General features: G+C 39.1%; 9 protein-coding genes and 1 pseudogene across 18 annotated transcripts in view; 6 read left to right on the forward strand and 4 right to left on the reverse strand.

Annotated features, from left to right (window-relative positions):
• The first annotated feature begins 299 nt into the window (after positions 1-299).
• LOC127444540 (interferon gamma receptor 1-like) lies at positions 300-13,685 on the forward strand. The gene is made up of 7 exons (XM_051703953.1): positions 300-783; positions 9,144-9,273; positions 9,357-9,535; positions 9,642-9,787; positions 9,956-10,115; positions 10,209-10,339; positions 11,715-13,685. Exons 1-7 carry the CDS (start codon positions 726-728, stop codon positions 12,078-12,080), a joined length of 1,170 nt encoding a protein of 389 aa, XP_051559913.1. The 5' UTR covers positions 300-725; the 3' UTR covers positions 12,081-13,685.
• On the reverse strand, positions 13,447-33,403 carry ltv1 (LTV1 ribosome biogenesis factor). The gene is made up of 11 exons (XM_051703952.1): positions 33,225-33,403; positions 32,665-32,796; positions 28,241-28,429; positions 27,680-27,767; positions 24,018-24,144; positions 23,489-23,711; positions 20,976-21,103; positions 20,753-20,895; positions 19,339-19,391; positions 18,743-18,943; positions 13,447-14,338 (listed from the first exon to the last, which is right to left on the reverse strand). The coding sequence occupies exons 1-11, from the start codon at positions 33,225-33,227 to the stop codon at positions 14,225-14,227; spliced, it is 1,401 nt and encodes a 466-aa protein (XP_051559912.1). The 5' UTR covers positions 33,228-33,403; the 3' UTR covers positions 13,447-14,224.
• Positions 33,404-34,601: 1,198 nt separating this feature from the next.
• LOC127444537 (calpain-9-like) lies at positions 34,602-49,830 on the reverse strand. Its single transcript, XM_051703949.1, has 20 exons — positions 48,822-49,830; positions 46,102-46,171; positions 45,811-45,929; positions 45,516-45,649; positions 45,211-45,379; positions 43,317-43,400; positions 43,135-43,220; positions 42,585-42,662; positions 42,217-42,377; positions 41,953-42,110; positions 41,030-41,238; positions 40,401-40,437; positions 39,910-39,990; positions 37,045-37,102; positions 36,782-36,846; positions 36,606-36,674; positions 36,355-36,433; positions 35,974-36,090; positions 35,705-35,763; positions 34,602-34,835 (listed from the first exon to the last, which is right to left on the reverse strand). Exons 1-20 carry the CDS (start codon positions 49,026-49,028, stop codon positions 34,809-34,811), a joined length of 2,067 nt encoding a protein of 688 aa, XP_051559909.1. The 5' UTR covers positions 49,029-49,830; the 3' UTR covers positions 34,602-34,808.
• Positions 45,877-57,535, reverse strand: LOC127444538 (TAF5-like RNA polymerase II p300/CBP-associated factor-associated factor 65 kDa subunit 5L). Of its 4 annotated transcripts, XR_007897842.1 has the most exons (9): positions 57,408-57,535; positions 56,147-56,288; positions 55,947-56,051; positions 55,557-55,750; positions 55,041-55,187; positions 54,009-54,437; positions 51,586-52,391; positions 46,102-46,171; positions 45,877-45,929 (listed from the first exon to the last, which is right to left on the reverse strand). XR_007897842.1 is itself a non-coding variant. In XM_051703950.1 (7 exons), exons 2-7 carry the CDS (start codon positions 56,283-56,285, stop codon positions 51,594-51,596), a joined length of 1,812 nt encoding a protein of 603 aa, XP_051559910.1. In that variant the 5' UTR covers positions 56,286-56,288; positions 57,408-57,535; the 3' UTR covers positions 49,949-51,593. The 4 variants fall into 4 exon arrangements, 2 of the variants coding, with proteins under 2 accessions (XP_051559910.1, XP_051559911.1); XR_007897841.1 differs by lacking the exons at positions 45,877-45,929; positions 46,102-46,171 and adding an exon at positions 46,425-46,505 and having other exon boundaries at positions 51,535-52,391; XM_051703950.1 differs by lacking the exons at positions 45,877-45,929; positions 46,102-46,171 and having other exon boundaries at positions 49,949-52,391.
• A 1,295-nt stretch (positions 57,536-58,830) lies between these two features.
• nup133 (nucleoporin 133) lies at positions 58,831-72,805 on the forward strand. The gene is made up of 26 exons (XM_051703947.1): positions 58,831-59,061; positions 60,112-60,227; positions 62,250-62,353; positions 62,439-62,543; positions 62,715-62,846; positions 62,927-63,097; positions 63,189-63,344; positions 63,589-63,659; positions 64,415-64,562; positions 64,722-64,872; positions 64,965-65,122; positions 65,337-65,428; positions 65,542-65,699; positions 65,856-65,950; positions 66,048-66,272; positions 66,365-66,487; positions 66,629-66,728; positions 66,845-67,096; positions 68,029-68,162; positions 69,834-69,992; positions 70,175-70,310; positions 70,956-71,074; positions 71,637-71,717; positions 71,827-71,900; positions 72,272-72,360; positions 72,560-72,805. Exons 1-26 carry the CDS (start codon positions 58,934-58,936, stop codon positions 72,688-72,690), a joined length of 3,408 nt encoding a protein of 1,135 aa, XP_051559907.1. The 5' UTR covers positions 58,831-58,933; the 3' UTR covers positions 72,691-72,805.
• A 3,771-nt stretch (positions 72,806-76,576) lies between these two features.
• Positions 76,577-80,560, forward strand: LOC127444541 (actin, alpha skeletal muscle 2-like). The gene is made up of 7 exons (XM_051703954.1): positions 76,577-76,918; positions 77,791-77,930; positions 78,084-78,408; positions 78,572-78,733; positions 79,099-79,290; positions 79,407-79,588; positions 80,076-80,560. Exons 2-7 carry the CDS (start codon positions 77,802-77,804, stop codon positions 80,217-80,219), a joined length of 1,134 nt encoding a protein of 377 aa, XP_051559914.1. The 5' UTR covers positions 76,577-76,918; positions 77,791-77,801; the 3' UTR covers positions 80,220-80,560.
• A 2,976-nt stretch (positions 80,561-83,536) lies between these two features.
• Positions 83,537-92,645, forward strand: LOC127444542 (centriole, cilia and spindle-associated protein-like). 7 transcript variants are annotated; one of them, XM_051703962.1, is made up of 5 exons: positions 83,543-83,565; positions 83,690-83,788; positions 84,309-84,678; positions 85,189-85,496; positions 89,656-92,645. In XM_051703962.1, exons 3-5 carry the CDS (start codon positions 84,315-84,317, stop codon positions 89,833-89,835), a joined length of 852 nt encoding a protein of 283 aa, XP_051559922.1. In that variant the 5' UTR covers positions 83,543-83,565; positions 83,690-83,788; positions 84,309-84,314; the 3' UTR covers positions 89,836-92,645. The 7 variants fall into 7 exon arrangements, with proteins under 7 accessions (XP_051559921.1, XP_051559919.1, XP_051559922.1 ...); XM_051703961.1 differs by lacking the exon at positions 83,690-83,788 and having other exon boundaries at positions 83,537-83,565; XM_051703959.1 differs by lacking the exon at positions 83,690-83,788 and having other exon boundaries at positions 83,541-83,565; positions 84,293-84,678.
• An 8,217-nt stretch (positions 92,646-100,862) lies between these two features.
• Positions 100,863-104,028, reverse strand: LOC127444800 (rho-related GTP-binding protein RhoU-like; annotated as a pseudogene).
• A 15,850-nt stretch (positions 104,029-119,878) lies between these two features.
• Positions 119,879-144,179, forward strand: part of LOC127445581 (transportin-2-like) — a 113,860-nt gene continuing 89,559 nt past the window's right edge. Inside the window, exon 1 of the mRNA XM_051705728.1 lies at positions 119,879-119,890. The gene's annotated coding sequence lies outside the window, so the exon portion shown is untranslated. The remainder of the gene's footprint in view (positions 119,891-144,179) is intronic.
• dla (deltaA) lies at positions 125,175-131,674 on the forward strand. The gene is made up of 11 exons (XM_051705734.1): positions 125,175-125,602; positions 125,695-125,997; positions 126,110-126,170; positions 126,280-126,537; positions 127,334-127,394; positions 127,805-127,935; positions 128,216-128,385; positions 128,885-129,101; positions 129,215-130,043; positions 130,159-130,393; positions 130,552-131,674. The coding sequence occupies exons 1-11, from the start codon at positions 125,549-125,551 to the stop codon at positions 130,555-130,557; spliced, it is 2,325 nt and encodes a 774-aa protein (XP_051561694.1). The 5' UTR covers positions 125,175-125,548; the 3' UTR covers positions 130,558-131,674.

Genomic DNA, 144,179 nt, shown 5'->3' on the forward strand with positions numbered 1-144,179 from the left:
TGTGATCTAATCACATTTATACATTTTTAAGTGTGGCTTAAGTGTTCAAATAGCCTACGTTTTGGATTTACTGTGGATTACTGCAGAAAATAAGGATCATCTGATTTAAAGTAAAGGATCAGGGAATTATAGCTACTCCGCAAATGTTCAATTCAGGAAATTTTTGCACTTTTCCCAAAATATTTCAAATGCAGTAGGTCTATTATAGTAAATTTCACATACTGTATATTGTGTATAATGTAATACAGAGATATAACATCAGAGGGCACTATCAGATTTTAACCGAAGGGCGAAATTTGATCCTTCATGAGGTGACAGTAAATTCCAGGATCTGATTATTTATGTGCGTCACACAGGATCTTAACGATTATCACTTTGAAATGAAACGCATGAAGGATCTTCTTTTGGATTCACGACATTAATGCATTTAAATGACTTTGATTCGAGTCTCAGCCAGTTGAAAGCTCCGGAGACGAGTTCCTGAAGTTACCTTTACCTGTAAACAGCTTCAGCAGCAGTCGTGTCGTGCCAGTGGGAGTGAAGGATTCAAGCGCGTCATTTCCCTGGAGAGCCTCACCCTCTGCTCCTGCACTCTGAAACCATACATGATCTTAAGGAAACATGACTTTGATTAAACTTGAAGAACAATAATATCGACGTGATTCATTCTATCTTAACTGGGGGATTATACTATGTGAATATTGGATTTAAATCACTTGGCAATAATGCGGATGCAGGTCTCTCTGATTACCTTGATCCTCATCTACACAGCCGCAACAGAGGGTGAGATACTGTTTCCGGTTTAATTTATATTATTTTAGATTTTCTTGCATTAAATGTAATTTTATTTCTAGCTATGGATACAACTATATATGTATATAATCTATTCATATTTTATTTATTTTCTTGAATTAAAGTTTTATTTTTATTTTATATACATACAGGTGCATCTCAATAAATCAGAATGTCGTGGAAAAGTTCATTTATTTCAGTAATTCAACTCAAATTGTGAAACTCGTGTATTAAATAAATTCAATGCACACAGACTGAAGTAGTTTAAGTCTTTGGTTCTTTTAATTGTGATGATTTTGGCTCACATTTAACAAAAACCCACCAATTCACTATCTCAAAAAATTAGAATACATCATAAGACCAATAAAAAAAACATTTTTAGTGAATTGTTGGCCTTCTGGAAAGTATGTTCATTTACTGTATATGTACTCAATACTTGGTAGGGGCTCCTTTTGCTTTAATTACTGCCTCAATTCGGCGTGGCATGGAGGTGATCAGTTTGTGGCACTGCTGAGGTGGTATGGAAGCCCAGGTTTCTTTGACAGTGGCCTTCAGCTCATCTGCATTTTTTGGTCTCTTGTTTCTCATTTTCCTCTTGACAATACCCCATAGATTCTCTATGGGGTTCAGGTCTGGTGAGTTTGCTGGCCAGTCAAGCACACCAACACCATGGTCATTTAACCAACTTTTGGTGCTTTTGCCAGTGTGGGCAGGTGTCAAATCCTGCTGGAAAATGAAATCAGCATCTTTAAAAAGCTGGTCAGCAGAAGGAAGCATGAAGTGCTCCAAAATGTCTTGGTAAACGGGTGCAGTGACTTTGGTTTTCAAAAAACACAATGGACCAACACCAGCAGATGACATTGCACCCCAAATCACCACAGACTGTGGAAACTTAACACTGGACCTCAAGCAACTTGGGCTATGAGCTTCTCCACCCTTCCTCCAGACTCTAGGACCTTGGTTTCCAAATGAAATACAAAACTTGCTCTCATCTGAAAAGAGGACTTTGGACCACTGGGCAACAGTCCAGTTCTTCTTCTCCTTAGCCCAGGTAAGACGCCTCTGATGTTGTCTGTGGTTCAGGAGTGGCTTAACAAGAGGAATACGACAACTGTAGCCAAATTCCTTGACACGTCTGTGTGTGGTGGCTCTTGATGCCTTGACCCCAGCCTCAGTCCATTCCTTGTGAAGTTCACCCAAATTCTTGAATCGATTTTGCTTGACAATTCTCATAAGGCTGCAGTTCTCTCGGTTGGTTGTGCATCTTTTTCTTCCACACTTTTTCCTTCCACTCAACTTTCTGTTAACATGCTTAGATACAGCACTCTGTGAACAGCCAGCTTCTTTGGCAATGAATGTTTGTGGCTTACCCTCCTTGTGAAGGGTGTCAATGATTGTTTTCTGGACAACTGTCAGATCAGCAGTCTTCCCCATGATTGTGTAGCCTAGTGAACCAAACTGAGAGACCATTTTGAAGGCTCAGGAAACCTTTGCAGGTGTTTTGAGTTGATTAGCTGATTGGCATGTCACCATATTCTAATTTTTTGAGATAGTGAATTGGTGGGTTTTTGTTAAATGTGAGCCAAAATCATCACAATTAAAAGAACCAAAGACTTAAACTACTTCAGTCTATGTGCATTGAATTTATTTAATACACGAGTTTCACAATTTGAGTTGAATTACTGAAATAAATGAACTTTTCCACGACATTCTAATTTATTGAGATGCACCTGTATATATATATATATATATATATATATATATTCACTGGGAGCCATAAGTTTGGAATAATGTACTGATTTTGATTTTGCTGTTTCAGAAGGAAATTGTTACTTTAATTCACCAAAGTGGCATTCAACTGATCACAAAGTATAGTCAGGACATTACTGATGTAAAAAACAACACCATCACTATTTGAAAAAAAGTCATTTTTGATCAAATCTAGACAGCAGCCATCACTCCAACACCTTATCCTTGAGTAATCATGCTAAATTGATCATTTGATACTAGAAAATCACTTGCCATTATATCAAACACAGTTGAAAGCTATTTGGTTCATTAAATGAAGCTTAACATTGTCTTTGTGTTTGTTTTTGAGTTGCCACAGTATTCAATAGACTGGCATGTCTTAATGTCAATATCAGGTCAAAAATGGCAAAAAAGAAACAGCTTTCTCTAGAAACTCATCAGTCAATCATTGTTTTGAGGAATGAAGGCTATACAATGCTTGAAACTGCCAAAAAACTGAAAAAAGAAATGTTTAGAGTGGGCAAAGAAACACAGACATTGGACAACAGATAATTGGAAAAGAGTGTTATGGATCTTAACACCATTGAGCTTTTGTGGGATCAGCTAGACTGTAAGGTGTGTGAGAAGTGCCCGACAAGACAGCCACATCTATGGCAAGTGCTACAGGAAGTGTGGGGTGAAATGTCACCTGAGTATCTGCACAAACTGACAGCTAGAATAACAAGGATCTGCAAAGCTGTCATTGCTGCACTTGGAGGATTTTTTGATGAGAACTCTTTGAAGTAATTTAAGAGTTTTGAACATTTTTTTCAAATTGTAATAGTAATTTTCACATTATTAATGTCCTGACTATACTATTGTGATCAGTTGAATGCCACTTTGATGAATAAAACTACCAATTTCTTTCCATAAGAGCAAAATCTGTACATTATTCTAAACTTTTGGATGCCAGTGTATATATATATATATATTGTTGCTATTATTGCTTATCTTGTTGATTTGTTTCACATACAAATATATCTTACGCATAGGGGAGGTTGGCTAGGTCAGTATCTGTATAGACGCGTACCTTAAAGTTTTGGTTACAAATAAATAAAAAGTAAATAAATATGCTTTTGAAAATGTTCCACTATTATTGCTCAGGGTGAAAGAAAATACAGTTATGGGCAACTGCTCACTAAACAATGACTGACTTACATTATATGGGGATAAAAAAACAGCCTTTTATATGTTCTTCAACCCAGTGTAAATGGTAAAATGATTATAAACCACAAAACAGTTCAGAAAACAGTTCAGTTACAGACAAACGATGATATTGTAATTTTAGTTTGGAGGATTTAATTAACTAAAATGATAATAATTTAAGAAAGTTTTGATCTAGGTGTTTGAAAGCAACATAGATAAGCATTGCTTGAGAAAACACATTTGTGTAATTTCTGAATCAAAACCTAACAGTTACTGAGATATAGCCCTTCTGACAACTTCCCCATGTGACAACAAGCTCCAGTCTTACCTAATTGATAAATGTGGAAATACTGCAAATAGAAACTTAATGTACTGTAACTGTAACTGTTGTTCAAAAATCTCGATTTTTAAAGGTCATTGCTCCTTTAACAGCATAGTTTTACCATTATAAGTAAAATAATATCACTTTTACGTGGGTTGGTGTGTTTTAAATGTCTGGAACGGGTGCCAGTTTTTATTGTGCTTACAGTTAAGTTTCAACCTGAATGCTGGAATCATTTGTCAAAACTCGCCATAGAAAGACAGAGACAGATAAAGCCCTCCCCTAACCGGCAGACCTTTCAAACATGTTTGAACATTTTACACATCCCTGTCTCTCCATAGTTTTAAATTGTTTCACTGAAAATCTCTGTAAACTACATGCAGTGCTTTCTGATACAATCCTGATTGTATTTTCCTGCTCACCACACATTAACTAAATCCATAAAGTGGAGTGAAGCTCAAGCATAATACAGCTGAATTATCTGGAATACTCTATCACTGTACATTAGGCCTAACAGCTTTCAAACATGAACAAGATCAAGTTGCGGAATTACTGGAAGTCTCATTTAGCACAATAACTGAGTGTTAGTATTTACGTTTATTTGTTTGGCAGAAGCTTTGAATACAGTTCATTCAAAAGCATTTATTGTCATGGCTGAACAGAAAAGGACTCTTCACAAAGTGAGTCTGGTTGTCTAAGGGGACCACATGGCACATGGACTTTATGTACCTGTTAGTAGGGGTGTAGCTGAAAAAAGACACTCGTTCATTCAAAGTGGGTGTCTGCATACTTTTTACCATTTTATTCATTATGTATGTGATGGGGGGATGGGGGGTTTCACAAAAAACATTGCAGCTATTGTGTGTGGAATCAATGCAAAAACGTTGTCTACAGTAGGTAGTCAACCAGAATGATCCTTTCTAACCCGTCGACCCCCGCTGTGATAAAAACACACAAGCCACATGTGTAACTCGTTCACAGCATCGCAAAAGGGACACTATTTGCACCATAGTTAAGTGTGAAGAAAGTGAGAGTTATTAAGATTAACATTGTTATTATAATCATTGAATTGTGTAGATCTAACAATGCAAAATTAAAGGCATCATTGAAGTTTTAGCTTAGTTAGCTCATGAATGTACCATTTGCATATAGAAGAAAATGCAAGAATGTAAGCCTTTTTCAATAAATGGAAACAGTTGCTTCATAGATATTGTTTAATCGTACAATCTTCCTGAAAATCAAAATGAAAATGCATTGTTAACATTCTTAATTTGATTTGTTAGCCCTAACTGAAAAAAACAAAAATGCATTTAATTTACGGCGTTAACCCGTGTTATAATTGACCCGGCTAGCTGGTAGTGGTAGACTAAGTGGTTTAATTGAAACCCCGCTCATAAGCGTATTGGAATGTATATGTGCTTATTTTGTTGCTATTATATGTGATAAAAGAGGATGGTGTGAAGTAGACAAAACTTTATAATAGTTCTTTAATGACACGTATAGACCAATAGGCTCGAGGTAGTGCTCTTGGCTCTGGTGCAACAGGTGGCTGGTTCGAAACTTGCTTTAACTTATCTCTTTGTCTGTTACAATTGGAAAAGTAAAATGCAACCAGCATGCAAACGATATGCCTTTACTGAATAAATACACATTTTATTGAGTTAATTTCAACATTCAAAACAAATATTACACATGCTATAGACTGTAACGGTTAAAGGACGGACAAGGAGCAGGCGGGAACCGGCTGAACAGTAAACAAAGTTTTAATGCAAAACTCAACATAAACAAACACAGACACACATGCAAAGCGGCCACATGCATCTCTCTCTCTCTCTCGAACTGGCGTCTCCAGCTCTCCTTTATCTCACTCTCCCGCTAATCAGCTGATTCAGCGCCGGCCGTGCATCATCACGGCTCTGCCACGTCTTCCTCCTCGTCATATAGACATATTACACTGATCAGCCACAACATTAAAGCCACTGACAGGTGAAGTGAATGACATTGATTATATCGTTACAGTGGCACCTGTCAAGGGGTGGGATATATTAGGCAGCAAGTGAACAGTCAGTTCTTGTATTTCATGTGTTGGAAACAGGAAAAATGGGCAAGCGTAAGGGCCAAATTGACATGGGCCAAATTGTGATGGCTAGACGTTAGGTCAGAGCATCTCCAAAACGGCAGGTCTTGTGGGGTGTTCCTGGTATGCAGTGGTTAGTACCCACCAAAAGTGGTCCAAGGAAGGACAACCGATGAACCGGCGACAGGGTCATGGACGCCCAAGGCTCTTTGATGCGCGTGGGGAGCGAAGGTTAGCCCGTCTGGTCTGATCCCACAGAAGAGCTACTGTAGCACAAATTGCTGAAAAATGTAATGCTGGCCATGATAGAAAGGTGTCAGAACACACAGTGCATCACAGCTTGATGCGTATGGGGCTGCGTAGCCACAGACCGGTCAGAGTGCCCATGCTGAGCCCTGTCCACCGCCGCAAGCACCTACAATGGATACATGAGCATCAGAACTGGACCATGGAGCAATGGAAGAAGGTGGCCTGTCCTGATGAATCATGTGATCAAAAGATCATGTGGACGGCCGGGTGCATGTGCATCGTTTACCTGGGGAAGAGATGGCAGCAGGATGCATTATGGGAAAAAGGCCTTTTTCTCCATAGGCAGCAGGATGTGTGCTTTCACTTCATTGAAAATCATTTAATTGCAGTTTTTTTCCAATGAAGCACTACACAACCCACAATCCTCAAGCATTATCCACCAATCAGAGAAGTCACTGTTAAGATGGAAATGGGAATAGTTGCAAAAGCAGCCGCAACGTATTTTTGTATCTATTTGAATATTTTGCAATAAACTTAAAATATATTGTTTCTATATTTATAATTAACAACTTTAAAGCAAGTTTTGCTTTATTCAATGATGTCATTTGCAATTCTGCATGAAATTGTAGTTCATTCCCGCATTCAAGGCATTAAGTCGTCTACACAGTCTTTTATGTTTGTCTTTTTGCCTGATTAAAAACAAAAATATTTTTTTTTTGCTTCAAATCAAGTTTGTAATCTTGTGATTCACATTGGGGCTGGTTGGTTTGGTTCATTGAATGGAACTCTTTTATGAAGGATTTTATGAAATCCCTATGGAAGAAATGAATAGTCGGAACACTTCTGGAACCAAGGCAGCTGAAAATATGTCCACTGTTGTGATTTCAACATGAGAGTTTTCAGATGTTGGCACAGCTTTAAGGAAGTTAAAGTAGCTCAGTGTCTGGTTTGTACTTTACCCTTCTTGTGAAACTAGCATTGAAGCCATAGTTCACGCAAAAATGACGACAGAATGAAAGATCCCTTTAAAACATACTGAGAAACCATTGTGTTATTTTTTTTTAATGAAATTTCTCATAAAAGTGTCATTGATTACAGTAAAGGGTGTATGTATGTTTGTATAGCTGTCACATGTCTTTACCATGTCTACAAGTTTTGATGGCACATTTGTGATGGTAATTGGTCAACAGTCAAACTGGGAAAACTGGTCCACCCAAAGGACTTTCTTTGTCACTGGCATGAGTTAGAGTAATAATGGAATAATGTGTGTGACAGATAAGATGACATCTGATAATGTGCTGCAAGTGCGAGTTTTCATCAAAAAATCCTCCACGTGCAGCAATGACAGCTTTGCATGTCCATGGCATTCTAGCTGTCAGTTTGTCCAGATACTCAGGTGGTTTCTTTTTTGCCATTTTTGACCTAATATTGATCTAAAGACATGCCAGTCGATTGCATACTGTGGCAACTCAAAAACAAACACAAAGACAATGTTAAGCTTCATTTAATGAAACAAATAGCTTTCAACTGTGTTTGATATAATGGCAAGTGATTTTCTAGTATCAAATGATCAATTTATCATGATTACTCAAGGATAAGGTGTTGGAGTGATGGCTGCTGTCTAGATTTGATCAAAAATGACTTTTTTCAAATAGTGATGGTGCTGTTTTTTACATCAGTAATGTCCTGACTGTACTTTGTGATCAGTTAAATGCCACTTTGGTGAATTAAAGTACCAATTTCCTTCCGAAACAGCAAAATCTGTACATTATTCCACACTGTTGGCGCCAGTGTGTGTGTGTGTGTGTGTGTGTGTGTGTGTGTGTGTATATAAGCAAATTTTAACATCCAGTTTTCATTACTTTAATGCATAATTGTAATAATTTACAAATGTACTTTACAATTTAAAAGTACTAGTATTTTTTATTTATTTTTGCCATTACAGTAAGCTACTGATAATTGGGAAGGGGACTTATATGTGTGCAAGCTAATTGTCATGAAAGTAATGTCACAATGCAAATTATTTTAATGGTCACTGATAGCACACGTACATCTCTGAGATGTCCGTTTTAGATCTTTTCATCTGGAAAGCATCACAATCTAATTAACATCTGCTAAACATCTTAAAAAGATCAGATTTACAAACAATCTAAATCATAAACGTCTCAAAGACATTTGATGAATGTCTTATTGACATCCGAGAGGAAACGTCTTATAGACGTATTGCAGTTGCGCAAACTACGTGAAAAATACGTCTTCCAGATGTAACACACACATCAATTAGACGTCTAGGTGATGTATGTGTCCTAAAAGTAGGATTCATTTTCTTTGTGCAATATATGGGGGTGAAATAAAAAACTTCTTAACACAACATGAGATTCACACATACAGGATAGTGTTTTATCGCTTTCTAAATGGTGATTACGAGAATTTGTTGCATTTAAAGGAATTTTCCAGGTTCACTACAAGATAAGCTCAATCGGCACTGTTTGTTTCATTATGTTGATTTCCACAAAAATTTAATTGAATCATCCTTCGTTTATTTAAAAATATTGGAAGTGCCTTACTGTAACCACTTTTTTATTTTTTATAAACAAGGGACCCGTTTAAATGATTTTTTATTGGCAATCAATCAACTTTATGCTACAAATGCTATCAATTTAGCTTAGCTTGTATTGAACCCATCTCCTGGTTCTGGAAATGCAGGTGAGAATTATTAATCAAACTGTAATTGTTAACTTATTTAATCTGTCTGTTGCTCTCGTTTAGCTCAAAGTCCCCTTCCTCCTCCCACCAATGTGTCTATCCAGTGTGACAACTATGGAGTTGAGGTACACTGGCAATATCCTCCTTTCAACAAAGATGTTTTATTCCAAGTGGTCATCAAGCCAGATATCTGGTAATTCTTTCTCAGATTAAAAAAAAAACTTCCAATGTTTACACCAACCAAATTGATTTATTTTTACTTATTTATCTGCACAGGATGAGGGTTGAAAATCATACTACCAGCAACCTCTCTTTAAACATATCCAGCATGCTGGGGAATCCGGAGTTCAATAGCTACTTTGTCACTGTGACGGCCACGTCAGGATTAAACAAGTCTAAGGAAGCGAAATCAGATCGATTCAGCTTCAATAAATATGCAACAAGCAAAATTACATGTAAGTCTACATTTTTTTTCTTTCTTTGTTTTTGAAGTAAATGTATCATTCTGTCATACCTAACCTTTGCTGTTTAAGCTAACTGGAGCTACTCCTGTGTGCTCAGGTCAACTGGACTTCCCTGAGGTTAAACTGTATCCCAATGACGGAAAACTTCACCTTCAGTTCAGCAATCCTCTGCACCTCTACAAAAACTCACCAGCTCTGCGCAATGTCACCGATAGTCTTCAATATGATGTTAAAACAGAAGAGGTAACACTCAGTTTTCCATCTAGAAACTAGCTAATGGTAAATCTGACTCTTCATGATGTCATACCAGGAAACCCAGAAAAGTGTCTTCTATAAACAATAGAATATTGTTAGTAGTTTTAATTGTTAGTATTGTTAATAGTCTCACATACAGATTTCTTTTCTGTACAGGAGGAAAATACATTCAGCTGTGGATTGGAGCTTAAAATATGTGAGACTTCCATTGAATTTGCAGAGGAGAGGAAGAAATACTGCGTCAATCTCACTGGACTGATCGGACAGAGAGAGCTCAGGCCCATCTCAGAGTGTTACGAAGGAGACATTAAAAGCTGTAAATATACTTTGCACCAACAGCTGTCTGCTCTTGAAGTTTTAAAGGAGCTTGATGTAATTTACTGTTTTTATTTTCCTTTTCTTCCTAAAGATCTGTTCCTGTTCTCAGTGCTGGGAGTTGTTTTAATGCTGTTGTTTATAGCTGGTTTATTATTGCTGCTAGCAAAGGAATTAAACAAGAAAATTACGATGAAAGCAGCTTCTGCTTTTCCCAAGTTCTTGGTAAGATACAATCTCATTGTCTTTAATGGTGCATGCAGTCATTTTTTTTTTCCCCCAATAGAAATTGATTGTAATTTTAAATATATGTATAACGCACATGAGATGAGGACTCCAGTCATATCAGTAACCTTATAAAAGTTGTTTTAATCTACATAGAGAGGTTCCCCTCATGGGGGCAGCCATGTTAGGATCACATGACCAGCCGAACGCTACTCGTTTAATCTCAGTAACCACCCTGTTATTTGACACTTTCACTCACTGAATAAAGTAATCATGGCTGACTGTGAACTGTGAATTTTTACATTGGCATCAGTAACTGAAAACTATTGCGTTTGAATGATGCTGCATCCAGGCCACTAGGTGTCAGTGCAAGTCTGACAAACAAAAAAGTTCTGAGTGCACTTTTAATAAAATGACTGAAATACGGACAACAATTAACCACCATCTTTATATTTACGTGGTTAAATACAAAGGTTGCTCAATCTTGCCAAAACAATGTAGCTGGCATAGGGGCACGAGGAAAGTCTAGGTGGTTGTCAAATGTCAGTGGAACATGTTGATAGTAAATGTGTGAAAATTGGAAACAGAGGGTTGAGTTTTCTTTAGCTAAAATTGGTAAGTGTTGTTGGGCGTATGGACATGTGTAAGTGCCATTTTCCATGTGTAATGTCCACGGGAGGCGCCAAAAGCGAGTAGTGAAGCAAGGATTTTTTTTTTTTAGCATTACAAGATGTAATACAGTGAGGAGGAATGCATATTTTGTAAACTGATCCCCCCAGCCCAAGCCCCAAACCTAAAAAAAAAGCAATCTCTGAATGGAGCTCGTCACTGATTATGCAGCCACGATTACTTCCTGTTTTCAAAGCGGGATCCAAACTCAGTTCCGGACTTCCAGTTGCGCCACAGGGGTAAACATGCTAGAGCCAATGCAAAAATGTCTACTGGGACACGCCGCTTGTCAGCGAGTCGGCATAATGTGGCCGATCTTAGAGTACCGGAACTCTCGGAAACATCACGCCGACTTCCCGTGTGATTATGTTGCAACTTGATGGGAACCAACTTCACACATCCACTAAAAATCACCTTGACACCAGTTTATTAAAAGCTCAGAAAAGTGATGCTAGTTTGAGAAAAGCTCCTGCAGCATTTGTTTGCAGATGCCACTTGTTTTGATATTTTTCTCATCTTGTGCACTGCCATTCAGAAATTTGATGTAACTTAAGTGTCCAAAATCTTTTTGAGGCAAGCTCTCTAAAAGAAAGAAGATTCATAAGCATTGATCTTTTTTTTTGTCACAATATTGTAGAATTGTTTACCTGTGGCATTCAAGCACTGGGATGGGTTACTGTAAGTTGTTTCTCTTCTGATTTGGTAGGTTAAACCAACACAAACAAACCTGTGCAAACCTCTGAAACTGGAGGCGGAGAATGTGGTCAGAGAAGTTCAGATTGTACCGCTCACTTACACTGGGGACCCTACAGAACATGCAGCATTATTAATAGAGATCTCCAATCAGGACCAGTCCTCAGATTGGCCCAACTCTTCTGTCAGCTCCGACCACAACTGCAAGAATGTGCGAGGCAGTGAGCTGGAAGATGTCTCCTCCAGTGGATTTAATGACCTTGTCAAACCCGAGTCAAAAATGGTGTCCACCAGTGACCTATCGGCAGGGTATGACTGTCCACATGTCACGAGACAAGAAATGAGTCCTGACGATATGGTAGAAGTTTACGGAATCTAGAAAACCACCTGGGCGCTGCAATAGATGCAGGAGACTGCTTTCAGAGGTCTACAAGAAAAGGAAAAGCACCTAAAAAGATGATACCCCCCCAGTACCTATTTCTGGAATGTTGTTTTGCTGGGAACTTGACTGGCCCAAGGCCAGCAGCCTGATGTGACTGTAGATTGTTAGTACAAACAAGTTTCCACATGACTTCATGAAATGGAATTTCCCAGATACTTCCATTCACAGCACAAAGGGACAATGATTTTTTTTTTAAGCATTTGTCATCATTACAAACATTTTTCAGAATTAAGCATTTCTTTTCCATTATATTTAAGCAGGTTTTTATATATGCTGTATATATTTCATCTTGTTGGCCAGAATGATGTCATAAGGCCTTTGAACAAAGTTTTACAACACCTTTTAACGGTGCTGCTCAGGTCATGCGAATCAAGCCACTGGATGTGTGCTGCGTTCACTTTTCGTCAGAACTGCTGTAATTACAAGATGAGCGGAAAGGTTTAACTCTGAGCTGTTGGTCATGGAAAATACTGAATAGCTACATGAATTCACCTCTAAATTCCATCGCAAAATGTTTAAGTTGCATCGGCTATCGAGAGCAACAGTGGCCGTCGTCTTGGTTCTGCAAGTATTTTTCCCCATTACATTTTTCCATAGGGATTTCATCAAATCATTCCTAAAAACAGTTCTAAGCCATTAAACAAACCAACCAGCTCTGATGTGATTCGCAGCATTACAAACTTTGATTTGAAGCAAAAAAGTATAAAAAATATATATATATGTAGTTTGAGAGATTTGACCGAGTCATTCACAGTGCGTCATGGGAGTGGGTGGTCGCTGCAGAGCTCTTTTGCCGGGCTTTGTTTGCCGCGATTCTCTGATTGGTGGATCTTTCTCTGCTGGATCATAAGTAATGTAATTCTTCACCAGGAATTCTGCTATCAGAAACCTGATTTCTATACAATGAAGTTGAAATAACATTGATTGATGGCTTCAACAGAAGCCCAACCAAGAAGCTCTAGCACCAATGGTCACCGGATGTAGAAAGGAAGTCCCGCCTTACAGGTAAAAGAGCCAATCCCCCTTTAAGATACAGATATCGCCTGTCAATCAACTCGCTAACAAGCATGTGCATTAGCTACACAAGCTGGGAAAATTGCGTGTTTTAGCGTAATATGGGGTAAAGAAGCACAATTTATGATTCCAATATTACAAGATTTTATTGCTGATTTGAAATATGTTCTTTGATCGCAATCTTGACCAACAGTTTTTGAGTTTGTGTCCCCCCCCCCCCAATCATTTAAGTTTGACAAACAAAACACGGCAATTCTGATGTGACGTGGACGCATCATCAGAGAATATCATAAGGCAGAAAGGGTCTTTTATTTCAGGTAAACTACATGATGCATTTTGCATTCCATAATCAAGAGGATGCAATGAATTCAGGAGCTTCTTTGCGACAAAGACAGCCTGTCTAGATTATAGACAGCTGATAGGGTACAATCATAGTTTCTGTTGTTATACTGGTTGAGTACGAGTGGTGAAAAATGGTGAATGGGATTTCTGTTCAGTGTTGTTGTTTTGTTTTTTGTTTTTTGTTTTTTTTATTAAAAATGGCCTTGGGATTCTATGCTAAAATAATACTTGTAGTTTTTCATATGTAAAAATTGGTGGCACATTAAAAAACATTTTCAAAATGGATAAAGGTTTAATTTACATTTTAAAGAGCACATTTGCCTTCCAAAGCGGCAGTAAGGAACAAACTCCATATAAAAGGAAATTATATATTCACCCCTATATGGATAAACAGCCAAACTTCATTAAGAAAATGATTTTGTAATATTCTGTTCATAGTGAAGTATCCATGCAAGAGTTGATCTTAGAATAACAATGGTCTCAAAAAGAGCACCTTGCACATTGTTCTTAAACTGTATTATGTCTGTGTACAAGAAACATCCAGGTAAGTTGGGTCCAACTTTCATCAGTGGTACCAGAATGATGTCATGATATGCCTCATCAGTACACTTGCACATAATGTCTCTTTAAAAAAAAAAAAAAACAACAAAAAAAAAATGCCTCCTCAGTGAGATCCTGGACTCTCATTTGAAATTCAGAACAGTCTCTTGATGGTCTTTAAGGTCTTATGAGAGCTTCAGACCTTGAACATTTGCTCTTAAACTAACCATCTGTTTCTCTTGCATCTGTTTCTCCTGCTGGAACGCCAGTTTGTTTGCTTTCTTCTCTGTTCTTCTCTCCTGCACGATCACAGATTAAAAAAAAAAAGTTAAAATTCAGTTTCAACTGCGAGTGAACTCAATCTACTACAGAATTGTTTGGCTAAACTGTTTAACGCTTGCCTATCACAAAACATCTGAGAAATGTTCTGGCTAAAGCATACAAGTATCAGGGTGTTGGAAACGATAATCTACTTTTAACTGATGATGCACATATTGATTGATAACATCTGACAGAAGGTAATGTAGAAATAACAGCACTCAGTTCATACTTTCTGATTGGCTTACAAGCAGATAAGCACGTAATTATGGGATAACTACATTAGATTAATATCCTGTATAAGTAAAAGGAACTACTGCCACCTTGAGATTGTAAACACTAGATAAATGATCAATATGGACAAACACATGTTGCTGTATGTAGGGATGGGAATCGTAAGGAATTAAACCACTTAACAGTTCCATTGAAGTCATCATGAATTCAAAATTGACAATTTTATTTTCTTATTGGATGTTGCTGTTTTTATTAACCTGCTGGCTTGAATTGTTACACTTCGAAGGAGGAATATTGGAGTATTCACGTATGTGTTGTGAGGACAAGTGGCTGGAGTTTATTTATATATTTTTTTATATTTTCTTTGGCACAAGGCTCCTGCCTCATCGTAAGCAAAGACCGCAATGTGCTGTGTGCGTTTGTGGGCTGGTTATGTAGTAATGTTGACAGTTCAATCATCATTCGGTTCTCAAAACTTTGGAAAAGCTAGCCGGTATTGAGAAGTTTCCCCGATAAGTGGCTCTTGCATGTTTAGCGTGGTGGAAAGGGGTGTGTGTGTGTGTGTGTGTGGCTGCCAACTAAAGCATATTGGCTATTTTTAAAAATGGGATGAGTCGTTCGACATGTCCCGCCCCTAGTAGGAAATAAGTCAAAACAGCAAAACGAACAGTGCTCATCAGGCAAGTCAGTGCAACTTTACTGATCTGTTTGCGCGGATCTTTGTGCTGTAAATTCAAAAGAACCGGCAAATAAGAGTCATTCGTCCGAGAATCGTACTTCACTGTTCACGCTGTGTGTTTCATGCTCTAGATTCATAAGAGTCATTCGTCCGAGAATCGTACTTCATTGTTCACGCTGTGTGTTTCATGCTCTAGATTCATAAGAGTCATTCGTTCGAGAATCGTACTTCATTGTTCACGCTGTGTGTTTCACGCTCTAGATTCATAAGTCATTCGTCTGAGAATCGTACTTCACTGTTCACGCTGTGTGTTTCACGCTCTAGATTCATAAGTCATTCGACCGAGAATCGTACTTCATTGTTCACGCTGTGTGTTTCACGCTCTAGATTCATAAGTCATTCGACCGAGAATCGTACTTCACTGTTCACGCTGTGTGTTTCATGCTCTAGATTCATAAGAGTCATTCGTCCGAGAATCGTACTTCACTGTTCACGCTGTGTGTTTCATGCTCTAGATTCATAAGTAATTCGTCCGAGAATCGTACTTCACTGTTCACGCTGTTTCATGCTCTAGATTCATAAGAGTCATTCGTTCGAGAATCGTACTTCACTGTTCACGCTGTGTGTTTCATGCTCTAGATTCATAAGTAATTCGTCCGAGAATCGTACTTCACTGTTCACGCTGTGTGTTTCATGCTCTAGATTCATAAGTCATTCGTCTGAGAATCGTACTTCATTGTTCACGCTGTGTGTTTCACGCTCTAGATTCATAAGAGTCATTTGTTCAAGAATCGTACTTCATTGTTCACGCTGTGTGTTTCATGCTCTAGATTCATGAGTCATTCGTCCGAGAATCGTACTTCACTGTTCACGCTGTGTGTTTCATGCTCTAGATTCATAAGAGTCATTCGTCTGAGAATCGTAATTCATTGTTCACGCTGTGTGATTCATGCTCTAGATTCATAAGAGTCATTCGTCTGAGAATCGTACTTCACTGTTCACACTGTTTCATGCTCTAGATTCATAAGAGTCATTCGTCTGAGAATCGTACTTCACTGTTCACGCTGTGTGTTTCACGCTCTAGATTCATAAGAGTCATTCGTCTGAGAATCGTACTTCACTGTTCACGCTGTGTGTTTCACGCTCTAGATTCATGAGTCATTAGTCTGAGAATCGTACCTCATTGTTCACGCTGTGTGTTTCACGCTCTAGATTCATAAGTCATTCGTCTGAGAATCGTACTTCACTGTTCACACTGTTTCATGCTCTAGATTCATAAGAGTCATTCGTTCGAGAATCGTACTTCACTGTTCACGCTGTGATTCATGCTCTAGATTCATAAGTCATTCGTCTGAGAATCGTACTTCACTGTTCACGCTGTGTGTTTCACGCTCTAGATTCATAAGTCATTCGTCTGAGAATCGTACTTCATTGTTCACGCTGTGTGTTTCATGCTCTAGATTCATAAGAGTCATTCATCTGAGAATCGTACTTCACTGTTCACGCTGTTTCACACTCTAGATTCATGTCATTCGTTCGAGAATCGTACTTCATTGTTCACGCTGTGTGTTTCATGCTCTAGATTCATAAGAGTCATTCGACCGAGAATCGTACTTCACTGTTCACGCTGTGTGATTCATGCTCTAGATTCATAAGTCATTCGTCTGAGAATCGTACTTCATTGTTCACGCTGTGTTTCATGCTCTAGATTCATGTCATTCGTTCGAGAATCGTACTTCACTGTTCACGCTGTTTCACGCTCTAGATTCATAAGAGTCATTCGTCTGAGAATCGTACTTCATTGTTCACGCTGTATGTTTCATGCTCTAGATTCATAAGAGTCATTCGTTCGAGAATCGTACTTCACTGTTCACGCTGTGTGTTTCACGCTCTAAATTCATAAGAGTCATTCATCTGAGAATCGTACTTCACTGTTCACGCTGTGTGTTTCACGCACTAGATTCATAAGAGTCATTCATCTGAGAATCGTACTTCACTGTTCACGCTGTGTGTTTCACGCTCTAGATTCATAAGAGTCATTCGTCTGAGAATCGTACTTCATTGTTCACGCTGTGTGTTTCATGCTCTAGATTCATAAGAGTCATTCGACCGAGAATCGTACTTCACTGTTCACGCTGTGTGATTCATGCTCTAGATTCATAAGTCATTCGTCTGAGAATCGTACTTCATTGTTCACGCTGTGTGTTTCACGCTCTAGATTCATAAGAGTCATTCATCCGAGAATCGTACTTCACTGTTCACGCTGTTTCACACTCTAGATTCATGTCATTCGTTCGAGAATCGTACTTCATTGTTCACGCTGTGTGTTTCATGCTCTAGATTCATAAGAGTCATTCGACCGAGAATCGTACTTCACTGTTCACGCTGTGTGATTCATGCTCTAGATTCATAAGTCATTCGTCTGAGAATCGTACTTCATTGTTCACGCTGCGTTTCATGCTCTAGATTCATGTCATTCGTTCGAGAATCGTACTTCACTGTTCACGCTGTGTGTTTCACGCTCTAGATTCATAAGAGTCATTCGTCTGAGAATCGTACTTCATTGTTCACGCTGTGTGTTTCATGCTCTAGATTCATAAGAGTCATTCGTCTGAGAATCGTACTTCATTGTTCACGCTGTGTGTTTCACACTCTAGATTCATAAGAGTCATTAGTTCGAGAATCGTACTACACTGATGAGTTGGTTCTTTTGAATCTACAGTGCTACCAGAGTCATTTGTTCGGAAACTGCTCTATACTGGTCGCGCTGTATGTTTTGTGCAGTAGAAAAAAAAAATAAATAAGAATCATTCGTTAAGAAATCGGACTACACTGGTGGCTGTATGTTTTGCGCTGTAGGTTCAAAAGAACCGACTCATGAGTCATTCACACAAGAATCGTACTACACTGGTCGTGCTGTTGTTTCAAAAGAACCAGCTCATCAGAGTCATTCGTTTGAGAATTGCACTATGCTGGTTGGGCTGTATTTTTTGTGCTATAGATTAAAAAGAACCGAATTATAAGGAGTCATTCGTCTGAGAATCGGACTACACTGGTCGTGCTGTAGGTTTTGTGCAGTAGAATCAAAAGAACTGACTCAGAGCCATTAGTTTGGGAATTGGACTACACTAGTCACACGCTGTGTATTTCGCACTCTGGATTCAAAAGAACTGCCTCATAAGAGTGATTCAGTCAGGAATCGCCCTACACTTGTGTTGTGTGTTTCGTACTATAAAGAACTGACTCAGAGTCATTTATTTGAGAATCAAGCTACACTGGACATGCTGTATGTTTTGGGGTGTTCATAAAAAAAACAGCTCATAAGAAGCAAGATTTATTTTAGTGTTGCATTCCATCCGCATCAGCAGAAAAATGCAAGTTTAAAAACAGCTAAAGTCATTACAATCATACAGTTCCTGTATTTGATAAAAATAAGAACCAGTTCTTGGTTCTCAACTCTAGCTGTACGTACCTTCCTCTCCATCTTGATGGCTTGTTTCCTGGCTCTCCTCTCCTCTGTGCTCTCCTCTCGTGAGCGGGGCTGTGTTGAGGCTCTGGGCAAGTCAGAGTCGTTGATCCGCTCCATTCTCTCCACCTGTTTGGCCGTCAGGCCTTTTTTCGGCAGAACGTCCAGAGGAATCCCAGTCTTATTGGACACTCGGATCTGTTTGGGCTACAAACACACAACTTCTATTATGAGCCACATTTCATGCATTTGATTGATGGTTAAATGCATTAAAAATCCATTTATATGCAGGTCACTGTATTATCTGTAAAAAATTATAACTGCAAAGATCAAATCATATTAGGAGAGACTTTTCAAACAGATTTCACAAATCTATCCTTATATATGTAGCAAATTTAAAGGTCAAGTGTGTAATTTCTCGTATGCAAACTTTGGATTTGAATTAGAAATTAAACTCTCTGTGCATCTCCAAAGATGATGGAGATGATCCCAATGAACGCAAGTGCTTTCTCTTTAACTAACAAACTGAAAGTCATTTCTCTCAAACAGACCATAAATATTCTGGGCAGAATCAGAGGTTTTGGGACGCAAGTTTTCTTTACCTTTGGAGGCTCCTGGATCAGTTTGGGGTGATTGTACAGGTTGGAGTAAGTGCCTGTGTGAGAGAGAAAGTACAAACATGATAAATCACTCCAGATTTTCAATCTCCAGATACTCATAATCTCATTAAAACATAAGAGCACTCTGGGTTTGTTGATGCATTAAAGGGATTTTAAAAGTCTATGTACTTTTATAAACTTAAGAGTTTTCAAATATAAGTTAATTTACATAAAACAACATTAGAAGTATGGACTCAAACAAAAATATATATTTTTCTTAAAGGGGTAGTTCACCCAAAAATGAAAATTCTCTCATCATTTACTCACCCTCATGCCATCCCAGATGTGTATGACTTTATTTCTTCTGCTGAACACAAATTATGATTTTTAGAAGAATTTCTCAGCTCTGTAGTTCCATACAATGTAAGTGAATGGTGACCAGAACTTTGAAGCTCCAAAAATCACAAAGGCAGTATAAAAGTAATCCTTAAGACTCCAGTGGTTTTATCCATGTCTTCAGAAGTGATCCAGTCTCCTTGGCAATCACGATTTCAAGCCGCTAGATGGCGCTAGGAAGTAATTCCGAGCTTGAAATCACCAGGGAGACTGCTGATGACAAGATTTGTGAAAAATTTTACATTCTGATCTGTTTCTCACCCAAAATCATTTAGATCGCTTCAGAAGACATGGATAAAACCACTGGAGTCATATGGATTAATTTTATGCTGCCTTTATGTGATTTTTGGAGCTTCAAAGTTCTGGTCACCATTCACTTGCACTGTATGGACCTACAGAGCTGAAATATTCTTCTTAAATAAATTATTTTTCTTCTGCATCTGGGATGGCATGAGGGTGAGTAAATGATGAGAGAATTCTTATTTTTGGGTGAATCACCACAAAATGAATCAAGATTCAAAAACCTTCTGATCAACATCAAAATAGTTCTCAATTAACAAGAAAAAATGACTTAATAGTTCAATAAACTCAAGTTCCAGTTACACTCTGTGTAGAATAGAGGGAAAATTCAGTCAAATGAGTCACTTAAATTAATCACATGATTCACTTGGAATCAGCAACTTACTCACTGAATCAAATACATCAATGAATCAAGTTGCTCACTACAGCTCAAGTCCATGATTCAAATAGTTCAAATTGGAAATCAAAGAATGAATCAAATTGTTCAAACAACAAATCAAATGCTCACAGAACACTACAACTCACATAACGCATGACAAACAAATGAAATCAGAAACAAAGTTGATGATTGTGGTAATTAAAGTTGACGTTACAGTCTGTTTCTTTGTTGAGCTGGAATTTCACAAAACATTTTGTTGTTTTATTCTCATGAAACATAATAAATCAGCATATGCATGATCTAATGCTGTAATATGCTGTGGGAAGTGTAACTGAGACTCACTGATGATAGTTTCACAGTCCCAGCGCTCTGCAGGTGGCTCTATCACCAGTGTCTCCATCTCCACCTGCTCTTCATCATCATCCTCCTCCTCCTCTCTCACAGAAGGCAGCTGTGCACGACCCAACTGATCTGGCTTCTGACATCTACACAAACACATACACTCAATGAGTGAGCACGTACACACACACACACGTGAGAGTCTCACTCATAAATACACACTCACTCTTTCTCTTTCTGTATGAAGTAATCTTTGATGACTTCTTCCAGTCGCTGGCTGTCCGGTTCGATGTATCCCTCCAGCTCAGCGTTATCCAGCGCTCCGATCTCATCATCGTCAAACTGCTCGTAAAACTATACAACAGCAAACAGCGCAAGAAACATAATACTGATGAAAAATAAAATTGCACATTATTTTAAAAATATGAACACATCAAGCGATGCTACAACACGTCGAGCCACAAAATTATTGATCCTATATGTGGCACAAATATTTGTCGGTGTACACATTACTAAAATGCAAATGATATTCTGAATACACATATAACCCATGTTACAGCAAAAATTCCCTTGATTTATTGCTAGATTAAACATCACGTCATATTGGTCAGTGATTTGTTTTTTTGGCACATTACGAAATTTACATTGCAATGAAAAAAATATGCAAAGCAAATTCTTGAAGTGATCAACAGGGATTCATATTTATTTTATTTTTTTAATTTAAATGTTGCTGTGTTTAGTTGTTGCAACATTGAAATACTTATTCCTATCGCTGTTTAATATGCAGAGAAAATTATGAGAAAGACATTTGTTAGGCGCAACCATTGGCGTGGGGGCAGCAGTACCTGTTTGTCCGACCAATTACTTATGATTTGCGCGATGCGGAGAACACGGGCGGTATCGCGGAATCCAGTCATAAAAACTGAACTAACCATTAAATGCAGAATGTCAAGGAATTGTACATATTTGGGATTTAATTAATGTGTAAATCCACAATTCATCCAATTAAAATCATGATATGTCCTAGTGTGATGCTTAAACCACAAAAGGCTGCGATTTAATTCAAACTAATATATTGGTATGCTTGAGCTGTGCGCTTAAACAGTAAGTGAATGCGAGAAGCTGCTGCTTACATACCAACCGCATCATTAACATCACTTGTGCTCTGTGTGTGTATTCATGACAAAGAGCAAAACATTTCATTCACTGTGACATGCATAGCACATGCAGATTATATATCTTTATAATTAAATCATAGCCTTTTGCAGTTTAAAAAGCACATCATCCCATGTAGCGAGCTACTTTTCCATATGAGTGAAGTCACCAAAAACATCTGAATTTCCACCTAAACATCAAAATAAAAGCTCCAATAACTAGACGTGTTAAATTGAAAAAATGTGACAAATAAATTACTTCTATATAGAAAAATGCAATATTCACTGTAGTAGTAAAAATAACAATAATAATAGATCAACAATAACTACATTATATTTAAGCAATATCTTACAAGCAAGATTTTCATCACTACTTTCATTAATACGGTGATGCTCTAATGTGCAGCAAAAAAAAAAATTTAAAAAAAATTGGGTTTTGGATTGTGCTGTGAGGATCAGTATAGAAGGTCTTCGTTTGATAAAAATAATACAATGTTGAAAAGTAACTGTTCTCATTTGATTACAATTCTATGTATTCATTTGATTAGACAGTTTTTATTTTATTTTTATTTTTCTCCCCAATTTGGAATGCCCAATTCCCACTACTTAGTAGATCCTTGTGGTGGCGCGGTTACTCACCTCAATCCAGGTGGCGGAGGATAAGTCTCAGTTGCCTCCGCTTCTGAGACCGTCAATCCGCGCATCTTATCATGTGACTCGTTGTGCATGACACCGCGGAGACTCACAGCATGTGGAGGCTCATGCTACTCTCTGCGATCCATGCACAACTTACCACACGCCCCATTGAGAGCGAGAACCACTAATCGCGACCACGAGGAGGTTACCCCATGTGACTCTACCCTCCCTAGCAACCGGGCCAATTTGGTTGCTTAGGAGATCTGGCTGGAGTCACTCAGCATACCCTGGATTCAGACTCGCAACTCCAGGGGTGATAGTCAGAGTCAATACTCTTTTTATGATAATATGTAATTAAACTTTAAATCCTGGTTCAGAGAACATAAAACGGAAAACAAGGAATATGGGAAAAAAATACAATGGAACTTGGAAAAAAAAAAAAATGAAATGAATTCAAAGGGCCTTATTAGTGTAAACAGTTTGAGTCATTATTATTGAAATTTAGTTTGGTGCACTAGTGGCACAGAAATCACACACTGTAGCTTTAAAGACAACATTTTGTGATGAAATTTCACACTTGGTATGAACAGGCCTTAATAATTTTTGCACATCTCTAATGAGCGCGTTTACATGCACAATCTTAGACCGATTATGCTTAATATGCCGACAAAGTGTGTGGTTATGTAAAAGCCTTAAACGTGAAATGTTTTTTCTTTATCGGCGTAAGGTCATACACGGTGTAGGCAAAACCCCATTGGAACATGAAGAGTTTTGGCAATTTCGTGTTGCATGTAAACACCATTACCGTTGTTCTTTCTGGTTTATGCAGTGTGCATAAAACACATGTCAAAAGCAGAGAATAATCCAGTGATTTCAAATGTCACGTAAACATACTGATTTTGCCATTATCAGCTTATTGGCATGCATGTAAACACACTCACTGACTGACCTTTTCAAAGCGATCGTCCAGTAATGTGAGCTGTTCGTTTCTCCTCATGACGGAGGAGGTGAGCGAGTACTCCGTAAAACGACTCTTCGTCTCACAATCCCCAAACATGAACTCTCGCGGGCCGCCTTCCTCATCCAATGACAGACCGTCCGTTGAATCGTAATCTTGTTCCTCCTCTTCATCGTCTTCCTCATCCGTGTCCTCCCATTCATCATCATCACCACTGAGGTCAAAATAAGACAGGAAATAAGTGATGACAGCTGATGTGGGCGGGGTTTCGCAGATTCAAGCATTCATCTCAGTGCCCAACTTTTTCACTTATATTATCAAGACTTACATAACACCAGCTCCAGCTAAAAACAATGACAAATACATGCAAATTTCTTTTAATTTCAACATTCTCAGTCTACATCACTTTAGCACAGATGTTCCTGTACAGCCTGTATAATTATATTTTGCTCACTCATGTCCTGAAGCAAATCTTGATTTTATTGCAAATGATCTTATTTTATTTTTTCATCAGTTTTACCCGATATTGCCCATGGCGTCATTGGCCTTGATGACAAAATCATCGTCCAACATGTTCTCTGGGTCACTGAAATCAAAGTCCTCATCCATAGCAGCGACAATGTCTGGGTCCATATCCAGCCGCGGCCCTGAGGGTGACATTCAATGAGAGAGACAGTAAAACACAAATGATGGAAATATTTATCTAAAAAGAACAAAAAGCATGCATGCAAGCTCAAAATTAGGGCTGTGAATTTATTCAATTTTTTTTAAAGAATAAAAAGAGGGGCCTGGTTAGCTCAGCGAGTATTGACGCTGACTACCACCCCTGGAGTCGCGAGTTCAAATCCAGGGCGTGCCGGGTGACTCCAGCCAGGTCTCCTAAGCAACCAATTGGCCCAGTTGCTAGGGAGGGTAGAGTCACATGGGGTAACCTCCTCGTAGTCGCTATAATCTGGTTCTCGCTCTCAGTGGGGTGCGTGGTGATTTGTGTGTGGGTGCCACAAAGAATAGCGTGAAGCCTCCACATGCGCTACGTCTCCATGGTAACGCGCTCAACAAGCCACGTGATAAGATGCGTGGATTGACAGTCTCAGAAATTCATCCTCCGCCACCCGGATTGAGGCAAGTCACTACACCACCACGAGGATTTAGAGGGCACTGGGTATGGGCATTCCAAATTAGAAAAAAAATAAAAAATAGTAAAAGTAAAATCGCACACTTTTCTGTGATTAATCACGGTACATGATATGTAGCAACAAACATAAAAAAAATATAATCAAACATACAGTTGTGCTCAAAAGTTTGCATACTCTGGCAGAAATTGTGAAATTTTGGCATCGATTTTGAAAAAATGACTGATCATGCAAAAAACTGTCTTTTATTTAAGGATAGTGATCATATGAAGCCATTTATTATCACATAGTTGTTTGGCTCCTTTTTAAATCATAATGGTAACAGAAATCACCCAAATGGCCCTGATCAAAAGTTTACATACCCTTGAATGTTTGGCCTTGTTACAGACGCACAAGGTGACACACACAGGTTTAAATGGCAATTAAAGGTTAATTTCCCACACCTGTGGCTTTTTAAATTGTAATTAGTGTCTGTGTATAAATAGTCAATGAGTTTGTTAGCTCTCACGTGGATGCACTGAGCAGGCTAGATACTGAGCCATGGGGAGCAGGAAAGAACTGTCAAAAGACCTGCGTAACAAGGTAATGAAACTTTATAAAGATGGAAAAGGATATAAAAAGATATCCAAAGCCTTGAAAATGCCAGTCAGTACTGTTCAATCACTTATTAAGAAGTGGAAAATTCGGGGATCTCTTGATACCAAGCCAAGGTCAGGTAGACCAAGAAAGATTTCAGCCACAACTGCCAGAAGAATTGTTCAGGATACAAAGAAAAACCCACAGGTAACCTCAGGAGAAATACAGGCTGCTCTGGAAAAAGACGGTGTGGTTGTTTCAAGAAGCACATAACGACGATACTTGAACAAAGATGGGCTGCATGGTCGAGTTGCCAGAAAGCAGCCTTTACTGCACCAATGCCACAAAAAAACACCTTGACACGCCTCACAGCTTCTGACACACTGTAATTTGGAGTGACGAGACCAAAATAGAGCTTTATGTTCACAACCATAAGCGCTATGTTTGGAGAGGGGTCAATGAGGCCTATAGTGAAAAGAATACCATCCCCACTGTGAAGCATGGTGGTGGCTCACTGATGTTTTGGGGGGGGGGTGTGAGCTCTAAAGGCACGGGGAATCTTGTGAAAATTGATGGCAAGATGAATGCAGCATGTTATCAGAAAATACTGGCAGACAATTTGCATTCTCCTGCACGAAAGCTGCGCATGGGACGCTCTTGGACTTTCAATTACGACAATGACCCTAAGCACAAGGCCAAGTTGACCCTCCAGTGGTTACAGCAGAAAAAGGTGAAGGTTCTGGAGTGGCCATCACAGTCTCCTGCCCTTAATATCATCGAGCCACTCTGGGGGGATCTCAAACGTGCGGTTCATGCAAGACGACCAAAGACTTTGCATGACCTGGAGGCATTTTGCCAAGATGAATGGGCAGCTATACCACCTGCAAGAATTTGGGGCCTCATAGACAACTATTACAAAAGACTGCACGCTGTCATTGATGCTAAAGGGGGCAATACACAGTATTAAGAACTAAGGGTATGAAGACTTTTGAACAGGGGTCATTTCATTTTTTTCTTTGTTGGCATGTTTTGTTTTATGATTGTGACATTCTGTTATAACCTACAGTTGAATATGAATCCCATAAGAAATAAAAGAAATGTGTTTTGCCTGCTCACTCATGTTTTCTTTAAAAATGGTACATATTTTACCAATTCTCCAAGGGTATACAAACTTTTGAGCACAACTGTACATTTAATTATTTAATATTATGTTGTTTTTTTGCCAGATATAGTTAATTGCGTTACTTAAGCGTTAAATAGTCAACTATTAATTGAAAAAATTAACGCGTTAAATTTCCCAGCCCTAAAAAAAAAAAAATCTTTCTTTATGCAAAATATTGTCTCTTAATTTATTATTTCTATTTTGGGGTGAAATTTAAACTAGAAATGTTTTCGTGAGACTCTCATGGCTGTTTTAATATGCAGATTTGTTAACATCAGGATTGTCTACAAAACACAATTTCATTATAGGGATTATTTTGACTGGTCCCTCGTTTATTTATTTTTGGATTTTTTTCCCCTTTTTCTCCGCAATGTGGAATGCCCAATTCCCAATGCGCTCTAAGTCCTCATAGTGGCTCGCCTCAATCCGGGTGGCGGAGGACGACATCTTATCACGTGGCTTGAGCACGTTACCGTGGAGACATAGCACGTGTGGAGGCTTCACGCTATTCTCTGCAGCATCCACACACAACTCACCACATGCCCCACCAAGAGTGAGAACCACATTATAGCGACCATGAGGAGGTTACCCCATGTGACTCTACCCTCCCTAGCAACCTGGCCAATTTGGTTGCTTAGGAGGCCTGGTTGGAGTCACTCAGCACACCCTGGATTTGAACTTGTGAACTCCAGGTGTGGTAGTCTGCATCAAAACTCGCTGAGCTACCCAGGCCCCCTTAGTACCGCGTTTATTTATTTATATATGTATGTATAAAAAAAATTTTTTTTTTAAAAAGGACAAATCTGGGTTACTGGGGGGGCATTTACAATGTAAGTGAATGTGCAGTCAATAAATATTACAATACACTGTTCCAAAAGTATAGCTACAAGATGTAAACATACATGTTAACATGATTGTAGTGTAAAAAAAATCTGTTCTACATGATTTTAATGTGATATAATTGATTACGAGTTTACAGCATAAAGTCGTCATGGCAACAAAGCTGCAATATTGGATATAACTTTACAAATATAAGGTTAGTAAGTGCTTTTATTACACTAAAATCATCTTACCACGTGTAATTGTAGCTATACTTTTGTAACAGTGAGTATTATAATGTTCACAGATTGCCCCCATTCACGTCCATTATAAGTGCCTCACCTGGAACTTCATTTTTGTGGTAATCATTTTGCCACAAATTCATGTTTTGACCAGTTTGTGACAGAAGCTACATGCACGGGATGGCAGCCCATCTTGATCATTTTAATCTGATTTTAATTATGTGAGCTGCAGTAGATCCGCCCGACTCACCTGAAACAGGAGCTGCTTTGTTTAACAATCCCACTTCCTCTTCAAACTCTGATGCGAACACAGATGAGGGAAGTTTGATGGAGGCCGCCTGCACACACAAGACCTTACCATAAATAAAACCTTATCTGGATTTCAAATACAAGTCTAACGATGCTCATAAGATCTACAGGGGACATAATCGGACCATGACATTGTCTGCATGTCACACTCCCTTACTGTAGCTGTACAAATATTCCAAGTAAAAATAACCACAGAACTCTATTAGAGCGCTCTGACTGTTTTTGAAGCATGAATTTCCAGGATAAGGGTTTTAAAAAAATCATTTAGGTACAAGACTGATTCGCTAATGAACCGTTCAGACCAATTTGTGAACAGGTTTGATTGATTCATCGTAAAGAACCGTCTCAAAAGAATGATACGTTCACAAATGAGTTATCACTAAGGTTGGCAAGCAAATTTTACTCTGTGTGTATGGCTCTAGATCAGATCAGTTTCAAATCAAAAACAAATAAGCAGACTACACTCAGATGTCCAGAGGGAGGAGCTGTTGTCCGGCCTTACGGGAACGCTGACGTCCTCTTCCTCTGTCTCCTCCTCTGCGGTCTTTGATCGAGCGTCTCTGCGGATGCAAGGGGCGGACACTAGCTCTGTGGGGGGTGACACCTCTCTCAGGTGCTGCAGGTAATCATAGTCATCATCGAAAAACACTCCAAAGTTCCTCTGTTCCACCTTCCTTTTCTCCATCTCTGCCTGCAAAAACACATCAGAGCTTTAGTGACACTGTCATTATGACAAATACATGAGCTACTCTTTTTTTCATACAGAGATATATTATGATGGGGACCAAGGTTATAATAGTTTTATTTCACTTTACATTTTTTTTTAAATGTTTTTATATCAAGTGATACATATAGAATGGGGAAAACAGGCATTTGTGCAACGTGGGTTGTATAGCTGGACACCCAAATGTACAGTTTGCAAATAATACTTATAATACTAAAAATCTTTAACTGGGGGGCCTGGGTAGCTCAGTGAGTTCTGACGCTGACTACCACCCCTGGAGTCACGAGTTCGAATCCAAAGCATGCTGAGTGACTCCAGCCAGGTCTCCTAAGCAACCAAATAGGCCCGGTTGCTAGGGAGGGTAGAGTCACATGGGGTAACCTCCACGTGGTCACGATTAGGGGTTCTCGCTCTCAATGGGGCACGTGGTAAGTTGTGTGTGGATCGTGGAGAGTAGAATGAGCCTCCACATGCTGTGAGTCTCCGCGGTGTCATGCACAACGAGCCACGTAATTATAATTAATTATAATTATAATTTAATTATAATTATAATTTTCTTTATTCATCACACATTATACATTTGCACATATACAGTGAAATTCTTCTTTTTCACATATCCCAGCTAGGCTGGGGTCAGAGTGCAGGGTCAGCCATGATACGGCGCCCCTGGAGCAGATAGGGTCAAGGGCCTTGCTCAAGGGCCCAACAGTGGCATCTTGGCAGTGCTGGGGCTTGAACCCCTGACCTTCTGATCAGTAACCCAGAGCCTTAACCGCTAAGCTACCACTGCTACCACGTGATAAGATGTGTGGACTGATGGTCTCAGAAGCGGAGGCAACTGAGACTCGTCCTCCGCCACCGCGATTGAGGCGAGCAACCGCACCACCACGAGGACCTACTAAGTAGTGGGAATTTCATTACTGATATTTCAGTAGAAGAAAACACATAATTCTGATTTAAGAATGCTTTTTTTACTGAAAGTCCTCTTTAGTGCATTTGATATGAGAAAGTAAATCTAGTCGCAACTCTGAAAACTGAACATCAAACAAAACTCTGTACCAGTTCCTAATGAAATGTAAAACAAATCACTGATTGACGGTGTAAGACAGAATGAGTGAAAAGACTGTGTGTGCATGTGTGTGTGGGAGAGAGAGAAAGTCAGAATAAATTACTGGATATTATATTGTTTCTGTTCTCTTTATTTTAACATCATGCATTGGCAACACAACGAACAGTCATTCCAATAAAGGTTCAAATGTGTCATAATTGAAGTCCCAGACACGGCTAGCACGTTTTCTATAGGGTGACCAGATTTTGAAAGTCTCAAACTGGGACACCAGGGGGGTTCGCGATACATGCATATATATACAATATATACACCGATCAGCCACAACATTAAAACCACCTGCCTAATATTGTGTAGGTCCCCCTCGTGCTGCCAAAACAGCGAATAGCATTCTGATATTATATTCTTCTCAGCACAATTGTACAGAGCGGTTATCTGAGTTACTGTAGACTTTATCAGTTCGAAGCAGTCTGGCCATTCTCTGTTGACTTCTCTCATCAACAAGGTGTTTCCGTCCACAGAACTGCCGCTCACTGGATGTTTTTTGTTTTTGGCACCATTCGGAGTAAATTCTAGAGACTGTTGTGTGTGAAAATCTCAGGAGATCAGCAGTTACAGAAATACTCAAACCAGCCCATCTGGCACCAACAATCATCCATGTGATTATCTAATCAGCCAATCGTGTGGCAGCAGTGCATAAAAATCATGCAGATACGGGTCAGGAGCTTCTGTTAATGTTCACTAGGGCTGCCCCGACCAAAGATTTTCCTAGTCGAATAGTAGTCATTAGTTTAAGCCATTAGTTGACTAGTTGTTTCACGGTTATGATATTAATTTAATTACTTAAATATATATTTTTGGGGGGGGGGGGCATCAGAAAATGGTTTGAGTTCCAGGGCTGAGAAATACTGTTATAAGTAACATTACTAACACTGTTCTACATTACAGAGAAATACTAAACCGTAATAATGAGTCTTTAAAATATACAAGCGCACGCACGAAGCGAGCAGCAGCGACACCAGCAAAAGCGGTAATGATTCTGAATGTGTCGGAAAAACCAGCAAGGAGACTGTCTGAACATTTAGTTCATTTATAGAGAGAAATGCACATTAGGGTTGTGCCGACAGACGATGATCTCAGGGATCGACGATGGTCAGAGTGATCGCCAATAGCTGATGCCTTTGACAATATCAAGATGATATTTGGCTCTATTATAAATTAATATTACAAATAATTTTCCCATAGACACACAGACACGTGCTTGAAGAAACACAGTTTATTATATTATTAAGAACAGATGACAGAAAAGCCGTCTATGGGCATGTATGATGCGCTGTTTGTTGAGGCGTGCAGTCTCGTGGAACACGCGCATGTAAAAGGTTCTCACACTTTCTTTGTTTCTGTCTTCTGAATTTTTTTTTTGCAAGAACAGTATCGTCTATGAGTGCTGCAAATGACCTCAGACATCTCAGCTCAGGAGGTGCTCTGAGTTCAGTTCACTTTATTTCCACAGAGCAGTTCATTGTGAACACAACTCTGCAGACTGATCTGTGATTAAAACATAAATAATACAAAAACATGAACCATGATTTATATTTCAGTGATTATCATCATTATTATAATTATTATTTTTACATTTATAATTGTTTTTATGTCTTAATTTGTGTAAGTAATTTTCCACCTGCATGTTTAGACGGACACTTGCCTGACGGTAAATGGAAAGGTGGTTACTTATATATATATATATATATATTTTGTTGATCACAATTTTCAACGCAAAATCACTAAAACAAGAATATTCACTGATCCCTCAGCCCAGGGGTTGCCGATGTAATTGGATATTGCGAGATTATACAGTACTGTGCAAAAGTTTTAGGCACTTGTGAAAAATGTTGCATAGTGAGGATGTCTTCAAAAATAATGACATAAATAGTTTTCATGTATCACTTAATGTCATACAAAGTCCAGTAAACATAAAAAAGCTAACTCAATATTCGGTGTGGCCACCTTTGCCTTTAAAACAGCACCAGTTCTTCTAGGTACACCTGGACACAGTTTTTCTTAGTTGTTGACAGATAGGATGTTCCAAGCTTCTTGGATATTTCCCCACAGTTCTTCTATCTATTTCGGCTGTAATCGCAGACTGACATGATGTTCAGTGGGGGGCTCTGTGGGGGCCATGCCATCTGTTGCAGGGCTCCCTGTTCTTCTATTCTAATCTTTTCTTGCAAAGTAATATTTGGGAGTCTAACATTTATATTTCCTATTGACACACTAAAGCTGAAGATATAAATAACCATCTTAAGACAAATGCTTTTGTGAAACATCTTATGTGTCTAAGACTTTTGCGCAGTACTGTATATATATATATTGTGAAGGAGGGAACAAAACGAATTTATTCACACATTTATTGACATGAGGGTCAATAAATAGTGACAGATTTTTTTTTTTTTTAACAATTCAAAGCCTTCTCTTTTGTACTGTCCATTTAAAAAAACACTCACATAAACAAATTGTTTTGTGCATTTAAAGGAATAGTTCACCCAAAAATAAAAAATCTCTCATAACTTACTCATGCCTTGAAGACTACAGTGGTTAAATCTATATCTTTTCAAGCGATAGGATAGGTGTGGGTGAGAATCAATATATAAGTCTTTTTTTTATATATAAATCCTCCTCCCTGCCCAGTAGGTGGCAATATGCACAAAGAATAAAAATGGACAAAAACACAAGAATAAGAAAGTGAAAGTGGCGATTTATAGTAAAAAAAAAAATAAATAAATAAAAAAAACACTTAAATATTGATCTGTTTCTCACCCACACCTGTTATATCACTTCTGAAGACATGGATTAAACAACTGGAGTCATTTGGATTACTTTAATGCTGCCTTTATGTGCTTTTTGGAGCTTCAAAGTTCTGGTCTCCATTCACTTGCATTGTGAAGAACTACAAAGCTGAGATATTTTTATTTTAATCTTCACTTGTGTTCTGCAGAAGAAAGAAAGTCATACACATCTGGGATGCCATGAGGGTGAGTAAATGATGTAAATTAATTTACATTTTTCAGTGAACTATTCCTTTAAGTTCACATGCAACAATAACTGTCATACATACATGAAGGACAGTTTGTTTTACCTTATTGGCAGGCAGGAGGACATGTTGAGGTGCTGTTTCATCTGCTGCAAGTGGATCTTTCTGACTTCTGTGCACCAAATGAAAGGACACAGCGTTCTTCTTATTGATGAAAGCTTTCTTCTTTCTGTGAGGCTGGAGAGAAACAGATCACGCCTGATCAAGATATGGTCAACACAAAACTCTGGCATATTCAATGACAGCAGTCATTTAGTCACATATTATTAATAAAACATAAATTTCAGACCATATTTTTTCTTCTTCTTTTAAATGTGCAACAAAATGCCTGTTTGGACTATAAACTAAGCTGGGCAACTTCAACAGATAACACTATGAAAAACACTACATGTATTTATAAAAAGGCACCTTGTTAGCACAGTACACATAGATTTTTTTGCTGAAGCCATAAACAGTCAATGCAACAGAAAACTTTCTTTTTAAGTTGTCAGCGTTCAAGTAATACATTTCTAAACAACTCCAGCAAAACATGTGATTCTTAAAGGGACTAAATGCACTAGCCTGTCTGCTAACTGTGTCGACAAAACCACAGTAAAATGACTTACCATGTTTAAATGACAGCGAATGTATTATCTGAGTTTGTGTATTCTAAATCTGAAGTCACATCAAAAACATCAGTGTTGCATAAAGTATTTTCTGTCGACCGAAATCATAAGAAATCTTCCGTCAGCGAAAGCACATGGACAACAGCGGCCTTTCTGAGACTGTACCATTGTGACACAGTGAGGGGGGACACAAACCTTGGGGTAGTTTCGCCTTCGAGAGCAGACGTAAACAGCATACGTTCTAACATATTAAAACTTAGCTAAACAAATGTTGGTCTAATGTTTAAAGACACATTGACGGAACGGAACATGGCAACACTGCGAGGAACAACTTTGGTTTGTAGTTGTGTGGAGACATCCCTGATTCACTTTTGGTTTAGTCTACTAAGGCGGGGAAGTGACGTTTTGATGACGTCACAGACTGCTGTAAATGTAATTTTGATTTTATATGGTAAATTACATATAAAAGTAAACGTTCTTAATATTTTTATCAACTGAGATTTTGTTTACCGAGTCTCTTAGATATATAAATAATATAAAAATCGAGATTACTATTTTAAATGAAAAGAGAAGAAGATTGTGAATTCTAAGTGCTTTATTTTTGTTTCCTTTTTTTTTTTTTTTTATAAACTATTGTTGACCCTTAAACTATAGGCAACCCCTACTTATTTTAATTTGCCTTAACATGGACGTCTTTTTTCTATTTAAAAAGATAGTGGACTTAAAGGGTTAGTTCACCCAAAAAAAAATTTATTCTGTCATCATGTCGCTCCAAACCTGTATGACTTTTTGTTCGGCGGAGCACAAAAGAAGATATTTTGAAAAATGCCTCAGTGTTTTTGTCTATACATTAAAAGTCAATGGGGTCCAATGTTGTTTTGGACCCCATTGACTTGCATTAAATGGACAAAAACAGTTCAAACACTTCAAAATACCTTCTTTTGTGTTCCACAGAAGAAAGTCATACAGGTTTGGAGCGACATGAGGGTGAGTAAATGATGACAGAATTTTCATTTTGGGGTGAACTATCCCTTTAGTTTATGATCATATTTATTTAAAAAGGAGTAGCATTTATTTTTATTTTATTTATTTGAGAATTTTCTGACTTTTGAAGTTTTCAATTATTGGTTTCTCTCACACAGCTTGCCAGTAACCACAGCCACAGTAACTCGTTGTGTCACTTTTTTTTATTAATTTATTTCCGTGGTTATGGTCATTCTTGCATGCACCTTTATAGATGAAAGCGAAACCGTTTAGCAGTTCTTAAGAATCTAAAACAATTTCAGCAAGTTGCAACAAATATAAAAGGTGAATATTCCACAAATCACCAAAAATCAAAAGCGTAAACATCAAGAACACAACACTGAGACCTTGATCGCAAAGCATTTTCATGAAAGTTTTAATCACAGCAAAACTCTCATAAATCCATATTCAGAAGTAGGCCTAATGGGAAAGAACCCTAAACAAACAAACAAAAAACAAGTGTATTCAACAGTCAAAATCCACAGTGGCACAACTGACTCCATCTAAAACGTCTTCCTTTGTTCCCTTTGTGCTTTTCTTCTCTCTCGTTTGGTCAAATCTTCAGACATTCATGGACAAAAACAGGAACTGTGGAAAAAATAAAGACTTGTTGAGAACTTTCACCTCATTGATTGTTATAAACACATGGCAGTTTTATAAACATGCCACCTTAAAGGAATGGGAATAATGGCTTTCTTTCTTCTGTAGAACACAAACAAGAAATTTTAGAAGAATATCTCAGCTCTGTAGGTCCATACAATGCAAGTGAATGGTGACCAGAACTTTGAAGCTCCAAAAAGCACATAAAGGCAGCATAAAAGTAATCTATACGACTCCAGTGCTTAAATAAATGTCTTCTGAAGCAATTTGATAGGTGTGGGTGACAAACAAATCAATATTTAAGACCTCTTTACTATAAATTCTCCTCCCTGCACAGTAGGTGACAATATGCACAAAGAATGCGAATCACCAAAAACACATGAAGAAGAATGTGAAAGTGAAAGTGGAGATTTATAGTAAGAAAACACTTAAATGATGTTCTGTTTCTCACCCGCACCTATGATATGACTTCTGAAGACATGGATTTAACCACTAGATTATTTTTATGGTGCCTTTAAGTGATTTTTGGAGCTTCAAAGTTTTGGTCACATTCACTTGCATTGTATGGACCAACAGAGCTGAAATATTCTTCATTTGTGTTACGCAGAAGAAAGAAAGTCATACACATCTGGGATGGCATGAGGGTGAGTAAATGATGAGAGAATTTTCATTTTTGGGTGAACTGTTCCTTTAATGTACTGAGAGAGCGCCAGCACATGTATATAAGATGAGTAAGTTTTGTTCTTGCCGTTTTAATATTACAATAATTGATTGGAGCATATTAAATCCCCAGGCAATCACACGCTCCCAGACACACTTACAGTATCTCTACAAACTGGAAAAACCAGGTGTGTTACCTGCTGAATGTTTAGGCTGATCACTCCTGTCTTTTGCCTGTCAAAGGCCTGGAAAACCCCTGGAACAAAGGACAATATATGCATTTAAATAAGTGGTTTTCAAGTTTTATTTACATTGCACATGTTTTTGGAACATTCTGAATCGTATTAAGAAATCACAATAATTGTTGTAGGCCATTTAAGATGATGTATGTATGTAGTTTAATAGAAAAAAACTATTTTAAAGACTAGACAGAACCTAAATAGAACATTTAGCCACGCCCACTTACGGAACATATTCTCCAGGCGAACGATGCAGGTCAGGTAATCATCAAAATCAATGTCAAAATTCTCATCAGCAAACCTGAGACAAATCAACTGCAAAAGCTTTGTGTTCAAATGCATCCCTTGATAAAGAAAGCACAAACAGAATATACATTTTATAGGTCATTTAAGATCCTGGACTGTTCATGGTGGAGATATTGAAACATAAAAATTATCTGTCTACCTGAGTAAAGTAAAACTCACATTTATGTTGCATTTAATGTTTCAAAGAACTAAGACAGCGTCTTAAAAGGGTTGATATTCATTTCAGACAATATTCCATTCTATAGTTATTTATACTGTATACAGTAATATTCTGCAGTTATATTAAATCTGAAGACTGTTACCTGCAGCGTTAAGAGCACTGCGGAGCTCATAGGAGGACATGCGTCCTGAACGATCCGTATCAAAAGAGAGGAACAGCATCTAAAATAGGACACAAACAGTTACGGTGGCATCTACAGCAGCTCACAACACACTAATAGTGTTAATGTTTCTCTCCAAACAGTTTAATTATTTACAGAAAAATGTGATATTTTTATGAAAGACAGTCATTAATAGGAAACTGATGGTAAATGTTGCATTCTGTATGACTTACAATCCATTTCTTCAGTTTATCCCAGAATACTTTGAACTCCTCGAATTCCAGCATTCCTGTGTTATCAACCTGAGCTCAGTTGAGGAAAATTGTCACAAATGTATAAACGTGAGAATGTAGTAGCCTATATTATAAGAATATTAATGTACATAAACTTTAGTCCATATAAAGGATACATCCATGAGGTTTATGATGCTGTGGCAGGTGTTGAGGGTCAAACCATCAAACTTCACCTCTTTCCCTACAAGAGACCACAACAGTGTTGAGAGGGACTTGTTAGTATTTAGACTTTTTCATTGTAGTCCTACAGCACTGGACTAACATTAGTGAGAATTTCTCATCTGAGACCTGTTTTAAGAACTGCACTATATCTCTGAGACACTTGTTTGAGAAACACATAAACTTCATTTTTCATGAAGATGTGAAGGAACAGACTCACTCCTGCTCAGAACTCCGTTCAGCACCTGCTGCAGTTCTCTGGCACTGATGGCCTTATCCTACAGACAGAGACATGGAATACACCAGGTAAACACATACGGTGATTCTTAAAATGACCAGAAGAGGACGCTCACAGCCTAGTTTTATTCCCTGCCAAGAGGCCCTGCAAAAATCAATCATTACCATGAAATTTTCATGCACCATTTGGTTTTATGGTACAACGGTAACAAAAAACTAATATATATATACACACACACACACTAATCAACCACAACATTAAAATCAGCTGCCTAATATCGTTTAGGTCCCCCTCGTGCTACCAAAACAGCTCTGACCCGTTGAGGCATGGACTCCACAAGCCCTCTGAAGGTGTCCTGTGGTATCTGGCACCAAGACATTAGCAGCAGATCCTTTAAATCCTGTAAGTTGCGAGGTGGAGCCTCCATGGATCGGACTTGTTGGTCCAGCACATCCCATAGATGCTCAATCAGATTGAGATCTGGGGAATTTGGAGGCCAAGTCAACACCTTAAACTCTTTGTCATGTTCCTCAAACCATTCCTGAACAATTTTTGCAGTGTGGCAGGGCGCAAAATCCTGCTGAAAGATGACACTGCCATTAGGGAACACCGTTGCTATGAAGGGGTGTACGTGGTCTGCAACAATCTTTAGGTAGGTGGTACGTGTCAAAGTAACATCCACATGAATGCCAGGACACAAAGATTCCCAGCAGAACATTGCCCAGAGCATCACACTGCCACCGCCGGCCTTTTTCCCATAGTGCATCCTACTGCCATCTCTTCCCCAGGTAAACGACGCACACACTCCTGGCCGTCCACATGATCTAAAAGAAAACGTGATTCATCAGACCAGGCCACCTACTTCCATTGCTCCATGGTCCAGTTTTGACACTCACGTGCCCATTGTAGGTGCTTACGGCAGTGGACAGGGGTCAGCATGGGGACTATGACCGGTCTGCGGCTCTGCAGCTCCATACGCAGCAAGCTGCGATGCACTGTGTGTTCTGACACCTTTCTATCATAGCCAGCATTACATTTTTCAGCAGTTTGTGCTACAGTAGCTCTTCTGTGGGATCGGACCAGACGGGCTAGCCTTCACTCACCACGTGCATCATTGAGCCTTGGGTACCCATGACCCTGTCGCCGGTTCACTGGTTGTCCTTCTTTGGACCACTTCTGGAAGATACTAACCACTGCATTACCGGGAACACCCCACAAGACCTGCTGTTTTGGAGATGCTCTGACCCAGTGGTCTAGCCATCACAATTTGGCCCATGTCAATGTCGCTAAGATCCTTACACTTGCCCATTTTTCCTGCTTCCAACACATGAAATTCAAGAACTGACTGTTCACTTGCTGCCTAATATATCCCACCCCTTGACAGGTGCCACTGTAACGAGATAATAAATGTTATTCACTTCACCTGTCAGTGGCTTTAATGTTGTGGCTGATCAGTGTATATACCGAAACAACATTAAAACCACCTGCCTAATATTTTGTAGGTCCCCCTCATGCTGCCAAAACAGCACCAGCCCCCATCTCAGAATAGCATTCTGATATTATATTCTTCTCAGCACAATTGTACAGAGTGGTTATCTGAGTTACTGTAGACTTTATCAGTTTGAACCAGTCTGGTCATTCTCTGTTGACCTCTCTCATCAACAAGGTGTTTCCGTCCACAGAACTGCTGCTCACTGGATGTTTTTTGTTTTTGGCACCATTAGGAGTAAATTCTAGAGACTGTTGTGTGTGAAAATCCCAGGAGATCAGCAGTTACAGAAATACTCAAACCAGCCCGTCTGACACCAACAATCTAGAATTTACTCCGAATGGTGCCAAAAACAAAATTATCCAGTGTTGTGGCTGATCGGTGTATATATACATCTATCTGTCTCTTTCACTCTCTCTATATCTAGAAAAAAGAAGAAAAAACCACCGCACACCTGATAAATTATCAGCAGGTGCGTAGGAAATACAAATGAGACAAGTTAATGCATGAGACAAGTTTATGCTTGCGAATAAACAGTTTAATGAATTAATACGTTTCGGTCATGCAACCTATATTAGTTATTTGAAAAAGAATGTATCACATGCGTATTTAAAATATGGAGTAGCCAATCAAGGTCAATTACAAAAACTGCCATAGCCAATGACAATCAGTAAAAGAAAGACAACCTATCCCTTTTTTGAGACTTAAACACCAATTACTGTTCCGCAGAGACCTACTGTATATTAGCTTTTTTTTCAATTAGAAAGACAAAAGAGAGGAATACACATCCTAGCGGACATTCCAAACAGATATCACCTCTAAAGATACCATATCAAATCCACATCAGGAGTTCATGAAAACTATAACTATCCAAAGTCAAAAATAATAAAGAAGGCTATACAGTATAATCCACTTAATCCAATAATTCATCATCAAGATTGCACATAAAACACAATTCAAAATACATGTGTTTACAAAACACATCAAAATATAATTTCCACTGCATAGTATAAATTTGCAAATAATTTTGGTCTCAATTTCATCATCACAGTATAACATTAAAAGGAGCTCATCATTAAGACCCACTGGAGCTAACATAGGAGGGTAAATCCTAAAGACCTCACATCTCTGTAGAATACTTTGTCTATATATTATATTCAGATTTTTCCAAATATATATATATATATACACACACGTATACAAATTATTACTGTATATACGTACTGTATATATATATATATATATATATATATATATATATATATATATATATATATATATGTACTGTGTATATGTCATTGAATAATTAAATAATAATTGTGTAACTGTGTAATACTGCAGATTTTTCTGTGTCTTACCGAGCCAGCGATCTGTTCAAACAGCCTCCTCAAACCCTTCTCTTCATCTGTCTCCTCCTCAGGAGGGTTGGGAACTGGTGGCTGCACAAGTCCCAGAGAAAAACACATAGTTTTTACATAAATTGCCAGTGAATGTCTGTCATGCTGTCTGTATTTGGCTGGGAGGAGTCTTTCCTGAGCACTGAGAGATGAATCTTTACAAAAATTCACCATGGTGACTTCTGTAAACCACAGTTACTACAGTTATTGTTAGAAAAAAATGTGGGATCACCTTCAAGCAGTGTAAAAAGCTTTCCAAATACTTCTGTCATTATGTTTAATTAAATTTGTTGATGATGTTGATATCAATGGCGGCTAATTACAAGTTGTCACAGTTTATTGCAACAATACCTCTAGTAGCCTAACGATGGTATTTCGATGAAAACTATATATATATATATATATAAAGTAACACGACACATCATCTGTTCGTGGCTGTTGACAGAACTTACATCTGGCAGGTCTGCTTCAATGGTGTTTCCCATCTCACTGAAAACACAAATAAAGAAATCATATTGTTTGGCTGTATGATAGAACAATAAATCAATTTGTGTATCCAAATTTGTGATTTTAAGATGTCAGTGTATATGGAAGTATTTTAATGACAAATGTCTTTGAAAAATAAGCATGTTGAATTGCACTAATTGAAAAACAAATGTATTGCATCGACACTGCTTGCACCACCTAGTGGTGAAGCCTAGTAGCAGCAAGTGAAGATTGTGCATCGGCACTTCACTGCTTTTCCTAAGGTTGAATTTCCAACTGAATTTTTAACCACTGAAATTTTAGAGGTGAAATACAACTGACCGAATATTATCTGTCGAATAATAAAGATGAAAAAAAAACGGAATATTTCAGAACTGAACTTTGGAAGGTGCATATTTATTATAGAATTTTTAATTAGGAAATTTTGTGCAAAATGTTTTCAGTTGAAATAACCATGTAAAACTGCATCCCCCAAAAATGCAAGCACTGTTAATGCAATGCATTTATTTTTTAATTAGTGCAATTCAGTTTCCTTTTTTGCTTCAAGACATTTGTCATTAATATACTTTGGATATATATGATTGGATAAACATACATGGCTCCAGCTTTCTTCTCTGAGAAGATCCGGATGAGGAAGTCGGCTTCAGTGTGCGGCTGGAAGGTGGTGGGCACCAGCATATAGTTTCCAGGGGGAAGTCTGAAGCGCTCAGACACCTCCCTCGTGTTGATGTACGCACGGCTTCGGGCTTTAGAGCCATTATAACGGAAAAAGTCCTTCCCCTGGTAGTCTTCATCATTAGGTGCCTGTGGATATGGCAAGCAAACAGGTTCAAATTCAGTGTGGGAAGAAGAACTACACCTAACTGTTTTCCAAACTCATCTAACAATTATAATACTTTTCTTTTATTTCTTCTTTTTTCTCCCCTTTTCTCCCCAATTTGGAATGCCCAATTCCCAATGTGCTCTAAGTCCTCATGGTGGCGTAGTGACTCGCCTCAATCTGGGTGGCGGAGGACAAATCTCAGTTGCCTCTGTGTCTGAGACCGTCAATCCGCGCATCTTTTAACGTGGCTTGTTGAGTGCGTTACCGCGGAGACCTAGCATGTGTGGAGGCTTCACGCTATTCCCCGCGGCATCCATGCACAACTCACCACGCGCCCCACCAAGAGTGAGAACCACATTATAGTGACCACGAGGAGGTTACCCCATGTGACTCTACCCTCCCTAGCAACCGGGCCAATTTGGTTGCTGAGGAGACCTGGCCTGAGTCACTCGGCACGCCCTGGATTCGAACTCACGACTCCAGGTGTGGTAGTCAGCGTCAATACTCGCTGAGCTACCCAGGCCCCCAAGAGTGAGAGTTATTTAACTTAATTCTCCAGATCTTAAAACTTTTGTTTCTCAAATAAATGTATCTTGTTTTAATGTTTCGATATTTTTTTCTAAGAAAAATATTTTTGTGCAATGCAGTCGGCCAGTTCTCTAAATGCAAATCCTTTTCTTTGCTTTCCACCTCACCTCGTAAACAGCAAAGCCGATGGTCTCCATGTCAAGCCCTTCTTTCCTCAGTCGACGGCGGTTCTTTTGCATCAGAGCAACGATGACGCTGCACTTATTGTCCCCATCATCAGGGTCCTCCAGACGAAGCTTAAACTGAGGGTTCGTCCAGAACGTATCTGAAGAGAGAAAATGGATATCAGAAATACGCCTCAGTTTTGCATTACGGAATAAAGCAACATTAAACTTTTAAGGAATAAACTGTTATCAGATCAGTTCTCTAACCAATGAAGTTCCTGCAGCCGCCAGCGGTGGAGCCCCTGATCCAGTTGCCCTCAAACATGTTCACTTCCCATTTCATTTTTGTGTCATCTGTCAGAGAGTCTGGAGTCAGGTTACAGATCTCCACCTTATCGTAGTTGGCTTTAAAGTCTCCAAACTCCATCCTGAGATACACACCAAATCATATGAGTTAGTTCCTCTGGTCTGAATGAGCTTATTGGATGCTTGTTTTAGTGTGGAATACAGTAAGAATATTTGTTTTTCAAATTCCAAAAACGTTTTTCACTCTCATTCGATACGCTCAAAACTAACACATGGACTGAAAACAACAAAATTGCAATTTTGACCTAACGGGTCTTTAGAGAACACACCAGAACTCTCCATCATCCAGGGAGTTTTGCAGCAGTCGGGTTTTCTCCGCCTTATCAATCACGCTCCACTCTCTAGAGCTGAGAAAAGACAAGATGTGGAGCATTTATGTACACTGACATCAAAAATATAAATACATTTCATCAAATGCAATGTCGAGTTCATAATGTGCAAAAGAACTGCTAGGTAAAATCTGATTTAAAACTTCAGTAATGCTTTGCCAATAGCCAGAAATAGTAGAAGTAGAACAGCATCTTTAAAAATATACTTACATGATGTGGATGCACATGAAATAAAGGCTCGTAGCAGTCTGCTTTATACTACATATATGGTGCTGGATGCACATTCAAGAGCGCCATCATGTTGAGATCACATGACCAGCCGAATTGTACTCTATTCATCTCAATTAATTGCCGTAACTGCACTCTTTCTCTTGCATAATAAATTAATCAGGACTGACTATAAATAGCGCATTTTTACAATGACGTCACTAATGAAGAAAATGTTTCTAGGTGTCCTTTAGGTGTGATGTCATCATAAGTGAACACATACTTGTCGCTCCAGGGGCCGTTCCACTCCACCTGGCCCCAGGGGTTCCTGACACGAATCAGCTGGACCTTTGCTCCTCTGTAGTTCACCTGTGGAGGCAAGATGAAAGAAATCATAGAGAGTGAATGTGAGAAACGAAAAGAAAATAACGATAAATAAACATTAAATACAGTTGCTTTGGTTACCTCCTCCACTCCAGTGACGGAGTAGGCATGGCCTTTAACCAGACCTGTGGTGGTTTGTGCCTCAGATTCGGCAGAACTTGTGATCTAGTGATATGAAAACATCAGTATCGTAGAAATCAGAAATGGCAACATGCACAATTATAATGTGAATGTATTGTTGTGAGGGAACACTAAAAGTATCGCAAGGGAATGTAAAACTTATTGCAAGAAAACGCAAACTATTGCGAGGGAATGCAAAACTATTACAAGCGAACACAAATTATTGCAAGGGAACGCAAAACTATTACGAGTGAACACAAATTATTGCAAGGGAACACAAAACTATTACGAGCGAACACAAATTATTGCAAGGGAACACAAAACTATTACGAGCAAATGCAAAACTACTATGAGCGAATGCAAGCTACTGCAAGGGAACGCAAAACTATTACAAGCGAACACAAATTATTGCAAGCGAACGCAAAACTATTATGAGCGAATGCAAAACTACTACAAGCGAACGCAAACTATTGCAGAGGGAACATAAAACCTATTGTGAGGGAACATAAATCTTTTGGCAGGAACCCAAAACTTATTGCGAGGTAACGCAAAACATATTTGTGGAGGAAACGTAAAACTTATAGCGAGGGAGCACAAAACTATTGGCGGGAACACAAATTATTGCAAGGGAACGCAAAACTATAACAAGTGAATGCAAAACTACTATGAGCGAACGCAAACTATTGCAAGCAAACGCAAAACTATTACGAGTGAATGCAAACTACTGCGGAAGGAACATGAGACTTATTGTGAGGGAACATAAATCTTTTGGCAGGAACCCAATACTTATTGCGAGGTAACGCAAAACTATAACAAGCGAATGCAAAACTACTATGAGCGAACGCAAACTATTGCAAGCAAACGCAAAACTATTACGAGTGAATGCAAACTACTGCGGAAGGAACATGAGACTTATTGTGAGGGAACATAAATCTTTTGGCAGGAACCCAAAACTTATTGTGAGAGAACGCAAAACTATTACAAGCGAATGCAAATTATTGCAAGCGAACGCAAAACTATTACGAGTGAATGCAAAACTACTACAAGCGAACGCAAACTATTGCAGAGGGAACATAAAACCTTTTGTGAGGGAACATAAATCTTTTGGCAGGAACCCAAAACTTATTGCGAGGTAACGCAAAACATATTTGTGGAGGAAACGTAAAATTTATAGCGAGGGAGCACAAAACTATTGGCGGGAACCCAAATTATTGCAAGGGAACGCAAAATGTATTGTGGAGGGAGCGTAAAACTTATTGCGGGCGAACGCAAAATGTATTGTGGAGGGAGCGTAAAACTTATTGTGGGCGTACGCAAAACTTATTGCGGGCAAAAAAAAACTATTGCGAGTGAACGCAAACACAAACTATTGCGAGGGAATGCAAAACTATTACGAGTGAATGCAAACTCTTGCCAGGGAATGCAAAACATTTGCTGGGAACCCAAAACTTATTGCGAGGGAATGGAAAAATTATTGCGAGGGAATGGAAAACTATTGGCGGGAACCCAAAACTTATTGCGAGGTAACGCAAAACGTATAGCAAAGGGAACGTAACACTTATTGCAAGTAAACGCAAAATGTATTGCTAGGCAAAGCTAAATTATTGAGAGGGAACGTAAAACTTAATGCGAGGGAACGCAAACTATTTAAAGGGAACCAAAAACTATTGCGAGGGAACGCAAAACTTTCCCTGATGTTGCTTAACCCTGGGTTAACAGTGGCCTAAATCTGGTTTTAATAAAGACATTAACCAAGGGTTAAGCATAGTGTGCCGAGCTTTTTAGTAAATTAGTCTAGTTTTACTTTTAAACTAGTTTAATTTAATGTACAGCCCGCTGAGCTCTCCTAACATACATCTATGGAGCAGCCGAGCATGGATCCTCTGTCTATGGCTTTCTTCAGGATGTTGAAGAGGTTGCTTGGAGCGCTCTTGGTCTCGTACATCTCCCCCACACCCCCAGTGAAGTCCTCCATGGCCTCCATGGTACTTCCACCTTTGAGGGCCTCATAGCTGCCGTTTAGCCTGGCAAATGCACAGGAGACGATTGATTTATACAAACAGGTTTGCCATTTCTGCCTTGTCTTATAAAAAAAAAAAAAAACAACAATAAAAAAAACAGATATGCTAGATGTTTTGTTTTATAAACTGAAGTGTATACTTGGCATAGGCCTTCTCCAGAAGAGCACTCCAGAACTCAGTGCTGTCAGCAGAATGGAGGAAGACAAGGTTGTTCCTCACACACGGGAGTCTGTCATCCACCACCACATCCAGCCATTTGTTGTGCTGCCAGAGCTGCGAAACAAAATATATGTATGACACTGTAAAACCTCCTATAAATTGACAAATTGATCTTACATATTTGTCAGGCTTTAATAATGTTTTAACCTCCATTTGAGGTTTAAGCTAGAGAGGGTAATGTGAGAGAGTAAACTCTGTGTTGAGACATACAGTACCTGAAAGTGGAAGATGCCAGCGTAGCCAAGGTCAAAGCTCTGGTCATGTGGTACCACCCTCTTCAGTGTTTCTTCATGGAGAGTGAGGGAGGCGATCGCTGCCAACAACCAACAGTCTCCTGTACAGTGATACAGGAAGCAAAACATGCTATGCAAATTGGATGATTAGATATTTTTACAATTAGTTTTTACAAACTGAATACATACAATTCTGTAACTTATAAACATAATTAGAAAACGTTAAAGGTAATGTCAGGGCTCTTCTTTGGCATAGTTAATGGCACAACATACCCAATTGTCCCTGACAGATGTCCGTCCTGGTGGCTCCTCCAGTGATGAATTTGGGGTCTTTGCAGATTTGCTGAAATTGAACAGAGGAAAGAAAATATCCTTAAAAACAGCTACATTATTAATATCTACTCTATGCACTGTCCATACCACGAGCAACTGATCAAAGAAACATTTTCCCTGAGAATACTTCAGCAATAATAATAAAAAAAAAACTCTTTCCTTAGTTGCTGATTTAATAAAACTGTTTCATAAGAGTAGATGATGTGTGAATGCCTAAGCTGCCTGTGTAGGGCAAGTTCACATTCTTACTGCATTCTCAAACTTCGATTCAATCAATGGAGCCCACACACTTCTCTGAGGGAACGCCCTGACATGAAATGCAGTTGTAGTTTCATTGAGAGATCCTAAAAATCGAAACCAAAGAGAACAGAAGAGTCGAGAAGAGTTTGGACCCTTAGGGAGTTTTAAGGAGATCAACTGATAAGATAATCTAATTAGATATGCCACAACTTGGTGGACACTGACAGCCAGTTCTTAAAGGGATAGTTCACCCAAAAATAAATGTTCTGTTATAATTTACTCACCCTCTTGTTGTTCCAAACCCAAACAAGTTTCTTTATCACGTGGAACATAAAAGACATAATGTTAAAGACTGACAGTCAAAGTCATCATTCACTTACTTTTTATGGTTGCATGAAAATGAAGGGGGACTAGGGTCGTCAGTCCATAAAATTGTGCATTAAATCTGCTTTTGTGTTTCATAGAAGAAAGTCATTCAGGTTTGAAACACCATAAGGGTGAGTAAATGATGACAGAATGTTCATTTATAGGTGAACTATCCCTTTAAGAGCAAACACAACCCAATAGCCTATTTCCACCAAAACAAACCCTAGATTCTAGAATCTCTTTGCATTCAAACAATCAGCACGATGAATAAATAACCTGCATTACACAAAAGCAACATTCCACCCTGCATTCCAAAACTGTTGCATGGCAACCCACTGCAATGGCTTCATTCCATTCATAAATGTCTCTTATGGATTGAAATGGACCATACAGCTCCACTGTTGAGACTCAAAGAAAAGTAAAATGTCATGTAGTTAACTAGCAGTGCGTTCAAATGCCAATACAGTTGATTTAAGGCCTTGAATTGCTATACAATCATGCAAAACATGTTAAAGGTGCACATAGTCATGCTGACTCAATAAAACATGAAAATGTACATTTACATTTACCAGACACCTTTATACAATTACACACAAAATTAAATTTGTCATGGGCCACAAATGTCAAAATTCGTATCAACATGTTTGGAATGAATGTAATTATACGCTGCAAACATTAATAACTACAAACCACACTTCCAATTATTCATTCCAAAATCATCCATCCACCCACAGGAGCATCAAAGAGGAAAACAGAACAGCATCAGATTCTTCAACCCCCCCCCCAAAACAGTTCATACTGTAAAAAGACCAGTTAAGAAATTCAGGAGTTTCTTGAGACACCATTCGGGGTTCCTCGGATTGTCTTTAGAGAACATCTAGACACAATAAATTCCTCAAAACCGTTCCATAATGATTGGGTTATTGGAAGAACCATTGAAATTCTTTTGTTTTTGCAGCAACTTCCATCTTTGCAGCCTTTTCGAAAGGGTGTCTAGTTGTTCTCCATAGTTTTGCCAGGGTTGCAATTTGATGAACCCCCAATGGTGCCTCAAGAGCCCTTACCTGCCAGTTAAGAACTGTTTTGTGCTGAGCATCAGTATTGAGGTATAATGATGACAAAACCAGGAGATTATGTCATTATAAATTATCACACATGAGTTTGTCTGTAGGGTTTTCACCAGCTTTATTGCATAGATTTGAGGGGACGCCCTCAAATTCGATTATGATGCATGCAGAAATTGCTCTGCAGGCTTTATAAGAGCCAGTTTAATAAAATCTGATTCTTTCACATGAATTATGTGGGTAATGTGGGGGACTTAACCTCTAATGGTCTCATGGTTACTTGAGAATTCCTTAAATATTTAGGGTTCCTCAGATTGCCACACTGGAGGGACTCTCTGAAGAACCTCCAGACACCATTTAAAGAACCCTCAAATACCCCATTTTACAGTATGTACTCAAGGCACAAACGTATTTCAAGCAGGGACGGTACCAAGATACAATCTTTTGGGGGAATTTTGATCTTTAGGATGGGCAAGTGGTTGTCTCTTCATCGGACCAGGAGAGGGATGTCAGATGTTTCAGGGAAGGGAGCCACAAGAAAAATCTAAAGGGGCAATGCCCCTGCCCCCCCACCATACCCGGCCATGATTTCAAGAGTCTTGAAACCTTTTTCCATAAAGATAGAGTTGCTGGAGGATCCATTGACCATTTTGCCAGGAGCTAAGAAGTTCTCCAAAAGGTTCGGCCAGTGTGTGTAACCTTTAATGATTATTGAACTTTTTTTTTTTATAGTGACATTCTTGCTACCATATTGTAGCTGGTTGGTTATGTGTTTGAGGTCTCATTTGTTGGTGATCAAATGTTGGGTTGACATTACATTACATGGTAGTCATCAAAAGTGCAAAAACAGTCCCAGATTCTGCTAATTCACCCTATAAATGACATAATCTGAAACCATGTGGTCTAAATCCTGCAGACACCTCCACATGTTCTCATAGCTGAACTCCAGAGTGAATTTCATTGCTGCATCATATGCTGTTCATTACTCACCCCTGGCCTCTTCCATTCAAAGTTCACCGGGACTCTTTGGCTGTAGAAGAGCGAGGATTCCACTGCAGGAAAATCTGGATCTTCAAACAACTTCCCCTTCTGCAAACACTCTTGTCGGAGCTGTTCAAACGTCTTTCCATCCGCCTGCGTGCTCTCTGCCTGGAACTTCTGCCCAGAGCCTCCTGACTGGGTCGCATTGTACGGCATCTTGTCTCAGCTGAGCTCCAAAACCACAGAGAGAAGGTGACGAAGCTTGTGCGAGTATCTGAAGCGGTGAGTTGTGTGTGTACGAGTGTGTATGTGATAAATCCAGCCACACTGGCCGGGCGACAGACTCATCAGTTTGGTGTCACGCCCATCATGAGCAGAAACTGGTTTGGGTGAAAGCAGCCATGACTGAGCGTGTAGAGCAGACGGCACTCTCCAGATGCAGATGGAATTGCACCTGTTTGGGAACTTTACTATGGTATGACTGTGGTATGAATAGAACAGATCTGTGGTTCATGAAATTATAGTGTCTCACAACAAAGAGTCCATTAAGAAACTATAAAAGGACTTTGAATGTTGGCTTGACAAAGCCTTGACTGCAAGTTTAAAAAGCTTGGAAATTTGACAGTACAAGTTTGAAGTTTATCTGAAATTTTAAAATGAAATTGTTGATCACCCGCTACAGGAAATCTGCTGATTAGAAAATATGCTGCAATTTGAGTCAGAACAGGTTGAAGGACTGTGCTGAGTTTGTTGGATATAGCTTGAAAGTTTGATGTAAAATTTTGGTCGTGGGTAACAAGCGCCACCGAACGGAGTTGCAAAAATAAACGTTTGTTTACAAACAGCTTTCTGAATATGCCCCCCGTCTGCTGTTGATCGAAAAAACAGGCCTAGTCCCTCCCCAAACTCAAATTACTAGTCGAGTCAGCGTTGTTGTGTCTGGTTGGACAGGTCGCTCAAAACAAAGCGCCACAGAGACACAGTATTTAGTTTTCGAGAAAATTAACCTATCAATGGCTTACTTATAATTGTCTCTGCATGTTAAGCTGAGATAAGAGAACATATTTTAATTTACTTCAGATATAAGTGTGTGCAATACTATATACTGGCTTGACAAATGAGGACCAGACAGCGAGAATGTTACAAAAATATATTTACAAGTATATGCATGATGCAAAAACAACGCATTTCTTTTGACAGCAATGAAAAATACAAACGCTCATCTTTTTTTCCACATTTTCTAAGAGACATAAGTGGCCCATGACTACGTTGGCTATCAGGAATAGGAATAGACAGCACTCGAGACCAGAACAAACCATTAAGAAACTTCACAGCAGCTCACAAAAAAACTAAGTGCATGGTTTCAAAATCAGATGCAAGAAAACTCAAATAATGAACAAACTCTGATGTTTTACTCTCTTCAACAGGCCACTGTGACACCTGATAGAATCACTGCATCAGTTTCACCTTCATATCGGATTAACGAGCTATCATGGGGAAAAATAACATTATTTTTAAACAAAACTGTATACTTTTGCTGAGCTAAGCTCAGTTAACCTTGATGGAACAAAGATGTAAACCTCTTAAACTCCATCCTTATGAACTTTAATCAGGATAGACAACATATTTATGGTAACTGGATGCAAATGAAAACAAGGCTGTGAGATATAGAAGTACTTCTGTAAATTAGTGTTGATTGGTCAGCCGACAAACCCTCCAGTTGTGAAAATTAGATGTGACAGTGGTGTAGTGGACTAAAGCACTGAACTGGTAAACAAAAGGTTGTTGGTTCAATTCCCACAGCCACCACCATTGTGTCCTTGAGCAAGGCACTTAACTCCAGGTTGCTCCAGGGGGATTGTCCCTGTAATAAGGGCACTGTAAGTTTCTTTGGATAAAAGCATCTGCCAAATGCATAAAAATTTAAAATGTAAATCTATTCTGATAAAGGTTGACAGTCCTGAATTGGGACTATTGTTAGGAAGAAATAAGTTCAAATGGCTTCCTAGAGAAAATCCAGACATGTATGCATTAGATAAGTCTTGAATATGTGTTTAGCCTTACCTTTATAACTCTAATGTAAAAAGAAAAGTGAGCCATCAATAGAACAACAGCAAGGTTATGAGCTGAAAGATCCAGAATAGAAGTTTTGATGACCTAACATTTTTTTTAAATATATGACTGATAATTACATCTATAAGAGAACAGCAGGCTGTAGACCTCTGATATCACGAGGCATCAACACGCATTATAACCACCAAAAGTGAACCAAAACATCTCAAAAGCTCTCTCTTTACAAAACACACACACACACACAAGTGAATGTTTTAAAAAACTGCGCATGCCCCCCCAAAATATATAAATTACTATATAAATTATAATAAAGAACATGAAACCATTTTTTTTCTCATTACCGTAATACAAAAAATGAAATTACTGCCATGCGAAAACAAAAACAATGTTCTTTAAATGAGTTCGTTTTAGTTTTTTTTTTTGTACTGCCCATATGATTTTAAATTCAAATTACAGTAGTACAGTTCTGCCTTTAATTTACACTGATTTTCATGAGAAAATCTGTTTTACAGTTATTTTGAAAGTAATAAGAATTACGAGGATTGAAAAAAACGATAAAGTTAAATATTCCGATTTTTTGGGAACAATGTGAATCAAAAAAATCCAAAGGGTCCAATAGGCTTCATTTAAGCAAAATATAATTTTATACTTCTGATTTGTGGGTGAAGTGTGACCTGAACATGTTATTATGCAATAACACATTGCCTCTCACTGTTCTTGTTTTTCTAGCGCAGTGCCCGTCACTAGCAGCAAATTGCAGGCCATGAACTGCACGTTAAGAATATTACTAGTGTTGCCCGTGTACTGTCCAATCAGCTCGCTGCTGGAGCCGTCGGTCGGGGTGGTGCCATATGCGTTCCGTATGTCCCACACACGCACAGTATTATCCATGGAGGCAGAAGCCACCAGACTGCTGTCCTGACTGAAAGAGAGGCTGGTGATGCTGTCAGTGTGACCACGGAGGTCTTTAAACAGAGTACCAGACGCCAGGTCCCACAGCTTCAGTCTCTGGTCCTCTCCTGCCGATACCAAGTACTTTCCGTTGGGCGAGAAGGCGAGCGAGAGCACAGGGCCACGGTGCCCGGTAAACAGCCTGACGGATGCCCCCTGCTGCGTGCTCCACAGTCGCACGGTTTTATCAGTAGAGCCTGTCGCTACATAGTTGGAGTTGGGGTGGAATTTGACGCAGTCAACGTCAGAGAGGTGGCCGGCGTAGAGACGGAGCGGGTATGTGCGGGCAAAGCTCCAGAGGCGGGCGGTGCGGTCGTGAGACGCAGTTGAGAAGTACAGGCTGCAGGGACTGACATCTAAGTCCCAGACGGGGTAGGTGTGACCGCGGTACAGGACAGTGTTGGTGAAGCTGTTCAAATCCCAGAAGCGGACGGTGGAGTCCTCTGAACATGACAGCAGACCGGAGCCGTCCGTCAGGAACGATGTGCGGTACACAGGACCACTGTGAGCGCGCAGGGTCTTGATCTCACTGCCTGAGGTGTGCTCATCATCTGCCTGTTCAGAATCAAATTAAACAAGAATAACTCATGACTTTAATTGAGAACATTCATTAAACACACCTAAACATCAATCAAATCAGGTATGAAAAAACAGAAGAGAATCTTCATTGTCAGATAAATGATTGTTACACAATTGTTTAATCTTATATAGTAAAATGGTCAATATTATCACCACCTTAATGCGGTTTGTCCTAATTGGGTCTGACGAAAAGCAAACTTTCTGTCCAAGCTGAAAGTGAAAATGTTGCTCAAAATGACAGCCAATTAGAAGATATTTGATGTTTAATTAGTAATCACAACTGGTTAGGACAGACACCCCAACTGATATAGGAAAAGATTTACTACTTGTTAATTCATTAATAAAAAAATAAATAAAAAAAAACTGCAAATAAAAAAAATAATGATATCGCATTTTAACATGCATATCCAAAACAAAGTTTTGCTCAAATAAATGGATTTAAATAAAGACTTTTAAAAAATTGGTTACAGTTTAAGCATGTTGTTAAGCCCAATTTCTTGGGGAAGGGGGAAATCACTGTAGGTAATTCCTGACGGAAACGCTGTTAGAAAATTATTTCGGAAACACTGCAGGAAAATTATTTCGGAAACACTGTAGGAAACATGGTAGAAAAATTATTTAGGAAAATCAAAGGAAAATCCTGTGGGGAAAACTGCAGGAAACACTGCCAGAAAATACTGTAGGAAACACTGCAGGTAATACTGCAGGAAAATCCTTTTGGAAACACTGCAGGATAATCCAGTGGGAAACACTGAGGAAAACACTGCAGGAAAATATTTAGGAAACATTAAAGGAAAATCCCATGGTGAAAACTGCAGGAAACACAGATGGGAAAATCCTGTAGGAAACAATGCAGGATAATCAAGTGGGAAACACTGTGGAAAACACTGTAGGAAAATTATTTAGGAAAGCTGCAGGAAAATCATGTAGGAAGCACTCAGGAAACACTGCAGGATAATCCAATGGGAAACACTGAGGAAAACACTGCAGGAAACGTATCTAGGAAACATTAAAGGAAAATCCTTCGGTGAAAACTGCAGGAAACACAGATGGGAAAATCCTGTAGGAAACACTGAGGAAAACACTGACTGCAGGAAAATTCTTTAGGAATGCTGCAGGAAATTCCTGTGGGAAACACTGCAGCAAATAATGCAGGAAAATCCAGTGGGAACACTGAGGAAACACTGCAGGAAAATCCTGTACAAACAGTGCAGGAAAATCCTGTCAGAAACACTGACCGCAGGAAAATTCTTTAGGAACACTGCAGGAAAATCCTGTAGGAAACAATGCAGGATAATCAAGTGGGAAACACTGTGGAAAACACTGTAGGAAAATTATTTAGGAAAGCTGCAGGAAAATCCTGTAGGAAACATGGAGGAAACACTGCAGGAAAATCCTGTAGGAAACACTGCAGGTAAAATCCAGTAAGAAAGACTGAGGAAACACTGCAGAAAAATCTTGCAGGAAACACTAAGGAAGCACTTTAGAAAAGAATAAGGAAACGCTGAGATGTGCACATAACGATGCAGGTATGAATACAATATTTAAGCAACAGTTCATCACTACACACCCTCAGATTGAGAGTTCACTCACCTCCTCCTCCAGCACATCACAGGCAAGCCTTATTTTCGACACATCGACCCTGTGAGGCCCCGCCTTCAACTTTCGCGCCCGTAAACTCCACAGCTTGACGGCAGAGTTATCAAACCCTGCCGCCAGCAAGCGGTTGTCCGCCGACACCTCGGCAGTGTTCAGCAGCTGATCCGTGTGCTGGAATGTGTAGAAGCAGACAGTGGTAAGGGAAGGCGGTCCCTCACGCACACGCTTGATGCAGTCCTGCAACGCATCCAATGCAGCCTCGTTCTGAGGTAGCCCTGCTGTGACATCTACAGATTCCGCCCCCTCAAACCTGTCAACTGCAGTCCAGGTAGCGGAGGAAGAGGAAGTGGAGTTTGCGTTTCCCGTTGCAAGCCCCGCACCATACAATTGGTAGTCAGTTTGACGTGCTGCTGTCACTTCCACCTAAGAAAATATTTGCGATATGAGGCTAATTAAAAACCAGAAAAAGGATGGAGGGATTCCGATTTAGATCATGGTTAGTCTTTGACTATTGGTGAATCGGCAAGGGCAGACCTCATTGCAGATTATTATTTATTTATTTATTCATTTCCCTTTTTCTCCCAATTTGGAATGCCCAATTCCCAATGTGCTTTTTAAGTCCTCGTGGTCACGTAGTGATTCGCCTCAATCCGGGTGGTGGAGGACGAATCTTCATGCCATCCACGCTCAACTCACCATGCGCCCCACGAGAACGAACCACATTACAGCGACCGTGAGGAGGTTACCCCATTTGACTCTACCTTCCCTAGCAACCGGGCCAATTTGGTTGCTTAGGAGACCTGGCTGGAGTCACTCAGCACACCCTGGGATTCGAACTAGCGCACTCCAGGGGTGGTAGCCAGCACCTTTTACCACTGAGCTACCCAGGCCCCCCTCGTTGTAGATTATTAAGAACGGCCCACTTAGACCGGAAGAGACCATCTAACCCACATATAAAGCAACCAACCACAAATCTGCAATAGATTATACCACAAAAATAGACCGCTAGAGTGACATTGCTCATACCTGTACATGTGAGCTGAGCACCCAGCAGATGGCGCTGTTGTCATCACTCTGCAGGTAACGTAGCAAGTAGCTATATGCTTGATCTGTCAGGTGAACCACATATTTGTGATCCAGGAGGGAGCAAAGTTTAGGATTCGAGGTCACATCCTGTAAAACAAAATCAACAGGCATTCTTCAGAATGCTTCAGAAGGAGTATCACAACCTCTCTTCTTCATGACAGATCTGAATTCGCGAAACATTTCTGAAGTCACAACAAACACTGAAATGTGAATTTTTGCAACTGGGATTGCAAGTTTTGTTGCCGCCATGATTCTTTATTTGACACGCCCCCAAATCGAATAGTCAGGGCTTAAAGAAGATCCAAAATTTCCCGCTGGTAATTATGACACTGTGGTGGCATTCATGTGCACCTTTTATTATTATCATTAATACGGTCATTCTATCATGACTTGAAGACTGTATGTGGACATTTGTCTTGAAATGCATTACACTCAGATGTTGCCTTGGTCACTGACCTGCAATGTGACGGCTCCTCGCAGCAGATCCACGATGGCTTTCTGTTCAGGGTCCTGCTGGAAGAGCGAGTGGAAGCGACTGTAGAACGAGTCTACCGCCCCCTTCAGGCCGCATTGCGCCATGTCCAAGTGCAAGTAGAGGAAGAGTGGAAACAACATGCCGCTAACCTCCTTCCTCAACGGCACCTCTGCATCTAAAACAGAATGAGGTTGTTAAAGGTATAGTTCACCCAAATATTAAAACTCACCCTCAAGTTTGGAGCAACATGAGGCTGAATTACTGAGAGAATTTCCAATTTTGGGTGAACTATCCCTTTAAAAAAAACAACCAAGAACAGAGCCAAAGGTACTAAAGCGTTAGGAAAGAGCGTCTCTAATGCAATCTCTCACCCTTCAGGAAGGAGCGCAGTCTAGAGAACTGGGTCTCATACTGCTGAGGGTCTGACTGGCAGGGGGCAGCAGACACCACATTTGCACAGCTGGACTCTGTATGAACTGCACATTACAGAATAAGAGAGAGAACACCACTCTAAAAATCTAGTTCATTCATTTAAAATACAACTGAGAACTCACATTTAAAGGGCTGTTACCTGTGAGACTAGCAGCCATCTCCTCCGCAGACTGGGAGAGTTTGGCGCCCTTCAAAGACCCATCTGTATCTATGTACTGCCTCCTCTTCAGATACTGGGTCACTGCGTACTGGATCTGTTCCGTCCTGGCACGCTTCATCTCCTGCAGTGGACATATTCCATTATACTTCATGCATTTCTGGTCTCGGCAGAAGTTTATGTCATGCAATAAGTAATAGTGCATATTTAAGATTAACGCATTACAGCACGTTTGAACATTCCAGTCTATTTATGGGCATCAAATGGGTGTTCGGACATTCAGTTATATTTCTAGGCATCGTAGGCCCGTTCGAACATTCGATTCTTTTTCTGGCCTTCATATGCACGTTCAAACATTTGATTCTTTTTCTGGGCATCATATGCCTGTTTGAACATTCGATTCTATTTCTGGGCATCATATGCGTGTATGAACATTTGATTTTATACTGGGCATCATTGGCACATTCGATTCTATTTCTGGGCATCATTGGCGTGTTCGAACATTCGATTCTATTTCTGGGCATCATTGGCGTGTTCGAACATTCGATTCTATTTCTGGGCATCATAGATGCGTTCGAACGTTCGATACTATTTCTGGACATTAAAGTCGCATTTGATTCTTTTTCTGGGCATCATAAACGTGTTTGAACATTTGATTCTATTCCTAGGCATCATATGCATGTTCAGTACTATTTCTGGGCATTCTAGGCAAGATCGTTTCTTTTTCTGGGCATCATATGCGTGTTCGAACATTCGAATCATAGATGCGTTTGAATGTTCAATTCTATTTCTGGGCATCATATACATATTTGAACATTCGACTCTTCTTCTGGCCATCACATACTGTACGTGTTTGAACATCTGATTCTATTACTGGGCATTATATGCACGTTCGATATTATTTCTGGGCATCATATGTGTGTTCGAGCATTCGTTTCGATTCGAACGTTCTAACGCGCATTTGATGCCCCAAAAATGTTGTCTAGATAGATAGCTCACAAGGTTTTGAGACACAGCCATTAACACTAGAATAGTATTTGGTGTAAGCTAACAAGCCACGGCATATATGAGTTCATCTGTTATATTTAGAATTGTATTTTTACTCTAATAAATAAACGAAAAAGTCCTGCAGCTGCAGATATGAGCGCGGCCTCAATGACTGAGACTTCTGCACACTTTGATCTGAAACATGCAAAACTCAGAGCAGTTTAGATACAGTTTAACAATGCTGTTTAGCACCTACTGCACAGTCCCTGTGTAACAAGCCAATAGAAAGTCGCTCTTTTAAGCCATTGAAGATGTGTTCAGGAGAAGCTTCATTAGAATCCCTCTACGCTCTCTTCTTCAGCAGGTTAACCTGACATCACAGGCGCTGAACTGCGACATCTAGCGCCTTACTGCGAAACAACAGCCAAAAACACTGCAAGAAAGTAAAAAAATATATATATTTAAAATGGTATTTTGTTTAAAAAAATAAATAGAGAGTAGAAGTACTATTAAGTCAGTATAGATTAAAAATATATTATGCCGCCGTAACTGTTAAATGATGTCTCCAAGCAAGTGACATAAAGCAAAGTGTTTTTCAAGGCAAGTCGGTCCACTCGGTGGCCGTCTTTGGAACGCTCCTTGGCAGCTATTTTCTGGATACAAGTGGCATAAAAGTACGGCTCATATTCACTTGAATGGGTAAAGACCAGGTCTCCCAAAACGGTTGATCAAGACTACAATCAAAGAGCATATTTCAAATAAACAATTAAATCTAACAACAATGGTTTTATAAATTGCTCTTCTTTAGCTCAGTTCATGTAAAATAAAACAACAACGCTATTTTTCAGGATAGTCCAGCTAATGCGCATGCGCGAGTTTACTGACAGATGATGTCTGTTTCTAAAAGGTGATTGGCTCTTTTACATATAAGGCGGGACTTCCTTTTCTTCATCCGCCATATTTGGTGTTCCACTTTCCACCATTAGTTTTAACACAAGTGTTCCTTCTCGGGCTAAACAGTCTCTCTATAAAGTCAGTGGCTGGCGACTGATGCATGAGAGCTTAATTATCACTTGTTCAGTGTTCAATAATAAAAAAGACAAAAATTCAACATAATATTATTGAGATAAACAGATATTGTGCAGACCAATTTTATCATCATATTTATTATATTAATTTTATTTATCAGAATCAGAATCAGAATGAGCTTTATTGCCAAGTATGCTTACACATACATGACAGGAGCTTCCACTTTTAAAAAATAATTAATATTGAATAAAAAATAGATAAATATTGAAAAGAAAAGAAAGTATATATAGAATACACAATAGACAATATATATATATATATATATATATATATATATATATATATATATATATATATATATATATATATATATTCTATTATTAGTTGTATATTTTATGTATAATATTTTTATTTATAGTAATACATATTTTTATTAAAGTCTAAAAAACACCCTTTCCCTATGTACTCTTCAGAAAACCATCTACCAATGAAATTTCACGTGCTGTTTTCAAACGCCTGTCCTGTGGGGCTGGTCCAAGATCAGGTTTGAACCCCAACAGGCGCGTCATTTGTATTAATAGGAGTCAGAAAGCTGATCCAGGATCAGCAGCACGAGTGATTGGTTAAAACGCATGCGCATTTGAATGACGCAAATAGTGTGCGCTTGACTGCAGTGAGCGCGCGGTAAAAGGGGTTTCAGATGTTTATCCTGTTTTTCGCTTCTGAATGAGTTAAAAATTGTGTTTGTGCAATATGTTCACTCCCCGCGGTACACCGAGCTCAGGCCGCAGACAGGCGCCCCGGACCGGCGGTCGGAAGAGTCTGAGCGCGGCTCAGCCCGGGCTGCTGTTCTCCCCACGCCGCTCCGCTGTCACAGCCAGGTAAACCAGTGTCAACTTACACAAATAGGGCTTAAAGGAATAATCCGGGTTCAATAAAAGTTAGGCTCAATCGACAGCATTTGTGGCATAATGTTGATTACCACAAAAACTTATTTCGTCTCGTCCCGCCTTTTCTTAAAAAAAAAAAAAAAAACCTGGGTTATAGTGAATCACTTACAATGGAAGTGAATGGGGGCCAGTTCTTGGAGGATTTAAAGGCAGAAATGCGACGCTTACAATTTTTTATAAAAGCACTTACATTAATTCTACTGCTAAAACCTCTGTATTATTTGAGCTGTAACTTTATTTAAATAATCATTTTTACAGTCGATTTAGGATTTACAGCGTTAAGTCGTAAATAGAACAAGTTAGTACACCGTATTATCACACTCTAAAATCACATTAACACACACATTGTTTAGGTCTTGTGGCTTTACCTTTGAAACAGTGTGTAATTTAATGTTCATTGGCCCCATTCACTTCCATTGTAAGTGCCTCAATGTAACCCAGGAGGGACGTGGTGAAATAATTTATGTGGTAATCAGCATTATGCCACACATGCTTTCGATTGATCTAAACTTGTATTGAACCCAAAATATTCCTTTAACTTTGAAATAACACCTGATTAATAAAGTACCTTGAAGACAGACCACACATAATGCAAAAATAAAATAAAGGTACTAAGGAATGCCATGTTTTTGGACACGTAGTATAATGCTATATACTGAGGTACATGACATTTATTTATCACTAATTTATCATTTATTTATCATGGATTTATCATCTGATTTCAGCACTTTTTAAATCCCAGCTGATTTTCCTTTTACATATTTTAATTGGGATTTTAGTTGTAAAACCTTATAAAAATATAATACCAAAAATGCATATTAAATATTCAACTAAAACTGAATATAATCATTTTCCATAATTATGCAAAAAAAAGAAAAGTTTAATTTTGCTTCTGAAACTGATTTCTGAGTCTGACACTGTTTTTATATATATATATATATATATATATAATTGTTTTCTTTTTTTTAATATATGTTTCAGATCTACTCCAACTCGAGTTCAAACTCATGCTGCCGTGGACTCATATAATTTCGATTTTCAGACTTTTGGATCATCTCTGCCTGTCAAAGTCATGGAGGCGCTGACAATGGCTGACGGTACATATTAGTGTTTATTACTTTTAGTGGTCGTCCGTTACGAGTTTTCAGTGGCTGATACCAATATCTAGAGTGCAGGATGCCCAATATACAGTTAAAGACAGAAGTTTACATACACTTAGGTTGAAGTCATTAAAACTCATTTTTTTAATCACTCCACAGATTTAATATTAGCAAACTATAGTTTTGGCAAGTCGTTTAGGACATCTACTTTGTTTATGACACGAGTAAGTTTTCCAAACAATTGTTTACAGACAGATTTATTCACTTTTAATTGACTATATCACAATTCCAGTGGGTAAGCAGTTTACATACACTAAGTTAACTGTGCCTTTAAGCAGCTTGGAAAATTCCAGAAAATGATGTCAAGCCATTAGACAGTTAGCCAATTAGTTTCTGATAGGAGGTGTACTGAATTGGAGGTGTGCCTTTGGATGTATTTTAAGGCCTACCTTCAAACTCAGTGCCTCTTTGTTTGACATCATGGAAAAATCAAAAGATATCAGCCAAGACCTCAGAAAAACAAATTGTGGACCTCCACAAGTCTGGTTCATCCTTGGGAGTAATTTCCAAACACGTGAAGGTACCATGTTCATCTGTACAAACAATAGTACACAAGTATAAACACCATGGGACCACGCAGCCATCATACCACTCAGGAAGGAGATGCATTCTGTCTCCTAGAGATGAACGTAGTTTGGTGCAAAAAGATCAATCCCAGAACAACAGCAAAGGACCTTGTGAAGATGCTGGAGGAAACAGGTAGACAAGTATCTATATCCACAGTAAAACGAGTCCTATATCGACATAACCTGAAAGGCTGCTCAGGAAGAAAGAAGCCACTGCTCCAAAACTGCCATAAAAAAGCCAGAGTACAGTTTGCAAGTGCACATGGGGACAGAGATCTTACTTTTTGGAGAAATGTCCTCTGGTCTAATGAAACAAAAATTGAACTGTTTGGCCATAATGACCATCGTAATGTTTGGAAGAAAGAGGGTGAGGCTTGCAAGCTGAAGATCACCATCCCAACCGTGAAGCATTGGGGTGGCAGCATCATGTTGTGGGGGTGCTTTGCTGCAGGAGGGGCTGGTGCACTTCACAAAATAGATGACATCACGAGGAAGGAAAATTATGTGGATATATTGAAGCAACATCTCAAGAAATCAGCCAGGAAGTTAAAGCTCGGTCGCAAATGAGTCTTCCAAATGGACAATGACCACAAGCATACCTCCAAAGTTGTGGCAGAATGGCTTAAAGTCAAGGTATTGGAGTGGCCATCACAAAGCCCTGACCTCAATCCGATAGAAAATTTGTGGGCAGAACTGAAAAGGCATGTGTGAGCAAAGAGGCCTACAAACCTGACTCAGTTACACCAGTTCTGTCTGGAGGAATGGGCCAAAATTCTAGCAACTTATTGTGAGAAGCTTGTGGAAGGATACCCAAAACATTTGACCCAAGTTAAACAATCTAAAGGCAATGCTACTAAATACTAACAAAGTGTACTAACTCACTGGGAATGTGATGATAGAAATAAAAGCTGAAATAAATAATTCTCTCTACTATTATTCTGACATTTCACATTCTTAAATAAAGTAGTGATCCTAACTGACCTAAGACAGGGAAAGTTTTCTACAATTAAATGTCAGGAATTGTGTTTAAATGTATTTGGCTAAGGTGTATGTAAACTTCTGACTTCAACTGTAAATGCATAATACAATTTATCAACAGCAAATCAGATGTACACAGAATTTCTCAAGTAAAAGAAACACTTATGCAATATTTACTCAAATAAATCAGCCTGGCCGATATATCGGTCTATCGCTAATTACTTTTCACAGGTGCATTCCGAGTGTGTTATTCGTACAGCATACGGTATTTGGGCATCAGAGGTTCGGAATGCACCTACAATGTCCAAAAATGCTGTCTAGGTAGGCAGCTTGCTTAGTTTTGAGACACAGCCAGCAAGTGAATGGAGTTGGGTGTATTTGTGTGAAGTGTACTGACATTGTGTTGTCTGTGCAGTGGAGGATCAGATCTCTGTGAAGATTGAGGCGTCAGGTTGGGCGTGGATGGTGTGTGGAGAGAGGCTGATCATATGGAAAGTGTTTCAGACCTCAGTGGCAAAGGTAGGAAGGAGATGGTGTAATGGGTTTTCTTGTTTAATTTACTGGTGGTACTGTTTAAAAGAGCATGTTCTCCTCATTGCTGCAGCTGTCGGTGTGTAAGGACCTCCAACTGCCCCCCAGTGAGTTTGCGTACAGTGCTGACCTCATCTCCATAAGTTCCTCCAGTCCATTGGAGGATGCACCCATACAGGTGAGATCTTCTTTCTGAATGTGCTGAGTTTGACTTATTGAGTTAGACTCAAGGTATTGTCAACATAGTAATTGGAATGTGTTCTGCACTCATTTTGTTGACTTCTGTCATTGAGGAGAAAATATATTTGTGTTTTTTTTTTTTTTTTTTTGTTTTTTTGTTTTTTTGCAGTCCATCAGTGCGTTGGCAGTGTCTCCAGATGGATCAGCCCGGTTCTGGCCCAGACTGGCTCACGAGGGGACTTACACGGAAATGTCTGCAGACCTCGGCGGACACTTGTGCAACTTCGTTTCAGCTGTTAAGGTGGGTACTTAAACTCAGATGCTGGTCTTTGTGCATTCGCTCAGCAGAAGCTTGAGACTCATTTTCTCTGTATATTTTAGGGTTGTAGTTTCATTGTGTCATCGTACCGCGGGCAGCTGCTCCGGGTCATTCCCGATTCTTCCGGTAAACTGTACCAGAGGCCCGTGCAGCAGGGTCAGGGAATGCTTTCCGGCATTGGACGCAGAGTTTCCAGCTTGTTCGGTATCCGCGGCCCACCGGCCGACCTCTCGGTTAGCACCATGCGTTTGATTTTGCCTTAAATGAGGATTATGCTCTTGATGTCTTTGGGCAGTGACAGGATTTCTCTCTTCTCTCGCACAGGTGTTCAGTGTGTTGTGGGTGAAGGAGACTGGCTGTCTGTACTCTCTCAGTTCATGTGGTATCAGTAAATGGGTGGTGGAGGAGAACTCTGAGCAGCAGGTTTTGAGCTGGAGCACCAATCAGATGATCACAGACAGCATTGCTGATGCGATCTGGGTCAGAACCATCTTCTATGTTTACACTAACATCTTACTAAGTTCAGACCAGAGACGGGGCTTGATTTTATATAAAGTCTGCATGAACTTGATCTTTCTGCATGGAAATGGAGCAGATTTCCAAAAAAAATAAAGTCTATAAGTAGATACATGTCTAGTGTCCGATATACAGTACATAACCTGAAATGCCATGCAGACACTCCATTGGAAATGTGCTTGTCTTATACTCTGCTCATCTAATATAGGACTCAGAAAGTAACTACTCGGAGATCAAGAAAGGAGTGAATGTCTCTTATCTGGATATGCAGCATAGCAAGTGAGTCTTTTGAATATGACATTTTCATATTTCAAGTGTTCAAACAATAGTTCACTGAAAAATGAAATTTCTCATCATTTACTCACCCTCATACCATCACAGATGTGTATGAATTTCTTTCTTCTGCAGAACACAAATTATGATTTTTAGAAGACTATTTCAGCTCTGTTGGTCCATACAATGCAATTGAATGGGTGCCGGAACTTTGAAGCTCCAAAAGTCACATGAAAGTAATCCATAAGACTCCAGTGGTTAAATCCATGTCTTCAGAAGTGATATAATAGGTGAGGGAGAATCAGATCAATAATTAAGTCCTCCTCTAATTATAAATCTCCACCCTTGACCAGCCTCAGCTAGTAGGTGTTAATATGCATGAAGAGAGTGAAATGCCAAAAACAAAAGAAGAATGTGAAAGTAAAGTGTAGATTCACAGTAAAAAAAAAAGGACTTAAATATTGATCTGTTTCTCACTCACACCTATCATATCACTTCTGAAGACATGGATTTAACCACTGGAGTCATATGGATTACTTTTATGCTGCCTTTATGTGCTTTTTGGAGTTTCAAAGTTCTGGTCACCATTCACTTGCATTGTATGGACCTTCAGAGCTGAAATATTCTTCTAAAAATCTTCATTTGTGTTCTGCAGAAGAAAGTAAGTCATTCAATCTGGGATGGCATAAGGATGACTAAATGATGATTTTTAATGATGACAGTAATGATGTAAAATCAAATGTTCTATCATGTTTCTTCAGTGCAGGGTTGGTGGTGTTGGCAGCGGCATGGCATCCGGCTGACTCTCCATGTCTGGCATATTTCTGCCTGGTCACTCTTCCAGAAACCACAGTGCCCTCCCCAGACCAGCTCACTGTGGAGGTCACCAAGTACAACCCACCCTTCCAGGTATACTAGAGGCCAGAGCTATGGAAGACTCTTGTGTGGTTTTTGCTCAATGTAATTCACGTTACATATAAATGGTGAATAACAGGTAAAATTGGCTCATAGTACAGGCATTTCTAATACTTGAACCATCAATAATATCTTCATTCTTTTGTCCGTTAGAGTGAGGAGGAACTACAGAAGACACGAATGGTGTTGCCACAGGCATCTAGTCCTGCTGCGTTCCTCTATAATGAGGAGATGTTGTATGCCTGCAGCACTGGTACTGGACGTGGAGGTCTTCCTGAGGAGAAGATCTCCTTCAGCTCTCCAGGTACTGCATTCATAATGGACTGCGCTGTGATGCAAGCAAGTCAAAACAAGGTATTCTAGTTAACATATTTTTCTCTTTTGTCTGTTCTCTAGGCGACCGTATCCGTGGTGGTGGTGTGTGTGCTGGTGTACTGGTGTTCTTCTCTCAGAACAATGGACTGGTTGCCGTGGAAGCGAGAGAGGCCACTTCCCTCCTGCCCGAGGCCATGGAGGACTCGATCTGTACTTCAGTGGCTGGACCTGGACCTGAGGTCTGGACCAGGTTCTGACTTGCCTGCTGAAAAAACAGCCTAAACTTGTTGGCTGGTCTTAGCCGGTCAGCTAAAGCTGGTTTTAAATGGGCTTTGGGTACTTTTCAGCTGGTCAGCTAAGGCTGGTTTAAGCAGATTTTTTCAGCAGGGTTATCAATACTTAACTAGAGATCACGGGACGTCATCACCTAATATGTTCTTGTTTGCGCTTCAGGGCACTCCATTAGAAACGCCCCCTAAGATGGATATGGTGGCCCAAGAGGACAAAACTAAACTGTTAAAACAAGCATTCCTGCAGTTCTGCCGGTCAGTGTTTTTTTTTTTTTTTTTTTATACAATAAAAGGGGAAGTTTTTGTCGATGGAATTGTGTTTCTTATCACAGCTCTTGGAGATCATTTCCTGTGATTTTTCTCTGCAGTCATGATCTGATTGGTGCTCAAAGCATGGTGGACGAGCTCTTCCCCAGTGATGGAGAAGGAGGTGCGGACCTGGATGCGGTTGTGACCCAGATTGACCTGGACCTTGTGGATGACTACCCCGCTTGTGACCCCCGCTGGGCTGAGTCAGTACCTGATGGTGAGAGATGGAAAGAAATGCTTTCATTTAAGTTATAAGTTCATTATGTTGGCTTGACATAGATAGACAGTTTGTATGTCATGGATTAGGTTAGAGTTACATTTGGTGATTTGTGAGTTTCAATTTTTCTAATCAGTAGTGTGTTTTGTCCTGTAGAGGGTGCTGGATTTACACTGACGTCTCTGCTCCTGCTGCATCAGTTGGAGGATAAGATGAAAGCTCACCGCTGCCTCATGGACTTCCTGCTTCAGGTTCCTCAATGTCTCAAACACACACTCTATGAGATACGCTCTCATACTTCAAGAAGATTTCCTTCATCAACGCTCTTTCTTTCTGTCCGCTGTACAGACAGGTCTTCTGGACCGCCTCACTTCCACGACAGCACGCTCGTCTCCGATGGCCACACGGCTGTTACTATGTGAACATGCTGAGAAGCTTTCAGCCGCCATCGTGCTGAAGAACCATCACGCCAAACATCCAGAGCTGATGAACGCGGCCATCCTATCCGCCCTGAAGAAGCGCAACACAGAAATACTCGCCAACCTCACCCCCGCTGACGTGTTCTTCAGAGAGGTGCGGATAGTGGTGTTTATGTATGGCTAAATAGTTAGAAACATGGTGCCTGAGGAGTTTGATTGATTTATCCCATGTTCGTCTCTCTCCAGGTGTCTCAGATCTCCTCTATCTTTGAGTGTCTTTTGGATGAGGAGGAGAAAGCTTTAAAAGAAAACCCTGACGACTCCGTCAGGTGGGCTGAAGTTGTACTCAACGTCAATGACATCATCAAGGTGTGCATCCCACATTCATCCATGCATGTCTTAAATCGTACTGTTTTACTTGCTTTATGCATTTAAGATGCTACAGTTCCACTGGTTTGCTTGTTCCCAATAATTGCTGATTACATCTATAATATGTGTTTTATTTGCTAGGATACGCTTCAAACCGCAGTACAGTACAGAGAGACGAAAGCTTCTCTCTATAGAGCACCAGAGAGCTCCAGTCCTGAACTTGAGTACATTCCCTGGACAGGTACAAACACACTTTTGAGAACTTTTTGAGAAATACTGTTTCAAACCAATAGAGCATCATAAACGCAATCAGTTTTTCGTAATCAGTATTGCCATTATATCTCTCCATCTCCTCAGCATCAGGTGGAGTGGGCGGAGTCAGGACCATCATCGCGCGCCAGCACGAGCTGATTCTCCGCGCAGTGTATCCTCACGCGGACACTGAACTGCGCAATGTGCTGAGTGAGCAGCTGGTGGCACTGTTGGACTCTCTGTTGAGCAGCTACGTGGCTCAGTTGATGTCCATTCGGCGCTCCGGACAGCAGGAACGATATGACGCTCTGGAGAATGAGTACACACACAAGCGCTCAGAGCTACTCGCACCTCTACGTGGGTTTACGCCGTTCACCATACAAGGCTTATCCACGGGGAGGAATCACTATTTTTATTTGTGCTTATTTTTTAGTTTGAGCTGAAGAAAAGTAATTTTCACAACAAAAAAAATGTTCAGTTATGTGGAAAAAAATGTCACCCTGGTTTAAAAATCAAAATAGCTCCGTTTATTGTTATAAATTGAATTAATGCATTTCTGTTGGAGCTGTGGCGCAGAAGTTAGCACACCTGCTTCAGACACATTTTATTTATCTCTCGTTATCAATAAATGGCCACCACCACCACCAAAAAATATATATATTTTAAGAACACGTGTCAGCATCAAATAAAAATGTATCTTGGGGGCCTGGGTAGTTTAGCAAGTAAAGAGGCTGACTACCACACCTGGCGTCACAAGTTCGAATTCAGAGTGTGCTGAGCGACTCCAGTCAGGCTTCCTAAGCAACCAATTGGCCCGGTTGCTGGGGTGGGTAGATTCACATGGGGTAACCTCCTCGTGGTCGCTATAATGTGGTTCTCGGTCTCGGTGGGGCGCGTGGTGTGTTGTGCATGGATGCCGCAGAGAATAGCGTGAAGCCTCCACATGCGCTACGTCTCCGTGGTAACGTGCTCAACAAGCCACATGATAAGATGCACAGATTGACGGTCTCAGGTGCGGAGGCAACTGAGATTCGTCCTCTGCCACCCGGATTGAGGCGAGTCACTACGCCACCACAAGGACCTAGAGTGTATTGGGAATTGGGCAGAAAAAGGGGAGAAAATCTCTCCCCCCAAAAAAGTTGATCTTATTTACTTAATTTACATACTTAATATTTACTTAATTCCGAGTCTTACTGTGCCTGATTCATTACAGAAGTAAAGTGGGTTGTGAATGCCCAAAGCGAAGACAAGGATATTAATGCATCTCTTGTTTTCTTTCATTCTTGTAGTGGAGTTGGGTCAGCATCAGTGGGTCGCGGCACTCGCGGAGAAATACTGCGACTTTGACATATTAGTTCAGTTGTGTGAGCGGACAGATAACCAGAGTCGACTCCAGCAGTATATGGTCAAATTCGCCGATCAGGTAACAAACGCACCCGGTGAAACTTTCACGAGCGTTTCCAGGAATTCAACACATGACGCAAATCATCTTCATCTCAGTAGCTTTTGACCAATACATTTTAAAAACGTTTAGGAATGTCCATCTGTAAATATAAGGGCCATTCTCACACAGATAAATTAATGGTATTTGCAATGCATTTGTTGAAAAATATGTAGAAATTGCATTAAGGCCGGTTTATATTTCTGCGTCGAACCTATGCCGTAAGCTCCGTGTAGTGGCCAATGAGTTGGATTGCATTTGTAGTTCTGCGTTGGCATGTCTGCGTCGTTTTGTGAGTACAGTACACCGTCAGAATGCTATTGTATTAAGAGTAAAGTCCTTAATTTCTGAAATAACTTTTCATAAATAAAGGCAAAGCTATTTGTAGTTTCAAAAGTATTTATTAAATTATTATAGCATTATTAGGTACATATTATTTATTATACATGTTGCCTGCCATGCAGAGAGACAATAAATCAGGCATTGACTGTATGCTTGCTTTTGAGTAGCTTAAATAATAATAAATAAATACTGTTGCCTACTTAGACATTCATTGCTAAAAAAATTAATTAAATTAACAAACTGCTTTCTTGACCAACACACAATGGGTCACATTTTAAAGCTTAGAGTCTTTGCAAGGCAAAATTACCAACTCTTAACAGGTACTTTTTTAATCTGCTGACAAATTAGAAGTGTTTTATTTCCATAATTTATGAAATATGATTATTTGCTGTACACCATACTGCCAAACATAGTCAAACCATCATACAGATCAGAAATGTCTCGAGCAGAATACAACAAATATTGTTTCACTCACAAACCAAATATTTATCCAGTAAAAGACCCAAGAAAAAAAGCAGTTTTTATTAGAGGTAGACCAATATATCGGTTTTACCGATTAATCTGTGCCGAAAGTTGCTTTTTGGAACTATCGCTATCGTCAAAAATCTATGACGACACTTGCCGATAGTTTTTTCTTAATTTTATCATTTCAAAATAAGAGTCCTCGGTGTGTTTCGGGCTTGTATATGCTTAAAAGTCCCACGTTATGCACCAAATCTGAATTTTTTCCAGTTGTTTTGGGGATTTTGGTTGAACAATAAACTGCATCTGGGATTTTAATCATTTAGGACTCCTTGTTTGCACCCATCATAGCAAGGAAAGAATAAGATTATTTTTATTTTATTTTTTTATATTTTTTTTTTACATTCTTTAAATAAAATTTTAAAACTATCGGCCGATTAATTGGTTATCGGCCTTTCCTACCACCTTAGCTATCGGTATCGGCAAAATCCACTATCGGTCGACCTTTTCGCTTATAAACAGCAGATGCTCACAAAAAACAAAACGAGTCCAGATATAATGTGACACGATCACTGATCAGTAGATACGATGCATAGATCTTAAAATAATCTTGGAGACAATGCGACGCTGCCTCAGACATCTTTTGTTATCCTGGGGGGCGTTCTCTTGTAATAAAGCGGCCACATTTGTTATGGTCTGTGTCGACGCACGTGTTATTAGATTTTTGAAGACATGCACGTCAGCTACGCTTAGCCTATGCCGTAGGTTCGACACAGAAGTATAAATCGTCTTGAATGGTACCCTTGCCTAAAATGTTTACCCATAACCATACCTCTGTGTTGGTTGTAGAACTTTTCTGACTTCCTGTTCCGGTGGTACATGGAGAAAGGCAAGAGAGGGAAGCTGTTGTCTCAGCCAATAGCAACACACCAGCAGCTGGCCAGCTTCCTGCAGGCTCACGATCACCTCAGCTGGCTGCATGACATCCATATGCAGGACTACCAGAGAGTAAGAGCAGCTCGTTTCTTATGATACATGCACAAACATAAGGTTAGAGGAATTGATAGAAGCATCAGGTAAATAATAGTTACACAATCTCAACTAACCAGAACACATTTGAGGTTTAAAATACAGCAGAATGGAGTGGGTTTTGGTTTAACCTTTTAAATTCTCTCTGGTCTTTGCTACAGGCTCATGTCACTCTGTACAGTCAGGCCAACATGGAGACGAGATACTTCACGAAGAAGAAGACCTTGCTGGCCCTCAGTAAACTCACGGCTCGCGCGTCAGACATGCCTGAACCTGTGAAAACCAGACAGCTCAACGGTCAGTTCTGGGGCATTTACTGCACTGATTGGTTTATATTTATGCAAATAAGGTGGTTTGATTAACAGCGTGTGCCACTCGATGGGGTGTTCTTCCTCTAGTTGCCTAGCGGTTAGAATGTGCTCTCAACACGTTGGGCCATGGTGTTGATCCAGTTGATGCTGGTTCTAATCTGGCCTGCAATGTGTCTTAATCGTAATCCTCCTCTCCTGTCCTATCTCTAAACATGTAAAAAAAAAAAAATAATAAATCAACGTGAGTCTCTCTCTTTGTCTAACATTTAAATTGCTCAGTTTTGCACACAAGCTGGTTTTCACTGCAGTGCACTGCGATAGTTTTTCTCTGAAACCCACCTCCACCCGTCAAGATGTGCTACATGGGGATTGTTTGTAATGTCTGTTCGTGCAACAGCATATCCTACATGGTTTTGGTCTAATTGTGCAGCAGCAGCATGTCCACATGCTTAACTCAGTATGTCTGTGTATTTTCTAACAGTCGCAAGTCTCAGTACTTGCTCTGCATGAGCAACAGCCTAGCAGATCTAGTCCGCCAAGATCAATATCCTATCAATATGTCACCCACATTAACATGCTAAATCTGTCAGAGAGGGGTCACGACTGAACTGTTGTTTGTGTGTTTATCTAGATATAGTAGAGCAGGAGAGATTTCTGCTTCATCAGGAGACACTTCCTAAACAACTGTTGGATGAGAAACAGCTGAACCCAGATACTATGCCTCTACTGACCCCACACAACCTCATTAATGTGAGAAAACGCACACACAAGTACACATTCCAGTGGTTCTTTCTTTCTAACTTCAAGTATGTGTTATTACAGGAAATAACCAGTCTGTAAGTACAGTTAACATGGTAACAGCTTTCAGTTCACTTTGAGTTATGATGACTTGCCATTCAGCAAGTGAGTCAGATGTTAATTTAACTATTTGGATTGATTCGTTACAATGTTTTCATTTGATAACTTTTGACCAAATCATAAATAATGGCTCATCAGACTAAACTAGTCACACTGTTTTTATGTGTAGCCAGTGATGATAATGCTTTAATTCATGGCCTTAGTAGCTCAATTAATTCAATTCAGCATGCAACCTCACAATTCAGGTAAAGTATAATTTCTTTTGCCATGGCGCTGGTGATTTTTGGCAAGCTTCACTGCTAAATAATGTTGCAGGAAACACACACACACACACACGGGAATACTCCGGTCACCCACACACTTATGGCTTTTTCAGCCTCCCCTGCAATTTTACACCCACACGCTTCTCTGTGTATTCTCATCTCTCTTATTTTTCTCTTTTCCGTGTCTCCAGCTCTACATCTGTGATGAGAACCGCGGAGCCAACGAGTATGACTTTAAGAAAGCTCTTGACCTGCTGGAGTACATTGAGGAGGTATCTGCACTTGAAGAATCATGTTATTGTATAAAACATTGAAAACAAGTTACTTCACCTGTACAAGTGTGGGTTTTTCTTTACATCCATTCATTCTGTGCGTTCATAGGAGGATGCAGTTGATATTGAGGCCCTGAAACGAGAGATCATCAGTAAAGCCTTAAAGAAAGACTGGAAGGAGAGGTGAGCACCAATAAAGACTGTTGCTTTGCTAAAGTACGAAGTCAAATCTTTATGCCGTTAGAGTGAGTTATTGTGTATGGCTACTTCCATAAGATTCAATTGAAGGGATTGTTCACCCTCATGTTTTTCCAAACCTGTATGACTTCTGTGAAACTCAAAATTCACTTACATTGTATGAAAAAAGATGCCATGAAAGTGGTTTTTGGATGAGCTATCCTTTTAATTGAACACTTTTACATGTGTGTGACTATTGTTAACACTTAAAGGCTAATCATTTTAGACTGTAAATGCTCTTCAGTTTTGAGAGATGTGGGTTTTTGCTTTTACTTGGTCACAATTGTATTTGGTTGACTGGTTGGTCTGTACTGCAGCTGGTCGTCTTCTGATGACAACGATGACCCACTGGAAGCGGCCAGAGACAGCACTTTTGTCAAGATCCTGCAGAAACTCATCCAAGGAGGTATGGTAACCCTTTCCATTCTGTTTTGTAACACACTCAGCGTTACTATAAATAAAGGTTGAAGACTTGAGACATGAACTTTTGCTTGTTAATTATGCAGCATGAAACATAGGATCTGTTTTCCAGAGCACAGAGACATGGGATGATTTACAAACAACCCGTGAGACATGACATGACTGATGTCTTTGTGTTTACATAGGTGTTTCTCTGCAGTCATACCTGCCTGACGTGAAGGATCTACTGCAGCAAGAGGAGCTGGAGAGTCTTAAATCAAAGCCTTACTTTGAGTTCGTCCTGCGTGCAAATTATGAGCACTACCTGAAAGCGTAGATATGACATCACTTCCTGTCTCTACCACATGTTCCCTTGTTAATGTTTCATAAAAAATGTAAACGCATGATCCAGCACATGAATTTTCAAAATAAAAGTTGTTGTATTTCTTTAATCAGTTGATTTTATTTTTTCTTCATGGTGCATAGTTCTATAAACATTTGTTTTAATTATTATTATTTCAGAGGGATAGTTCACCCAAAAAAATAATCGTCATTATTTACTCAACCTCATGTCGTTTCAAACCTATATTTTACCTCTCTGTCATAGAACACAAAAGAAATGTTAGGGGGAATGTCAAGATTGCTCTTTTACATACAATGACAACATACCAGAGGTGACCAGGGGCTCCAAAAAACCCACCGTAAACGCAGTCCATACACAGGGTTCGTACAAGGTGCTTGAATTTGGTCATTTTTACCAAGAGGTGCTTAAGACGTTCTTGAATTATAGAAAATCGTAAAATACGTTGCTTAAATCATTTAAATAATTCAAATGTATTTTAGTTTTGGAAAAACAGGACAACAGACCGCTAGACCACTGCTGAAACAGCGCATAGACGGCACTGTCACGTGGCACCTGTTACTTTTGGCAGTGCTGTTCAGAATGGGCCAATCACAATCAATTGTTACTGGTGGATTTAAAAAATATTTATTTTATAGATACTGCTGTGGCAGATTTAACAAGTATGAATCCTTGCAACTATCAGTTTTAATTCAAAATTACTCTCCAGAGTGAAAAAATTGGATGAGATGTAAAACGTTCTGAGATCTGAATGCAGATCAATGGAGGATTCAGTTTTGTGATGCGTCTTTGTGTCTCACAAAATAGATTATTTCTGACAACATTTGGGTCAATATCAAAATATGTTGTCAAACATGTCCCTTGACTTTTTTTTAGTCATGAAAAAGCTTTCAAATAGCAAAAAATTATTTTAGAAAATATATTTGAAGTTGTCAATTGCCTGAAAGAAATCCTTGTCCCCTTGTATGACATGTAAAGTTATTTATGTATTTGTTTTGTACTTATTTTTAATACAAGCATTAGTGCAAGGCCGAACAAGTGTGCAAAAAAGCAAAACAAAATTAATAATTTAAAAAATAATGTTTGTCCCTTGATTTCATGGCATTGGTGTTATCAATGTTAAAACCTTTTATGTTTTAAAAATATTTTAAATACAAAAAGTTAGTGGGGCCTGGGTATCTCAGCGAGTATTGACGCTGACTATCACCCCTGGAGTCGCGAGTTCGTATCCAGGGCGTGCTGAGTGACTCCAGCCAGGTCTCCTAAGCAACCAAATTGGCCCGGTTGCTAGGGAGGGTAGAGTCACGTGGGGTAACCTCCTCGTGGTCGCGATTAGTGGTTCTTGCTCTCAATGGGGCGCGTGGTAAGTCATGCATAGATCGCGGAGAGTAGCATGAGCCTCCACATGCTGTGAGTCTCCACGGTGTCATGCACAACGAGCCACGTGATAAGATGCGCGGATTGACTGTCTCAGAAGAGGCAACTGAGACTTGTCCTCCACAACCCGGATTGAGGTGAGTAACCGTGCCACCACGAGGACCTACTAAGTAGTGGGAATTGGGCATTCCAAAATTGGGGAGAAAAGGGGAGAAAATACAAAAAGTTATGGAAAAAATTTTCAGAGACTGCTTAAATATGCATATAGTGATTTTTCCCAGCATGTTAACTAGTTATTAATTCACATTTTAATAAATATTTTTACACAAATATTTGATGTTGTATCCCTTGTCCTACCCGTAATGCAGCGCTTCTCGTCTAACTTCAATATTAAGCACAGTAAATCTAATATCACCCCCTTGTGGTCTCCCAAAGCTATTACGCCAGAAAAAATTCAACGGAAGGCCAACTGACAGTGAGTTAGCACACAAATTAGGCTTTTAAATGAAATGTCGGCTAATGATAATGTATCGATGCCTCAAAGACATATTAAAAAATAATGTGCCGGTCAGTAATCAATGTATCAATATTTTATGGCATTCCTACTGTTTTGGCATCACTGACGTCAAACTTAGCACGTATTATACTGGTCAGGAACATCATGAGGGTGAGTAAAATGCTGACAATTTTCATTTTAGGTGAGCTATTCCTTTAAGTATGGGCTTTTGCCTTCATTTAAACTTGTATCCGTGTGAGCACTATCTATGCACGATGGCTCCAGATGTGTCAATCAATTAGTGATCAGGTTTTATGTTTTTAAGTGTGGGCTTCATGTGAGAACAAAACAGAATTCGAGGTTACAAAAAAAAAAAGAAAATGAGGTACAGAGTCCAAGATCCATTGAGAGGAAAATGTTTTACTGAAGATTAGCCATATACAATAACAAAAGTGTACAAACGTGCACAACAAAAAAAGTGAATGTGCTAAAAGAAAATGGTATGAATACAGCAAACGATTCAGTCCATTGTGGACTATACTCAGTGCTTAACATCTTCAATCTAAACAGCATAAATATACACACATTGGAGCACGACATTGATTTAAAACACTGATTGGAGACACCAGATAATAATCAGGAATAAGCAAGGTATGTCAAACATTTAACCAATAAGTAAATGATGCACAGGCACTGCCCACATAGGTGGAGTCATCCATAGTATGCACTACAGCAACAACAGGTGGGCAGGAATGACTTCTAAAGAAAACCGGAAAGATTTAAAGTCTCATTAAGACCAAGAGGTTCTATTTTGTTTTTTTGGACTATGTTAGTTGAATCAATGCACCCAATCAACACTTGTGACTTATGAACTGGCGAGAGACTTTTGTCTATACCTCATGTGAAAAAACGTATTCCCTAACTCCTTCGTCTTTCTCCTCTTCCTCTTCTAGCAGCTGGTGAGAAGCAGCAGCTGAACTGATTGTGAAGCAAATGTCTCCTAAAAATAGGGAAGAGGGGGTAAAATTAGTGCCGTCCACAGTAAATAAGCTACGTTTTATGGGGGCTCCTCTGACACCCTATATGGGGTTGGGAGCCTCTGTAATACCTAGACACTGTCTGGCTTGAGAGGAGGAACTATGATACTCACTTGTTAAGTTGTGAAATGGAATTTAGGCTCGGCATCAAACATTCACATCAATGAAACTCATTGCACAAGGTGGTGTATGAATGATCGCTGGTTCCTTGACAGCTAAAACCTTTTGCCGCCAATTGAAGAATAGAAAAAAACACAACTGCATATTCTGCTTTTCCTCTGCAAGTCATGGTATTTTTACTGTGTGTGTGTGTGTGTGTTTTACATGTATGGCAATTGGTGATATTGGTTGCGATGGTGCACAAATATTGTTATCATTGCATAAAGGTCTGTATGTCTGTGTTCGCCCTATATAGTTGTGATTTGATAGTGGTAGTGCAAGAAGTAAATGAGTTATTATACATGTTTACATTTTGTTAAAGCGTTTCAAGTGGGATGTCTAAATGCGCCCCAACTCCCATGTAGAAGGGAAATGACTTCTCAAACCATGGCTTTCTGTGGAACAGCCGTAAATTGACGTAAACACCCCATAGTCTGACCACACCTCTCTTTTGACCCAGATATACTATGTTGCTTATACAGTGTGTGTAATACTGAATGCATTGCTCCTTATAGAAGTCTTCTGTAATTTCTGGTTCTGTTGTCATCCTTCAAATCAGCCAATGGATCTGTAATCAAAAGAACTAAATGAGAGACAAGCGATAATTGCTTGAAAAGTTTTACTTATTGGATTATTCATATATATTTATAATTTAATTAAACATTTTATTGTTAAATAAGTTTATTATCATGCATAACTAGACAGAAATTTCCTGCCATGTTCTTATTCAAATGTAAAAGCGTCCATCCATACACTCATGCTGTGTCCATTCTAATGGAGAAGAGTGTGGGTTGCGAGGCGGGTCACAGCCCTGGACTCGCCATACACGGCCCTGCGCCCACCAGGTGTGGTCTGGGGTCTGGAGCGCCATATATGGAGCGTCCCGGGTGCGCGGGCCGCGGCGCTGTGCAACTCACAGCTGCTGAGCTTCCCCGCGCGACCCCACTGACACCCAAATATGGACAAGAATCGGGAGGAATTCCTGCTGAATGCAGGGACATTCCTTAATGGTTGTCCAAAGAGCTTGAAAAGAAGAGGACGGGTATATAAGATAGCGGGGTGTGCTGGTCATTGTTTAGCAGGAGCCGGCGGCGCTTGAGTTTGACTTCAGCACTCTGAACAGGAACATTCACAGGTAAGTGCGCGTGGAGACGCGGGAACGCGCACCCGTTCGATTGAGAAACGGAGGTAGCTACCATTAAAAAAATTATTTTAGAAAATACATCAACAAGGATCGTTAATCTGAACTGGAAATGTAACGATAACATTTGACCACAATTTCTTTTATAACCAAGATTAAAAAGTCTTCACTTTACTGCATTGATGCAATCTCTTCATATGTTTACAGTTTAATAAATTGTTCAAAATAGTCTGTCCTATCAGTTATAATCTGCGGCATACACTCCTATCTGTCATAATGTTTTAACTAATCAGTAGCCGTAACGCGCAATAAGCGTGTATGATTAGTATGCATGCTTATAATGAGTATGCAATAATACAGTAATTACAGAATTAATTTATATATCCATAACAAATATTTGTATCAATTAAATAAAAAAGAAATAAAACTGAACTGTCCTCTATCACATCCCTTAAGTAAAAATGCCAATCAGCTAATTTAAATGCTAATTATCGAGAGAAGTTTTTGCAGTTTTTAATTAATTTATTAATTTATTAAAAGGAAAATTAAAAGGGTCTCAAATGAAGTCAAAGCTAATTAATCAATACAATCTTAGATGTTCATTTAATTACTTTGTTGTCATTTCTTATTGGATGTTTGGTTTGGACTATGCACCAACAAAGTTGAAATGGCATACAACCATACTACCCTTACTATTTCTGCCATATCTTTATTCGTAGTATGCCATTCCGAACTTGGCGAATGATTTGGTATACTATACTATACGATACTATCTGGTATAGAGTTTTTAGTGGCTTGTGTCAAATGACCCATACTCTTTAATTTCGCATTGGCATTGTTTTCTCACTGGCTTTGTCTGTTTTTAGAACCTATCAAGATGTGTGACGATGAAGAGACTACTGCTTTGGTGTGCGACAACGGCTCCGGCCTGGTCAAGGCTGGCTTCGCTGGTGACGACGCCCCCAGGGCTGTCTTCCCTTCCATCGTTGGCCGCCCTCGTCACCAGGTAAATACAGATTTCCTGACTGGATTTGGATTCATCTTCACAGGGTGAATGAGATAGCATTTATGGGTACAACATCTTCTAGGTTTTCCCCACACTGACCATAGACCACTTTTGGGCAGTTCTGATCATGCCATTTCTCTTGGTCCTCTCCAGGGTGTCATGGTCGGCATGGGTCAGAAGGACTCCTACGTTGGAGACGAGGCTCAGAGCAAGAGAGGTATCCTGACCCTGAAGTACCCAATCGAGCATGGCATCATCACCAACTGGGACGACATGGAGAAGATCTGGCACCACACCTTCTACAACGAGCTCCGTGTGGCCCCTGAGGAGCACCCCACCTTACTCACTGAGGCCCCGCTGAACCCCAAGGCCAACCGAGAGAAGATGACCCAGATCATGTTTGAGACCTTCAATGTTCCTGCCATGTACGTGGCCATTCAGGCCGTCCTGTCCCTGTACGCTTCTGGCCGTACCACTGGTAAGATAACATGCTTTGATTGAGAAATTGAACATAGTGATACTCAAGGCATTTGATGCAATTATAATTCTAAACTTGTAGCTAAGCTATGTATTTAAGTATATGCCAACATACCATTCTGTTTGGTGAAGCTGACTGATTTCTTGCTCTTGGTGGCTATTAGGTATTGTACTGGACTCCGGTGATGGTGTGACCCACAATGTACCCATCTATGAGGGTTATGCTCTGCCCCACGCCATCATGCGTCTGGACTTGGCTGGTCGCGATCTGACAGACTACCTGATGAAGATCCTGACTGAGCGTGGATACTCTTTCGTCACAACTGGTGTGTACCTTTTTCCTTCATACTAAAATATATAGTTAACTGCAGGATGTTCCCTGTCCCCAATGGGACACGTGATTTTTTTTTTGGTCTTGTGGCCTCCACTTGCATCCGTGAAGTCCAAAAACTGTTGGGGGTCCAATTGGCCATTTTATGCTTCAGTGCTCACAAGCACCTATTTTGTGGCCGTTATGCACCCTCAATGCAACCTGTTGTTGAGGCCACACTGGTGTAGACTCAATATTGGACTACTTACCCGAGGCCATTTTGCAAGGCCATTTTGGACAGGCCATTGGAGTACTTGGCATGTTAAAACCTTTTGCATGTGTAAAGTCCTAACAAATCTAACAAAATGTTGTCCACCATAGCTGAGCGTGAGATTGTGCGTGACATCAAGGAGAAGCTGTGCTACGTAGCACTGGACTTCGAAAATGAGATGGCCACTGCCGCCTCTTCTTCCTCCCTGGAAAAGAGCTACGAGCTTCCTGATGGTCAGGTCATCACCATCGGTAACGAACGTTTCCGTTGCCCCGAGACCCTGTTCCAGCCTTCCTTTATCGGTACGTTTGAAAACAAATCTGAGTGAGATTTTCTCTTCCTACCTTACTGTACATTTTAGTCCTGTAAATATTTCTCTGTTTCTAAAGTCTGTGCTCTCTTCAAAATACTTACCCAGGTATGGAGTCTGCTGGCATTCACGAGACCGCTTACAACAGCATCATGAAGTGTGACATTGACATCAGGAAGGACCTATATGCCAACAACGTCCTGTCTGGTGGTACCACAATGTACCCTGGTATTGCTGACCGTATGCAGAAGGAGGTCACAGCCCTGGCTCCTAGCACAATGAAGATTAAGGTAATAGAGCCCACAGCTAAAACACTTAGTTAAAACCAAACTGGACTTAACTTGGAACACAGCACTGGGTGCGCTTACATGCACAATCTTAGACCGAATATGCTTTATAAGCCGACAACTTGTAAGGCCATGTAAATGCCTTAAACTAAAACTTAAAATTGGTGACGTGAGTTGAAAAGTCGTTTCAGAGGTGGAGCAAGTTACATTTTGACATTTTTATTTTCGGAAATAACATGCACTGTTGAATTGTACACAAAAAGACCATGTTTATTAAGAAATAAATAAACCGGGCAATTCTGGTTTCAACCTGTTCGGGGTGTTTCCCCAAGTTAGCTGGGAAAGGCTCCAACACCCCAGCGAACCTACATCGGATAAGTGGTTATAGAAGATGGATTATAGTGTCATGATTGGAGAAAATCATGTTTTGACAAAACTGACAATGCATATTGGTTTTCTGAGTGGTGTTTTATCTTCTGCTTCTTTGTAGATCATTGCTCCCCCTGAGCGCAAGTACTCCGTATGGATCGGTGGTTCCATCCTGGCCTCCCTGTCCACCTTCCAGCAGATGTGGATCACCAAGCAGGAATACGATGAGGCTGGTCCCAGCATCGTCCACCGAAAGTGTTTCTAAATGCCTAGCCCTCCATCTCATAACTGCATCCTGCTCGGGAACCGAGCGATTGCTCCTAGTCGGACATTGTTTTCTACAGTCGTTATTTTTCTAATGACACTTTTGCAGTTGCTTGATATAAGCAGTTGTGAACATAAACTGAGAAAAATACCAAGCATGCGCTCTTGCACAGAAATGTATTTATTACTGATTTACATGGCTTGGTATTTTGGCGAATGCTGTTTGAAATGGAATGACCCTGCTCCCTTAGATTCCAGTGATGCTGACACTGCCATTTGTTTACCCTCCCCAGTTGATGACCAACACATCACACACCAAGATTAATAAAAACTTAAACTATATTTTTAAACATGGTGGTCATTAATGAATATGCCATTCCAGAAACTGCTGCTTGCTCTAATAAGACAGTGCACTAGGATTCACCCCACACTGATACGGACTGAATAATATTTACACAACCTCTCAGATGGTTTACAGAGAAATTACTCGGTGCTTGGTCTTTTTATGCCTGTAAACTGACATCTATAATCTATCAAGGCTGTTTAAAACCATTCTGGATTCCCATAGGACATTATATGCAGTAGCATTGACAGTCACACTTGACTCCAAGTTTACACTGCATAAAAAGGAGCTAGGGGCACATTAAGGTACACAGTAAGGGGTTGTTATTCTGTGGACATGCACTACACTGACATCTTTCACTGTTGCACACCGTCTCTGTGTTTATATCAGCGTCTCTCGCTGAATGCATTTAGATGCGCTCCTCCTGCGAATGTCGACGGAGGAGATTAGCATGGCGAATGCCACGAATGGGTCCCCCTTGGAAGTTGGGGGGCCCCTGGGCTTCAGCCCGTGTAAGCCTGTGCATTATTGCGCCCCTGGCCATGACAACAATCATCTTCTTTATTAACCACGAGTCTAGTTAATACTGCCTGATTATAATGTAATCACATACTGTATTTATTACAATTATTTACAACCCAAAATAAATGTCCACAATAATTCCACGTTTAATCTAGAATAATTGATTTCAATCTGGAGAAAGCAAATCATGGACCATTTTCACATATTCTGGTTTTTTGGGATGCGGAAGTAAACGATTGCAGGTTAAACGTCTATAGTGCTCTCTCAGCAGCTGTACCTCGTCGCAGCTTTGGTAACTCGTTTTTTTTTAAACTAATTCCAAAGTAGTATAATACAAAGTGTAATGTTATAAATTTACACTAAATCATTTAAAAATTGCAAACGTTTGCTATATTTACGATGCTAAATTAGGCGGAAAAGCATAATTACACTCTGATCACAGTCTCAATTTACTTAGACTGAAGTTTTAAAATAATCTAAGTATAGGGACAATTGTAACAAACTATTTCTTTTGGTAGAAGAAATAAATAACAGTACAGTTTTAATCCTAATTAACTGAACGCTTTCTACTTTATTTAGTGCTTATTCTTCAGCTGTCAGAAGCAGTGTTGTGTGTCATGCATTACTAAGTAATTAATTACTGTAATTAAATTACTTTTACTATGAAAAATTAAGGGATTACTCTTAATTTTTTAGTAATTTACAGTTACTTCTGATGTAATTGTGTTAAATACTGTACAGACTATAGAACAATTCTATATAAACAATAGTGAATTTAAAATCGAAATTTAACGTCTAATGTTAAAATATATGTTTTCTAATTTAACGCTGCCCCTTTAAATTCTTTGGTCAGTTCATGAATAATGTATTTTATTTTATATGATTTATTTGAAAGAATTAAAAGAACAGTTTCATGTCTATCCTTGTATTTTCATCTGGTCGAGGATGATCAGGGTTTTAGAAAGTAATTAGTAATAAGTAATTCAATTACTTTAAAGACAGAGTAATCTAATTACACTGTAGATGTAATTAGTAGTTATTACTTTTATAGTAACTTACCCAACACTGGTCAGAACAGACACCAAGATTTACATGATTTGAAGTGAATTAAATCCAATTTGCTAAAATGTTGATCAGCTAAAAAGTATGATGCCATCACTGTACCATAGCACTTTTTTGTAAGGACAGCCATTATTCAATAATATGGTAGGTAATTTCAGCTAGTGTTAGCAAGTGTTAACATCTGAAATGTATTTAAACTTTCAACAAACCACTCAAAGATAAAAATGGAAATGAGTTTGAATACAAAGCCATCAAACATTTGGAAAGCAGAAGAGAAATATTGGACATCCAAAAAACTTTTTTTTCATACATCAAAATATATTTAAACCTTAAAAAAAAGTTACTCAGAGGTCCTTAGAGGACAAAAATGTCCGCGTCAAAAAACTGCCATTATAATATTATATATTTAAATTATTTTCCACTTTCAATGAGTTAATTTTTTTAACCAACATCAGTCCTGATCATAACTGCCAAATATTCATTCATTTTCAGGATTTTAACCCTTTAAATGCCAGTTTGTTTATATAATGCCACTCTTGTTTTTACACACACACACACACACACACACATTTCTCAATACACACATACAAAACACACTCTGACATCCATACCAACACACCCACACAATTTTAGCTGCATCATTTTTTTTTTTATTCCAATTGGCCTGCAGTGCTCTATAATACAGCAAACAGAAAATAGGGGAAAAGCATGTATTTGCTCCATAGGCTAAACATGAGAAAAATGGCACCATCTGGTGGAAGATATAAAAAATTAATATTTTGAAGCCAGGGCTCCGGAATGAAAGCATAATATCATAGAATTCATGATTTTATGCTTTAATGACACTGGGATCAAATATTGCAGTTTTAATGGATTTCAATGGGGACATTTTTGTCCTGAAGGTCCTGAGTGTAACTATTTTGTGTACACAGTGTATTATAGATGTATTATAGGAACTGATGTTGAAATATCAAAATTCCCCCAAAAATACACACCTTCGGCAATTAACACAGCCAAAATGATCGGGAATAAAAAGTGGCACAAGGTTTAATATCTCATGAGGTGAAATATTTCCACTTCTTTTCTAGTAGATGGGAAATTCTACTGCGCATGCGCTTTGTAATAAGATACGTTTATTTAGTACGCTTGATTACCACCTGTTACATTCTACGTTCCCAGTATAAGAAATTTTCCATGACAAAATTATTGGAGTAAGGCCAAAGAATACTCCCACCACCTAGTAGGTGATTGTAATCAAATAAGGGTCAATAAAACGGTGGATTGGTGTGTGTGTGCGTGCGCGCGCACTTGCGCACTTCAGCTTCAGCGTCAAGTGCTCGGACAATCCTAGTATGATGCTGTGCGCATGCGCACTGTAAATCACAGAGAGGCTGTAAAGAATCTCTGGCTCTAGTATCAGGTACGGGGAGGGTTGTTTTTATTTTACTACGCAGCCGTCGCTCAAGAATAATGGATAAATGTTTGTGGAATTCATGAGGATGTGAAGATAAAAATGCACGTCTTTATTCATCTCTCACGTTAAGGAACGTCAAAGTGGGTGAGCTTAAATCGCTTCTATTTATCCGAATCAACATAAGGGCAGCTGACATGTAAACACACTGCGCTCACAGTGTAACCAGCAGGTTTGTTTCATTTATTAAATTATTCACTGACATATATTCAGTGGTTGGACAGGTTTAAAATGCGAATTTATAATACGCCTATTATTTAGTGGAGTATACTTAAATATTTTGATGACGCATGTGGACTCACAATAAACGCGACGCAGCATTGTAGCGATTTGTTAATTGCACGAAAAACATGCATTAAAACGCATGTCCCTTTAGAAAGAAGATGTCATCGGCTTATGTATTATGTAAAGAATATAAATAAATTATGTGGTCACAGGGCTGTAACCTACTGTGCAGGAAAACTGGAAAAACAACACATTCCTGCATGCACGGTAAGGTTTTCGATCAGTTTGCAACGCGAAAATCGCGTAATGTGCACATACACTACAATTAACACTGCAACAGATGGTGACTGACGCGCGCGGGTCAAGTACGGGCAGACAAGATTGCCAATCGCAACACTGCTTAAATATTAGGCCTGTGATATTGCATTATTATATTATGTTTATTCCTTAGGTGACTATTTCAACAGGACCAAATGTCGACCAATAACAACTTGATGTCCAAGAAGATCCGGACGGAATACATGAAGAAGTTCCGGGATCCAAAGTGGGAAACATTCTCGAAATGTTATGAGGACTGTGTGAAATACAGACTGACCCGAAGGCTGATGGAGCAGACTCATAGACCATTATTTGGGGACGGATGGGACAGTGGGTCCGACTCAAGTGGAAGGTCCAGTCCGAAGATGCACAAGGTAAACCACTCAAATGCCAAACAGTACACATCTTCCAAAGAGTCCAAGAACGAGACCGCAGAGGTTCGGAATTCCTGGAAGCCACAGGTGAATGGGGAAGTTCATACGGATACTAGTGCAGCCTTGGAAAGCTCAACCCCCGTAGGTAGGTGAACGTCTCATGCGATCATGCCAGTTTCATTTTATCGATTGATTGATTTAAATTGATTGGAATCTTTCTTAAAGGAATAGTTAACCAAAAAATGAAAATTCTGTCATTATTCTCTCACCATCATGTCATTTTTCGAATTTTTTCCCAGATAGCGCACGAACGTCTCCGAGATGTCTGTTTTTCATCTGGAAAGCATCGCATTCTCATTAACATCTGCTAAACATCTTAAAAAGATCAGATTAACAAACACTGTAAATCATAAACATCTCAAAGACATCTGCTGAGTGTCTTGTTGACATCCGAGAGACAACGTCTTATACACGTATTGCAGATGGGCAAATAACCTAAAAAATAAGTCTTCCAGATGTAAACACATCAAATAGACGTCTGGGTGATGTATGTGTGCTATCGGGGGTGTTTCTTGGAAAAATAACAGCATATGAGTTAGGAACTGCCCAACAAACGTTGAATCAAATGAGTCAGTTTTCTTTTAATTCATCATAGAAAATGGTTGCAAAGGCGCAAAAACTACAAACGGACCATTGGAATCTGTTACGACACGCCGTCCGAGACATCGGGCGCCCTGTTCAGAACTGAGCTACCCTAAAAGGGAGCTGGACAGTGACGAATCACATCTATCTGTGTTAAGAAAACCATCCAGGGCCAAGAGCCAACCACCAAGCAACACCAAGGACCGGATGTCCAACCGTGACAACAGACGGTCTTTTATCCAATATGATTGTGCCGACAGGCATATTGAGACCAGGGACAGAAGGACACCAAACATAAGAACATCCATGTCCGCTGGAGAGGTGAGACCTGCTAGTAACCGGAGCTTTCTGTATCGTATCTAGGAAATCTAGTACTGCATAGTCGTCGAGCAGGTTGCCGATTGCCAATATAAAGTCACATCCTGGTCTCATGGGATCACGTTACTATACCTACATTCTTGCTAAATGGTTTTTACGTGGCTCATTGTACATAAAATCACGGCAGTTTCCTGACTTTTATTCACTTTTTCACAAATCACGCATAAAACGTTGTTAACACTTATTACTTTTTACCCTGTTCCTCACACAATGCTATCTTATGAGATCTACACACTATAACTATAGTGCATGACTTGTAAAGTGATACATTGTAACGTTTACATTACATAACCAACTACATTTACAAGTTTGTTTGCGAGATCAAATAGCGTGGTAGCTCAACTGATAGACCGTTGCACTTGCAATGCCAAGGACCAGGGTACAAATCCTGAAGAGCAAGCAAGTCAACACGTGAGCTAAAAGTGTCATTGAAGTGTCATTTAATTTATTTCTTTGCATCAGCAATTGCAATTTTTTTTTTTTCACTAACTTTTGCTTTTATGGCACTATTAGGGTTGGGAATTAGGTTTTGCTGATTTATAACCGATAAAGCGTTAACCTTAACCTAGTCTGATTGGGGGAAAATTTAACTCGCTTTAAGCGCCACTCCGCGATACGTGTAATTAACCATGTTATGCCATGATTCACTCAACCTCACGTTTGTTGCAAACCTGTTTGATTTTCTTGCTCTGTTAATTGGCCAAGCAGAAGTGTTATCGGCCAAAACTCGCCAAATATCGTCCGGTTTTCGCTTGGGGTCATGATCACCCTGAAGGGGTTTATTTCACGATAATAACCCCTAATAATGTGATAAAGTCACATTTATTTATATAGCACATTTAAATTATTACACGACTACTAGCCCAATTAATAAATACATAGACATAAAAAAATTGATTTGTGTTGAAATTATGTAATTATATGAGAAGAAATAAATCGCTGACCAGCTGAAATTCACCTCTGGTTTGTGTCGGATTTCTGTTGGTGTTTATTCTGTGCAAATGACCATCTGACTCTTCATTATCCAGCTTATTACAAGACTACTTGCCAAATAAGTACATAAATGGACATGAAAAATTGAAATTATTTTATTTGCTTACTTGTAGAGATCGTACAGTGATCCGAGAAGCAAGAAATGTGACCTGCAATACCTGTCTAATACGTCTTCATCCCCAGATGTGCGGTTGTATCTCAGAGATATCAGACCGCTAGATGGCGCCATTGAGTATTCCAGAGCGGCGTGTAATAAAACAATATATCACTAGCACTAGATGAAAACGTTACTGTCTGGGCGAAAATCTTATACAGAAATTTAGACCAGAATTACATTTTAGTAATTGTGCTGTGGAAACCACAATGAGAGCGCTTTAGCGGAAATGAACGTGAGTGTTTTTAAAACACAAGTGATTTAAATAAATTATACATACAAGAAGGGAACTTTTGAAGTTCAACCACAAAAGCGACCTGTTCTAACTAAACAGTGGTGTGCTAATCATTGGAATAAAGCACCGACCGACATCTGACACTAAAAGTGGAAAAGGTAAATTATTCAACATAGTGCGGTGATATCCTGAAGCTCGAGCAAGATTACCTTCTTTGTTGAACAAACGTTTAGTAGGTTAAGCAAAGGCTGGATTTCATCATTGTAGAAATGGAAAACATAACTGGTTCTAGATTCTGTGTATATGTTAGAGTGAACTGTACACTCTTTGATTCTTTAGTGGAACACAAAAGTAGTTTGTGCTCCTTCAACTTTGAGCACTTTCATGTTTGATTTGTATTAAAATGAACAGATTTCAGCTTTTTTCTTTGTTATATGAAGGTCTCATTAAAACTTGATTGGAAACTTTTACCAGGCCTTCTTTATTTATTTTTAAATACCTTTTATGTATAGATTTGACTGTTTTGGCCTTGTCCCAAACACAGACTTTCAATATTAAACTATGAAAATCCATTATAAAAATAAAAATTATCGCATGTTTAAAACTATGATATTCTAAACAAAGTGAAATGAACTTAAACCATTTCAATATTTATTGTGTGAAAATGACTTCTATCAATTTTTAAATCAAAATTTACATGTACATTTATTCATTTGGCAGACGCTTTTATCCAAAGCGACTTACAAAAGAGGAAATACATAAGTGAATCATCTTACAAAGTTTCAGTAGTGTCAGTATAGTAGTATTCAAGACAGATTAAAGTGCAACAAGTGCAAAGTTTTTTTTTTTTTTTAGTGACTGGTTAAGTGCTCATGGAAAAGATGTGTTTTTAGCCGTTTTTTGAAGACAGAAAGTGAGTCAGCTTCACGTATGGAGTTGGGAAGGTCATTCCACCAATGCGGTACGATGAAGCCAAAAGTCCGGGAAAGTGTTTTGGAGCCTCTTTGTGTTGGTACAACAAGGTGACGTTCCTTAGCCGACCGCAGGCTTCTAGTGGGCGCGTAGCTCTGCAGAAATGATTTTAGGTATGCTGGAGCAGACCCAGTGACTGTTCTGTATGCCAGCATCAGAGCCTTGAACTTGATACGTGCATAAACCGGCAGCCAGTGGAGAGAGACAAGGAGTGGTGTAACATGTGCTCTCTTTGGTTCATTATAGACCAGATGTGCTGCTGCATTCTGGATCGTTTGCAGGGGTCTAATTGCGCATGCAGGGAGGCCTGCAATGAGAGCGTTACAGTAGTCCAGTCTAGTTATGACAAGTGACTGAAGAAGTTGTGTGGCATGTTCAGAGACGAAGGGTCTTATCTTCCTGATATTGTAGTGTGTAAATCTACATGAAACGAGGTCGGTCCAACAGTTGTGGTGCCATTTTTACGACACCAAACAAATTTTCCCCTAATAACCTTTTTTTCAAAAGTTAGTGTACATGCTAACCAAATCGACAAAAGAGCATGCTTGAGATGAAATATGAGACAAGTGATGTTAGAATGAAACAAAGAAAATTCTGTGCAAATATCACTTGTGAGCAGAATGTTTTTATTGGTCGTCATTTCCAATCAAGCTCACAAAACGTGTGAAAATATTATTTAATTGTGTGTATTTAGGACACACAAAATGTTACCTATGAAATAAGCCTTAGCAACACAAAGAAGTCAGCTATCACTTCCACTGCGGAATTCTATTAATTACAATACAGAATTTGGGATGTGCTGGAAATGACACTGGTGAGAATTTTTATGACTTTCAGAAAAATAACACAAATCTTCAGTTATGCATGCATATATACTGCACCCTGTTGGACATTGTTAGTAGACAAAACGTTTAATGAGACTTTCAAGAAATCCACAAAAGTCTGAAGTTGAAGAAAACACTCAATATTTTGCAGAATGTCCAGAGTGCTCTTTTCCATGCAGTGAAGGTGAACTGGGACAGATGTTGTTAAAGGAATATCCCGGGTTCAATACAAGCATTTGTGGCATAATGTTGATTACCACAAAAAATTATTTCAACTCATCCCTCCTTTCTTTAAAAAAGCAAAAATCGAGGTTACAGTGAGGCACTTACAATGGAAGTCAATGGGAGACAATTTTTGGAGGGTTTAACGACAGAAATGCGAAGCTTATAATTTTATGAAAGCACTTAAATGAATTCTTCTGTTAAAATTATCATTTTTACAGACATTTTAGGGTTTGTTGACATTACATCATCATGACAACCAAGTTGTAAAATTGGCTGTAACTTTTAGCACACTAAAATCATGTAAACACGCATATTGTTTATGTCTTGTGGCTATACTTTTGAAAAAGTGAGTATTTTAATGTTAAAAAATAGGCCCTCATTCAATTCCATTGTATGTGCTTCACTGGAACCCAGACTTCTGCTTTTTTTTACATAAAAGGAGGGGCTAGTCAAAATTATTTTTTTGTGGTAATCAATATTATGCCACAAATATTGTCAATTGAGCTTAACTTGTATTGAACCCGGAATATTCCTTTAAGCTCCAGAAATGACTATAAAAGCACCACAAAAGTAGTCCACATGACTTGTGCACTATATTCCTTTAATACATTTGAATTCTGAACTGGATGTTTGGATGGATACAGAGATGATGCAAATTTTGATGCAAAGCATGACACTCTGACTCACCTTCATTCTCAGATTCATCGGGCCGACGTGGGCGTCCAGACTCGAAGAGAGTCGGAAAAACGTGGAAGAGGATTAGATCACCGGAGGGCAAGGTCAGCTGACCTGGAAAAGTGCCGTCGATCAGAACTGTGTGTTGTGGATGAGCGCTGGATGACCGAGTACATGCGCTGCTTCTCTGCTCGACTGAGATAGACGGCTGATCCCGGATCAGTTTATTTCAATGGATTTGATATGAGGTACAGGTCGCAGGTAACAGATCTCAAACCAGCACTACAGGACAATTTTAAAATAAAGTTTGGAAGAATCAGTGGGATTCTGATTTGAATTCCTTCACTTATGATATGAGAAAAAAAAATTATAATAAAAAGGTTAATTCCGTATTTTTGGAGACTGGCTACAATCACTTTTTCATGAATGCAAAGAAGGACCAAACATTTATTTACTACACCATTACTACACATTTGCTAGTACACTTATTGTGATGTGTTTTGTTTTCAAAATCTTGTTTCTGCCAATTTCATGGCCTTTGATGGTCATTATGTTTCATATTCAGATAGTTTGAATGGACCAAACAATTTATAGAGAGACAGTTGATAAGAACTGTTCATTACTCAGATTGTTTCCTCTCATTTTTCACTTTCTAGAGTGCTATTCTAGATGCTTCAGCCTGCCTGTGTTGTAAGTTAAACTGCTTCATATGTAAGCTGTACACATTCTTGCTCTTTCGAATGTAATTGATTGATGTGGTTTGTTTGGTTTGTGCTTCTTTTATAAGATGGTCAATGAGTTGGTGTTGAAAGACGGTGTTAGAAGTGCAGTCTTGACATGAAATGTTCAGCATGATCTCATGAACATTATGTGACTGTGGCAACATTTTTGCGAAACAAAATTACGTGCTTCAGTACACGTTTATCTGCAGTTTCCCAGTGAAATGTCCAGCGGGGGGCGCCAAAAGTGAGTAAAATGGTGTTTTTATTTTTTATTTTTCCCTTTTTCTCCCAATTTGGAATGCCCAATTCCCAATGTGCTTTTAAGTCCTCGTGGTCGCATTGTGATTCGCCTCAGTCCGGTTGGCGGAGGACAAGTTGCCTCTGCGTCTGAGACCATCAGCCCGCGCATCTTATCACGTGGCTTGTTGAGCGCATTGCCACGGAGACATAGCGCGTGTGGAGGCTTCACGCCATCCACCGCAGCAACCATGCCCAACTCACCACGTGAGAACAAACCACATTATAGCAACCACGAAGAGGTTACCCCATGTGACTCTACCCTCCCTAGCAACCGGGCCAATTTGGTTGCTTAGGAGACCTGGCTGGAGTCACTCAGCACGCCCTGGGATTCGAACTAGCGAGCTAGCGAACTCCAGGGGTGGTAGCCAGCTTCTTTACCACTGAGATACCCAGGCCCCCCCTAAAATGGTGTTGTAAGATGAGGTTTTTAAAGTGAATATTAGACGGAGGATTTATTGAGTAAAACGATCCTCCCTAACCTAAAATTTTAACAAATAGTGATGGAAGATCAAATGCGAGGTAAACAAAACAGACATCCTTACCCTTAACCAACACCTAAACCTAACCGATAGTGTCCAAAAACAAAATGCGAAATGAAAAGCACATTTTTTAAAGCAACCATGTAGTTTTGTGTCACTTCTACAAAACGTTTGTGTCGTGTATTAACTTGCGTACAGTAAAAGTGTTTCGATATCAAAACAGCAGTGTGTGATTAATAGTGTTTATTAATTGTTAATTGTTTATAGAGTCGTATTCAACCATTGTACTCGTGGTTTGTGTGAAAGTGAATGAAAGGCACAGTTATTGTAAGGCCTCTAGTGTTCAGTTCACCAGAAAACTGCAACGAAACGTAGAACGTGGCACGTAAAAGTCAAATTGCGAAAATGTTGTTGTAGTAACGGTCATTCTGTGAGACTAGGTTCCAAATGTTTTCTACAAAAAGGGAAATTTCCCTTACCAGTCATTATTTAAATCATGTATTTTCCACTTTTTGCACACATCAAAGATGTCAAGTTATCAATAATTTAAGGAGGAACAGAAACCGAGGGCTAGTCGAAGGCAATCTGTTGATTCTTGTGAATGTGACACATTATCGTACATTGAGTTCATTATATTTCTAACTGATGGTGCACAGATTTTTGTTCCTAAATACATATTTATGGATGTCTTATGAATATATTTTGCTTTTCAGTGATATTTGCATCTGATCAGATTGTTGTATTGTTGTATTTTTACTCTCAGTTGACTATCTGGACATTTTTATTTTTATTTGTTTATTTATTTATTTTTTCTCCCCAATTTGGAATGCCCAATTCCCAATGTGCTCGAAGTCCTCGTGGTGGCGTAGTGACTCGCCTCAATCCGGGTGGCGGAGGACGAATCTCAGTTGCCTCCGCGTCTGAGACCGTCAATCTGTGCATTTTATCACGTGGCTTGTTGAGCGCGTTACCGCGGAGATGTAGCGCATGTGGAGGCTTCACACTATTCTCCGCGGCATCCACGCACAACTCACCACACGCCCCACCGAGAGCGAGAACCACATTATAGCAACCACGAGGAGGTTACCCCATGTGACTCTACCCTCCCTAGCAACCGGGCCAATTTGGTTGCTTAGGAGACCTGGCTGGAGTCACTCAGCACGCCCAGGATTCAAACTCACGACTCCAGGGGTGGTAGTCAGCGTCTTTACTCACTGAGCTACCCAGGCCCCTATCTGGACATTTTTTAATCAATTGTTCACTTGCTTGTTATTTCATGAAGGAAACTTGTTCTGTTTCTGGCTACTCTGACATTTTTGAATGAAGTACATGTAATATGCTTTATCATATAATATCAACTTGTTTTTTATCAGTAATGTTTACATTTTGACCACTGTATTTGTACATGAGAACTCACACAGGTAATTTATATTTTCATCTGCACAACAGAAATGCTCTGAATGCATTTCAGTGAATAAACTATGTTTGAGTAAGATCATGTTCCCTCAATATTCTGTTCATACCTTAAATCATAGTATTCAAGCACTGTTAAATATCCATCTAAAAATCATTTATGCGTATTTTACCCCCACCACAAACCCAAATTGTTTAGGAGGCCCTAAAGTGGTTCCTGTGCCCAGGGCCCTTATTAAAAAACATTACCATCATACACAGTACTGTGCCAGTTGTGTTTAGTTTGGCCATGCTGACAGACATCTCAGAGGTCTGAATGATGAATGTAGTGATGTCATGTATGTCTGTGTTTTCTATGGGCTGTTAAATGGTATGATCAGAAGTGCTGACGTGCTTTTGTGATCTGTTTAAACAACACTATAAACAGACAGCTGCCACATGTATAAGCTGACCGACAGCTGCCCGTCTGTGTGTGTCTATGAGATGCAGAGGACAGGAGAAAAAATGTGCGAGTGTGTGAGTATAGTTTGGAAATTATAGTTTGAGCACAAAATTGTTACTAGAAGTGAGCTAAACATGACAACACCTTCCTTTGGGAACATATGGGGTGTCTTCAAGTGAAAAAAAAAAACACAACATTTTTTAAAATTTATATAATGTTTTAAATTATATTTGTAACCTGTTTTATAAGATTCCCTTTTGGCATTTTGGTTAAAAATGAGTTATGCACATACACATAGTCAGTGAAGGACACTTTATGCTCTTGTGTGATATATTTGTATTTTTCCCAAATTATGGATTTGGGAAAAATGTATATGTCTGCTAGCCAAAGTGCCAAAACTTAAGCCCTGTACCTCAAAACGGGCCTGGGGGCAGATTGAGCCTAAGTCAATAGTGTCTAAACAGTGATCTTGTTGATAGTTTTCAAACTAAGCCACTAATATTAAATCTGTTCTAGTTTTGAGGCAGGAAACTTTAGACTATCGCATCACACTTGTGCAGCTCTGTTATCTCTCAGCAGATCCTGTGAGACACTGACAAAGACCATTAACCAAAAAACACTGGAGCAGCTGCAGCCGTACCACACCTGTCCACAGTGATCCTCACCAACACAGAAGGTCATCAACTTCAGTATTCTGTTTACCACTGGACAGAAAAAAACTTTATAAAGTACAGATGAACATTTTAGGTGTTAATAAGAGTAGTACATCCATGTATATTTAGTAAAGTTTCTTTTTATAAAACATTTGTATATAAGGACGTATTCACACTTAGTTATATTCACGTTTTAAAGGCATTATTTCTTTATTTTAAACAAGCAAAAGATTGAAAATCATGTTCTCATTTTAAATTTGTTTGTTTACCTTATAAAAACCTTATATGATGTTATTACGTTAATAAATATATTTATATAACATTTGTATCTAAAGACATTTACACATTTAGATTTACGTTATAAAGGCATTATTTACTTATTTTAAACAAGTAAAACATTGAAAATCATTAGGTCATATTATATTTACTGTTATTTACAGTTATGTTATGAAGATGTTGCTTATTTATTTATTGAAATCAAGCAAAAAGCTTGAAAATCATGTTGTCACTTCATATTTAATTTATTTACATTTACATTATAAAAACTTTTTTTTTTTAAATAAGCAAAAGCTTGAAAATCAGGTCATTTTATTTCTGTTTACATTATAAAGACCTTATTTAAATGTATTACATTAGTAACTAGTCATTTATTTTTAACATTTATATATAAAGACATATCTACACTTATTTACATTTACGTTATAAAGACATTTATTTATTTATAAAAAAAAAAAAAAAAAGGTTAAACAGTCTCAAAAACAAAATGATCCGCACTTTTTTTTTCTCAAAAAAAAAATATAATTTTTTTCTCACAGAACAGAACACAGATGTTAATAACAAGAAATCATTTTCTCATTTTATATTTACATTTATTTACATTATAAAGACGTTATTTATTTGTTTATTTATTTTTAACAAGCTAAAATCTTGGCAGTCATGTTGTCATTTGTGGACAGAATAGTTTAAAGTGGATCCTATCTGTCAGAGCATTACCAGTTTATTTATGTATAAAAAAGGAGCTGTCCAGCCTAACACAGGTGTGCCACAAGGCTCAGTCTTTGGTCCTTTGTTATTCTCCACTGTACATACTCCCTTTAGGTTATTACATCTGAGAAAGAAGACAATCATTCCGTTTGATTATTCCCTGAGAATGAATGGAAACGGATGTGAAATGGATTCAAATGAAGAGAATAATTCTACTGAGAGAAACAAAGAGAAACAAAAGAATGATACACTTCAAATGGCATAATCCTGAGATCAGAGAGATCAGTAGCTGTTCAGCTGCCACCCGCACACGCCCCTCAGTGTGTCCTTCGGGATTACTCCACATGTGCTGAACATGTGTCTGCCGCTGTCTGTCCAGATCTGCACTACTGCAGCCTTCACACGTCCCGTCTGTATTAGCGCAGCTGCACCTGTCAGACTGCACTGCAGCCAGCTGTGAGCTCTTTCACATCAGCACACATACACAATCACAGCTGTCGTATGACATCATAACTGAGCTGATAATGAGGCTGCAGAACACGTGTTCCATGACCAGGCAGAAATCATTGTGATTATGAGTGGTGTTTGTTTGCTAAGTAAGGCAAGCATCACTATACTTTTGTTCATTCTTAGTGTAGGGATTTAAACGACAGACTGGTCTTGTGGGAAAATCGGCGACAAGAGGTTGAAATGTTTTGTCTGCAAAATCGGTCTATGCTTTCCAAATGTCCAAAATTCAATGTTCAGAAAAAGTGCTTCCTACATAGTCTACTGATGTCGGAGATACAGTGCTTTAGGGTTTACCTGACTTTTCCCAGAAAGTACAGGTACATCTCAATAAATTAGAATGTCGTGGAAAAGTTCATTTATTTCAGTAATTCAACTCAAATTGTGAAACTCATGTATTAAATAAATTCAGTGCACACAGACTGAAGTAGTTTAAGTCTTTGGTTCTTTTAATTGTGATGATTTTGGCTCACATTTAACAAAAACCCACCAATTCACTATCTCAACAAATTAGAATACATTATAAGACCAATAAAAAAAACATTTTTAGTGAATTGTTGGCCTTCTGGAAAGTATGTTCATTTACTGTATATGTACTCAATTCTTGGTAGGGGCTCCTTTTGCTTTAATTACTGCCTCAATTCGGCGTGGCATGGAGGTGATCAGTTTGTGGCACTGCTGAGGTGGTATGGAAGCCCAGGTTTCTTTGACAGTGGCCTTCAGCTCATCTGCATTTTTTGGTCTCTTGTTTCTCATTTTCCTCTTGACAATACCCCATAGATTCTCTATGGGGTTCAGGTCTGGCGAGTTTGCTGGCCAGTCAAGCACACCAACACCATGGTCATTTAACCAACTTTTGGTGCTTTTGGCAGTGTGGGCAGGTGCCAAATCCTGCTGGAAAATGAAATCAGCATCTTTAAAAAGCTGGTCAGCAGAAGGAAGCATGAAGTGCTCCAAAATTTCTTGGTAAACGGGTGCAGTGACTTTGGTTTTCAAAAAACACAATGGACCAACACCAGCAGATGACATTGCACCCCAAATCATCACAGACTGTGGAAACTTAACACTGGACTTCAAGCAACTTGGGCTATGAGCTTCTCCACCCTTCCTCCAGACTCTAGGACCTTGGTTTCCAAATGAAATACAAAACTTGCTCTCATCTGAAAAGAGGACTTTGGACCACTGGGCAACAGTCCAGTTCTTCTTCTCCTTAGCCCAGGTAAGATGCCTCTGATGTTGTCTGTGGTTCAGGAGTGGCTTAACAAGAGGAATACGACAACTGTAGCCAAATTCCTTGACACGTCTGTGTGTGGTGGCTCTTGATGCCTTGACCCCAGCCTCAGTCCATTCCTTGTGAAGTTCACCCAAATTCTTGAATCGATTTTGCTTGACAATCCTCATAAGGCTGCGGTTCTCTCGGTTGGTTGTGCATCTTTTTCTTCCACACTTTTTCCTTCCACTCAACTTTCTGTTAACATGTTTGGATACAGCACTCTGTGAACAGCCAGCTTCTTTGGCAATGAATGTTTGTGGCTTACCCTCCTAGTGAAGGGTGTCAATGATTGTCTTCTGGACAACTGTCAGATCAGCAGTCTTCCCCATGATTGTGTAGCCTAGTGAACCAAACTGAGAGACCATTTTGAAGGCTCAGGAAACCTTTGCAGGTGTTTTGAGTTGATTAGCTGATTGGCATGTCACCATATTCTAATTTTTTGAGATAGTGAATTGGTGGGTTTTTGTTAAATGTGAGCCAAAATCATCACAATTAAAAGAACCAAAGACTTAAACTACTTCAGTCTGTGTGCATTGAATTTATTTAATACACGAGTTTCACAATTTGAGTTGAATTACTGAAATAAATGAACTTTTCCACTACATTCTAATTTATTGAGATGCACCTGTATAGCTGCAGACTTTCAAGATGTAACAACATGTCTAAACATGTCTTCAGGTTGAGCTCTGCAACTACTCTTGCTCTGTTTTAGGAGCACATAAATTAAAACAGCATCCAGCAAAAAATAAACTGGGAATTTAAGCTAGGTGCTAAATTGACATACGGATACCTGAGCCTTGGATTCTACCGTATTGACAATGAAAATACACTGCCGGTCAAAAGTTTGGAATAATGTAGCGATTTTGCTGTTTCGGAAGGAAATTGGTACTTTAATTCACCAAACTGGCATTCAACTGATCACAAAGTATAGTCAGGACATTACTGATGTAAAAAACAGCACCATCACTATTTGAAAAAAGTCATTTTTGATCAAATCTAGACAGCAGCCATCACTCCAACACCTTATCCTTGAGTAATCATGCTAAATTGATAATTTGGTTCTAGAAAATCACTTGCCATTATATCAAACACAGTTGAAAGCTATTTGGTTCATTAAATGAAGCTTAACATTGTCTTTGTGTTTGTTTTTGAGTTGCCACAGTATTCAATAGACTGGCATGTCTTAAGGTCAATATTAGGTCAAAAATGGCAAAAAAGAAACAGCTTTCTCTAGAAACTCATCAGTCAATCATTGTTTTGAGGAATGAAGGCTAAACAATGCTTGAATTTGCCGAAAAACTGAAAAAAGAAAAGGTTAGAGTGGGCAAAGAAACACAGACATTGGACAATAGATAATTGGAAAAGAGTGTTATGGATCTTAACCCCATTGAGCTTTTGTGGGATCAGCTAGACTGTAAGGTGCGTGAGAAGTGCCCGACAAGACAGACACATCTATGGCAAGTGCTACAGGAAGTGTGGGGTGAAATGTCACCTGAGTATCTGGACAAACTGACAGCTAGAATAACAAGGATCTGCAAAGCTGTCATTGCTGCACATGGAGGATTTTAAAGCTAACTGCTAAATTGACACAAAGATACCCGAGCCTTAGAATCTACCATATTAGCAATGGAAATATGTTAAAGTGAACGTTAAAATGCTCACTGTTTCAAAAGTATAGCCACACGACATAATCAATATGTGTGTTAACATGATTTAAGTGTGATAATATCGCTTCCTAACTTTTCTGTGTAAAGTTATAGCCAATTTTACAACTTTGTTGCCATGACAACGTAATGCTGTAAACCCGTACGACCGTAAAAATGTCAATTTAAACAACTTTATGGCTTAAATAATACACAACTTTTAACAAAAGAATGAATGTACGTTTTTTAAGCCCTCCAAAAATTCACCCCATTGACTTTCATTGTAAGTGCCTCACTGTAACCTTGAGGGACGAGTCAAAATTAATTTTTGTATTAATCAACATTATGCCACAAATGCTGTCGATTGAGCTTAACTTGTATTGAACCCAGAACATTCCTTTAAGGGGTATCATTTTAACAGGCAGTGATCTTAGCTTTCATCCTGTTGTCTGTATGATCTCTACAGCAGGTGAAGATTTAGGTCGAAATCCTGCAAAAGGAACACCAGTCACCATCTGCCAGCCTAATTCCCGCAGGTTGCTTCTGTCTCGTCCCATTAGAAGATCTCTTCAGATGCTCAAAGGTCAGGTCTACAGTCAGTTTAGTCAAATCACTGGTACCACATCAGCAGTTAATGCCTGGATGTGCTTTGTCCAGAATACAGGTGATCTTTCAACAAACAAAAACATGAAATTGTAGTGTGCTTCTTCACCTGAATGAACATCATTACTGTAAATGCATTACCCGTGAGAGTCAGATATTAGTGGGTGTAAGTGCTGCCATTAAAAATTGGTTGGTCAGAGCCGGCTGGATTCACTCCATTCTGGTCCACTGAAAACCTGAAGTGTTTGTGACATTGTGAAGGTAATTGTTATTGTGTGATGGCAGTAATTATGTCTACTGTGAGAACCAATCATCGCCCAGCTTGCCCAGGGAAAAGCGCAATGCACTGATTTAAGTGAATCATATCAGATTAAAGGCTTTAGAGACCTTTGACTGGGCAGTCTGAGTGACGTACATATTCTTGAAACTTTGTTTCAGCCTGTAAAAACCACATTTGCATCTTACATTTGGCAGATGCTTTTATCCAAAGCAACTTACAGTGCACTTATTACAGGAACAATCCCCTCAGAGCAGTCTGGAGTTAAGTGCCTTGCTCAAGGACACAATGGTGATGGCTGTGGGGATTGAACCAGCAACCTTCCTACCAGTTATGTGCTTTAGCCCACTACGCCACCACCACTCCAGCATCTACTAATCAAATTTCTGTGTTACTTTATTTGATATCTAAATACAATGCTACATGTAATGGATATGTCAGAGCAGACTTCTTAATATCTAAAACATTGTTTCAAGCACAAAATTAAATAACAGTACACATAAAAGATGTAAACAAAGGGCTGTACAGAACTATGAGCAGGTGTGATGCAGACGTCAGATCTTCTTTAGTCTTGATCTTCAATCTGTTCACAGGATCATCTAATCTACGACTGTGAATGCAGGGCACTGGGCCAAACTAACACAAACACTCCTGTTATTCAGCGTCACTATATAACACGTAACAGGTGAGGCAAAACAAGATCACCTTGAGGTCTGATCTCCAGACGCAAACTGAGTGAAAAAAAGACATTCTATTAGAATAACATTTAATTCTATATATGACTACAATTGGCATTCAAATAGTCTTGCTGACCCTGAACACATGGATTTTCAGTAACAGTTTGAAATAACTTTTATGATCTCTAAACTGCACCACCTTACCTTAAAGGAATAGTTCACCCAAAAATGAACACAAATTAAGGTTTTTAGAAGAATATCTCAGCTCTGTAGGTCCATACAGTGCAAGTAAATGGTGGCCAGAACTTTGAAGCTCCAAAAAGCATATAAAGGCAGCATAAAAGTAATCCATATGACTCGAGTGGTTTAATCCATGTCTTCAGAAGTGATATGATAGGTGTGGGTGAGAAACTAATCAATATTTAAGTCATTCTTTACTATAAATCTCCACTTTCACTTACACATTCTTCTTTTGTTTTTGGCGACTCGCATTCTTTGTGCATATTTGTGCTACTGGGCAGGGAGGAGAATTTATAGCAAAAAATAACTTAAATAATGATCTGTTTCTCACCCACACCTATCATATCGCTTCTGAAGACATGGATTAAACAACTGGAGTCTTATGAATTACTTTTATGCTGCCTTTATGTGCTTTTTGCAGCTTCAAAGTTCTGGTCACAATTCATTTGCACTGTATGGACAAAAATGTAAATTCTCTCTTCATTTACTCACACTCATGCCATCCCAGATGTGTATGAATTTCTTTCTTCTGCAGAACACAAATGAAGATTTTTAGAAAAATATTTCAGCTCTGTAGGTCCATACAATGCAAGTGAATGGTGACAAGACATTTGTAGTTCCAAACATCACATAAAGGCAGCATAAAAGTAATCCATAAGACTCCAGTGTTTAAATCCATATCTTAAGAAGTGATATAATAGATGTAGGAGTGAAACAGATCAACATTTAAGTCCTTTTTTAAACTAAATCTCCACTTTAACTTTCACTTTCAGATGTGAAAGTATGGACCAAAAGAGCTGAGACATTCTCCTAAAAATCTTAAATTGTGTTCAGCAGAAGAAAGAAAGTCTTACACATCTGGGATGGCACGAGGGTGAGTAAATGATGAGAGAATTTTCATTTTTGGGTGAACTATCCCTCTAAAGTGTTTACTTAAAGACTTAGAGTAAATTATCATTTTGTTGTATAAAACATGTCTTAAAGTCAGCATGAAATCAAAAATTGTCCCTGTTTGTGTTCATAATCTTTGAAAAATTTGTTTGATTTTATCTGGAGTTTTTCCCGCAGCGTCAGACTCCTCAGCCATGCCCCCTCCTCTGCGTGCTGCATACTCGCCAGGATGATGGCATCAAACACCTCCTTCAGGTTCTTCTGCGTCAGAGCCGAGCATTCTGCAAACGTTAAGGCTCCGCGCGCACAAACAGGCTTCCTCTCTGCTCACCGGTTTTTCCTGGCTGTCTGCAAATTGGATCAGGACCTGGACGTCCTCACGCAAGTCACACTGGGTGCCCACGAGGATGATGGGGATGCCTGGACAGAGATGGTGGACCTCCGGAGCCCAGCTATCCATCATGCTCCTGAAAGAGGATGGTAAGACCACACTATAGCAGAGCAGGAAGACGTCAGCGTCACAGTAACAGAGTATACGAAGGCGGTCAAATTCATCCTATAAACAGGAAAGCAGAAGACATAACAAACTTCATACTGGGAGACTTACAACAAAGATTAATAACATTTTAATACCTTCTGCTGATGATGTCATATCAGTTATTTTAGCATAATTTTCCTCTACTTCCAAAGTTGCTAGTGGTTTTCTATTCAAGATACGCCACTAAATATGCAACAAAGCAGTACTATTTCATCAGTCAGATTTGTAAATTAAATTATACTGTGTGCTGAACACATAACAGATTCAGTATAGTCGATACGGAACTCTACATGACCGAGTCCTCAGAGAATAAAAGGAACTAATTCTAACACTAGGTGGCGGTCATCCGTCATATACCGTAGCTTACATTCAGAAGCTGGTCCACTGAACCCCACATCTGCCATTCAAAACAGAGAAAATGAGTTCATCCATCCATTAAGAGAGCAAAAATACAGATAGATAGACAGACAGACAGACAGACACACAGACAGACAGACAGATATATAAGTAGACAGACAGACAGACAGACAGATAGATAGGAGATAGATAGACAGACAGACAAACAGAAAGACAGACAGAGAGATATATAAGTAGACAGACAGACAGATATACAAGTAGACAGACAGACAGACAGATATATAGATAGACAGACAGACAGACAGATAGATATATAAGTAGACAGACAGACAGGCAGATAGATATATAAGTAGACAGATAGATAGATAAGTAGACAGACAGACAGATATACAAGTAGACAGACAGACAGGCAGATAGATATATAAGTAGACAGAAAGACAGACAGAGAGATATATAAGTAGACAGATAGATAGATAAGTAGACAGACAGACAGATATACAAGTAGACAGACAGACAGACAGATAGATAGATATATAGATAGACAGACAGATAGATATATAAGTAGACAGACAGACAGACAGATAGATATATAAGTAGACAGACAGACAGGCAGATAGATATATAAGTAGACAGACAGACAGATAGATATATAAGTAGACAGAAAGACAGACAGAGAGATATACAAGTAGACAGACAGACAGATATACAAGTAGACAGACAGACAGATATACAAGTAGACAGACAGATAGATAGATAGACAGACAGACAGATATGTAAGTAGACAGACAGACAGACAGACAGATATATATATAAGTAGACAGATAGATAGATAGATAAGCAGATAGATAGACAGACAGATAGATATATAAGCAGACAGACAGATAGATAGACAGACAGACAGACAGACAGACAGATATATAAGTAGACAGACAGACAGATATATAAGTAGACAGACAGACAGATATATAAGTAGACAGACAGACAGATATATAAGTAGACAGACAGATAGATATATAAGCAGACAGACAGATAGATAGATAGACAGACAGACAGATATATAGATAGACAGACAGACAGATATATAGATAGACAGACAGATAGATATATAGATAGACAGACAGATAGATATATAGATAGACAGACAGACAGATAGATATATAGATAGACAGACAGATAGATAGATATATAGATAGACAGACAGACAGATAGATAGATATATAGATAGACAGACAGACAGATAGATATATAAGTAGACAGACAGACAGGCAGATAGATATATAAGTAGACAGACAGACAGACAGATAGATATATAAGTAGACAGACAGACAGATAGACAGACAGACAGATAGATATATAAGTAGACAGACAGACAGATAGATAGACAGACAGACAGATAGATATATAAGTAGACAGACAGACAGATAGATAGACAGACAGACAGATAGATATATAAGTAGACAGACAGACAGATATGTAAGTAGACAGACAGACAGATATATAAGTAGACAGATAGATAGATAGATAAGCAGACAGACAGATAGATAGATAGATAGATAGACAGACAGACAGACAGACATATATATAAGTAGACAGACAGACAGATATATAAGTAGACAGACAGACAGATAGATATATAAGTAGACAGACAGATAGATATACAAGCAGACAGACAGACAGACAGATAGATAGATAGATAGATAAGCAGACAGATAGATAGACAGATAGATACATAGACAGACAGACAGACAGATATATAAGTAGACAGATAGATAGATAGATAGACAGACAGACAGATACGTAAGTAGACAGACAGACAGACAGACAGATACGTAAGTAGACAGACAGACAGACAGACATTACCCACCTGTCCTGCCATGTCACACATCTAAAGTTTAACTAGTCTCCCGTCCACTGCAACCCTCGCTGTGAGAGAAATGTTCATTTATCAATTAGTTCAACAAATTTCAAAATTAAAACCTGTGAATGTGCATTATTTTTTTATCATTGGCACATGACATCACTAAAAGTCTCTATATGGATCCTAGAAGTCCATGACAGGCATTTTTATACATGTTAAATATGTTTTAATATAAACATGATGATATAAAAGAATATAAACCCGATCAGGTGGCTACAGCAATAATAGGTTAATGTACCTGTGAAGTTGTCAAAGGCGGTAAGATGTGTTCTGCCGGTATCCGTTAGTGGTGTAGCTGACGATCAAACTCGTCTTGCCCACCGCTCCATCACCGACCAGCACGCATTTGACCTTGCGCTCAGGTGAGACGGCTCGTGCCGGTGCCGGTGCCGGTGAGTCCCGGGGAAGTGTTGCGCGCGGTGGCACCGGAGGCGCGCCGTAGTCTTCATTCACTGGATCAGCCTCATCCTGCGATGGCATTGCGCTTGCCCGTAAATAAGTGCAACTTTAGCGGTGCAAAACAGTCCGTCTCCACAGTCAAGACATGACAGGATTTGTTAAATCACGACATTATTTACCATTCCTGCATCACTGAACGATTGCTGGGAATCCCTCGCGCACCTGCTGCTCTTTCTCTCGCGCGCGCTCGCGTCCTGTTGATTGACACACGCGCATCTGCTGCTGTAAGCGGATTAAAACACGACACATGCGCTCAGTGTTGCGTTTCAAACAACCCCGTCAGATCTGGAGGAAAGCTGAGGAAAGAGAAGAGAAAGTTATTTTCTCCTTTAAAATTAAATGGTGTTTAGGATCGTTTTGGGTTTGATTTTTCATAAGTCATTGTAGTCTAATTAAGAGGCTAAAATAACAATAAATACACTGGAAAAGAAGACTAGTAAGATTTACTTAATTTTTATTTAGCAGGTGGTATAAAATTAAGTAAAATCTACTTAACTTCATGAGATAATATTGATTAAAGTGAGTGAGTACATTTTATTTACAAAATTTGGTTAATTTTTGTATTGATTTATTAAATAATACAATAAACAACTCAACAGAAACATTTAAAGATGCATAAAGACAAAGATACAAAATAGACCTACATAATTCAGTTATTAGCTTTGATTTGATCTATTCTACATCACCTTGCTTTACTGGCGACAGAAACAAGACACAGGTTTACGCATACAGACCTGAACACTTGGACTTGGTGAACTTTCGACTTCACAAAACAGTAAGATACCAAACGTAACAACAAAACCAACAATAAAAACGGTGTAAATCAACTTGCAAACAGTGAAACCATGCAAGCTCATTACTTATTCAAACCCCATGCTGGGAACACCAGCTTCGAAAAGTTATGTGAAATTTACTCATTGTATTTACCTGTGAAATTTACTCAAACTAGTGAATAAATATAACAAGGTTTTCTAATTTAGGACTGATACATGATGATGCATAGTAAAGATAGCAAACAGTCATAACTTATTCAATGTTTTTTTGTTTTGTTTGGATTTTCTCCCCTTTTCTCCCCAATTTTGGAATGCCCAATTCTCAATGTGCTCTAAGTCCTCCTGGTGGCGTAGTGACTCACCTCAATCTGGGTGGTGGAGGACGACTCTCAGTTGCCTCCGCGTCTGAGACCGTCAATCCGTGCATCTTATCACATGGCTTGTTGAGTGCGTTACCACGGAGACCTAGCGTGTGTGGAGGCTTCACGCTATTCTCTGCGGCATCCACGCACAACTCACCACGACGCCCCACCGAGAGCGAGAACCACATTATAGCGACCATGAGGAGGTTACACCATGTGACTCTAGCCTCCCTAGCAACCGGGACAATTGGTTGCTTGGGAAGCCTGCCTGGAGTCACTCAGCACACCCTGGATTCAAACTCGCGACTCCAGGGGTGATAGTCAGCGTCAATACTCGTTGAGATACCCAGACCCCCGATTAGCAGTCTTGTGATGTAGGGCGTTTACATTTTTACTTGTCATTACTATCTTTACTAAAATAAAAATACTTGAGGACCCCCCAATGTCTATTTTATTATCTTTTATGGGGGGTCCCGGATCCCCCAGCCCCCTTTCACCACTAAATAACATTTTTCCATGTACCAGAATGTACCATAATAGCCTACTATTCTTTAAAGTACCTTGGAATAACATGTTGCAAAGTGAAAATGGTAATGATTCAGTACCACTGTGCATCCTATATCCTGTGCGAGCATTTAATAAATTATTTTAAGTTAGTGATTTTGTAAGTAAATGGGCTACAATATGATATGATGATGTTTTTTATTATGCAATATGTATCATGGTTGTACTAGTTCAATGGTGTTCTTTGAAGTACCAAGAGAAGTACCCTGTATAATATGGTAATCATTCAGTACCATGGTTTTCAGTACTGTATCAGTACTATTGTCCTTCAAAACATTTCTTCAGCCAAAACACAATGTAATATTGTCAAAATTTGATGTATTGACTTTATATATACTTCAGAATTAAAGGTATTTAATTTTAACTTTATAAGCATTGCTGGTAGTTTTGTTGTTCAATTATACTGCTACTTTAAAAGTGTGCCGTGAGTTTGGAAAAACACTTTTTAAAGAAACAGCTTTTGAAGCATGTAGATAAAGTGGCCAAACATGCAAACCGGACCGTGAGTGATCGCTACATGCTCAGTTGTGCCGTATTGAGACAGATGATAGGATAAAGTGCACAAATATCTCTTGAATAAAATATGAGGTCTAGTGATAAATGATGTGAATGCCTGAGGATGTCGTGTGGGAGTGATGCCATGTGACAGGCCGTTGCTAAGGACGACCAGGGCCTGGAATTGCTGCTGAGGGAACTAATGATGCTGTTGTTGTTCGAGAAACTGTTATTTCCAGGGAAACCTGTTGAGCTGATGTTCTGTGATGTATCTTAATGCTACTTCTGAAGATAAGTGGACAGTTTGGTGTTATTTTATGCCAGAATTATACTACAGAGTACTTAAAAACAACGTTTTTACATTTTCTAAAGAAAATGTGAGTGGTGCTTGTCTGTGCAAAACCTGGTGCCATGATGCTAGGGTATTTTGAGTGGTTGCCAGGGCATTGCTCTGTGGTTGCTTAGGTGTTCTGAGTGGCTGCTTAGTCACAAGAGCCCTATATTCTGGTCTATTGATTAAGCTTAAGTCCCGAATGATTTAAAAACATCTAACAAAACCTGCCAAGGAAATGTCCTGGTCATATTTTACCACAAATCAACAAACAAAAATTGTGAAATAATATTTTGCATAAAGAAAATATAGCCTACATTTAGGACTGTTAAGAGTTTTTGCATTGTGACATTATTTTCAGCACATTGAAGCACCGGCTATTGCATGCATACACATTTTGCATTAGCGGGTCAATTTTGACCCGGTGGAATTTAAGCTAATAAATCATTCATGACCTGATGATTTTTATCTTAAACTACATTATAAGCCATTAATAACTTCTTAACTGTTCACACATGTAAAAATATTTATATTTCTGGCATGTTAACTGGCAAATATAAAAGTTATTAATTAATATGCCATTTTTTAGAAATTATAAAATTTAGAAATTCTTTGACATTTCAAAATATACATTAATTACATCAAACCAGTGTGAAACCTGTGAAGACATATTTTTCTAATATGAGAATTACTAGTCATTTTCATGGATTTCCTGTTACCCATAACTGCTCAATAAGACTTGGTGGTCAAAATGAATGAAACCAACAAATCAAATTAATAGATGTTCAAAACAAATCTACATAATATCATGCATAAAGGCACAGTTGATGCCCGGGTCAAAATTGACATGCAAACGCAATACATGCAACAATTTATTTTAAATGGATATATCTCTTAAAAAATTTTTATTACAAATTCTGAATATATATATATATATATATATATATATATATATATATATATATATATATATATTATGTGTATTTTGATAGTCTTGACAAAGTCACAAAATTTTGTTCCCTTACAAAAAAACTATGTATTATTTAAAAATTATCTACTTCTTCCGGGTCAAAAATGACCCCAACGCAATAGTGGTATTAAGTAAATGTTATAAGACATTAAATGACCATACGTTGAATTCACTTAAAAAGCACAATGAAAAAATGCTACATTTGTATTTTAAGTAAATCCAACACAGTTTATTCAGTGTGGTCATACCATGTTTTTGTACCATACTGTGGTGCCATTCTTTTAAGTACCTTGGAGTACAATGTAAATAGTATGGTATACTATATGATAATGGAGTATATATAAAATAAGCATGATATTATTGTCTGATACCATCAATATACCATTGTACCGCAGGTGCCGCCATAGTACTTTTTTGCACTTGTTTGTTCTTATCTGTCCTGCAAAAGTTCTTCCGCCAAAACACATTTCACATTCTTAAAATTTTATGTTTTTACTTCATATCTACTGGAAAAAATAGCAGCCTTATCCTTTCCATCACCTCCATTTATCTGGCTCCTTCTAGCTCCTCTTTAATTCCTCTCCTCCTCCCCTGCTCTCTCTCTCTCTCTCTCTCTCTCTCTCTCTCTCTCAGTGAATCTGCAGCTATGAGCTGGTGCCATCTGTCCGCCCGTGTGCTCATGCAGCCACCAGAAGGCTTCAACATGTGCTGAAGTAAATGGATAGCTCAACTTTCTCAGGACAGAACTGACCCTGACACATACACACACACACACACGCGTGCGTATATCACATCATCAAAGGCACCTCACATCCCTGAAGCACGCACACGCACACGCACACGCACACATACACATACACATACACATACACATACAGACTGGTTGAAAACACATTTGCTAAATACCAAATCCATCAAACACCCTTCAAATCATAGCCAGATAAGTGTTGCTACCCAACACTCACTCACACACACACACATACACACACACACATTTATGAGGTTTTATCTATTAAAGAGAGGAGATAATGATTTAGATCAGACTTTGGAACATTTGGACAAAAAATATTTAAGATTAAACAAAAGTTCAATCTTATGTATGTGTGTGCATGTTCACATTAGTGTGCATATACATATACTGTAGGTGTGTATGTACATATTTGTAAATAGGTGAATCTCACAAAAAAACTGTCAAGAACATGTCAGAGTTATACTTCCCCAAAATCAAAAGACAAAAATTAAAAATATATATTTAGCTTAAAGATGTAGCCAAATTTTAGGGTTAAACCATTAAGATTTTTATTTTTTTATTTTTATTTTTTTATTTTTTTGCACTGTGCCATTATTTTCATGACAGTTTAACACATCTCCACTCGAATTCTCAATACCATAAGGCAAAAAAAAAAAAAATAAATAAAATAAAATAAAAGATATATATATATATAATTCACATTACTGTCATGTGGAAATTATATATATATATATATGTGTTTTTTTTACATATAAACAATAATGCATTATTTAAAATGTGAAGTATTTCTACATCATGGTAGTATTTGTTGTACTTTTAATATATGTTGATGTTTTAATATATTAATCTTTTGAATTTTAGGATTTTTGTTTTGTTTTTAATACAGTAAGAGTTAGTGTTTTTTTTCTGCATTATGGTAATGACAATTTGGGGGGAAATGTGTTACATTGTCATGAATATAATGGCACAGTGCAAAAATATCTTAATAGTCCTAAAAAATGCTTCATTGCAAAAGTTTCTTTCCTTTTGAATTTGGAGTTAAATGTGGACGTTTTCTTGACATTCACACATAAGGAGTTTTTGCATTGAGACATTATTTTCATGAGAATTTAACACATTTTTGCCCCATATTTTTATTGCTGTAATGCAAAAAAAAAAAAAGAAAAAAAAATTCTCATTACTGTTATGTAAAAATCATATAAGATAAATGATATATATTTTTTACTATGTGAACAATGATATATTATTTACATTTTAAGTATTTATACTGTACGTCATAGTAGTATTTGTTGTACTGCCTTTGATTTAAACTGATTTAAGAGTAAAAATCACTTGAATTCAATTTTTCGCATTACAGTACTGAGAAATGGCGAAATTGTGCTTAATTGTCATGAAAATAATGTCATAATGTAAACAAAATCTGAATATTCTAATATACTTCAATACAAAAAATATGTATATTTAAACATTTTGATTTTGGGGTAATTTCTTAATTACTGCAATACAGTAAGATTAAGAAATTTTAAGTTAAATGTTTTTACATTTCTTCAGTACAAAAATACAAAATAATGGCACAATGCAATAGTATATATATATATATATATATATATATATATATATATTTGTTATTTTGGGGTTAAATGTGGCCATGGGATTGACCCATGTGTCCGAATGTGAGGTGTGTGTACAAGCTCGTCTACAAGTGTTGACGCAGATGTGTTTCTACACACACAATGCTTCCAATGGTCTCTCCCTAAGGACCTGTGTGTGTGTGTGTGTGTGTGTGTGTGTGTGTGTGTGTGTGTGTGTGTGTGTTTGTATAGTGGGGGAGGACTCTATCTTAATAGTCTCTGTGTGAAATAGGGGCCGTATCATCTGATGGGTAAAAATGATTAGAAGGGGAAGGGTCTCCATGGCAAACAGGACTCTAAGCTGGGGAGGGACGGATGGAGAAAGCACGTCGCAAAAGAAAGAAAGAGGGTTGGTGAGGGGGATGAGAAAAGACATAGTGGATGCATAGGGGCGCCAGGGCACGACGATGTCACACACTTTTTTTGTGCCTCTTCAACAGGCGTGTGCCATGATGTGTGTGTGTGTGTGTGTGACTGGAGACACAGCCCTGCTGTCCAGCTTTAGTTCCGAGCATGGGAACCAACTGAACACACACTCTTAATGACCCGTGTGCTGCTTTTATTATCTCACTCACACACTCACACACACACACACACACACTCCTAATGACCTCTTTGCTGCCTTAATAGCACACCAACAGGCGTCATTAGATTCATCCACACAATGGCATTATCACACAGATCTGCTTCAACAACAGGACAATAGAGACAGAGCCACATGTGTGTGTGGATAGAGACCGGGATGCTGATGTGGTCAGATTTATACACATGCAACATGTTCTTTCTAATGTTTTAATGAAAAAGACTGTCGGCTTATTGAAGCTATTTGATTTAATGGACTTTTGGTCTTATTCAATAAGTAGAAGAGATACGTGTACATCAAGCGATTGTATTTTTTAGCAGTGTTGGCTAATGCAAGCATGTCTGTTAATAATGCACGTACTTATAGTTAGTGATATGAACCAACCACTATCGCTAAATGCAAAAGTACTATATTCTGTTTATGTGCCGAATTTGAAGTTTCGTCGCAGTTTCCTGGTGAAATAAACACTAGAGGCGTTACAACAATTGTGTGTTTTATTCACTTTCACACAAATCACGAGTACAACGGCTGATTATGACTTTATAAACACGTATTTTTCGCTCTATTACTCACATGCTGCTATGTTATGATATTGAAACACTTTTACTATAAAACATCATTCGAAAAATGATACATTTTAATGCTCGTATTACAGACCCACCTACATTTACACACTTATTCCAATGTTATAAGCTTCCGCGGTAATTCACCTGATAGAGCGCTGGATGTTGTTGGACTTTGTTTTTGGACACTATCGGTTAGGTTTAGGTGTTGGTTTAGGTTAGGAAGGTACGTCTTATTCATTAAAACCTCCATATAACATTCACCTTAAAAACCTCGTCTGATTACGACACCATTTCACTCGCTTTTGGCGCCCCCCTGCTGGACATTTCACTGGGAAACTGCAGCGAAACGTGTCATAACGCACGTAATTTCACTGTCACTTTGTCTGCGTCAAAACTTCAGTTCTTAAATCAGTTGTAATCTATTTCCACAACAATTAAACTTTACAAACGGTTTACAGTAATACATTTTTACAACTTCTTTTAAAAAAACAAAACTTTGCTAAATCACTTTAAAGCAAAATCGAAATTTCTCTCTTTCAACAGTCATTTTTAAAGATTTGTTTCAATAAGGCTCAAAAATGCTTCTACACCACATAAAGCACACCGTACACCGTCCTTGTTGTTATTTGAAAGCATTAAAAAGTACCTAAACGCCTCCATCACGCATTAAAAAAGTATTTATTCTCTATAAACTTGAATAAATGACACATTCGCTCTGGCGTTTCTCTTATTATCTCATAAATACTACTGGAGTGTAAAGTGTGTGCGGATAGGTCACTTCAGAGCCACGGCCTATAATGCGTACTGGACTTTGTCTTCATTAAAGTTTCGAGAAACCATGTCTTTGCATTTCTGCCTCTGTGCTGAATAGGCTGAGAGTAATAGATAGAGTACAGAGACCTTTGAGCCGTGTGCGCGTGTTTGTGCATGTGTGGAGATGACCACTCTACAGCAGCTGTCTGTCCAGCTTGCAGGGGCATTGGCACACAAAAGCCCCTCTCCCCTGGGGCAAGACACACAGGGCAGGGGTCTAAGACCTCTACAGTGAGAGCACAAGAGCGACAGAATGCAGGAAAGCCAGAGAAAAACAGTGCATCAGGGCTGATGGCTGAGAATGAAAGAGAGCTCCCCCTTCACCTTTAGGACCCCTGTTTGTCCCTAAGACACCGCAGTTGTAAGAGAGAATTCCTGAAGAACAGACAACAGGTGCACTGTGGAGGAAAACTGGGGAAATAAGGAGAGCACAACAGAGAAACACATAGAGGGAGAGAGAGAGTGAGGGTTAGAGCACAACTGGAAGAACTTTGTGTCAAAAGCATAACATAAACCATATCTTTTTAACTTTATTTAGGATTTATATATGTATTTATTTATTTGTATTTTTTATTTAAACTAAATGCCACTTGGTTTGATATTTTATTATCTAATTCGTTTAAACTGAGGCATTTTTTTAGTGTGACTTCAGTGTCCAAATACTTTCGGGTCCATTGTATATTATTACTAATGCTTGAGTAATGTAAAGGTTTTTTTACATGCCGATAAATCTACTTGAATCTGAATCTGACAGCGAAAAGCGCCATACTGTCCATAAGAGTGATAAAAAAAAAAACAAATGTGTGCTTGCATTACTTTACATCCAAGGTCTCCCAAATCAGTAAATATCAGTTAAAATGTTTTCATTTCAGTCACCAAATAAAACGTAAAAGAACCAGAGATATTATAAAATGAGATGGAGCACATACTTATGATTGGGAGAAATCTTAAAGGGATAGTTCACCCAAAAATGAAAATTCTCTCATCATTTACTCACCCTCATGCCATCCCAGATGTGTATGCCTTTCTTCTGCAGAACACAAACAAAGATTTTTAGAAGAATATCTCAGCTCTTTTGGTCCATACTTTCACATCTGAAAGTGAAAGTTAAAGTGGAGATTTAGTTTAAAAAAGGACTTAAATGTTGATCTGTTTCACTCCTACGTCTATTATATCACTTCTGAAGATATGGATTTAAACACTGGAGTCTTATGGATTACTTTTATGCTGCCTTTATGTGATTTTTGGAACTACAAATGTCTTGTCACCATTCACTTGCATTGTATGGACCTACAGAGCTGAAATATTCTTCTAAAAATCTTCATTTGTGTTCTGCAGAAGAAAGAAATTCATACACATCTGGGATGGCATGAGGGTGAGCAAATGAAGAGAGAATTTACATTTTTGGGTGAACTATCCCTTTTATGCTAAAAATGGTGATTCTAGGAATTTAAGTCCCGCCTTACAGTTGAAAGAACCAATCACCTACTTCAGTTTTCATCGAGAATGCGTATACGCATTAGCTGGACCAGCCTGTGAAATAATGTTTTCATTTTTAGCATGATCTGAGCTAAAGCACAATTTGATACGATAGTTGTCAGACTTTCCTGCTGATTTGAAATATGTTATTTGCTCGCAATCTTGACTTGAACAGTCCCCATTCAAGTAGATTGGAACCGCACTTGTATCCTCAGAAAAAAACGTCCCACAGGCTGACTTTTCTTAAAAGAACTGACCCAAAACCTGCTTTTGAGCTCAGACTCGACAAAGTCAACATAATATAACCTGCACTACTAGCCAAAATGTTGTTTGCTAAAATGTGAAATGTCAGCTGATTTATTTGGGTTGTTTAAATAATGAATATGCACATAATGTTGTGTTTTTGTTAACGGCCTTTGGCGATATCTAGAGAGCAGGGTGGATAATGACCAATATAATGCTGATATATTCATAATACGGAATGAAAATTGCTGAAATCTAGCACTTCATTTAATCGGTCAAGTTGTCACGATTATTGGTGATGATTCGATGCCGGTAGTCTCAAATTGGCCAAAAATTGACCAATTAATCGTCAGAATGATCTCACAGTGACATCGGAAACAGTAGGTTGACATTTCTTTAGCTAAAATCGGTCTGTGATTACAGAAATTCAAAACACTGCCACCAGTGGTCAAAGCGGTAAGTGTTGTTGGGCGTATGTGCACATGTGAGCTCCATTTTCAGGGTGAAATGTCTATGGAGGGGCGCCAAATGTGAAAGACTGGTAGAGAGCATGCCAAAACACATGAAGGCTGTGATTGAAAATCAGGGTTATTCCACCAAATATTGATTTCTGAACTCTTCCTAAGTTAAAACATTAGTATTGTGTAGTTTAAAGATTAATATAAACTTGTTTTCTTTGCATTAAACGAGGTCTGATAACACTGCATCTCTTTTGTTATTTTGACCAGTTGTCATTTTCTGCAAATAAATGCTCTTAATGATGACGTTTAGAGCTGTAGGGCGTGTGCTGCCTACCGAGTCAATGAACAAGAAGGAAATATAGACATAATGTTTAATTTATTGAGCAGAAAAAAGACAAAATCTTTTCTGTGAAAGTGTTTTAGAAAGTAATGTAAAAGTAGTTAATAATGTGATTACTTTTTTGATGAAGTAATCAGTAAAGTCAATAATCTGATTGCAATTTTAATAGTAATTAGTAATTTTTTTTTTAGGTAACTTACTCAGACTGATCTCACAGTGACGTCGGAAACTGTAGGTTGACTTTTCTTTACCTGAAATTGGTCTGTGCTTACCGAAATTCAAAACACTGCCCCCAGTGGCCAAGGTGGTAAGTGTTGATGAAAAGGTTGAAATGTCCACAGAGGGGCGCCAAAAGCAAGGTGTAAAGTGAGTTGTTTTCAGTTGTACAGGATGTAATACAGTGAGGAGGAATGCACAAACTGTACTCCCCAGCCCAAACCCCAAACCTAAACCTAACCATCAGTGGAGTAAAAATGTAACGTTAGAGAGAAAAATACAACCTCCGTCACTGATTATGGTGATTAACGCAATTATTTCCTGGTTTCAGTGCGGGATCCGAACCCGAGTCTCCCTGCTGCTGACACAACGAGCTACTGGTCACGCCACAAGGGAAGGGAAACACACTGGAGCCGATGCAAAAATGTCTGATAGGAGATGACACTTGTGAGTGAGTCGGCATAATGTGGCCGATTCTAGGGTACAACACGCCGTCTTTCCGAGGGATCAGTGTGTAATCATCCTGCCCAAACTACTCCTCACTAAACAATTCAAAGAAAGACAAGGGAATGTGTTTTCCTGTGAAACAAGAGTAGACAGTTATTGAGTTGTTCACTTAGAAGGGGAATACAAACACGAGCATCATGGTGTACGTGTCTATGGCCCTGATCTAGAATCATATCTGATGGTGAGCTGTGATGGAAGACATGTCAGAGGAGTGTTTTAGAACACTGACTCTGGATCAGCACGTGAATGGAAAAACAACTCTTTTGTGACAAAGCTCTTCCCACGAGCTTCATCTTACCCCCGACACACTTAACACCTGCCATCAGCTTTTGACTTAAAAGCTGATCTTAGTTATTCTGTTTTTCCTGTCTTTGTTGAGGGGAAGTCACTTTTAGAGGGTGTGACTCCAACATTCGACACTTGATTTTGTTACAGAAGTGTGTTTGGTGGCGTGTTGGAGAGCTTGATTACTGTATACCCAAGGCTCGCATAACCTACAATCACGCCCTGTGTGGTGTATTTAGGCCCTGTCATGTCCCATCATGCACCATATGCTCCTTCAACCATGACATTTGAGCTTTGGCTTCCCCAAACACTAACAGTCAAAGGTTTGGACACACTTGACTAAATTTGATGTTAAAAACTGTTTGATCTGAAGATTGGTAGAGCAATATAAATTGTGGCTTTATTTGAATACTTTTTTATTTAAAGGGATGAATTTGAGCAGATAGTGAGGGAAAAGCAGCCAACAAGTGTCCTGCATAAATGTTGAGTACAACATGATCACACGAGATGTCGGCATGTTGTTTCTGAGAGTTCTGGTACGCTATGATCGGCCACATTATGCAGACTCACAAGTGCCATCTCCTATCAGACATTTTTTGCATCAGCTCCATAGTGTTTACCTTACCTTGTGGTGCAACTGGAAGCGTTTTGCATCAGCAGCGTGGAAGACCTGGCTTTATATCCCGCATTGAAACTAGGAAGTAATCGTGTTTGCATAATCAGTGACGAGCATGATTCAAAAGATTGCATTTTTCCCTCTAACATTACTTTTTTACTCCACTGATTGTTAGGTTTAGGTTTGAGGGGAACAGTTTATAAAATATAAATTCCTCTTCACTGTATTACAGCTTGTACAGCTGAAAACAACTCGCTTTTGGCGCCCCTCTGTGGACATTTCACCCTTTTCATCAACACTTACCACTTTGGCCACTGGGGGCAGTGTTTTGAATTTCGGTAAGCACAGACCAATTTCAGGTAAAGAAAAGTCAACCTACAGTTTCCGACGTCACTGTGAGATCAGTCTGAGTAAGTTACCTAAAAAAAAAAATTACTATTTACTACTCTTAAAATTGCAATCAGATTATTGACTTTACTGATTACTTCATCAAAAAAGTAATCACATTATTAACTATTTTTACATTACTTTCTAAAACACTTTCACAGAAAAGATTTTCTCTTTTTTCTGTTCAATAAATTAAACATTATGTCTATTTTCCTTCATTGACTCGGTAGGCAGCACACGCCCTACAGCTGTCACAAAACACAAACAGATGTACATATTAATTCATGTGTGTGTATATATATATATAATATATATATATATATATATATATATACAGTACTGTGCAAATGTTTTAGGCACTTGTGAAAAATGTTGCATAGTGAGGATGTCTTCAAAAATAATGACATAAATAGTTTTCATGTATCACTTAATGTCATTCAAAGTCCAGTAAACATAAAAAAAGCTAAATCAATATTTGGTGTGTCCACCTTTGCCTTTAAAACAGCACCAATTCTCCTAGGTACACCTGGACACAGTTTTTCTTAGTTGTTGGCAGATAGGATGTTTCAAGCTTCTTGGAGAATTCACCACAGTTCTTCTATCTATTTAGTCTGTCTCAATTGCTTCTGTCTCTTTATGTAATCGCAGACTGACATGATGTTCAGTGGGGGGCTCTGTGGGGACCATGACATCTGTTGCAGGGCTCCCTGTTCTTCTATTCTAATCTTTTCTATTTGCTAAAGTAATGTTCGGGAGTCTAAAATGTATTTTTCCTATTGACACACTAAAGCTGAAGATATAAATAATCATCTTAAGACAAATGCTTTTGTGAAACATCTTATGTGCCTATGACTTTTGCACAGTAATATGTGTGTATATATATATATATATATATATATATATATATATATATATACATACAGCTCTGGGAACAATTAAGAGACCACATCAAAATTATCAGTTTCTCTGGATATACTATTTATTGGTATGTGTTTGAGTAAAATGAACCCCATTGAAAACATCTGGAATGTTATCAAGAGGAAGATGGATGGCCACAAGCCATAAATACTGATTTCTGAACTCTTCCTAAGTTAAAACATTAGGATTGTGTTGTTTAAAGATTAATATAAACTTGTTTTCTTTGCATTATTCGAGGTCTGATAACACTGCATCTTTTTTATTATTTTGACCAGTTGTCATTTTCTGCAAATAAATGCTCTTAATGACAATATTTTTATTTGGAATTTGGGAGAAATGTTGTCAGTACTTTATATAATAAAACAAAAATGTTCATTTTACTCAAACACATGCCTATAAACAGTAAATCCAGAGAAACTGATAATTTTGCAGTGGTCTCTTAATTTTTTCCAGAGCTGTATATATACCCTGTATATATTATATGTGTATTTATATAGCCTATATTTTAGAAATATGTGTAAACCAAGTAATTTAAAGTAATTAACTAAATTGAACATCAGTAACTATAATATAAATATACGAATTTGAAGAAAAATTACAAGAAAATGTTTTCCTCTACACTAGTTTTTGTACTTAAAATGTAATTGGATTACAGTAATTAACTGCTTTGTAATAAGATTACACCCAACACTGTCCAGTCCAGCATACGCAAGAACTCCTTTGAAGAACTAAAATAAAAGATCGTTTTTGGTTTGTTTAACATTTTTTGGTCTCTACATAATGCACATACTTTCATTTGTGTGATTTAATAGTTTTGATGTTTTTACTATTATATAAAACCCGGAACATTTTAATAATACTGAAATATGCGATGTGTCCAAGGATTTTATGTTTACTTAGTAACATGTTTCAAACAAAACACAATTTCTTCCTCAAACACACTACAACCTGAGTTGACAGTGTTGTTTGGAAATGAGCAATCATTTTACAACAGATTGTTTGGGCCTGTCTGTAAGATAATGCTCATGACAAAGACTCATAGTGTGTGTGTGTGTGTGTGTGTGTGTGTGTGTGTGTGTGTGTGTGAGCGTGATGGAAGTATGGAGCAGGGGGTATAGTTACTGCCCCCCTCCTCCTCTTTTGCCCCCTTTGTGGGCCCTTCTGAGGAGGATTGAGGAGGTTAAAAGGGAGGAGAGGGAGAAGAAAAGGAGGATGGGGGGATGTGTGGGCCCTAAACACAGGTGCCTACATCTGTTCATCCTCAGGGCAGATGCTGCGACAGAGAGACAGAGAAAGAGAGAGAACTAACTTTGATGGGCTTCATTTTTAAAACAAAAGCCTAAAGTTTTAACATTTCAACAAGTACAATACCAGTGAAAAGTTTGGACACACCTACCCGTAGTTAATTATTTTCTACCTTTTAGAATAATAGTAAAGTCATTGAAGCTATGAAATAACACAAATGGCAATATGGGGATTACTGTATGTAGTGACCAAAATGTTTAATATTAAAAAATATTTTTATTTTTATTTTAGCTACTTCAAAGCAGCCACCCTTTGACTAGACTCCAACTCTGCACACTGTGGTCATTTTCTTAAGCAACTTCATGAGCCGAGTCCCATGTATGCGGGACACTTTTTTTGTTGCTTTTCCTTCAATTGTTTTGTAAAGCAATTTTATTTATATTTGTGTAGGTACCAAACTAATTTCCAGCCTGATCTCATGAACATTATGTGACCGTGGCAACATTTTTCTAAATTAAATTATGTGCGTTATGGCATTTTGCTGCAGTGAAATGTCCAGCGGGGGGCAGCAAAAACGAGTGAAATGGTGTCATAATCAGACGAGGTTTTTAAGGTGATTATTAGACGTTTTGATGAGTAAAACGTACCTCCCTAACCAAAAACTTTAACCTAAACTTAACCGATAGTGTCCTAAAACACAATGCGAAATGAAAAGCACATTTTCTGAAGCAACCATGTAATTTATGTATCGCTTCTGCGGAAGTTAATCAAGTATGAATAAGTGTGTAAATGTAGGTGGTTCTGTAAAACAAGTGTGAAAATGTATCGTTTTTTAAATGATGCATTACAGTAAGATACCATAACATCGCAGTGAGTAATAGAGTGAAAAATAAGTGTTTATAAAGTCATCATCACCCGTTGTGCTAGTGATTTGTGTAAAAATACAAATTGTTTTGTTCTGTTGCATTGTTGAGATTGATTGTGATTAATTCTTGCTGTGATTGATTCTGTAAAGCAACCTTGGGTTTTAGAAAAGCGATATATGTGGGGTCTGGGTAGCTCATCAAGTATTGACGCTGACTACCACCCCTGGAGTTGCAAGTTCGAATCCAGGGCGTGCTGAGTGACTCCAGACAGGTCTCCTAAGCAACCAAATTGGTCCGGTTGCTAGGGAGGGTAGAGTCACATGGGGTAACCTCCTCGTGGTCACGATTAGTGGTTCTCGCTCTCAGTGGGGCACGTCGTGAGTTGTGTGTGGATCGCGGAGAGTAGCATGAGCCTCCACATGCTGTGAGTCTCCGCGGTGTCATGCACAACGAGTCACGTGATAAGATTCGCGGATTGACGGTCTCAGAAGTGGAGGCAACTGAGACTTGTCCTCCGCCCCTCGGATTGAGGTGAGTAACCGCGCCACCATGAGGACCTACTAAGTAGTGGGAATTGGGCATTCCAAATTGGGAGAAAAGGGGATGAAAGGGGATGAAAGAAAGAAAGAAAAAAGGAAAGGACTATATAAATAAAACTTAATATTATTATTAAAACACACAATTTTTGTAGTACCTCTAGTCTTAATTTTACCATGAAACTGTGACGAAACGTAGAACGCAGTAAAAGTTAATTTGCAAAAATTTAGTTATATATAACATTCATAATGGATTATTCTGAGCTCAAGTCAACAGAATTTGACAAAATGTTGATTACCAAAAAAACATGCACCTCCAAAAAAATTATTGATGCAGGTGCATGTCTAAAAAATCTATGAAAATACACAAAGTTGGCACACTGTTGCTCAAAAATTTATTTAATGAGCTCACCAAGAGACAAAAGACGTGACTTTTCTATGCTCTTCGTCAGTGCAACATTGTACAAAATTTGTTGCCGTTTTTTTTTTTTTTTTTTTCATAATTTTGATTACCACAAAAATGTATTTCGACTCATCCCCCAAAAATGCAAAAATCGAGGTTACAGTGAGGCACTTACAATGGAAGTGAATGGGGCCAATTCCTGGAGGGTTTAAAGGCAGAAATGTGAAGCTTATAATTTTATAAAAGCACTTCTGTTAATACTTGTGTATTATTTGAGCCGTAAATTGTTTAAATCGTTGTTTTTGCGGGATTACATGGTTTACAACCAGGGCCGTTTCTAGACATAGGCGAACTAGGCACTTGGCCCCATTCACTTCCATTGTAAGAGCCTCACTGTAACAGATTTTTTTCAGAGGAATGAGTTGAAATAATTTTTTGTTGAAATCAACAATATGTCATAAATGCTGTCGATTGAGCTTAACTTGTATTGAGCCCAGAATATTCCTTTAAGCATGAGCCTTCAGATAAAAAATTATTATAAGACAATGAGAAACATTACAAAACAAGACTTGGTGACTGGAAGTGTCATTTAAGGAGAAATTATTTCCTAATAAATTTATAATATAAAAAATATGTTTTATGATAATTTTTTACGTTCAAGCGTTTTCCTCAAGGACAAAACCAAAACAGCACGTGATGAGAGTGCATTGTATCAACATCTTCATGTCTATGGCTTGTCAGATCAATATGTTGAGACAGATGCAGTCGATATGTTGTGGTGGCCGGACGCGCGCAAGCAGATGTGTTTTTGATACGCGCAGGCACGCGACAAGCGTCAGCACCCAAACGCGAAGAAAATAAACGTCCACGCCTGTTTCCTGACGCTCGCACACACCCACAAACAGACGCACGCCACGCACACACGGGCGCAAATAAGAGGATCTCTGCGTAATTACTGAATGATTGTATCCCCTCGGGAGCCCCCTGAGAGAAACTCAATGAAGCCACACCATGTCCATGGCAACGGCGCATGATAATGAGGCGCCGGGTCGCGCGCGTGGACAGCTGGTCAGAGTAATATATGATCTGAAACAATGCTCGGACCACAGGTAGCTTTTCAACACACGCGTACGAGCGAATCACTTACGTCATCTCTGCATTTTATCATCAGAAACAAAACGCAATATATAAATGGGTCGTTGTCAAATAAGGTTGTTCGATGTGATGCATTCACAGCATGCCATTTTCTGCAAATGTTTATAAAATGTCATGTTGTGTAACCAATAAGTAAAAGGAGTTTACACAACTTTTCAAACAAGTTCTCAAACATATTTTCCAAGGTAACTTATTTGTATTTATTATTATTATTTTTTTTTTAATTTCATGCTTTATTCTTCTTCTCAGTGTTACACCACTGAACAAACATTTGAACAAAATGTGCCTTTTGATAAAAATAAAAGATATTTAATGACATGTTAAAATTATATATATATATATATTTATTATTATTATTATTATTATTATTATTTATTTTATTTTTCTTCTATTTACTTAACAAACATTCTTGAGGTTCTAATGGAGTCCTCTGTTTATGTTTTATTTTTTATTTATTTATTTATTCCCATTTTTATTTTATACTATATTTTTTATTTATTTTTTATTTTTTTGTCACGACAACAGAATGGCTACCTCAATTAATTTGGTGGGGGGGAAAAATACTTAAAATACTATACTTTTTTAAATATAATAAAAAAATTAAAATAAAAATTCACTGCTTATTTTAAAATAATGATAATAATAATAATAATAATAATAATAATAATAATAATAATAATAAAAAAAGAATATTCTGCACTACTCTTGCCAACATTTATTTTATCAAGAATTTTAGGTTAATAATGTTCTTTTTCTTTTTTATTGTGTCTGGTCGGTTACACCACATGACATTTTTAACTTTAAGCCCTAGAAAAAATATAAAAATGACTTTGAAGTCAGTAACTGAAAATATGTTCATCGTGGAAGAGGTGTATACAAGCAGCTGTTCTGTGTGAGTTGCATTTTTTATATATTTTTTAATAATTTAATAGATCTGAAGAAAAAAAAACGAGCGTCACCTCATTGACCCATATTAATATGCGACTACAACAGTAAAAAATTAAATAAAAAAATTCAAAGATGAGCTTCTCCAATCTAATGCCACATTTTAGTAAGCCAAAAATGTAAATAATAAATAAAAATCCAGAAATGCGTCGAAACATCATTTCAAGTTTTGTGTTGTTCTCGCGTTATTCTACCAACAAAATTCTGCTAGAAATAGTTAAAAATTTAATTAAATTCTGTACAAATATTGGCTATTTCTCTTCATTTTCCATGTCGAAATCACCGGGTGACTATGGTAACCGGGATGCGTTTTCCCTGCGCGAAGCCACGCCCCCAACATATGACGCCTTTCTGACTGTATCTGGCCGCAGTGAAGGATTCTGCAACCTCTTGCCAATCGATAGGTCGCAAACAACATTATAGTCCCTAATTGTGATCCCCACATGACTTCATATGATCGATCCCGTGTGATGCGAGCTGGGCTTAGGTTCCCACGGCCGCCCATGTGCTGTCTAACTCTGCTGGGACTGCAACACTTCTGGCTTCGCCTGCGCCATCTGGCCCCGGCCAGCCCATACCGTTACAGGTTCTTTAACATGCTTCTAGTTCAATTTAGACACAGGGCAGTGAGCACACACATACACACCGGTAGGGGAGGGTGGAGAGAGAGGCGTTTAGTCAGTGGCAGATGGTGTGTTTAAGGGTCTGGTCGCGTCCGTATACCCCCTTCAGTGACTGTCCCCCGAGGGGCTTCACAATCAATGAAAAACGAAAGCGCAAAGAAAAGGAAGAACAAGAGGAGAGCGAGTCCTACTGACGTGATACCAGAGGGGTTTGAGTTACTACAGGTTTCAATTAAACCAGCACTAACACTTTAACTGTTACTCCCTTTACTGTTATCTGATTCAGAAGGGGAGTATCTGTAACGAGCAAAAATAAGAAGAGATTTTTTTGCCTTTCACCTCAAAAACAAGGATCTCAGTCAGTTTAGTCATTTTAAAGTAATGGAAAACAAGAAGGATGTTATGTAAATGCAATGTAGAAAAGAGCTTACTCAGAAAAACAAATAGGAATTCCATCTTCAGTCTTCCAGTTTGTGGTGTTTTTCAGGCCATGCCCAGTGATGCCCCCACCCGTGCCCGCCTCCTGCCCAACCCCCCATTGCTTAGCAAAGTTTTACCAGGAATCCAATTTTTTTTTTTTCCTCTTCATGATGTCACAAAGTTTGGCTCATTTAAAGGTTGCTGGTGGATTAGATTGGAAATACAGAAAGAGCTCAAAGCATATTTTAACACAGTGATGTAATTTGTCTCACTTGTGTTTGGTTACTATGGACCTCAGGCGAAAGCTTTTGTGCATAAGAAAATCGCACTTAAATGAATGACCCCCCCCCCCCCCCCCACCCACCCACCCCGCCACACACACACACACACCCCAATTACACACATGCAATCTCAGGGGTTTTTCTCTCTCGCAGTTTTAATGTGCATTAAAAATATTGTACATTCGTATTGTCAATGAAGTTGCATTTGACGGCAAAACAAAAAGAACAAAAAGTCAAACTCAGAATAAAAAAATAAGTTAGAAATAAAGTTGCAAACGAAAAGGTACATAATGGTACTGGAAACAAGTTTAATCACACTTCTGTTCTGTTTAGACATGCAAAGTTATCACACATCGAGGGCTTGCATGGGGGAAAAAAACCTTTTTTCGTACCCGATTCTAATGCAAGAGAGTCGGGGTTCAAAAGACCAGGAAAAACAAACATATTTGTTTGAACGGGGGTCCTGAGAATAGGACGATAAGGAGACGATTTGCTTGTTTTTGTTGGGATCCTCCGATTTGGGCGATTATGAGAACGGTAGCGCGCGCACCTCGCAGCATTGTGGAGAAAGCAGGTGCTGCCCGAATTACCATACAGCTGAGCGCGCGGAGAGCAAACTTATTCCGCCAGCACACAATAGCAGAGCAACACACACACACAAGCACACAAGCGCACACACACACACACACGCACACACACACAGCGGAAAAGCGAAAAGCAAGTGGAGAATTTGGTCTCCATACAAATGATGCGTATTCTTTTATGGGATCGCCTCTCTCTCTCTCTCTCTCTCTCTCACACACACACACACACACACACACACACACACGCGCACGCACACATCAGTGTTGGCATGAGGAATGTTTTAGATACAAACCAGGAGACTCCTTGAAGCAGGAAACGCAAATGGACGTAAGATGAACACATTTGTTGAAAAATTAGATTTTTTTTTCCTCCGTAATTTTAGTAAAAGTTATCTAAGAAATGAAAAATAAAAGCCAACTTTGGAAACGATACCACAAACATATCAAACACATTTCCAACTCTCAGAACTATTTTTGAACTGAAACACCAAGTAGGCTATTTTACATCCGAATAGAAATGTCTCAGTGCCACACTGTTGATAAAATGTAATGCAAATTATAATCCCAACCATTCAAAAACCACCAAAAGTTGTAAATTATAGTCGCGTTTTTACGCGCACGCACAGCAGTTCTGATGTGTTTTGGAGAGGCAGGTTGGTTGGTAGGGGCTGGTTGCAAGGGAGTCGCATTGTAAAGCGTGGGACAGATTGGGGGTAGTAGTTCATTAGCATATTATTACCCCGGCATGTGGCACCCCGTATAAAACTAGCGGCAGGCGGCCTCGCTCCAGATACAAACGCACAGTGTCCGTGGGAGAAGGACATGAGGAGGGATGTTGGGCCAGTGACAAATCTTGGTTTAGGAACAGACCAACAAGGAACTATAAAAGCACACAAGCATCTTCCTACCACTGAGGCGTCCTGTGAACTTTCAAGCAACTTTTGAGGATTATTACACTTTTTCTTTCAAGCTTTGGAGTTTTGTATTTTGGACACATTGGGAATTCTCTTGTTCTGCACTCAACTGGACATGAAAGGGAAAGACGTTCAGTCTCGAGATCCCCTGAAAGAAAGTCTCCCCCAATGAATCAGTTGGCTAAAAGAAGGGACTTCTAAAAGAAGGGATCCTTTGTGAGGAGCAGCTAAGTTGCTCAAAGACTTTTATAAACCTATTTATTTATTATTTATTCGACATGGGACGCCACTTACTGTTGCTCTTCTCCATCCTGTATATGTTACTCTGCCAGGTAAGGATTTCCACATGCATCCTCATTGAAACCTATTGAAGTATGCAATAATATGTTATGTATTTAACTTTCCTACCTTGGTTCCTCTCTAGGCATCTTGCTCAGGTGTCTTTGAGCTCAAGTTACAGGAGTTTTTGAACAAGAAGGGTGTTCAAGGCAACAAGAACTGCTGTAAAGGAGGACTGACCCCCTCCCCGTATCAGCAGTGCGAGTGCAAGACTTTTTTCCGCATCTGCTTAAAACATTATCAGCCCAACGCATCTCCAGAGCCACCTTGCACCTATGGGGGTACCGTTACCCCCATGTTGGGATCCAACTCTTTCCAAGTGCCAGATACATTACCAGATGGCTCTTTCAACAATCCCATTAGGATGAATTTCGGTTTCACGTGGCCGGTGAGTAGCTATCTTTTGTATTGTTGCAAACAGATGTGGAGTCAGTTCAAAATTGATGTTCAGCATCTCTTATGTTGGATTCAGAGTATGGAACTGTTTTTTGGTTTTGTAGGGAACGTTTTCTCTTATCATTGAAGCGGTGCATGCTGATTCCAAAGAGGATTTAACAACAGGTTGGTGGTCCAGTAATTAAAAGAATATCGCAATGCATATACATTTTTGAATATAAATGAATATTGTTGAATTGCATTGCTGAAACTTTGGGATCTTCATTCTATTTAGAAAACCCAGAGCGCATCATCAGCACCATGACCACTCAACGTCATTTGACGGTGGGCGAGGACTGGTCTCAGGACCTGCACAGTGTGGGCCGTACCGAGCTCAAGTACTCCTACCGGTTTGTGTGCGACGAGCACTACTACGGCGAGGGATGCTCCGTGTTTTGTCGCCCGAGAGATGACGCGTTCGGTCATTTCACATGTGGAGAACGTGGCGAAATTATTTGCGACGCCGGATGGAAGGGCCAGTACTGCACGGAACGTAAGTAAAAATATAGTATATTCATACATAAATATCGTAAACGTCATCTATAAAATTCCATCGTTATTTTATCTTATCGTAATTTTATGTAGTTTAAATAATGCAGCCAATATGTTTTTTTTTTTAGTTTATGTAGACTTTATAGAAAAAGGAGGAAGAAAAATTAAGAAAAAACAAAGTTAACGGTTACGAGCAACTTGTAACTAATACCACCGCCCCCCACACTCACACTTCCCCATTCAGCCTGCTCTCACAACACACCACTTGATTTATTCCAGTCGGGAGGAGGAAAGTTTTTAGGAATAATCTCACGCGTGCCATAAATTTACATGCTTGTGCCCGATTGGTTACTCCCGGAGCGGGCCGGGAGCCGATTGGCTGGCGGAGGGGAGGTATTGTTTGAAGTGGGCAGCTGCCGGGAGTGCAAAGACAATGGAGCAGCTGTCGCACGCTGGCCGCGCATACACCAGCTGTCCACTCTTATCTTCCCTACCCGGAGACATTGAGAGCACAGGGGAGGGAAAAAAGTTTTGACCCACAGTGAAGAGAGGGAGTAAAGAAGGGTCCCCTTGTTTGTGAGTGCCCTATTGTCGTCATGTGTTAAGCAGAAATTCTTCAGTGGTGATAAGGAGATTTTAGTATTTTTTCTAGTTAGACAGAAAGCTAATTGGTTTAAGTGACCCCCCCAGCCCCCTACTTTGAAACAAAATAAGTTTGTTAGGACTAGTTCCACTAGGTTTATGGTTAAGGAGTGAACCATGGCTCCACGGTCCTAATGTACATGTCCTTCTTTCAGCAATTTGCCTCCCAGGATGTGATGAGGAGCATGGCTTCTGCGAGAAACCTGGAGAGTGCAAGTATGTTCTTCACAATGTTTACCATTCATTATAATCTCACAAGAGGGCTGCAGATTTTAATTTCATATTTTCTTTAATTGAATATATCTTAAAGTGTGTAATTTCTGCACCACTAACATAGTTAATTGGAACTGCAAAAATTATGGGCACTGCTCCCCTCTGCCATTAGTTGGACAAACAAATAGCCCCAAACTCGTGCCATTGGTTAAGCCAACATTTCTATGTGTGGCTGCTCAAACAAACAAACAATATTTTGATACCGCCATAGAGCCACTTTTTGGGATTGCTTATGTATTGTTGTCTCCGTGTATTAAGCTCGGGTAGGAGAAAGAAAATATTACAAACTTCATGTGAAACCGTAATCAAAGCATGGTTTTCTAATCAGATTATTTGTATGGATGCTGTATCAGGTGCCGAGTTGGGTTTAAAGGCCGCTACTGTGATGAGTGCATACGTTACCCAGGATGCCTTCATGGAACCTGCCAGCAACCATGGCAGTGCAACTGCCAGGAAGGCTGGGGTGGCCTCTTCTGCAACCAAGGTAAGAAAAAGAGGAGAGTAAAAGAGAGAAAGAGTTCACAAAAGATCAAAGAAAGCCATTTATGTTGCCTTGAAAGACTGACTGACAGAAGGTGTTTGGTGGAAAGGAGAGAGGGTGGGCAAAAGAGAGATTGAAGAAACCGATATTGAAAGACTATACAAGAACACAGAAGACACAGATAGAGCACAACAGCTGTCCAGCTGCGGTTCGGCCATGTGTTGCTGCTTTCGGTTGGATTAATCCACATGTGCTGAACATATGTCTGCCTCTTTCTTTCCAGATCTGAACTACTGTACCCATCATAAGCCCTGCCTGAATGGAGCCACTTGTAGTAACACTGGTCAGGGCAGCTACACCTGTTCCTGTCGGCCGGGCTTCACGGGAGCCAGCTGTGAGATCAAGGTCAACGAATGCACAGGGAACCCCTGCCGCAACGGAGGAAGCTGCACTGTAAGTTTTTCTATGAAGTGTAAATATATACCGACAGGTTGTCTATAGAAAAGAGAATTAGTACTACACCCCGTTTACACCAGATGCAACTGGTGTCACTTCGCACCACTGGACATGTAGAAGCAAATGTTCTAAAAAGATGATATGCACGGACAATCGGCTGTTATCTGTTGTGCCAAGTGCGTGCAGCACGTCAGGTATAGAACGTGGTGTCTGTAAACTGTTGGCAATGCGACGGTCGCATCCAGTGTAGAAAGCATCATTGATTACAGTGAGAGCGGTTTGCTTTTGACGCTATGCGTTGCACCATTTGCATCCGGTGTAGACAGGGTGTTACACATACATGTATTAACAGTAGTTCTACTAGGACTTACTTAGTAGTGAACCTTTACAGTTTACAGTTTTGTTAAGTGAAATATTTTACAACGCAATAGTCACAGTCAAAACTGTTCCACTATTCCATCTGTTTTTAAACTTCCTGTTCCTTTGACTTTCACAGGACATGGAAAACACTTACAGTTGTGCCTGTCCACCTGGTTTCTATGGCAATAACTGTGAGCTTAGCGCCATGACTTGTGCTGATGGGCCTTGCTTTAATGGTGGACGCTGCGCCGACAACTCCGATGGCGGTTACTTCTGCCAGTGTCCCACAGGATATGCAGGGTTTAACTGCGAGAAGAAGATCGACCATTGCACCTCCAGTCCATGCTCAAATGGTATGTTCCCCTTTTGCCTGAATTTCTGCTTCAAGTTCCACTGGAAGCTTTGTGATTAAAGCAATCCAGAACATCTCCAAATTCTCATTATCTTCTTTTCTTCAATCCAATAGGTGCACGCTGCGTAGACCTGGTGAACTCCTATCTGTGCCAGTGTCCGGAAGGGTTCACGGGTATGAACTGCGACCGTGCTGGGGACGAGTGCTCCCTTTACCCCTGCCAAAATGGCGGGACTTGTCAGGAAGGGGCCAATGGCTACATCTGTAATTGCCCACCTGGGTACTCCGGACGGAACTGCAGTTCACCTGTAAGCCGTTGCCAACACAACCCCTGCCACAATGGCGCCACCTGCCATGAGCGGAACAACCGCTATGTATGCGCTTGCGTTCCGGGATATGGAGGACGCAATTGCCAGTTCTTGCTTCCAGACAGAGCTTCCCAGATAGCCGGTGATGTTCCCTGGACTGCCGTGGGATCTGGAGTTTTGCTGGTGCTGTTGTTGGTAGTCGCATGTGCTGTGATGGTGGTTTGCATTCGCTCAAAAGTTCAGAAGCGTCGACGGGACAGGGAGGAAGAAGTTGCAAATGGGGAGAATGAAACGATCAACAACCTCACAAACAACTGTCACCGTGACAAAGATCTGGCTGTGAGTGTTGTTAGCGCAGCACCAGTCAAGAACATCAACAAGAAAATTGACTTTCATTGCGACCACGATGACCTGAGTCTGACAACCGAAAAGAGGAGTTATAAGACACGACATGGATCTGCAGACTATAACCTGGTACATGAAGTGAAGTACGAAGTTAAACATGAGGTGAAACTGGAGCATACTGGGAAGGAGATGGCAGCGAAGGAGTTGTCAGATAGCTGCGAGGATGTAAAGTGCCAATCCTTGCAAGGCTCTTGCGAGTTTGAGGACAAGCGCAGGAAACGTCTGAAAAGGTAAAAATCTTCTTGTCCTATCTTTATTCTGACTATATTCTCAAGGTCCTATTCAGATTTCCATCAAACTAGGCTGACAATTACTAATATGCTACTGTCTCTCCTCTCTTTGCAGTGATGCATCAGAAAAGTCCAAGTATTCAGAGTCAAGGTATTCTGAATCCAAGTATTCTGAATCGAAGCATTCAGAGTCAAACTATTCAGAATCGAAGTATTCAGATTCACTGTATTCCGAGTCAGCATGTGCGTCGGCATGTGCATCGGCATCCACGTCGGCTTGTGTCGACACCAAATACAAATCCGTCATGGTGATGTCGGAGGAAAAGGATGAATGTGTAATTGCAACTGAGGTGAGTAAGCCATCTATAATTCTTGAATTCATGCATGTTTGAAGTCGTACATTAAAACCTTGAGATTGGCAGTCTTTTTAGGTTGTTTTGTAACGCATGTTTTGAATCTCAAAACTAACGACCATTTTATTTCTGTCTTTTCCTCTTCCACTACTCAGGTGTAATGGGCCTGCAGGAAGCCGATGCTCATTGTGTCCTACGGGAGGCATTTTGGACTCCCTAAGAAAATGCTGCTGCACGAACCTTAGGTGGAAACGTCCCACCTCGTGACTACTGCTGCTGAGAAACTAAGACTGATTAACTGATATTCAGGATGAGCTGGTTCTCTGTACTGAAAGAGGCGCAGGCAGTGGTAGCCTGTAGGCTTGGAAACTTGGAAATGATGGCTGGAGTGTCAAATAAAGTTTAAAATGTAGTTGTAAAATTTACCTGTAAAGCCATTTTAAAGGTGTTGGACAATGTGTGTCCATTTTTAATGTTTTTTAATGTGGGTTCATCACATGGAAATGGCATTAGGAAAAATATAACATAAATAGAGGGGAATACAAGAAAAGTATCGCCGTGTTTTGCCATGTGATGTCCAATACTGTCAGCATCGTGGCAACGTTTTAGCAATATTTTGGCAACATTTGCTGTTTTTTTCGCCAATAATTCCAGGGCCCCACAGGCTTTTACTGTGCCCAGAGACTGCACCAAACATTAAGGATGTTGAAGTAGTTTAAAAGAAATGTATCGCAATTTTTTTGCCATTGACTGTCTGGCAAAGTTGTGACAACATTTTAGCAATATTTTGGCAACATTTGCTGGCCCCACAAGTCAGTGTACAAGGGACTACGGTGGATGTTCAGCCATACTGGCCTGTCTTGCACTGAGTTAAATGTCACATGATGTCATATCCTGTCACATGACCAGTGGAATCTATATGTAAAAGTGCTCAAAAAAATCTCTCAGTCTTCCGAGCCTCCGCTTTTTTTGCATTATGGTTTAGCGTATGTAATTTGTTTTTGGACGTAAAAAAAGAAAAAAAAAGTTTGTGTTGAAGATAATATCCTTGTTTGTATGTTTTTGTTCCCTTTTTCTAACAAGAGGTGTATGATTTAAGTTAATTTATTTTTATTTAAGTTGTATGTTGTATTTCTAAATATTTGAAGATTATTTAAGTTTGAGTTTTTCCTAAGTTGTTCCTGTTACTTGCAAAGGCACTTCGGGTTGCTGGGATGTTTTGAGAAAATGTTATTTAAAGAAGTATTGTAAAAATGTTATTAATGCGATTGTTTTCATTAACAGGATTTTGTTTGATTTTCTTTTCTGAATGAAGTTTTAGCTTAAATTATTTTTCCAAATAAAGACTATGAACTATTGAAAATATGTCATTGTTTCATTAATACCACTGGACCTTCTTATTTCATTTACATTTGTTCACACTCATATTTTAACACTGAAATAGCCTAGTTGCTTCCTTTCAAATGATTAAAAAGGTTGTGCAAAAGTTTAAGTGCTGCATTTAAGCCTCTTCTCTTTGAACTCACTTTTGTGGCGATCCTCAGTTCTATCGAGGTGTTTTCTGGGTGTGGTGCTCTGTAAGGACTGGAGATGGTTCTTTAGAAAACGGGGAGTAGATTGGGATGTGGGTTCTTTACAGGGATGAGAACGAAGCTAATCATTAACATCTGCTCTGGCCTCTTGGTCACCCCATACTGGGCTATTCATCGCTTTTGCCCACATTCAGCCTGCCGCGGGTACATCGCTCAAGAGAAGGCCTTTGAGAAATGCTGTCAAATAGCTGCAGGATGTTTACAAGTTTTCCAGCAGGACTGGAGAGAGAAATTTAAAGCTTTGGGAAGAGCTCAAACACACTGACAATTGGCTGACTTCCTAACTGGATAAAAACAAAACAAATGTGATCTGGCGTGAAAACCTTTCTTGATTTTGCATATTACCAAAAGAGTCTCACACGAAAATCAAAACTGTACATACATTTCAAAATGTTCCATTTTCTGAAAAAAAAAAAATAAAAATAATAATAATAATAATAGTGTTTTCTGAAGAGAAATAGATTTTGTGAGATTTTGTACTCTAACGTTAATGTAGCAAGAGAACAGAATGTCTTTTGTTGAGTTTTTATGGCTAAACATTAAGCTAGAGGAGAAGTTCAGAGGAGATCTGGACGAGGTCTCTCACAACACTCATCAATGGGGCTCTGGGGAACAGGCAGAGTCACACAATGTATCAGTGGACAATAGCCCATACAAAGGGGCACCATTTGGGAGAGGCAGTGTGTGCCTATGAATGGAGGAAAGGGAGGGGGCAAGGAACGACAGATGTTGTCTGTCCTCCTGAGTTAAAGTGTCCTGCAGGCAGAAAACACCAGCTAGACCCCACATGGGCCATGGAGGAGAGACACAGTGGACACTCTCCAGCTTACGGCTCTTGGACTTCTCTGATATTTAACTTTAAACTGCTTCACGTTACCCTGAAAACAGAGCACTTCACTTTAGAGACCAATTTTGAGATCAATAATTAATTGGCCAAATGTTTATTTTAGACAGCCTTCATACACTGTAAAAAAGTGAATATGGACAGTTTTTACCTTAAGGAGATATATGCATGTTATGATTCTTAAAAGTTACTTTTGTTGGTGTACACTAATGCATTCAGGTTGATTCAGTCATATTTAACATTATTATTATTATTATTATTATTATTAAATGAACTGACTTGAATGGAATCAGTTCATTTAGATGTTATGACATGAAGTAGGGTACCATGGGGCTAAAGGCACCCCTTAAGGAAATTTAGCTTTTTTCTGGTCACAAAAAGATTTGATTTATTTTTATTGAATATTGATGGAGCAACATAATTAGTGTGAAAATAAATAATAACGGAAGGTTGTTTCGATTAAAATTCGGTTTAAAAAAAAAAAAAAAAAAGTGGTGAGGGAGCCTTTTACAACACACCTGGGGTAAAAGGCCCCTAGGGGGTTTAAAGTGATATCCTGTGGATACCGGGGAAATAGTTATAGGGCACAATTTGTCAACTAATGCAAATCATTTTGAGACAGCAAGATACTTTTTTGAGTAACAGATTAAGATGATGCTTACTCAAAATAACCACTTCAGAAAAAGTCAAACATTTCCTGTTAATTTCAAACACATATTAAATTATTATATATATATATATATATATATAAATTAGATTAAAAAAAATAGATCAAATTGACTCAAAATCAACATTTAGACAAAGATCTCATGGATCTGGCAAATGTCGCAGTGCATAGTGACAAACAGGTTTTTAGGAAAGTCCTGTGGTCGTTTTTGATGCTATTTATTGTTTTGGGAGAAAATTAAATGAATGGAGCCTTTTACCTCATGGAGCCTTTAGCCCCGTTGTACACTACATTTTTTATTTTTTTTGCACTTTTGTTACACTTTCTTTATGCTTTTTTCATCCATATTAAACTTTACACTGCTTTATGTAATTTGACTAACATTTGTATTTCATGACAAGTCATAATAATAACACAAAACAGTATAATCATAAGAAATAATACAAGCTGGCTCATACAAAAACAAATGACTTTTACTCCTGAAGAGAAAAATAAACAAACCAATGAACAATGTTCCTAAACCTTTTCGTAGTTTAACCCCGAACCCAAACCAAAACATAACCATAATTTTAATAGGAAAATCACTGTGTACCACAGAAGACAGAAATTGGGGTTTTAAACGTGATTTCTTACGATTCCTAAGTTTAAGCCCGAACTCAAACCCCAAAACTAAACCTAACCATAAAGTCCAACCCCTTACCCAAACCTTAAACCAAAATAAAAACATTTTACCACTGAAGAAAAAGAATCAGGATTTGAAACGAGACTAAGGAAGCAGATTAAAGATCATTGACATATATCAGGCAGTTGTATTGCATAGCCATATCTAGTAGAAGTCGACTGATACTGGATTTTGCCAATACCAATAACTGAGGTGGTGGAAAAGGCCAATAACCAATAAATCTTCCAAATGCTTTTAAAATCAATTTATTGAATTCTTAAAACTTTCGTAGTCTTTTCTTACAGTGACGGGCACAGACATAGAGACTACAAGTGTCCAAAATGAATAAAATCCCACATCATCGTGCAACCAAAATCCCTCCAAAAATGAAGATCTGGTGCATAACGTGGGACTTTTAAATATAAACCAGCCCAAAATACGCTGGGGATTCTTATTTTGAAGTGGCTATTCCAACTCGCACAAACACAAACAGGAAACAAAACTTGTACTCTTACAATAATCTACAATGTGTTACAATATAAACACTACAAAGTAAACATTGTCATAATGATAAAAATATGAATGAATATTGTCAGTGATGTCACATTTAGACACAGAAAATTCCCATGAGGTGTAAGTGATTGTTTATATTTCACCTCCAAAGGCTGCGGTCGTACTATCGAACCCTCCAACGCTGTCCACGGGGAAAAATATCAAAGAAGTATTGACGTTGATTTTTGCAGATTACCGATGGTTCCAAAAGCAGTTATCGGTGCCGATCAATCGTCCACCTCTAGTAGCTAGAGACCAGAATATCACAGAGACCTGGGGCTGGGCTCTTTTTACTTTTACATTTAAAAACCTTGCAACTGCATAGCAACATGCTAACAATCACTCAGAGCACCTTAGCAACCGCATAGCAAAGTCCAGGCAACCACCCAGAACACCCTAGCATTGTGGGTTTGAGTTTTGTATGGACAAGCACCATTCTCATTATTTTGAGAAAATTTAAAAATCGACTTAAATTTAAATGATTTGGAGTAAATACAGGTGAATACCACAGTCATCTGCCTCATCTGTGACGGTAACGGGCCTGCATACAGTCGGGAGGGTGAACAGCTGGTTGTCGGGTGCAGTCACAACCACCGGGGCAGTGGTGGCTCAGCAGTTAAGGCTCTGGGTTACTGATCAGAAGGTTGGGGGTTCAAGCCCCAGCACTGCCAAGATGCTACTATTGGGCCCTTGAGCAAGGCACTTGACCCTATCTGCTCCAGGGATGCTGTATCATGGCTGACACTGCACTCTGACCTCAGCTTAGCTGGGATATGTGAAAAAAAAAAAGAATTTCACTGTGTATGTGTGATAAATAAATACAATTATTATTGTGAGTGAGCTGAACACACTCAAAACAGTGGAGATGATAGTGAACTTTAGGAGAAATCCCCTCACCATCCTAAACAGCACTGTGACAGAAGTGGAGTCATTGGGTTCCTGGGCTCTACGGTCTCTCAGGACCTGAAGTGGGACACCCACATTGACTCCACTGTGAAGAAGGCTCAGCAGAGGTTGTACTTCCTTCGTCAGATGAGGAAGTTCAACCTGCCACAGGAGCTGCTGATACAGTTCTACTCAGCAGTCATTGAGTCTGTCCTGTGTTCACCTATGACTGTCTGGTTTGGTTCAGCCACCAAATCAAACAGAAGGAAACTACAACGGACATTCAGGACTGCTGAGAGGATTATTGGTGCCCCCTGCCCACCCTCCAAGACCTGTACGTCTCCAGAGTGAGGAAACGTGCAGGTAGAATCACTCTGGACCCCACACACCCTCCCCACTCCCTCTTTGAACTGTTGCCCTCTGGCCGGCGCTACAGAGCACTGAGCACCAGGATATCTAGGCACAAGAACAGTTTTTACCCTCAGGCCAATTTCCACATGAACAATTAACTGCCTTCAGGACTCCCATAGTGCAATAATGTAAATACATATCTCATGTACAAATGAAAATTCACATATTCAATTCAATAATTGTACATACCCCTACCTTGCACATACATTACCACTTGCACATGTACATACACCATTCTGTTATATGTCCTATTTTTTGTATGTCTATTTATACTCTTACCTTGTTTTATATTCTGTGTCTCACTGTAATGTTCTGTCCATTAGCTTGTTTCACCTATGACCAAAAAAATATTCCTTGTGTACGTGAGAACACTTGGCAATAAATCTCATTCTGATTCTGAATGATTTTATGTTGAAAATAAATAACATAATTACTTTCATATAAGCACGATTACTTTAATAAGAAGGCCTTTGCCAAGAACAGCGACGTAGATTTGTGGAAGCAACTCAAGATCAAACTGGGTAAGTGTTCTGCACTTCAATTAGCAATAGTGCTCGAGCTGGTGTTGATGTGACTTCATGGAAAACAAAGAAGGGAATAAGAGGTTTGCTCTGTGATCCCGTTGCATTTTAATGAGCCGATCATGTAGAGTCCTCAGGGAACAGACTGTAACACTATATTCTGGTACAACATGGAAGCTAAAATACAAAACAAGAGCATAGTCAAATCGTCAAGTCATCAATTACTTCCAGCCGAGCCGTGAGAGCTTGGATCACTTCCACTGATGGTCGTTATTTCCGCTGTTTTATGCTCTATTTCCGGCAGGTAGAGTTGGAATGCTGGAAAACTCAGCATATGCAAACGGTTGCCCAAGAACAAGAGGCTGGTATAGGTACAGCTGGAAATGAACAAAGGACACAGATAAGAGTAAGAGAACAAGCGAACTGGGAACAGGAGAACAAGGAAGAAAAGTCGGGTGCAATGGGGACAGTCCAGGTGTGATGAAATAGTCATGAGGAGAGGCAGAGTCTAGCTTGAGTTACACCCCGCCGGTCGTAAAGTAATGAATGAGAGATTGAGACGGGGAACGGCACAGAGATGGGGAGAGGAAAGCGAGATACAAGACGCTGGCAAGCGAAATAGTGGAGTCTTGGGAAAACTAAGAAGGTCTGTGACATGCATTATGTGAGAACTTTCCTTTATTTTTGGTTTGCATAAACAACTATTTCAATTTCACTTCATTCTGTCTTGCTGGTTACTTATTGTGTATGCTAAAGGAAGCATGCATTACTAACCTACTTTTAAGGTAAGTCTGTACACTAAGCTCATGGCTCATACTGTACAATCGCTAAAACCCTTTTCCCTCCATGTACAGTATGTAGTTCTTTTGTGTTAACTTTGTGTAAATTGTGCTACTTTACAGTGTACAATCACTTGATTAGTTGTGCTTGAGTTCTGGCATAAAATCCATCTAACCTTTAAGCCTTAAAGAACTTGTTTAACCTACGAGCTACATTAAAATATCCTGTTTCTAGTATAGATCCTGCTAAGATTGCACTTATCGCTGTATTTAGGAGTTAAAAGTCTGTACCTTCACCTCAGGGGGGTAAATTATTCAAGGACGCTTGGATTCAGTCACATTCTGCCAATCAGGGAAATTAAGGTGATGTGTCCAGAACAAGCAGTCATTGTGATGTCAGTTTGTTTCTAATTAGGCTACTTCGTATCTTGACATGACCGTGTGCTTTAAACAGACGAATGAATTGTCAAATAACAGTTTGAAGATCTGTCTGAGTGATTAGACCATTTTCCTGCAATTCTTCCCTTACTTTCTGTTGAGGTTGATCTGTGTGACTTTCTTCCTTCTGTGGAACACAAAAGGAGATGTTTGGCAGTTTGTTAGTCTCAGTCACTATTCATTTTCATGACATCTTTTCTCCATACAGTGAAAGTGAACGGATGGCTTGTTCTAAGATCTGATGCTCTTGTTTTACACATAACAGCATCAGCTCTTATACAAAGTGTGAACACTGAGGAACTGAAGACTTAATCTTAAATCTAAAGGAACAATCTCATTATTGAACTAAAAGAAAGTTGTCAGAATCACATCTTAAGAATGACTCGACTGGAATCTGCTCTCCAGCGGTCAGAAAGCCGCTCTGTGATAGAAATGCAGAGCAGAAGAGGCAGCGCGAGCACAAGCAGAAGAGGAAGTGTCAGTCAACACACAGGTGAGGCTTACAACTACAGCAGTGTGTGTATATGTGTGATTGTGCGAATGTGTGGGTTTCACGCTTTGGAGTTTTTGTCTCATCCCAAATTTATGAGACATACACTGCGTGCACAACTATTAGACAAGTGAGTATTCTGATCTTATTATTATTTCCTTGCTCATTTTCCAACTCCAAACCATATAAACTTGAATGCATATTGGATTCAATCATTTTCAGATGGTATGTATTTGGGTAACGAGGGAGGGTGTGGCGAAAGTGACTAACACCTTATATCAAGGTGTGCATAATTATTAGGCAGCTTCATTACCTCAGGTAAAATGGGCCAAAAAAGAGATTTAACTGACACTGAAAAGTCAAATATAGTAAAATGCCTCTCAGGCGGATGCAACACTCTTGAAATAGCTAAACTATTGAGGCGTGACCACCAGACAATCAAACATTTTGTTGCGAATAGTTAACTGGGGCACAAAAAACACATGGAGAAGAAAAGGCGCAAATGAACTGCAAAAGACTTGAGAAGAATTAAACGTGAAGCTACCAGGAACCCATTATCCTCCAGTGCCACCATATTCCAGAACTGCAACCTACCTGGAGTGTCCAGAAGTACAAGGTGTCAAGTGCTCAGAGACATGGCCAAGGTCAAGAAGGCTGAAACATGACCACCACTGAATATATTCACAAGTTGAAGCGTCAAGATTGGGCAAATAAATACATGAAGGTTTTATGGACAGATGACATGGAAGTGACTCTTGATGGACCAGATGGATGGGCCCGTGGCTGGATCACTAATGGACACAGGGCACCACTTCGAGTCAGGCGCCAGCAAGGTGAAGGAGGGGTACTGGTATGGGCTGCTATCTTTAAGAATGAGGTAGTTGGACCTTTTCGAGTGAAGATGGACTGAAACTCAACTCTCAAACCTACTGCCAGTTTCTGAAAGTACTTTCTTCAAGCAGCGGTACAGGAAGAAGTCCTCGGCATTCAAGAAGGCCATGATCTTTATGCAGGACAGTGCTCCATCACATGCATCCAAGTGCTCCACTGCTTGGCTAGCCAGCAAGGGCCTCAAAGATGCCCAAATAATGACTTGGCCCCCTTCCTCACCTGACTTAAATCCTACTGAGAACTTGTGGACCCTTCTCAAACATGAGATTTACAGTGAGGGAAGATAATACACCTCTTTGAACAGCATTTGGGAGGCTGTGGTTGCTGCTTCAGTGAAAGTTGATTGTGAACAGATCAAGAAACTGACAGACTCCATGTATGGACAGGCTCATGGCAGTTACTGAAAAGAAGGGTGGCTATATTGGTCGCTGAATATTTTTGAAAGGCCAAAAATGTTATTTAATTGTCATTTTGTGATACTTGGCAACAGGAGGTGGGGAAATTATTTTTGTAATTTAGTTGCCTAATAATTATGCACACTTATATATTCCCCTGAGAATGACAAAACTCACTTTTTCTGTTAAACATTCAGGTTTGAGGTTCAATAACATTTTGGATTGACTGAGAGTGTTTTTGTTCAACAATAAAATTAATCCTGAGGAATACAATTTGCCTAATAATTGTGTACCCAGTGTAATTGGTTTAAATGGTATTTTATGATTATAAATCTATGTGTAATAATTCTGATTTCATTTGATTTCGAATCGGGGAGTCACGATTCCAAAAATTGCACATCGGATGACACTTATCTGTATCTGTAATGTTTTGTCCTGTGTAGGCCTTTTCAATAGACAAAATAATAATAACAATTATTATTTAAAATTCTGATTATGAATTTTTGTGCATTCATTCATAAAAAAAAAAATCTGTCTGTTTTGAAGATTTATGCATTTCAGTTATATAGAAAATTTAGTTTAATTATTAAAGAATCTACGGCATATGAATATATATTCAATTATTATATATATTCTCAAATGTGAAGTTTAAAGGAATGTTCCCAGTTCAATACAAGTTAAGCTGAATCGACAGCATTTGAAACATAACGTTGATTACCACAGAAAATATTTTTGATTCGTTTATTTAAAAAAAAAAAAAAAAAAAGAAGCAAAAAACATGGTTACAGTGAAGCACTTACAATGGAAGTGAATGGGGCCAGTTTATAAACATTATAATAAACACTCTTTTAAAAATGTAGCCACAGAAAAGATGTATACATTATACATATTAACATGATTTTAGTGTGACCAAATCTCTGTTCTACATGATTTTAGTGTTATAAAATTGCTTACAGTGTTTACCAGTGTTGCGTCGTCATGGCAACATATTGTATATTGGATATAACTTTACATAGATAGGATCAGTAAGTGATTTTCTCACAATAAAATCATGCGAACATTAATAATGTTTACGTATTGTGGCTATACTTTTAAAACAATGTGTATTTTAACATTTATGGATTGGCACCATTAATTTCCATTGTAAGTGCCTTACCGTAACCACGATATTTGCCTCTCTTTTTTTTTTTTTTGGTGGTAATCAATATTATGCCACAAGTGCTGTCAACTGAGCTTAACTTGTATTGAAGCCAGAACATTCCTTTAATCAGGCCTAAATACTTCACATGTTGCTTAATTCATATTATGTGAATTTTGTTGAAGATTATTCAAAACTGACGGATGGAAATTTGTCATACAATTGAATTCTGTAAATCTTAAAAATAGACAGAAATATTTTTTTGAGTGTTCATATAAAAACATTTGATAAAGCATTGCAATCTGTTAATTAAATGTTTTCCTTAGCCCTCTATCATATGAATTGGTTGGTGTGTTCAAAAAGGCTTATAGAGCATCCATGTGTTCCCCAAACAGAGACTAGAAAAGAAACAGAACAAAATGGTGGTCGTGCCATTTTTAAGAGAGCCAGTCGCTTCCTCTCAAGAGACAGGGAACAGGAAGATGGCAGTCCTGCCTCTCCCGTTCGGCACTACGAAAGAGGCCACCCACTTCCGGCAAACCACAGTCCTGAGCGTAAAGCCACCATCCCCTTCCGTACCCGTGACCTGGGCCTCCCGTCCAATAGGAGGCGCTCTGACAATCTTAGCGATGAGGCGATGAGCGGTCTCTCTCCCCAACGATACATGCCCTATTCAAATTTCAGACGTGACGACAGCCAATCTCTCTCAAGCCCTCACTCTGGGAGTCCAAGATCTATGAATGTCTCACCGCAAAGGCGAGCAGAATCTCGTAGTTCATCCCATCGCCGAGGTTCCACCACGCATGGTCACCGAACATCTTCCTCCAAACAGGCCTCTGGGAAATGTACACCTTCACGAAGTCGAGATTCTGTCGTCTCCCGCACTGCCTCTCCTTCAAGAAGCTCTGGGACGAACAAATATGCTGATTCGTTTAGCCCCTCCCACAAAAGTAGCCCCTCCCAGAGTTCCTACAGGCATACTTTAGATTCCAAAAAGTTGTATAAGAATCTCAAATCGATTGCCAGTTCGGCCGAGTCAGATGCTTCAGAGGACAGGCATGGCTGGTCAGATCGGTTGAATTCTGAAGTGGAAACAGATGGTGATTATAATGAATGCAACCATAGTAGTCGCAACAGTGTTCACAACAGTCGAAAGAATGGCCCCAATACTGGCTGCAACAGTCGGGATTTCTCTCCAAATGGAGGCTACTATGATGATAACCATGTCTCGCATAAAACAAGTCACGTCAGTCGGAATAGTGGTCGAAATAGTCGCAACAGTAGAAATGGTGGTTGTAACACTGGCTATAACAGCCCTGGTTCCTCGACCCCTTATAGAGATTGTAATAACCATGGTCATAGCACTCCTAAAAAAATCTCAACCTCAAATCATAAATGTGACAGGGATGCAGCGTTCTCAGACACCTCAGACAAACAATCCGGATCTGATTGCTGTCAATCACAAAGCTTCACCCACTCCCCTCTAAGCCCCGCCTCTCCTACATCAACACCTAACATCACCCAAAAAAGGTGGAGTCATAAGCAGTTAGATCCCAGCGATTTCGCCAACTCCAAAGCCTTAATTGCTGAGACGAACAAGTCAGTTACTGATAGGAGCAGAAGCAACATCAGGCGGGGCTTGGAGGCAATAATTCTGTCAGAGAACCCCAGATCTGAGAGCCAACCAGCAGTGCCAGAGATGACCATAGAGGACTATGTGATAATAGCGGATATTCCTCGGCCTAAACTGTATCCCGAGGAAGAAGAAACAATAGTAGTGAGAAGAAGACCGCAGAGCCAAAGCCCACGCCGTGACAATCAGCACAGGTCAGAAGGAAGCCCCCAAAATAGGCTATCATGTGTGGTTTGACCACTATGAATTTTACTAATTGTACTGTATCTTTAAACAACTTCTGACTGTTACATCAAAGCTGGTTTGTGATGGTATAAAGTTTTAACATGAAGTTAAAATATAGTGATGTCCAATGTTCTTCTGAACTGATTAATTTAAATGACTCGATCGAACTGATTCTCAGATCTTTGGTAAATCACCCACCTGTAAGGGATGGGTTAAGACGTATCATTTGATGCATGCACACTAAGACTGCTTTGTGATACTCTTTAGTATATTCAGTGGCAGGCAGCGTTTGCTAAGGACTGTCCGCATGTCTAAATAAGCACAAGACATTTCGGCATGCGGAAACCCGAAGTATACTATGGCCTTTAGCGATGATTTTGTTTACGAGTAAAACTGTGAGATGGGAAAATTGTTAGCAAAATGGGAATAATTAGCCTATTAATAGTTAACGTTGTTAGTATTTGCAACATAGCAACACTAACCATAATGTTTACAATAATGTGTAATGTTGGAACAATAAACAACATTTGACACAATATATACATATATAACCTAATAGTAAAAAAAATACTGTGATCAGCAATTTTACTACAACAATCTAATGCAAAATATCGTGCAGGGACATCTGAGAAAACTATTGAGTAATTACTCAGTTGTGAATTGTTTTTTGAACCAATTTAATGAAGTGAACTATTTGAACGAACCGTACGAAATGTACCGCAAATTTGCCACTCACTATTTTCACATGCAAATGAGATTGTGTTCACCGCAAATGTTTGCCAGAAGTTTGCAGCTCTTCACCGGTAGTGGTGAACCAGCAGCAAACCCTTGGCAACAATGGACAATTTGCCACAAGTTTGCAAAAAATCTAATTTGCAATTGAAAATGATCAGTGGCGAAGTTGTGGCAAATCTGCCATGAACTCTCGATTTTTGTAAGGGAAGTTATAAAGTCGATCGTCTCTTAAGTAAGTGGAAGCAGACCTGTTCTGGGAGAATAAAGGGGCCATTTAGACTTAACGTGTTCTTGCACTAAATAAAGTTAGAAGCATCGCAACAAAAATGCAGAACGCAGGTGTCTCGACACGTTCTTTTAAATTTGATACAGCGTCTAAGAAACATGATGCCCCTGCTCGAAACTCTAAAAGAAAAACAGCAAGACTTTGTGCAATGACGTTTGTTTAGCACATGAAAACAATTAAAAATATATATATTATTAATGCAAAAACAGGTTTGGTGTAAATAGCCCCTAAGAAACCCTCGGCAGTTGTTTTTTAAAAATGGTTTGGCTTGGGAGCCTGGGTAGCTCAGCGAGTATTGACGCTGATTACCAACCCTGGAGTCATGAGTTTGAATCCAGGGCGTGCTGAGTGACTCCAAGCCAGGTCTCCTAAGCAACCAAATTGGCTCGGTTGCTAGGGTGGGTAGAGTCACATGGGATAACCTCATCGTGGTGGCTATAATGTGGTTCTCACTCTCGGTGGGGCGCGTGGTGAGTTGTGCATGGATGCCGCGGAGAATAGCGTGAAGCCTCCACATGCACTATGTCTCTGTGGTAACGCGCTCAACAAGCCACGTGATAAGATACGTGGATTGACGGCCTCAGACGTGGAGGCAACTGAGATTCGTCCTCCGCCACCCGGATTGATGCGAGTCACTACG

Source organism: Myxocyprinus asiaticus, chromosome 8, assembly GCF_019703515.2.
Source record: "Myxocyprinus asiaticus isolate MX2 ecotype Aquarium Trade chromosome 8, UBuf_Myxa_2, whole genome shotgun sequence".
NCBI lineage: Eukaryota > Metazoa > Chordata > Actinopteri > Cypriniformes > Catostomidae > Myxocyprinus > Myxocyprinus asiaticus.

Excerpts from the sequence above, each read along its gene's own strand:
- nup133 (XM_051703947.1), top strand. The coding sequence starts at position 58,934 with ATGTTCACTCCCCGCGGTACACCGAGCTCAGGCCGCAGACAGGCGCCC. Across the intron at positions 66,729-66,844 it reads TGAGTACATTCCCTGGACAG|CATCAGGTGGAGTGGGCGGA; the intron begins GTACAAACACAC and ends CCATCTCCTCAG. Across the intron at positions 68,163-69,833 it reads TGGTCAAATTCGCCGATCAG|AACTTTTCTGACTTCCTGTT; the intron begins GTAACAAACGCA and ends TGTTGGTTGTAG.
- LOC127444537 (XM_051703949.1), bottom strand. The coding sequence starts at position 49,028 with ATGCCGTACAATGCGACCCAGTCAGGAGGCTCTGGGCAGAAGTTCCAG. Across the intron at positions 45,930-46,101 it reads CATCTGTCAGGGACAATTGG|GAGACTGTTGGTTGTTGGCA; the intron begins GTATGTTGTGCC and ends ATCACTGTACAG. Across the intron at positions 35,764-35,973 it reads TCGCCTGGAGAATATGTTCC|GGGTTTTCCAGGCCTTTGAC; the intron begins GTAAGTGGGCGT and ends CCTTTGTTCCAG.
- LOC127444542 (XM_051703961.1), top strand. The coding sequence starts at position 84,315 with ATGTCGACCAATAACAACTTGATGTCCAAGAAGATCCGGACGGAATAC. Across the intron at positions 84,679-85,188 it reads GGAAAGCTCAACCCCCGTAG|AAAATGGTTGCAAAGGCGCA; the intron begins GTAGGTGAACGT and ends AATTCATCATAG. Across the intron at positions 85,497-89,655 it reads CATCCATGTCCGCTGGAGAG|ATTCATCGGGCCGACGTGGG; the intron begins GTGAGACCTGCT and ends CTTCATTCTCAG.
- LOC127444540 (XM_051703953.1), top strand. The coding sequence starts at position 726 with ATGCGGATGCAGGTCTCTCTGATTACCTTGATCCTCATCTACACAGCC. Across the intron at positions 9,536-9,641 it reads TGCAACAAGCAAAATTACAT|GTCAACTGGACTTCCCTGAG; the intron begins GTAAGTCTACAT and ends CTGTGTGCTCAG. Across the intron at positions 9,788-9,955 it reads ATGATGTTAAAACAGAAGAG|GAGGAAAATACATTCAGCTG; the intron begins GTAACACTCAGT and ends TTTTCTGTACAG.
- dla (XM_051705734.1), top strand. The coding sequence starts at position 125,549 with ATGGGACGCCACTTACTGTTGCTCTTCTCCATCCTGTATATGTTACTC. Across the intron at positions 126,538-127,333 it reads GGGCCAGTACTGCACGGAAC|CAATTTGCCTCCCAGGATGT; the intron begins GTAAGTAAAAAT and ends TCCTTCTTTCAG. Across the intron at positions 127,395-127,804 it reads GAGAAACCTGGAGAGTGCAA|GTGCCGAGTTGGGTTTAAAG; the intron begins GTATGTTCTTCA and ends ATGCTGTATCAG.
- LOC127444541 (XM_051703954.1), top strand. The coding sequence starts at position 77,802 with ATGTGTGACGATGAAGAGACTACTGCTTTGGTGTGCGACAACGGCTCC. Across the intron at positions 78,409-78,571 it reads CGCTTCTGGCCGTACCACTG|GTATTGTACTGGACTCCGGT; the intron begins GTAAGATAACAT and ends GGTGGCTATTAG. Across the intron at positions 79,589-80,075 it reads CTAGCACAATGAAGATTAAG|ATCATTGCTCCCCCTGAGCG; the intron begins GTAATAGAGCCC and ends GCTTCTTTGTAG.
- ltv1 (XM_051703952.1), bottom strand. Across the intron at positions 27,768-28,240 it reads AAGAGGACGTCAGCGTTCCC|GCGGCCTCCATCAAACTTCC; the intron begins GTAAGGCCGGAC and ends TTGTGTGTGCAG. Across the intron at positions 18,944-19,338 it reads TGATCCAGGAGCCTCCAAAG|CCCAAACAGATCCGAGTGTC; the intron begins GTAAAGAAAACT and ends GTGTGTTTGTAG.
- LOC127444538 (XM_051703950.1), bottom strand. The coding sequence starts at position 56,285 with ATGAAGCGTGCCAGGACGGAACAGATCCAGTACGCAGTGACCCAGTAT. Across the intron at positions 55,188-55,556 it reads GAGGAGCCGTCACATTGCAG|GATGTGACCTCGAATCCTAA; the intron begins GTCAGTGACCAA and ends TTTGTTTTACAG. Across the intron at positions 52,392-54,008 it reads GTGATGTGCTGGAGGAGGAG|GCAGATGATGAGCACACCTC; the intron begins GTGAGTGAACTC and ends GATTCTGAACAG.